General features: G+C 32.8%; 3 protein-coding genes and 3 long non-coding RNA genes across 10 annotated transcripts; 5 read left to right on the top strand and 1 right to left on the bottom strand.

The window, feature by feature from the left end:
- Nucleotides 1–2,003: 2,003 nt before the first annotated feature.
- On the bottom strand, nucleotides 2,004–12,472 carry LOC108483207 (probable leucine-rich repeat receptor-like serine/threonine-protein kinase At3g14840). 2 transcript variants are annotated; one of them, XM_053031071.1, is made up of 24 exons: nucleotides 12,114–12,472; nucleotides 11,845–12,019; nucleotides 7,758–7,829; nucleotides 7,592–7,660; nucleotides 7,380–7,451; nucleotides 7,212–7,283; nucleotides 7,020–7,091; nucleotides 6,860–6,931; nucleotides 6,701–6,772; nucleotides 6,530–6,601; nucleotides 6,373–6,444; nucleotides 6,198–6,269; nucleotides 5,938–6,003; nucleotides 5,742–5,807; nucleotides 5,586–5,621; nucleotides 5,451–5,491; nucleotides 4,801–5,180; nucleotides 4,479–4,674; nucleotides 4,002–4,157; nucleotides 3,715–3,833; nucleotides 3,510–3,597; nucleotides 3,026–3,263; nucleotides 2,794–2,944; nucleotides 2,004–2,705 (listed from the first exon to the last, which is right to left on the bottom strand). In XM_053031071.1, exons 1-24 carry the CDS (start codon nucleotides 12,202–12,204, stop codon nucleotides 2,304–2,306), a joined length of 2,922 nt encoding a protein of 973 aa, XP_052887031.1. In that variant the 5' UTR covers nucleotides 12,205–12,472; the 3' UTR covers nucleotides 2,004–2,303. The 2 variants fall into 2 exon arrangements, with proteins under 2 accessions (XP_052887031.1, XP_017641966.1); XM_017786477.2 differs by having other exon boundaries at nucleotides 3,387–3,597; nucleotides 12,114–12,471.
- A 12,462-nt stretch (nucleotides 12,473–24,934) lies between these two features.
- On the top strand, nucleotides 24,935–33,281 carry LOC108483312 (probable LRR receptor-like serine/threonine-protein kinase At1g53430). Its single transcript, XM_017786637.2, has 24 exons — nucleotides 24,935–25,488; nucleotides 27,376–27,547; nucleotides 27,699–27,770; nucleotides 27,894–27,962; nucleotides 28,066–28,137; nucleotides 28,220–28,291; nucleotides 28,419–28,490; nucleotides 28,576–28,647; nucleotides 28,761–28,832; nucleotides 28,944–29,015; nucleotides 29,106–29,177; nucleotides 29,337–29,408; nucleotides 29,533–29,598; nucleotides 29,709–29,768; nucleotides 29,864–29,905; nucleotides 30,008–30,057; nucleotides 30,155–30,516; nucleotides 30,630–30,825; nucleotides 30,908–31,048; nucleotides 31,203–31,321; nucleotides 31,686–31,896; nucleotides 31,984–32,221; nucleotides 32,353–32,503; nucleotides 32,596–33,281. Exons 1-24 carry the CDS (start codon nucleotides 25,374–25,376, stop codon nucleotides 33,001–33,003), a joined length of 3,048 nt encoding a protein of 1,015 aa, XP_017642126.1. The 5' UTR covers nucleotides 24,935–25,373; the 3' UTR covers nucleotides 33,004–33,281.
- A 5,447-nt stretch (nucleotides 33,282–38,728) lies between these two features.
- Nucleotides 38,729–46,560, top strand: LOC108480907 (probable LRR receptor-like serine/threonine-protein kinase At3g47570). Of its 4 annotated transcripts, none has more exons than XM_053031063.1 (5): nucleotides 38,729–39,774; nucleotides 43,486–43,557; nucleotides 43,813–45,793; nucleotides 46,057–46,089; nucleotides 46,165–46,276. In XM_053031063.1, exons 1-4 carry the CDS (start codon nucleotides 38,865–38,867, stop codon nucleotides 46,067–46,069), a joined length of 2,976 nt encoding a protein of 991 aa, XP_052887023.1. In that variant the 5' UTR covers nucleotides 38,729–38,864; the 3' UTR covers nucleotides 46,070–46,089; nucleotides 46,165–46,276. The 4 variants fall into 4 exon arrangements, with proteins under 4 accessions (XP_052887023.1, XP_052887022.1, XP_017639529.1 ...); XM_053031061.1 differs by having other exon boundaries at nucleotides 38,748–39,774; nucleotides 43,813–45,807; nucleotides 46,165–46,560; XM_053031062.1 differs by having other exon boundaries at nucleotides 46,057–46,560.
- Nucleotides 46,561–48,262: 1,702 nt separating this feature from the next.
- On the top strand, nucleotides 48,263–49,258 carry LOC128295470 (uncharacterized). The gene is made up of 3 exons (XR_008285900.1): nucleotides 48,263–48,289; nucleotides 48,744–48,892; nucleotides 49,047–49,258. It is a non-coding gene; the product is annotated as an uncharacterized LOC128295470 (long non-coding RNA).
- A 9,915-nt stretch (nucleotides 49,259–59,173) lies between these two features.
- LOC128295471 (uncharacterized) lies at nucleotides 59,174–60,169 on the top strand. Its single transcript, XR_008285901.1, has 2 exons — nucleotides 59,174–59,389; nucleotides 59,463–60,169. It is a non-coding gene; the product is annotated as an uncharacterized LOC128295471 (long non-coding RNA).
- Nucleotides 60,170–92,642: 32,473 nt separating this feature from the next.
- Nucleotides 92,643–93,112, top strand: LOC128295474 (uncharacterized). The gene is made up of 2 exons (XR_008285906.1): nucleotides 92,643–92,739; nucleotides 92,860–93,112. It is a non-coding gene; the product is annotated as an uncharacterized LOC128295474 (long non-coding RNA).
- The last annotated feature ends 28,784 nt before the right edge of the window (nucleotides 93,113–121,896 follow it).

The raw sequence follows: 121,896 nt of genomic DNA, 5'->3' as shown, positions 1-121,896 counted from the left end.
AATAAAATAATAATATTTATAATAAAAGAAAATAAAAGAGTGTATTTAAAAGAATATATATAATATTATTTGAACTAATATTAAAAATTAAAGTAGCAAAGATAATATAAAATCAACTTAAATTAAAAAGAGACTAAATTCAATTAAAACGAAGTTTTGGGGCAAATTTAAAAATAAAAAAAGAAAAGGGCCTATTTAAATGTGCGTGAAACAACAGAGGGCCTAAAGTGCAATAACCCCCTTTATAAAATACACAGCATCAGCTAGGATTAAATTGAAAATTGCGACAAATTTTTGTGCCAAATTAAAAATAAAAAATAATTTAATTACAAAGTAATAAAAAGCGGAGGGGCTAAACGCGCAAATAGCCCCTCCAATGAAAACACGCGGATCCTGAAGTTGGAGCGGGTCGGGTCGCGGGTCGGCCATAGGTTAAGAGCCAAAACGACGTCGTTTTGGCATTAGTGGCTTAAACCCAAAACGACGTCGTTTTGATGGGGCTATATAAGTCAAAATTCCTAAAAAAAAACTCATTTTTCTCATTTCAAAAAAAAAAAAACTAACCCCTTTCTCTCAAACTCTCTTAAGGCCTTCCCCCTCCGACCAAACTTCGACTCCGATCGCCGCCATCCCGCCGGCAATTATTGTCGCCACCATCACAAGACGGTGGCGGAAATTTCAAAAGGGTTTTTTTTTTTATATTTCTTATATATATACCTTGATATATTTGAATACATGAATGAGAAGAGATGGATTCGAATAATAAAATAAAAAAGAAAAGAAAAAAAACCTTAAGCCGGTTTGCACTTTTTTTTTTTTTTGATGGCTTTGTTATTTTTTTTTTTGTATTGCTTGCTGTTTTTTTTTTTAAGAAAAATCTTCAGAGAGATTACACTTTTTTTTTCAATCTCCTTTTTTTATAAAAAACCCTTCCTTTTACAATATTCTTGTTTTGTACCCAAAAAATCCGGATTTCGTGCTTTGTAATAGAAATACCATGGATTTGCTACCTATTTCCTTGTTTTCGTGCTTCTTTTCTGCCCCTTTTTTTGTTTTTTTTCTTCTTTTGACTTTTGTAGGTGTAAGTGGAGCAAGTGGAGGTGGCTAGGTTTTTTTTTCTTTTTTTTTTTACTGAAAATTAGTTAAGGTTGTGGGCTAATTGGGCTTTTAGGGTTTTAATATTTGGGCTGTAATTGGATATTGTATTTATTTATTTAGTTTATTGGGCCCCGGGCAAAATTTGGGCCTTACATCTAACATGAGAGTTGCGCTCGTTGCGGGCCTTAACCCAACACCTTACAGCATGAGCTGACAACAGTCATGCATCACCTGTGTCCACGTTCCCAAAGGCAGCCCTCTATTTTAAGAGGACTCGCGACATATCAAGCCCAAGTAAGGTTCTTCACTTTACATCAAATTAAACCAAATGCTCTACCACTTATACGAGCCCCGTCAATTTTAGTTTGACAAGTTTGTCTATATATGGCAACCACAAATCAATAATGTGAGTTTAATGTATCTCATATAATATAGTAATTCAAAGGAAAAGGGACTTTTTGTCTATATAAAAATTTATATTTCAAGTCTTATTTGCACCAAATAAAATATTGAATTTTTTATTTGATTTATTTAAATTCTTTTTTCTTTTCTTTTTGGAGTGTTGAGAAGTGTAGTTAAATTTTAATTTTGCAGTGTCGTGATCATAGGTGTTCTACATAGTGAGGATCATAATGATATCGATTATATAGAATGGTACGTACCATTCCAGTCTTAAATTATGTATTGGCGTATCTGATTGGTATAATATTTTATCTTTTTAATTTAATTTTGAATTTTATCTCTTAACCATTTTTATTATAAATTTAATTTATTTATAATTTTAATTAAGTTAATATCTAATTAATTCCGCGACACCAATACAGTTTGGATAATTTATTTATAGTATAGGGTGTATATATTTCAGAAAAAAATTTCTACCAATGAAAGAGAAAAGAAAGAAACTGTTATTTCTAAAAAGCCACTGCAAACATGGAAAAGGGAATATTTATTCTTAGATTACAACTTTAATTTTTGAAAGCAAACCAAGATCCTCAATGTGAAAAATATACAACATTTTCTAGGTACAAAAATAAAACATACAATTGCATAAAACCAGTTGCTCTATCTAATCGTATATAATATATATATTTTGTCTTTGGGAAAAATGTCCTGAACTTTTTCTATTTTCCCAAAGTTTGCCAACTTACAGTAACAGAACCCAAAGCCTCGTTTCATTTGCATCAATAAGATTGAGACAAGGTTGGTTAATTTGCTGAGTCTCGATTCAGCAAATACTCTGAAGTTATAGTGATTGGATAAAGATCAGCTGCAGATGAAGAGGAAGTCCATGGTCCAACTGTTGACAAACTGTGTGTCTGGCTCTCAGGGGCACTGTTTTCTTCAAGATGCTGGTAAAGCTTCTTCATCATCGCCCTTGAGCTCGACCTGTCCCCGAAACGGCTTGAATCCGTTTCGAATTCCTGAACTGAGGCCTTGCCTTCAAGCATGCTAACCACGGAGGACATTGCAGGCCTAGTAGCTGCATTGACATCGGTGCATAAAAAAGCCACATTGATCATTGTCATTACTTCCTCTTTGTTGTAATTAGATCCCAATCTTGGATCAACTAAACCCAATAAATTCCCTTCCTCCTTCAAAACATGAACCTGTAAAAATGAGAGGAAAAATATTGAGTTGAAGCAAACAAATATCCGAAATTTAAGCTTAAAGTGACCTATAAAATCTTAACATTACCCAATCAAGAAGATAGAAACTTTCTTCCTTTGGACGACAATTCGTGTTGCTCCGCCCACTAACGATTTCAAGTATCACTATTCCGAAACTATAAACATCAGCTTTATCGGTTAAGTAACCACGCATTGCATATTCAGGAGCCATATAACCACTGCAATGTTAAAAGCATTACTTCAGTACATATAAGATCTAAAGGAACATGTTCATAAGCAATTATGACAGTGATGCTTACTAAGTTCCTGCGACTCGGGTGCTAATATGAGTGTTATCCTCTTCATCAAGCTTGGCTAATCCAAAATCTGATATTTTAGGATTTAAATGCTTGTCAAGCAACACATTTGTAGCCTTGATGTCTCTATGCACAATCTTCAACCTTGATTCTTCATGGAGATAGGCCAAACCTCTCGCTATTCCAATGCAGATTTTCCGTCTTGTTGGCCAGTCTAATTTCAATTGACAGTCTAGAGGACCTTTTAGTAACAAAATAAAGAATAATTCAGACTTTTTTTTGTTTATTTGTACATGGTCAAAGCATGAATAGATTCAAAATCAGACAATCAAGAAAATCATGTGACTAAAATGGTAAAACCTACCGAATAATGCACGAGCAAGGCTGTTGTTTTCCATGTACTCGTATATTAGCAACAGTTGGTTTCCTTCTATACAACAGCCAAATAGCTTTACCAAATGAGGGTGTTGTAGAGCAGAAATCATACCAATTTCATTCACAAACTCTCGATTTCCTTGCTTCGATTTAGCAGATAGCTGCTTAACCGCAATGACTGTGCCATCTGCCAGAGTGCCCTGCATATCAGAGATTTTAAAGGCATTAGCTTTACAATAGCGTCTCTGGAGGACGAGCTACAACACGAACGTTCTAAGTGGAAGTAATAAGAAGAAAGCATTTGTGGCAGATGATACCTTGTACACAGGACCAAAGCCTCCTTCTCCAATTTTATTAGCAACATCAAAGTTGTTTGTGGCAGCTTTGATTTGCCTCAAGCTGAAGGAACTAGTCTGCAAGTCTAGACCTTTTAATTCTGTGGAAGAAAGCAAAGCAAGATTAGGACCTTTCATACGAGTTGCAAGCTAAAATGAAGGAAAATGTGGGGGGTAACATCCTAATAACATTTGCACTATGATATTCATTTCATCATGTTCAAGAAAAGTTGATGGTTTAAGGAAAAAAAAAATTTCACTGCAAATACCTCTTTCCAATTGGCTTTTTTGTCTTAGACAGCCTTTCCACCAGAGTAATAATACAATCAGGAAGATGGCAAACACTGATCCAGCTACAATTCCAATCACTGCACCCATAGATATACCACTGCTACTACCCCCGTCTTCTGCTGGAGGTATAAAATCTGCTTGAACAAAATTATACAAGAGTTACACAGATGGGATGAAGAAAAAAAGAACTTTTAATCATCAAACTCAAAACAAAAGGAGAAAAATAAAAGGAGTGAAATAATTTTGAAAATGTTCATCTTTTGTAGAAAAAAAATGGTTAAAATCGGGTTGATAAAGAGAAAAGAAATTGAAGTTTCAACATTCTGACCCCTAGAATCTTGAGGAAACAAGAGTATTCATAATTTGAACAAGACTTCCTAGAAGTGGTGTGACAATTGAACATCTGTAGACAAAAATGTTAGTTGAGAAGAATGTTAAAACAGTTTACAACTTACTAGGATTCACGGATATGGCTGATATAAGAGGACCATAAACTCCTCTAACAGGAATACCAGTAGTCCCTTTTCCAGCCCAATGAAGGCGGATCTCCAAGGTACTATTAGTCACCGTCACGGGGAACTTTTTTATGACTGCCTTGCCAACTCCACCTGCTTCGTCCTCGATGTTAAAATCCTTCTGCACCAGCTTGCCCTGCAAATGGCTAAGTCCAGTTAACTTGAAATTTTTCACATTAAGGCCAAAGCTCTTAATATTGTTTTAAGTTTGTCTAAGTCTAAAAAAAGAACTTTGTAAGTAAGAGCAATACAAAATCACTACCTGAAGATAAATGTCAAATATGCGTCTTCCCAAGCTGTTATATGTATTATCATTAGAGAACATAATCTCTGCAAAATGGAGGTTCACCGTGTAGTTCCCAGAGATCATACAGAATCCATAGTAAGTCAAAGAAATGGGAGAAAGGCGTGCGTTCATGTAAAGTCTGGAATCATTCATAGAGAGTTTCGATGAATTTGTCCAAATATAAGAGTCCGTTGGACGGTCGTCATCCAAGAAGTGACCGGTGGTGCTAACTGCCCAATTAGTTCTGCTTTGGTAAAATCTTGAAGCCCCAGCTCCATCTGTATCATCTTCATATGTGGCATTTCCAGCAACATCTACTTCTCTTCCCCCACAGTTTATATGGAGAGAGTACCAGGCTGAAACATAAGAAACAACAGATGAAAATCTACTGAAAAATTTGTAGTAAGTTTAAGGGTATGATATAGCAACGTCAAGGACGAAGCATATTTAGTCATGGGTATAGGGGTACAATCCTATAAGTATATGAAAAAACTTGAGTAGAACATATGCCCATATCTGGACTCGTCCAGGTAAGATAGGCTAAGACAATTATCAATGAAAACATATTCATAAACATATCTGAAAACAACTTAACATCGTTGAGATCTATATAAATATCTACTTACATTTTTGGCAAACAAAGCTTCTCAAACAAGAAACAGTTCCCCTGTTTAGGCAATAGAAAGTCCAGAAATATATCAGCATCTTGACAGCAAAATAGAATTTGTCTGAGAAAAAACAAAACTTTTTAGTATACTTACGAGGTATTGCTACTTGAACTGCTTGCAAACAAATTCCTGCAGGAAAAAAAGATTACAGATATAAAGTCATGGCTAGTAAATGAATGAAACATCCACAAACTCTCACATCCAACCAAATAAAAAAATAAAATAAAACTTTGAAGATGAGATTCTTACACACTCCGCTGTTGACAAGTAGTTGTCCCTTGGCTTCCAGCTTTGAAATTGTTATATGAAAGATCACTGCACCAATATTAGGCTTTTGCATGTTATCAGTTCATAAATCAATCTAATAAACTTATTCACAAGGAGATTCTGAAGATGAATTTCAATTATAAATTCCATGAACCAATATTTTGGAAGAGGATCTTACACATTTTCTCCTTTTTCCAGTATCCAACTAGGGATTAAACCAGTAAGCAAGTTTCTTGTCAAGTACCTGATGAAGATTATAAGTTAATGAAATCAGATATTCTGCATTAAATATCAATATTGAATGATGTTTATGTTAGCTATTTATAGCTAATTAAGTAATTATTTTTATTAGATCGGCAGGAACAGCTTGATATCTGAGGAAAAGGCTGCTTGCACTTTCTGCCAGAAAATTATACAGTCAAAAGATCAATTACTTACAAGTAATCCACATCTCTAATGTTAGAAAAACTTTCTGGGATTTCTCCACTGAGTTTGTTAAAGCTGAGATCTCTGCAAAAGGAAAACAAAAATGTTACAAAATTAAAGATATTTTAACCAAATTTTGTTCCAGTAGCTCTGAGATAATCAATGTGAAATCAGGTTTATGACTCACAAAGTCTTCAACTTTGTCAAATTCCCAAGATATTCAGGTAGCTTTCCAATGAGATTGCAACTCCTCAATATTCTGTAATTCAACCAAAAGTATCTGTTATATGAGTTATTGATATGCTTATTTAAGGGAATCTTCTTCATTGAAGGATTTTACTCACAGTATCTTCAATTTTTTCATGCTACTAAGTGGTGGAAAAGTTGCATCAGTTCCATTCAAGTCACTGATTCTCCTGTATATAAACTTTTTTCATTAATAATATACATCATAACCCAACTTCAATGACCCAATTTGTAGGTTTGAAAAATATTAAAATTGATATCCAACTTACAGGTCAGTTAATTTTTCCAGATCACCAATGCCTAATGGGATTGGCCCCATCAGACCACTTGCCTGCATTGCTCTGTCATTACCAACATTCCATTTAGGTAATTAATTGATAAAGAAAATTCCCAATGAATAAACTACTGTTCTGAAGGGCTCAGCTTACAATTTTTCAAGGTTTGTCCAATTCTGGATGAAGCTAGGAATCTTTCCAGTGAACTGGTTATCGCTAATCCGACTGTCAAGAAACTTCGAAATGATTAAAACTCGAATTCCAAAATAGAATTATATGTAGAGCCTGATAAATCAGAAGAATAAAATCTTACAAGTCTTTCAATGTGGTCAGCTTAGCAAATGTCTCAGGTATTTCCCCGGTAAAATTGTTAGAGCTAATAAGCCTAAACACCAACAATCAAATATGAAACAAGACCAGAAAGATGGTTTAGACATTAAATCAAACATAATGAAACCATTAATAAATCAAATTCTTATGAACGTTTAAAGAATAAGAGTCATACATTCTTTCAATGGCGGGTAGATTCCCTAGTTGTGGAGGTAAAGCTCCTGAAAGCTGATTGAACTCAACTGATCTGCATGGTTTTTCATAATTGAAATTGAGTCAGCTGTTATTGGTTTTTGCCATATTCAAAGCAAGAAATACAAGGAACTGGATATCAACAACTCACATGCTGGTAAGAGTACTTATATTTCCTAGCTCTTTGGGGATTGGACCTGTTAAGCGATTTCCTAAAACAGAACTGCAATAAACTTCATATTAATTTCACCATAGGAAAACAACAACAAAAACAACCATGAATTTCACATACATTTGGTGTATCATCATGCAAAATCATTTAGCAACAAGCCTAACTATAAATCAACCATGAATTTCACGTACATGTTGACAAGTGGCATGGAACCCCACTCAGGGGGTATTGTGCCATTGAGGAAGTTGCGGGTGAGGTCACTGCAACAACATTGACAGGTAAGTTATTTATGTTTTGTAAGAAGGAATTTGACTGAAGGAGTGTCATGGAAAAGAATGTGGAAAGAGTTTAACTTACATTTCTTGGAGGAAAGGGAACTTTACCAAATCCTTTGGGAGACTGCCTTGGAGATTCTGTGCCTTAAGCACTCTGTTCCAACACAAAATTGCCATTTACATATCCATATAATTTTTCAAACAATACAAATGATAATGACAAATCTCTCTACTTCTCAATCCGAAAAATTTAAGAGTAAAATGCGCCAAATATTCAATCGTTAAAAAAAAAGCAATTTATCACTACAATCATCACTCATTGTTAAAATCATAGTGGAAAATACTATGTCAACTGAATATTTGCATTACATAAATTTGAACTTTAAAATGAAGGAAAGAATCAAATTTTTTTCGTTGAAGTGACAAATTTTCTCTATGCTTGTAAAATTTATGAATCTAAAATTCGTGAGATTTTAGATTTGAGTCTCGTTTTATATATATGTATAAGTTCTCCACCTTATTTATTTTAATTAGCTAGTTATTGTTAATTACTTAGATTGATTCTAATTAGAACTAAGTTAGTTGTTAAATTTATTATGATTGATTTTATTGCAATTGTTCCAATTTTTTTAAAAAAAAATCATACATAATTATGAAACCTTTACTAAAATTAAGTTCATTAATAAAATAAAAATTTTAATTAAATAAACTAAAATTGTATATTTATAATCAATTACTATTAATTTTTTCTATAATTTTTATATCAAAATCTACATTAAAACCTAATTAAATTTAAAATCGAGTGAAGTTGAATCTCTCTAAATAAATTTTCTTAAAACTCAATATATTATTAAATAAAAATAAACTATAAAATAGTCATTTATGTTTGAAATGTTACGATTTAGTCACTTACATTATCGTTTTGTTACAAAGCGATCACTCTACCTTTAAACTCCATTAACTCCCTAACAACAGTCCTACGTGGCAATCTAAATGATTCTTAAATGCCAACTTGGATGTCTAATTGCTAGGATGAAAATAGGTTTTAAAATAAATAAATTTAATTTGGACTACCATGGAAGACGTCTAAATTGGCAGTTAAAATCCATTTGAACTGCCACATAAGACTGTTGTTAAGGAGGTAACGAACTTAACGATAAAGTGACTACTTTGTGATAAAATGGTAACGTAAGTGACTAGAACATAACATTTCAAACATAAGTGACTAAAATGTAATCTGATATGAACAAAAATGATTATTTTTTTAGTTTACGCTTAAATAAATATAGAATTTCTTACAGCTATATATTAAACTAGGTTTGGACTAGACCAGATCATGTACTGATTCGGCTGCCAGACCCGAAGACCCACATGAAAGGTGAAAAAATTTGGACAAAAAATAAGACCCGTTTTTATAAATGGGTCGAGCTTTGAGTAAGAATTTTTTTGTCCAAACCCGCTTCAATCTAGCCCGAATTTGCCTAAAACTTTTTTACTATTATTTTGCTATTATTTTGTTGTTTTGATTTCATTTTATTATTATATTACTACTATTTTGTTATTATTATTTGGGTATTGTATAATTTTTATTTTATTATTAATATCGTTACCATTTTGTTGTTATTATTTAGATATAGTATAACTCTTGTTATATTATTAAATTTACTACTATTTTATAAGCATTTACTTGCTAAGTTACAATTATGTTGGTGTTATTTAAGTATAAAAATTTTAAAACGTATTTTCAATTTGTTGAGAAATATTTATTTTAATATTAATAATATATTTGATGTATTATATCTTTTAAATTTTTTATAAAAATTCAATACAATATGATTAGGTTCGGGTTTAGTATTTTTATTTAGGTTAAACTAAAGTAAAATTTTAAGGTCATTTTTAAACTAAATTTAAACTTAAAAATGAGTAAAATTTTATATTAACTCGACTCAAATCTAACCCGATTAATGAGAATTAACTTAAACCAGAGGCGAATAAAATAAAATTACAATTCCGTGTACAATAGCTGTCATTGGTTTGACCATAGGTGAAAATCAAAGCCAAAATAAATTCGATCTTATCCAATGACAACTGAGAAAGAGAGGCCACCCCGTGACTCCATTTTCTTTTTTATTTTAAAATACCCCTTAGGCCCACATGCTCAAGTGAATTCAATGGCTTTTGTGTAGACTTCATCACGTTGAAACCATGATTAAAATAAATACTAAAATTTTTGGTCTGAAATTCAATATATTACCAAAAGGAATTTGCATACACAATCATTTAATTTTTTATCCATCAATAAAATTAATTAAAGATGTAAGATGAAACCATAATTCAGATTAACTTATGACTTTTTGATTCCATCTCTTTTGTCTCTTTTATTTTTCACATTAAAGGCCAAAATCAATCACTCATGTACTCTAATTCGTCTAATTTTGCTCATTTTATATATTTATTTAATGATTTAATGATTTTTTATTTTTATAATTTATTATTTAAAAGCATAATTATTTGAATTAAATTAAACTGATCAATTAGACTAATTAATTAAAAATTGATTGATGTATCAATCTCGACAAAAATTGAATTAATTTTTGAATAAATCTCTTCAAATTAAAATTAAAATCTATTAAACTTAATTTTATACAATTTTTCAACATCTTTTTATTTTTATGGAATCAAATCAGTTCAACTAAAATTAATGTACATGTTTGTGGGAAACAATGTAAAAGAATCTTTAATGTAAATATGGTTATATTTGACAAGGACTAATGAGTTAAAAGAGGTTCAAGTTTAAGGTGGAGGGTGTGGGGATGTGGGGTACAAGTCAAAGTCAACACTAGTGGGCTTACTTACTGTTTCTCATTTTGTCATTTAAAGAAGGTAGGCACAACTTGTCCTGCTTTTTAACGTGTTCTTTTTAATTAGCAATGCATGAACCAAACTCTTGTAATTTTTTCAAAATATCTTCTTCTTTTTTAAATATTAAAATTAATATTTTTTACTCCATAACAATATTCAATAATTATTATTTTTAAAATTTAAATTTTTAATGGTACACTTGATGTCATAATTTAGATAATTTCTCAATGATAATCATATAGGTAAGCTATATTAATTACGCTTAGTTTATAAAAATAAAATTTAGATGTAGGGTAATCAATTATTGTATAGTTAAATAATAGCTTTTTCTTCCAAACCAATAACTCCCACGTTTCATTTCCAAAATTGAAATTAAAATATCTAACAAGTATTAAATTATGCTAATAATTGAGTTGTTTCGACCAAAGCCAAATTTAGGCAAAGCTTGCCTTTTATGATATCTTCTATTAATATTCATAAAATTAAATTAGCTCCCCTTTCTTGACATATTATAATTGCATTAATTTTGCATTTTTCATGAAATACAACAACTTTATTGTTGGAAACCTTCAATTATTTTGCCATTATGCTATCCTAAGCTACTTTAGAGACAATATCATGAAATATACTAAGTCTAAGTAAATATATATAATAATAGGTTCTAATCATATCTGTTTTTTTGATATAGTTTTTAAAACTATCAATAATCCCTCCCCAACCTATAAATAGGAAGATAATACGTTTCAACGTGCTCGAACCCACTTCCTCTTGCATTGACACTAATGCTCATACAAATCAAGTTAAGACTTAATCGGCAATTGTAGATTTATAATTGTGTATGTGTATTTCAATTTTTTTTTAAATATCAAATTATTGTTTTGGTCTTTTTATTATACATAAATTAAGAACTTAATTTATTTAATTTAATTTGACATAATTTATTTTTTTATTTTTGTAATGTCACTAATCCTAACTAATATAGTTAGCTATTTGTGTTAAATAATTGATATGATTTTTTTTTAAAATACCACTTTTATCTCACCATGTTAACATTGATTTTTTTTATTTTGAAATGAGTATTTTTTAAGAAAAAAATCACGTTTAAATCTCAAATTTGAGTGTGACAGAAGGAGAAGGAGCAAAACCATTATTTGACCAAAACGAGTAGTAATCATTTTGACCTTAAGCCCTTCCATGTAAAAATGTGGAGATATCTAAAAGAAGAGGTGGAGAAATGAGAGAAAAAAGTAGGTTCGAATCTTCAAGTATTGTCAAAGTTGGAGAGTGAAAGAAAGAAAGTAGCATACATGCTGACGACATGGCAGACTGTGTCATTGGAGACGGTGCAATTACAGGTGACAGCATTTTCGGATCCCTTCGCCGCGTTGGGCGTAGCCCACCCTTCTTCTCCACTGCATGGATCTACGTTGAAGTTCCAGTCTTTCTTCCCCAGTGTCTTCGCTATATCTTTCAAATATTGCACTGAACACCCCCCCCCCCAAAAAAAAAAAACTCATTAAATAGCACCAAACACTATTGGAAACTAAAGGAAACTAAAAACCCAACAAAACATTACCTTCATCGTCTTGAAGTGTTGTTGCAAATTCATAACATGGAAAACAAGAAGCAAGAAGGATTAAAGCTAGAAGAAGACGAAAAGCTAACATTTTTCTTTTCCTTTTTTTGGTTGTTCTAGAGAAAATGAATGAAGACCCTTCAATATAATTCACATTTGAATGCCAAAGGACGTAGTTAAATTGTATGAAAAGGGAGCAAGGATGTGAAGACTTTTCGGGGGATTTATTTTATATTTGAAGACAAACTAGGAAGAGGAGACCTTGAACAGAACTCATAAATTAAGATCTATGAAGTCAATCATCATTGTAAATATTGTAGGGTACTACAAAGTAGTCCCATCTATAATATACAAAAACCAAGTTGCCTAAAAAGAAAGTAAAATATTTGTACGATTTGAGTGAAATTATCAATCCTGCCCCCCTCCCAATTGATAAGGATGGCCACTGAAAACCCATGTGTTTGCATGCCTTCGGTGTATGTGTATAGTTTTTTGGCATGTCTTGTTGTCTTATGAATTCTTTTTGTGTAGAGGGCCCTATGAGGTGATCAAAGAGACAAAAGATGCGTGAGAAAATATCTCGGTAAAGAATAGTGTCTTTTACTTTTTTGAAAATAAAAAATAATGATGTTCAATGGTTTTAATCTCATAATTCTAATGACAAATTTTACTATTCGTCTTAATATTTTAATTTAGACACATTTTTAAATTTCAAAATCTCAATCCTAATAACAGTTAGATTTATTAATTAAGTATTAAATTATGCTATTTCTAATATCGATACGATACATATTATCATATATGCATTTTCATATTGTTTTGTCATTTGCACCTATTACTTACTAAAAGTTTTAGTTAATGAATTCGAAAAGCATTAAGACTTATAATGACTCAATTGGAGAATACGGTCCAAATCTACGACTATGTGCATAGTATATGACATGTAATTGAGTTTAACCAAATGGATTATTTAACTTTTATTGTCTGGGTGAAGACTAAAATTTTAAAATTCGAAAAGAATAGGGACTAAAATTGACCGATTCGAAAAGTACATGGATAAAATTGATCAAATAAAAGTACATGGACTAAATTTATAACTTTTATAAAATACAGGGACTAATAGCAAATTTAACCTAATTCTAAAATAAAGATTTTGGGGTTGACTAAAGTAACCATCATGTATTATATATTGAGTTCCATGACTTCAAAAATAAGACATATTGCATTAAATTTTAGGAGAATAATAGATAGTTTGCAAATTGGAACATGGAATTCTCGCTTTCTCAAGGGAACATTAATTAATGATTGCAATTCAACTTACAATCCTTCGAAAAAATCAAAAACCAAAACCACTTAATTTCGGTCTTTCTTTAATGTAAAACCACTTTACTTAGATACACAGATTGGTTGATATATATCAAACTTTCCCTTCCTTTGGTCTGAGATTTGAAAATTTTGTCAATGCTATACAAATATTATTCAATTTCTTTTTAATTTACAAAAAAAAAAAAATCGGAATTAGTTTGTGTTAAATTAACGTCAATAGAAGAATAATAAAGCAATAAAAAAACACACAGATTTTATGTAAAAAACTCTTTTAAAAAATTCTATACGGACTCAACTTGTGCGGTATGGTCCGTACCGGCAACCCCAGTCCAATTTTATACTTAATGGGAATTTATGGCAGGCTATAGCCCTCGGTCTTTTACCCCAGCAGTTTGTAAATCAAACTTTAAAAGTAGACTGATTTAGCAATTTTTTTAACATTAATATTATTATAGTTTTTTCTTTTTTACCATATTTGCTCTTTTTAATACGATGTTTAGAACTATCTATAGTCCCTCCTCCTAACCCTTAAATATAGTATAATACGCTCCAACGCATTTGAACCCATATCCTCCTACACTGGCAACAATGTCGATGTCAATCGAACTAATACAACCAGTAAATTAATTTAACATTTATTATCGTTTTACACTTAAAATATTTTTTTATAAATTAAATTTAAATAAAAATTATTATTAAATAATAATTCAAAAGAGATTAATTTGTTTACGAGGCCGTACCTACATAAGCAAGTGAGAGTAGGTTGAGCAAAGTGTAGTTGACAACTTAGCAATTGCTTATAAAACAAAGAAAATAAACGTCTAAAGAATCAATGCAAAGCAATTGATTCTGCCCATTGAAACATGTCAGTGAGGAGTTTATAAATAAATAAAGAAGAAACAAAATTTGGTGCCATGTAGTATTCCGGGAATTTCGGTAAATATAGAGAAATTAAATTATAATTAACATTATTAGATTTCATTTAATATTAATTATTTTAAAAAATAAAAGTAGATGATTATATTAAAACACAAAACGAAAGCAAACAAATGTGGGTTGGCTTTTCCCGATGATAAGGCTGGTGACAGCTCTTCTTTTGACTTATTTTTCACCTTCAATTTAATTTCTATAGAACTTGCTAGGTAGTTGCGGTAATATGTTTATTCAATGTTATTAAATGTGTATCTTTTAGGAATTTATAGGATGGAATAGTCAACAAAACTCAATTTAATTTGAAAAAATTAAAAATATTTAAATTATTCTGATTTTTTAGTTAACTTATAATTTAAATCGAGTTTAATTTTATAATTTGAATAATTTAAATAATTTAAATAACAAATATAAATATTCTTTTGGTCCTTATCAATTTTAAAATAAATAAATTTATTTTTCTCTCAAAAATTTAAAATAATTAAAATAATTTTAAAATATTTATAAAATTCTAAATTTTATATTTTCAAAATATATATATATAATTTTTAAAAGAATATAGAGAATATATAAAGATAATTACAAAATTTAAAATCTTCTAAAATAAAAACGTTGTGACCTAAATAAGTTAATTAATAATTCAAGTTTATCTTACTAAAGTATTTTTTTTCTTATTTTGCTTTGAAAAAGTTTCCAAATATATATGGTTTTAAATTTATGTGTTCTAACATAAAATTAGTTATACTATAATAATATTTTAATTTGACATGTTTAATTTTTTAATTTAACTCGAACAATTTTACTTGATTCGATTCGGCTTAAATTTTATTTTGCTCGACTCGATTCGAAAAAAAAATTTAAATCGAGTTAAGATGATAAAATAGGACTTGCCAACTCGATTAACTCAAAATTTTCACTCGATTCAATTGAACACTTCCCCTTTTTAGTGGTTTCATTATTCAAAATTTATTATTTTTAAAATTTTGGTAAAAAAAATACTTCTATTCCCTCTCAATTTCAAAATTGAGCAAATTGATCCTTCTGAAAAAATTTAAAGCAATTTAATCTCGGTCAATTTTAAAAGTGAGTAACTAAGAACAATTAATCACAATGTTAATGTGTTCCGTCAATTGTACACGGTTTTTATTATTATAATAAAAAAATTTAGCCTTCAAAATTTACACATTTTGTCAATTTGGTCCTAATTTAACAAATTTATCCTACAACATTTGTGTAAATGTTGAGGCTGAATTTGTTGAACTTTTTAGAATTAAGGCCAAAATGACAAAATATGTAGACATTAAAGGTTAAATTTGTTATTAAACCAATCAAAATTATGCACAGTTGATAAAAAAAACATTAACGTCGTGATTAATTGTTCTTAGTTGCTCACTTTCAAAATCGATTCAAAATCGATAAAGATTATATTGCTTTTGAAAGTGACCAATTTGCTCAATTTCGAAATTGAGAAAGACTAGATAGGTCTTTTTTATTAAAATTTTGTAATTCACATCTAATAGAGTTTGAATGTGAGACCGTTGTCTTTTAGAAGAATGCCACTGATGATAATTGTTTTATGATTCAATTAGTCAAAATTTATAATTGGGTAATTTTTTTAGAAGATAAATTGGATTTTTTCAAAATATTTAAATAAAAATTTTATTTCAATTGAATAATTTTTAATTATTTCAAATATTTTTTTACCATCTTAAGATAAATTATTTGTTTCTAGATGAATATCTTAATTCACAAATAAAAAAAATTAAAAATAAAGTAAATATCTAAATACTAATATGTGCATCTATTCCTTAAAATATTTGAATCCTTAATATTTATGATCATATTTACAAATCAAATGCCCACTAATGTTCAAATATGTCATCTTTCTCCTTAAGTTCACCACTATTATCGAGTGCTTGACTATTCTAAATAACCATGCTACAATTTTTATAACAATTGGTTGTATTTTTAATTATATACAATTTTTATATTACATTTTAATATTTTAAATGTGATTAATGAAAGTGCATTTTATTCTAAGATACAATAATTTTATTGTTTTCTTTTAATTTTAATATTTTTTTACAATGTTTTATAATTTCAAAAATTTAATAACTTTTAAAATATTTTATAGTTTCTAATCATTTTATATTTTTGATATTTTTATTATAATTTTTAAAATTCTAAAAAATTAATTTTTTAAAAATTATATATTATCATAAATTTATTCATATTTTTGTATTCTTTATTTTTTTAAAAATATTTTAAAATACTTTTCAAGGACAATGTTATTGTGACATCAACGCATGACACATGATAATTTATAATAAGTTAAAAATCTCATGTATTTTTAAAATGTCAAGGACTAAATCAAAACGCCTTATAATATTTAATATTAGAGACTGAACTATGAATGTATGATAATGTTAAAAATTAAAAGTAGCTCAAAAACTTTAAAATAAAAAAATATATATATATTTTAGGGATTAAAGTATGCATTAAGCCTTGTTTTTATTTTATACCGAGTGTAATAGCTAATAACTTATGTTAAAAGTAAAGTTCTGGCTTACATAAGATGCTTCGAGCTTTGGATACTTTTTACCCTCTCTTTTTATAAAAATTATTTTTTTTATTTTTTTTAATTTTAAACCAATTGAGTGCTAACTTTGCTGTATCTGAGGACAAGAGTATAATTTTCAAGAATGTTTTGTTTATTTCGATGCGGGTGATCACGTGATTGGCTTAGGTAACTCAGATATTTATAATTTTCTTCACTTTGTCTGCCTATGAAACCAGAAGAAAAATCAATATCAAACTAAAACCACATGATTTTGATTTTCTTTTCTTCTTTTTATTAATTTTACATGTTAAATTAAATAAAATTGATTATTTTATTAAAAATTATTTATTTGTATTGTTAAAATTAGTGTACCTAATAAGATAATTAGACAATAACACGAGGCATGTCATGTATACTTTATGCTAAAGTATATGAATTCGCTTTTAACAATAGAAAATGATAAAATTTTAACTGAACGATTTTGTTTGTTTTTAATGTAATGTAAAAAATTTAAATAGAAATTTTGATTAATTTAATAACTTGAGTGTAGTTTGCCCTTTATAATATCCTTACAAGTTATAGGTCTATTGGCATCTTGTAATATTTAATTCTTTTAAAAAAGTTTCATTGAATTTAATAAAATGTAAGAACAAAAATTGACAAATTAACGTGTAATATTTACACGTTGTGTAATTAGTCTTATTTCCAAATTTTACTTTTCTTTGTAATTCTTTTACTTAAAAAGCTTAAGAAACATATTTATCAGTTAAATTTGATTGAAAATATACAAAATAAAAATAAAAATATCCTAAAATCCAAAATAATAATTTTATATTTTTCATTCTTTGAAATTAACCCTAAATTTCACAAAGAAAAATAAAATTGAAAAAAAAGCCCTCAATGTGCAAATATTGATGATTAATTTTTTAGAATTAAGACTAAATTGATATAATTTATAAACAATGACAGTTAAAATTGTTATTATGCCAATTTTAAAACTATCACCATTAGCCAACTAGTGACTAAAAAGATAAAATTAAATAACTAGATAATTATTTTATAATTTTTCATAATTGAGTGACAAAAATTACTAATAATTAGATGATTATTAATGTAATTTAACATGTTTCCGTATCTTAATAATCTACAAACGTTTTAAACTAAAATCATTTAAAGATGGAGACATAATCAGTCTAGATATAATGTTCTTCAACTTAAATTATTATAATATGCTGGAATTAAGAATGAAAATTTAAGACAAACTCTCTCGCTACAAGAAAATATAAGTTCATAGGGGAGCCTACCTATGTTGACAAAAACAGGACAACATATGACTACCTAACATGTTTTAGAAAGTATCTGATTGGTTTAGTTAACATAATGAATTTTGTACCTTAACCCCTAAGAAACCTATCATGAAATTTCTTTGTGACTTTAGAGGGGAATATTTGGTCTCACTCATATAACAATTGCTTGATTTTTTGTGTTGTGTGATCATGACTTACTTTTGTTAAGGATGTGTGAATTTATTTAAAAATTTTGATATTTTATAATTTTTTTCAATTTAATCTTAAGAATTTATTTGAACATCATTGAAATTTAAAGGGTTGAGGAGAACGTGAGTTGTGCTGAAATACATTATCCTTCTATTCATAGGTTGAGGAGGAGATATAGATAGTTTCAAACATTATTGTATAGGTTCTAATCATATATGCTCTCTTTTTTTACAATAATACTTAAAACTACCCATAGCCCCTCCCCAACTAATTAATAGGAGGATAATGCGTTTCAGCGCATTTAAACATATGTTCTTCTACATTGACACCAATACTCATGTTAATCGAGTTAAGACTCAATCAACAAATTTAACGGATTATATATATATATATTAGCGTTAATGCAACTATTGTTTTTTTTTAAGTTATATATATATAATTGTGAAGAAAGTGAATATCCAATCAATAGTTCACAATTTAATTAACATCATTCATAAAAATTAATCCATGAACAAGAGATTGTGACTCAAATTAAAATTAAAAATAAAATATTTTTATTTAGATTTAATTATAAGCTTGCACATGGTAATATTTTGTTATTATTTTTCTTATCAAAGAATATTTTTCTTATTAGTTAAACAGTAAAATAAGTAAACGGAGAAGCCTTGATTCAAAGCTGAACATGAATTATTGAAACCAAGTCGTTGCTTGGCCAGATTCAAACAAATCTAGGAACTTTATTACTACTTAAATGAAACATGACAATGTCAGACATTCATAAATAAAAATTACTACCACTTCAATAAAATTTAACCTATACGACTCTGTCTGAAGGCCCCAAGACCTTCATGTGTTGAATATCTCTTTTGTTTATTTAGATTTTACTTATTATATAAACGCTTAGTGTTATATATTTATAATAACATGTTGTTATAAAAAGATAATCGTTGTAAGCTTACCATAAAATTTATATCGTGAATTTCTATCAAATAAATAAAGTGTGAACTAAATCACCAAAATTAAAATATGTATAATAGGTGATATATTATTGTTTTTATGCATATTTTATTTTGTATTCTTTCACATGATTAATTATAAAGTTCATAAATCTAATAAATTCAATTAATCAATGAGTTATCAAATTAAATTAATTAATTTATCATGAGTTACTAAATTCAAGTAATTAATTAATATGTTTATGATGTTCCTAATTCATAGTACAATATTTAATTAGGGAATTTAATAGTTTATTGAATTGATATCTTTAATTTCACGCATTGAATATATTTTCATTTAATAAAATATGATTAGTAGATTGCTCCACATGAAATTTAATCATTTTATTGAAATAATATTTTAATAAAGATCATTTTCATTTAATAAATGATAACTAATAAGCTTGCTTATATGAAATAGCTATACCTTTATTTAAAAATTTAGACCATATGCTATCATGAAGAACTAATTTAATAAAAAAATATACTTCATAACTATGGATATTGTTATAAGTAAAAATTTGTTATAGATGGTTAAAATAAAATATTAAAAAGTGATTCTTCTAACAACTTGATTATTACATTGAAATATTGTTATAGCATATGGTTGTTATAAAGAGGTTGACTATAGTTAAATTTCAGTTTTGATCTCTCTATTATGATTAGATTTGAGTTTTAATCTTTATATTTTAATTTGATATAATTGATAGAAGTGTCACAAAACTGCATGTACTATACTCTAGAGTGCATTTTAGCCTCCCTACAGAAAAAATGGGCAAATTAGCCCCTATATGTTAGATGAGTGCACAAAACAACCCTTTTGTTAAAATTACACGGTTAAATGCTTATTTTGGTGTTTATATATAAAGTATTATAACAAAGTTAGCTCTCAACATTTACATATCTGTTCAATTTGACTCTTATTTTATTGGAAATAAATTAAAATTTGTTAAACTAACCCTTTTAAATTTTAAAATTATTTAAAATTATAAAATTATAAACAAGATTTATTTAAAAATTATTAAAAATAAAAATACCAACCTAATATGATTTTTAAAATCATAAAAATCTACCTTAACAATTTAAGTGAAATAATTAAAGGTTAAAATATATCAAAAAGTGTAGATATTAATTAATGATAACATTAAATTTTTATCAAATTCTATATGACTTATTTAATCTAATTCATTTCGGTGATACTTTGTGGTACGGTCCATACTCGGATTAGCCACGTAAATTTATGCTTTAAACTTTCCAAATATAGACTAGAAACCTACCTAATAAATAAATTAAATTATTAAATTGAATAGTACCTTTAAAAGCTGCTTTAACGTTATTAATTAAAATTAATACTTTATAAGATCAATTTCCTAAAGAAAAGGTTATAGCAAAGTTTTTCTACCGCCTCCTATTTAATTGTACCCATCATATATTCTTCTAGTTGTTTCCTTTTATTAAAAATAAAAGTCAAAGGTTTATGGTCTTAAAAAATTGTTTTATTATTCTTTTAAATATTAATTATATATAAAAAATCCAATAATGCATGTGCTTGATTTGGTTTACTTTGGGTTCAAACTAGAGGCATTTATAGATGTTGGGTCAAATCAAAATTTAGGTTCTTTTTAAGTTTGACCCAGATAAAACGTTTAAATTTGAGTCTAATTTGACCTATTTGTATTAATATTTTTATATAATTTTTAAAATTATAATATGTAAAAAATATTAAAAATATTGAAATAAATGTTCCTAAAAATTAAAAATAAATTAAAAAATAATATGTATACTTAAATAACACTAAAATAGATAGGTACAACTTAACAAGCAAATAGTTCTAAAATAGTAACAAAATTAACAAGAAAATAAGCATTATACAATATTCTAACAATAAAAACAAAATAGTAACAACATAATAGTAAAATGGTAATAAAATTGTGAAAAATAACAACAAAAAATAATAACAAAACAATAAATAAAATAAGAAAATAACAATATCCAACCATTCCAAATGAATTCAATCAACATTACATATAATTAGAATATTAAAATTCAAACTTTCTCAATTCAATCAACTTCTTTTATAGAAAAAATAATTATTTTTTCATATATTATTTTATGACTTCTTTAATCTAATTAATTTTGGAAGACTTTGTGGCACAGTCCATACTCGGATTAGCCACGTAAATTTATGCTTTGAAGTCTAAATATAGACAAGATTAGGTAGATAGGAAATTGAATTCAAAGCTATGCCTAAAAAGTTAAAAAGAGTATTTTTAAATTAAAATTGAGATGATAAAGAAGATAAATCATTTAAAATTTAATTTTTATACATTATTGATATAATGTATCTTTTATGATTTTTAATAGTGATTTTTCAGTTTATCAGTGTTCATCAATAGAATGATATAATGATAATGGGTTAGGATGTAATTTTAGTGATTTAATGAAAATGATGCATTTTTAATTTATTTCTGTATTTTTAATATTACGGTTACTTTTAATTTGTTATTTCTTTTTTTCAAAATTATTCTATAAACATAACATTTGTAAATTCATTTGTAATATCTTATTTAGTTTTTGTACTATAAGTGATATCTTTATATTCTATTACTTTCTAAAAGACTTTTTATTTTTAAATATTTAAAATAGAGAATTCATTAATACATTTGCTTGATTTGATTTACGATGGGCTCAAATCTAAGTCTTCATTAAAGTCTAAAAAATTATTACACAAATGTATTACCCTTTAAATCTTATAACTAAATTCTAAAATTTTACAGAAAAAAATTTACGTAACAAATAATCTTCCCAAAATTAATCGTGGCATTTGATAAATTTTTTTTGAAAATGTTACAAGTATATATTTAAAGAATCATAAGTATCAAATTAGTAGTTCAAACGTTCAAACTCACAATTGGAATCTAAATATGGACATATTATATTATAGGTCCCATTCTCCTTCCCAATTATAAAAAAAAAGTTAAACAAATTATTTTAGCTACTTGAATACTTTTTTTGGCTTAAAATATTTCATTTTCTCTATGCTTTCAATGGGTTTATTTTTACTATTTAAACTTGCCGGATCAAAAATTCAAAAAAAAAGAATAAATTGATTGCTTTTTCATATTTGCCAACTTTTAAAAAACAAAAAAATAAAAAATAAAATAAAAAAAGGTTCATGCAAATTTCCAAAAGCGCTCACAACCTAATCTTGTTGACCATGCATGCCATCAAACAGTTTGGAGAAAAGATATTGGAAATCTAGGCTTTTAATATTAATTTTAATAAATTAAAAGACAACACTTTACTTGTGTGAATGAATACCTCTCCATTTTGGCTTCAATTTATTATTTCAATTAGTTCTAAACCCTTGTGATTACAAATCTATGTTGACTTATTCACTTCAACTCAAAAATTCATTCGAAAAGTAAAAGAGTTTAAAAAATTATAGGATTAAAAAATAAGTTTATGCAAAAAAAAAGATTCGTTTAAAAAATGAGTCGAGCCTCGAGTAATGCATTTTAACTTGGGCCCACCTGAATTAGCACAAAGGTAAAAAAAAAATTTGCTATTTTTTTTATTGTTTTCTCACTGTTTTGCTATACTTTCATTATTATCAGAGGCGAAGGCAGGGGGTTGACATGGCCCCTGAACCCCCTAAAATATAAAATTATTTTTTAAGCCCTTAAATTTTTTAAAAATTTTAAATTAATAAAGATAAAATTACACTTTGGCCCCTAAAATTATAAAAATTCAATTTAATCTTTACAAATTATAAAGATATAAACTATAAAAATTAAAATTTCATCCAAATTTCAAAAATTTTCTAGCTTCATACGATTATTATGTTATTACTATTTTATTATTATTATTTGGATATTGTATAACTCTTATTTTATTATTAATTTTGTTACTATTTTAGAGGAATTTACTTGTTAAGTACACCTATCTTAGTGTTATTTAAGTATAAATATTTTTTAAAAATTTATTTTCGATTTGCTAGAAACATTTATTTTAATGTTTTTAATATTTTGTGTATTATATTTTAAAATTTTTATATAAAAATTTATTCAAGCGTGCTAGACTCAAATCTTAGCATTTTTTTTCGGGTCAAGCTTAGGTAAAAATTTAAGCCAATTTTTGGGCTGACCTAAGCTCGAGCTTAGCAAATGAGCCTAAAATTTCGACAAAACCTGATTCAGCCCATGAACATATCTAATTGTAATAGATGGACACACAACTATAAATATAAAGTATGCAAAATATAGTTAATAAATTTTATATATACATATAAATTGATTTATTTATTATACAATGGCATAATGGTCCTTAATGCTTATATATATATATATATATTGTGAATTTAACTATTTTTTAGTTAAATTAAAACATTAACATTTTAATCACAATAATTGAAAATTTCCCACAGTCTTTAATCCTTATGAATAAAGTTTGAAGAAAATTTTATGTTTTTTTCCTCATTTTGATGAATAGAAGATGGTTTTTCTAAGTAATTGCATGCCCTTTACGATAGTAAAAAAAAAAGAGCAAACAGAAAGAAAGAAAGAAAAGGTTTAAAGGGGCTGATTCAATGAACTTAGCATTTATTGAAAATGGAGTTTGGCAAATAATTAAATAAATTTAATTTGTTACCCTAAATATTAAAAAAGTCAAATATGGAGCTACCACTTTGTTTCATATAATGTAAGCATTACACACCTAAATACCTAATGTGTGTCTATAACCCTATATTGTCTGTTGTAAATGTTTGTATTATCAGTATGTATATGTAGTATCATTATTATAAAAATCCAAAATTTTGTAACAGAAAATGTAATGATTTTTTTTATCATAATTTGATCTTTCTATGTTTTTAAATTAAAAAAATTTAGTCAATTTATTTAATATTATTAAATTTAATCATTAAATTATTTACTTTAACACTAATGATTTATTAAATTGATATCTAAAGGGTTAACATATAGAAAATACAACAACAACAAAAAAAAAATATAGGCATGTGATTCGGGTTGGGCCAAGCCGAAAAACTTCTACCCGAGGTCTGATCGTTTAAAAATTGGGTCTTATTTTTGTCCAAATTTATTTTTTAAGCTTATATTTTTACTTAAGCCCTATCACTTTTCCGGTGAACTTTCGAGCTTAGGCGATTGGCTCGACCCATGATTACATGCAATTATATAATATATAGCCCATAAAGCCTTGACTCTGTTAGTAAAAGTAAAGATCTTAGGTCTTGAATATTTAAATTTGAGATTTATCATGTACAATTATATATATTAGTCTCTAAATTTTACTATGTGCAGTCATTGTATATTAGTTTTAATCTATTCTAATATGGATTATACTAATTTTAATCCATTTATACTGTAATTATTTAATTTTACTTTGTAATTATTTGAAAAAATTACTGTGTGATGAGCAAACATATATTATACTTCTAACATTAAAAAATATATATATATATAGATTTTTATCTACTCTATAAAGTGTAATCTATAAAAAATTGGGGGCGGGCACCATAAAAGCAAAGCGTGTGACAGCGCCCGTTGATATAGAAGGCCCTATCTGGCGGCTTCTATTCTAACACCCCCCCTCCCCTTCTATTATTATTTCTTGGTCATACTATTCTTTTACAATCAACTTTGTAATTTTCCTTTTTATCTTTTGCATTAAAACAACGAAAAATTCCGACATAAACAACTCATGCTCCTTTTTCCCACGTTTGCTTTTCTTTCAATAAAATTAATAACGTCCTCCATATTATCACCATAACCATTTTTACTCCCTTGTTTCTCAAGGGAAATTAGCATAGTTCAACGAAGAGCATAGAAACATTGAGTTTTGCTTTGCTGTTTTAAAGGGTTTGTTGTATATCTTTTGGTTTTAAAGTTAAGTGAAAGAAGAGAAAATTTTGGGGGGTTGAAGAAGAGGGGAAATGGGGTTTGTTTTTTCTGTAGTGAAGGTGGTTTCTGTTCTTTTTCTGGGGTTTTTGGCTTTGAATTGCTTCACTGAGTTTGGATCAAATGCTCAACTGTTGCCTGAATCTGAAGGTATGCAAATAACCCACCCACTTCTTTTAAAACTCCCTATAAGTTTTTTCTTTTGGTGTTTCTCCTTTTTGTTGTAACTGTCAAAGTTACTGTTACTCTGTTTGGTTCCTGAGAATTCGAGGGGAAAGGACATGAAAAGAAAATTTAAGGATTTGGATATTGTTCCTTTTTGAATGATCTTGCTCTATTTGGTCACGGAGGATTTTGAGAGAAAAAGAAATCTTTAGTTTCTCATCATGTTTCTAGTTTCTGGGGTACCACCTTTCGTATTATGTTAGAGGCCATGCTTTGTATAATGCTTGTTTAGTTTCATGCTTCTGGTTTCTGGGAATTTCAGCCAAAGAAAACAAGTGGGATTAAACTTTTGGGACTTAATATTTTATTCTCTTCCTCTATATAATTTAGTTTGAAGTTTTGGTTGGTTGATGGGTAAACAGGGATAACATAAAGAAGAAGAAACTCTTGGAAGAGTTAGAAAGAGTTCATCAAAGTTGGGGACTTTGTTTTTAATTTCTTTTGCTACTATGTTCTTTCCACCTAAAATCCCAACTTTTTTTTTTTAGAAAAAACAGTATTTCAAATTAATTTCACTCTTTTTTACTTTTCTCATATTGATGCATTTTCTGCTTTAAGGTATTGCCTCTGTTCTGTTTGGTTACTGGAAACTAGAAGAATGTCAAAACACAATGCTTTATCCTTATCCACATTTTTTATGTTATTGTTTCTAGTTGAAGCAAAATTCTAAAGATTTATTTAAACCATAACATTTTCTCAACAATCAAACAAATAATTATCATAATTATTGATATTGTTTATTAGTAGAATTGCTTATTTTCTTGGACTATCAGTTCAACTGGCTCTCTCCATGTTTTTTTCTTTTTTGTTATATATATGATTCCAAATATGTTGCTTTCATTGCATCGAGGATTACATAATTGTCAATTAAAAAAAAGGGAAGTTCACTTTCAAAGAGGTTGTTAATACTTGAAAAAAGATTGTGATTCAAAGTTCTAACTCAACTTTGATCTATAAGCCAACTTCATGCATTTATTTGGCATGGTAGATGACCCCACTCTTAAGGCCTAGATTTGGAACTTTTCCCTATGGCTTGCATTATTGTCTATGTTGATTTGGTCAACATATTTGAGATATTTAAAAAAAAAAACTTTCAGATTTTCTTGAAATGCATATCTTCAACCAATCACTTAGTCAACGTTATCTCAGCAATTAGTACAATAGTATTATATGAATTTTGAATACTTAGAATGTTATCAGATGGATATGTTTACGATAGGTATTTGATTTTGCAGTGTTTGTCATATAGCTATTATTGCTTGAATTTGGCTAACCACTCTGTCCCATGCTAAGTTCTTAATACAGTCATAAATAGCTGGCAGCAGGTTGGCCATGTTTTTGTTGCATATGAAGCATAGGTTAAAAATTGCGTGCTTTTGGATTTAGATGGGAATTATAAATTTTATATTTGTTTTGTGAGTTGTTTTTTTTGGGGTTAAAAGGTTGGGCTGGACTCATCTTTTGATAATACATTTAATTATTGAAACCTGAACATGTTTGACAATTACAAGGTGAAAAAGCAGCACCCTGAGTTTGACCATGGCCACTATTACTGCAATGGTCAAATCTGAATATTTTAAATTTTGGGTCAAACCTGTTATGGCTTCAACCTTTTTATCATTCAAATATATGAAAAGTTAGAAAAAAAAATGATCGTGTATATGTGCATTAAATACCACATTAATGAAACTTTGAATTCAATATTATTTACCTTCCTGTTTATATTTATCATTATTACTTATATTAAATGAACTTGATCCTATTATTCTATTTGTGTATTTACTGATTAATTTTCTGCTTTGTCCACAACAGTGCAAACTCTTCAAACGGTATTTTCAAAGATGCAGCATCTGAATGCTAGTACCATTGATCGAACCCTTTGCACTGATAGTTCATGGAATTATACCACTACCGATCTTGTTGAAAGCCATATTGTATGTAATTGTTCAGATGGAAACAACACCATATGCCATGTCACTCAAATGTACGATCTCTTTTTTTCTTTTCTTAACCATTAATTTACTTACACATTTACAATAAATTTACTTAATTTGATACTAGTTAACTCTTAGTAAGACTTCCAATGACTGTAATTAAATATTTCCTTTTCAATATTTATTCATTTTGTGTAACAGATTGATAAAGGGTCACAATTTGACTGGAATTCTACCACCTGAGCTTGGAAATCTTACTCGTCTGGAAGTAATGTAAGTCCAGTTGACATAAATATTATAGGTTCATTAATTCAATTCTCTGTTCGATCCTTCATTAGACTTTAGTTCATTGTATGTGATTAGAAAGTACTTAGCTGAGTTTCCTTTGTTGAACAGTGATCTTACTCGCAACTATCTTAACGGATCACTTCCGTCGAGTTTGTCTCAGCTTCCTCTCACCAGTTTGTAAGTCCTTTTTTTTATGAGTTGGGTGCTTTGCTAGTGCCATTTGATCATTTAGCCATCGATGAAGTTGTATAACTGTTTGATCATTTGTAACTTTTTTCAGGTCACTTTTGGGGAACCGTATTAGCGGTCCAATTCCTAGGGAAATTGGTGATATTCCTACACTTGAAGGACTGTAAGTCATGATTTATAAATCTGTCTGTTTGAATAAAGAATTTTGTTGTAGCATATTGATCATAATTGAATTGCATTTTCAGGGTTTTGGAAGATAATCTGTTTAGTGGATCTCTACCGTCTAACCTAGGAAATTTGGACCGCTTGAGTAGACTGTAAGTTATTTTCTAGCCTCAAAACTTATAGCTTAAGGTGTCTGAATTGATGCTTAAATGGCCACTTTTCCATGATATGTGTTCTTGTTTATTTGAATTGTAACTGACTACTTTTCTGCGCCTGCAGTCTTCTCTCTTCAAACAATTTCACAGGAACAATACCTGAATCATTCGGCAATTTGAAGAACTTAACTGATTTGTAAGTGTTAATATGTAATGTGGATATATGAAAATTCATCAAAATTTTAGGCTAACTCCTGACCTTTCTGAAATGTGTTTTGCAGCCGAATAGATGGAAGTAGTCTGTCTGGGAAGATACCTGATTTCATAGGGAATTGGACTAAACTTACAAGATTGTGAGTACCAATCATTTAATTTGAGAATCTCATTTAAAATTGTTCCCTATTTTTATTTTTCTCTTCTTTTAATCATTTTGTAGTTATTTAACAAGTTTCAAATCTTATTGCAGGGACATGCAAGGCACATCAATGGAAGGACCAATTCCTTCAACCATTTCCGAGTTAAAAAACTTAACTGATTTGTGAGTCTTTTGTCCTTAATCAGTTAATCCTTATATGCTTAGTTCTCTTCCTGTCTGGCAACAACATCCATGACAACAGGCGATTAATTTTCTTATATCTCATCATTTCAGGAGGATAACTGATTTGAGTGGGAGGAGTTCGGCTGTTCCAAATTTGGAGGGAATGAAAGATATGGAAGAATTGTGAGTTTAGTGTAAGGAATACTTTCCATCTGATTCATTTTTTCTGTTCTTTTAGCTCATCAGAGGATTTGTTTTAACTTTGTGACTCAGGGTACTTCGGAATTGCTTGCTTACTGGTTCAATCCCTACCTATATAGGGGAAATGAAATCATTAAAAACGCTGTAAGTTTCATACTCGAGGGAGTTCTTTTGAAGATGCTTGAGAAGATTATATTGAAAACCAAATTGATTACAACGTCACAATTATTTCACGCTCTTATTCTCAATTCTTCACCGTTAATTTTCTTTTTCTGATGTATGTTGACATGACTTGGATCATAGGGACCTAAGCTTCAACCGCTTAACTGGACAGATTCCTCAGGAACTTCGCAGTTTGACAAAGTTGGATTACTTGTAAGTCAATAAACAAAAATTGTTAACATTAGAATATTGAAAAGCTGATTTTCAGTAGGCCATGTTGGTTACGGTTTTGCTTCATGTAGGACTGAAAGTGAGTTGTTGATTTTTCATGATTTAGGTTTCTGACTAACAACTCATTGACTGGACCCGTGCCTGATTGGATATTAGAAAGCGATGAGAACATGTCAGTCCATTTCCCAGCTACAACTTTTTCTTTCTTATGTTGAGAATGTTGATTGTCTGTATTGACTGTTTTGGAATATACGGTTTCTTTGAAAAAAAAAATCATTGCAGAGATTTGTCTTACAACAATTTTACTTCTTCATCTCAAACAAGTTGCCAACAAGCAAAAGTGTACGTCTCTTGATATTTTTCTTACAGTTTCAAGTTCATTTAAGTTTAATATATACATCTATATTCTCTATAATTATTCCGCTATTACTTAACAGGAACTTAGTATCCAGTTCGTCGTCCTCAGCTGATAGCAACTCGTAAGTTTTATTGCTTTCTATTACTTTTTTCTTTTTTCCTTTCAATTGTTCTAGTTGAACCAAGAAAAATAACTGGTGCTGACAAAAAATTATAATTTGTAGAGTTCCATGGTGCTTAAGGAAGGACCTTCCATGTCCAAGAAAACCGAACCGTAAGTATAATTACTTCTTTCTTATACTTAAATTCAATATTCTTGTTTTTTCATCAGAAAGTTATCCGATATAACCTTGTTTCTTTTTCGGTTGCAGATCATTCCTTATTTATTAATTGCGGAGGAGAGCATATAAACGTTGATGGAAATGACTATGAAGAGGACTTAAGCACCATTGGTCCATCAAACTTTTTTAATTCAGCAAATAAATGGGCTTATAGTAGTACAGGGGTTTATTTGGGTAAAGCTTCTGCTCATTACACTGCAAAAGCTTCATCCGCTCTGACTGGTTCAGCCTTCTACAATTCTGCACGCCTTGCACCTCAATCACTTAAGTACTATGGCCTATGTTTGCTACGAGGCAATTATCACGTGAAGCTTCACTTTGCTGAAATTATGTATTCTGATAATAAGACATTTGAGAGTCACGGAAGGCGTTTATTTGACGTATCAATTCAAGTAAGTATACATTAGCTATGTTCATGGACCATTTTTCCAAGTCTTTCGTTTCTTTTCAAGATATGTGAACATATGATTATAGTCTCTGAAAGTCAACTTGATTATTCATAAAGGGTCGAATAGTTTTGGAGGATTTCAACATCATGGAGGAAGCTGGTGGTGTTGGTAGGGGCATTGTCAGGGAATTTGATGTTGATGTAAATGGAAGTACGTTGGAGATTCACTTATTCTGGAGAGGGAAAGGAACTACTGCCATTCCTGACAGAGGGGTTTATGGGCCACTAATATCTGCGATTACAATAACTCCTAGTAAGTACATAACATCTCAAAAACCAGTTTATTGCTAGTCTTTTGACCTCCCATTTTATTGACTCCCGTCTTGTTCTTTTAGACTTCCCGGTTGACACTGGGAATGAGTTATCCGCTGGAGCTATTGCTGGTATTGTGATCGGTTCATGTGTGATTCTCATCTTGCTCTTGATCATCCTCCGACTGATGGGTTACTTGGGGGGCAAACACGATGAAAACAGTGGTAATACTATATAATTACTAGAAATATTTGCATAATAATTACTTTCAGATTTTTTTATATTGTTACTTTCTTAGGACCATAAAAGAAGAGTGGAATCTGTTATTGTTTCTGTTTCTCTATGATGGCTAAATCTTTTGATCTGTTCATATTGCAGAACTTCATGGTCTAGAACTTCAGACTGGCTATTTCAGTTTAAGACAAATACAGGCTGCAACAAATAATTTTGATTCTGCAAATAAGATCGGCGAAGGAGGATTTGGACCAGTTTACAAGGTAATGATTGTTATCATTTTAGTCTAAGATTGGAAGCCTAATGATTATAATATTCCATATACAGATGAAATGTCTAAATTATGATACATCGTTACGAATTATTGTGATTAATAGTTCAGCTCATCAATGGGAGACTTAAATCTTACGACTAGTCGTATTACATAAATAGAAAACCTATTCTAGGAAAGAAATAAATCAACTGAAATAAAATCACACCCTGAGCCTTAATTAGATAATCAAAATTAATGGACTTCCCTAATATATATTCGGCTTGTAACATACATCCAATCCTAGTGATAAAATGGGATAACCGAGAAGGATTAATGTTTGAACTTTTTTCTGAAAATTCACTGTTTGATTGTAGGGTATACTGCCAGATGGTAGAGTAGTTGCAGTCAAGCAACTATCTTCTAAGTCAAAGCAGGGAAATCGTGAATTTGTGACTGAGATAGGGATGATTTCTGGATTGCAACACCCTAATCTTGTGAAGCTTTATGGCTGTTGTATTGAAGGAAATCAGTTGTTGCTAATTTATGAGTACTTGGAAAACAACAGTCTTGCCCGTGCCCTTTTTGGTAATGTCTTCACTAACATCTCAGATAACAGCTATCACTCTTTCTAGTTTGATAATTTTGACTAACAATCTCTCCATTTTGTTTTAGGTCGTGATGAACAACGTCTTAACTTGGATTGGTCTACGAGAAAGAAAATATGCTTGGGAATAGCAAGAGGCCTAGCTTATCTTCACGAGGAGTCAAGACTCAAAATTGTTCACAGAGATATAAAGGCGACAAATGTGCTGCTCGATAAGGATCTAAATGCTAAGATTTCTGACTTCGGATTAGCCAAGCTTGATGAAGAAGAGAACACTCATATCAGCACAAGAATAGCTGGAACAATGTAAGTCTTGTTTCTCTCTGCCTTCCTACATTAAGGAATTCACCAATGGCTAAGCAATATCATAGTATTAGCATGATGTAATTTACACATAGTACATCAAATTTCATGTATTTTCTATGTCTTTTTGTCAGAGGTTACATGGCACCTGAATATGCAATGAGGGGTTACTTGACCGATAAAGCCGATGTTTATAGCTTTGGTGTTGTTCTTTTGGAGATTGTGAGTGGGAAGAGCAACACAAATTACAAGCCAAAGGAGGAGTTTGTTTTTCTCCTTGATTGGGTAATTAAAGCTTTATTTTTCAACTTTTTCTTTCCTCAATCATACTGCATATCATTGAGCTAACTTCAATCCAAACCAATATGATTTTTTAGGCCTATGTGCAGCAAGAACAAGGGAACCTTTTAGAGCTTGTTGATCCTTGTCTCTGTTCTAAGTACTCGAAAGAAGAGGCACTAAGGATGCTAAACCTGGCTCTTTTATGCACCAATCCATCACCAACTCTAAGGCCATTAATGTCTTCTGTAGTCAGTATGATAGAAGGCAAGGCTCCCATCCAAGCTCCATTAATCAAACGAAAGGATGCGGATCAAGATGCCAGGTTTAAAGCCTTCGAGAAGCTATCACATGACAGCCAAACGAATGTCTCGACGTTTTCACATGACAGCCAGGCTCCAAGAAGCACAGTGATGGATGGACCTTGGACTGATTCTTCAATGTCTATACCGGATGAGACTCGAGATCATTCTTCATCAAGTATGCTCCTCAATAACAATCCTTGAGAGCACATTTGAATGATGCCATGCTTTCATATTCTTTCTGACTTAAGATTCTTTGTAATGGAAAATATATGAAAATGTTATTAGAATCAGAAAAATGTTTTGATATAATGTAGTGGACTGTTCAATTTTACGAAGAGTTTCTTTTATGAACTAATATGTTTGATTAACGGCTTGTCCTGTTGTAGTTGACAAGTATTTGTGAAAAGTGTTGTAAAAGGTATAGTTTATTAATTTTATGTATTTGATATTACAATAAAAATTACTGTTGAAGGTTAAAATGTTCTTTCTAAATATGATAGTGGAAAGTAATATTTAAATAATTTAATATATGAAACATGAAATATAAATTTTAAATACATTTTAAGTAACTAATATAAGATTATTTGTAAAACTTAATGATATATAAAATATTTTAAAATTTTAAATATAATAATAAATTATATTTTAATATGATAAAATATAAATTTTGAGCAATTGTACCAACTTCTGTTTGAAGTTTTGAGCAATACAAACTTACAAAGACCTTGACACTTCGGTAAAATCATGCCTTCCAAGCTGCATTAACCGAGGATTGTAGCAGATCATGCAAAAGCCTATACAAAGAACAATGGGTTAGTCTAGGTTCAGAATTGGGCTTGGTTTGAGTTTTATTTTTTAATGATGGATTTGGACTTTGGAATAAATAATATTTAGATTTGGATTGGGGTTAATTTATATATTAAAATTTCATAACTATAAATATATAAAGGTATTCGGTCAGGCCGGGCTGAGCTTTACAAATTTTGTCCAAGTTTGGCCTGAATAATATTCGAGCCTATTTTCCAACCTTTTTTTACTCGGTCAAACTCTCTCATATTTTAAGTAGGTCTTTGGACTTGTGTGGATAACCCGATACTTGGATAATTGTAGACTTAAATTAGATTATTTTGTAATATAAACTAGATTTCTTTTGAGTAAATTGCAAAAAAAAAAAAAAAAGAAGAAGAAGAAAGAAAAGTTAAATTTAATCATTGAGTTAATCGATGTGTCGAACCAATCTATAGATTTTAGTTATGGCGGTGCAATTGTGACAACACGCGTACAAAGGCTCGTGATTAAGGCACGCATTAATAACCTAAGTTGTTTTTATGAGCAATTTAGGCTTATTGTGATCCATCAAGAGTGATCGATATTTGAAATTTTCTACAGTGCTAATCTACTTAAAGTCTCATGATTTAGTAAAAACTTCAATAACTTATATTTTAATAGGGTAATTTTATATAGTTTTGAATGTGAGTGTCGTTGATGTACTTTAATTTGTGCCATTGATATAAGAGTTCAATTATAAATAGAGGTTTTCTACATTTTCATTGGTATTGTTCAGCATTGACTAATCAACATATTGAGAGCATTAAATCAAAAACTTTTTTTTTGAGTTTTCTTGCTTTTTACTTGTTTCGTTTAGTTGCTTTCTAGTTTCAATGTCTTAAAGAATTCAAACTTTGAGGGCTTAAGTTGACTAAAACAATTTGAAGCAAATTCTTCATCTAAAGTCACAAGGTTTACTTGGTTAAAATTTAAGTCTGTAACGCAATGATGAATTAAGCTCAAGCTCATGAAACTTGGAAAGTTGTGACTTAAACTCTTCACTGCTTAAATTTATTTATTTTTTAATTTCTTAATTAAAAATTAATAAATTGACCATAATAGCTTCCATATATAATATATTACATTCGATTATATTTTATAAAATGTAAAATATGAAGTATTATATATAAATAAATATTTGTTTTTTGACATTTTTTATTAATGAAAACTTAATGATTTAAATATAAAGTAGTTGAATATAAAATTCAATAATTTATTTATTATATAAATTCATTTAATAAAAGTGTTTTAATAAAATCATAATTTTTATTTATAAGTATGATAAAGCTTCTTATCATGTAAATTTATTTAACCAAATAGAATAGTAAATATGATAAATCAAGATACTTATAGTTCCAAATTCAATAATATAATAAATAAAAAATTATATTAATTAGTTCAAAAAGATGATAGAAAATCAACCTTTAACATACATATTAGTCTTCTTTCATAATTGTTGATATGTATGTTCAGAGGACCACAGCTGAAAGACTAAGATTGCACAATAAAGTCTAGTCGCCTGGCCTGCACCCAAACAAGGGGTAAGAAGAAGGCAAGCAAGACATGTTGAATCACTATATTAAAGATATGTTTTCAACAAGACCCGCATCTTAAGGAAAAGTGATAGCTACTGGTTTTAGTGCCATGTGAGAATATATATATTATATTTTTAATCAATTTTATTTAGAAAGTATGATTTAACATGATCAGATTAATTCATGAAACATTAAGTCATTGAGTCACCTTATAAATTTTACACATAATTATATGTAACAATTTATTCAATAATTATACAGTTTTGAATGGTGAAAATGGGAGAAAAATATTCACATAAAAAAGAAAAGAAATAAGTTTATATGAAAGCAAAAAAAAAATTAAAAACAAAAAATAAAAGATAGAAAATAATTGAAAGTTAAATGAAGAAACTAATAAAAACATTGATTTAGACAAAATGTTTAAATTAAGACAAAATATTTGGTACTTAGTAGAATTTTTAAATTTCACAAATAAGATTAAGAGTTGACAAGTGTCCTATACACGAATATAGTAAAATATTAAAAATAAATATTTAAAAATGAGATACATGTCAGTTCTTTAAGAAAACTTAAGAAATAAAAAGTATACTATTAATGTAGAATATACTCACTCATTAATCAACAATTTAATATGTTTTATGCAATTAAAAGTTCAACTTTTACCCTATGCGAAATAAGTAATATTATTGATATAATTTCAATATTTTAGGATTAAAAGTTGTAATTTTTATCCAATTCAAAAAGATGAGATAAAAATAACAATGATGAATAAAATTTGTTGCTATCTACAATTGAAGTTTGTTTAATATGAAAATTGTTAATGAAAGTTCTTGATTGTTGTGGTCTCTACGGCTTTGTACTGTGAAAATTGTGAAAACAAAAACACAAAGAATACTAAGATTTATTTATGTAGTTCGATTTCCTTACGTCTACGAAGCCTAACTTAGTGGGTAATTCTATACTCTTTAAACCACAATACAACAAGTGATTCACACTCTACCACTCCCTAAGTATAGTGATCTCACCTTTGTATCTAAGGACTGAAACATTCACTTCGAATCCTCCCCCTGAGAACTTAGACAGTAAACACTCAATGATATTTACAATTCAGTTTGTACTCTCTACCAAAAACAAATTTTCATTGAACAAATCAAAGTGCTCTAAACAAACATTTATACAAAACCTAGATAAGCCTCAAATCATATATTAATTTTTGGCTTGTTAACATAGAATCTAAGTGAATACAAAGTAATTCCTTCAAATAGTTATTACAGTATAAGTATTCAAAGCAAAATCAATCAAAGATATGCACTCCAAAATCAACAATACAATTTCGATCGAATCTTCACATTCTAAAGGTTGAATTGATCTACTTTCAAAAGCCAAAGATTGATTTCTATAGATGAACCATAGTATCTTCAATATAATAACACATTAATAGGTCTAAAGATTTTTTTTACTAAATTATCAATTCAAATAAAATAAGTAATTAAGCTGTATTAGTGACAACCTGCAATAGGCACTGCCGAGTGTCACTCAACTTCATTCTTCACATTTTACCTCAGTAAAATTTGTTACAAATTTTTTCTTAAGGAGTTGTAAGAATTATTCTAACCTTAATTGGGATAAAGCTTGTATGGAAGGCTAAATGCTTAAATAAAAACTTAATTTTTAGGGGTTGTTAACATAAAGATTTGAAAACTTTAACATCATGTTTAGTTTAGTGGAATGGAATAGGACTTTAATAGAATAGGATTGTAATGCAATAGGGTTGTAATGAAATAGAGTTGTAATTAGTAATTCAATTGTTTGATTGAGTGGAAATGAATAGAACTGTAATAGTATTATTCTGTTCGGCTGAATGGAGTAGAGGTTGTAATAGTATATCAAAAAAGCTAAAATGACCAAAATACTTTTAACAAATTTTATTAAATAAGTTATTATTGTTATTAAATTTTAATAGGATTATTATTAAATATGATTTAATAAAAATAAGAATAATATATAATTTAATAACATTTTTAATATAATTATATTTTTATTTTTATAAAAATATTATCTATACTAATTTACTTTTGAGTACTAAAACATTTCTTTTCATTGTCTAATTCATAATAATTTCTCTTCTCTTACTCCATTCATTCTTCTTCAATCTTACCCATGTGCAAAAACCTAGAAAATAAAAAACCCAAAATCAACCTTCATCCGTAGACTTGCGTTCATCTTTGTCCATTGCTGGTCATGAATTGATAATGATTCTTCACTCCTCTTGCTTAGTCTCACCCATGTGCAAAAGCCCAGAAAATAAAAAAAAAATCTAAAGCCACGCTTCATCTGTTGCCTTCATCATTATCTATTGATGGCCATGAATACCGAACACCAACATTCATCCTCTCCCAGTCTCCCTCTTCTCTTCATTTGGAATATGAAATCTCACCTAAGACCTAAGGAGATAGAGAATCCTTCATTTTTCTATATTTTTATGTGTTTTTAAGTTGGCTCATCAGTTGGGGAGTTTTGATTGAGTTTTTTTTCTTTAAATTGTGGGTTTTAGATGATTTATTTTTTCATGGGTAATATGGTAAAAAAAAGTTTTTCCTCATTCCGAGCATTTGCAGAATAGCGATTCAGACATAAGTGTACTGAATAGCTATTACAGGACTTTGTTGTTTAGTTCATGTTAGACAATTCTGCAGAATCACTTTCAATGAACCAAACATTTGAGATACTATTGAAAATTGAATATGCCTAGAATAGTTTAGCTATGCAGGCGAACCAAACATAACGTAAGTATTTATTTCACCATTTTAAATAATGGGTCATTTGAGAAATCCCTATAAGAGTTTTACTTTTATTTAAGCATTTAGCATCTGCATAATATCACAAACATAGATTAACATATAAAAATAAATAAAAAATCATTATTATCTTTATAATTTTTAAGAAAAATAAATCAAATCAAATAAATATTTTAAACTAAAGAAATATAATAGATTGTAGGACAAATATCAATAAATGGGTAAGACAAGAATATTAATGGAGAGTTGAGCAGCCATTTTTGAATTAAGAAATGTGCAAAAAGTCATGAAAGTTAATGAAGGGATACGTTTCCAAACAGGACCCATCTCATTTATTCTTGGGAAGGAAATGTGATAGCTATGTTTGTTGGACTATTGCTTATAAATTTAAATTTTAGTCTAATAATTAAGTTTCTCTCAAGTTAATTAGACTGTTGCATTTAAGTGCCAGAATAGAATATGTAATTCTTATACTTATTGAATTAATTACAACTTTGATCCTTGTTACGATAAGTTTTCAAGTGCCCAAACTCAGAAAAGCGTAAGAAAATATGTAGTCATTGAAAATTGGGCAGCCATTATTGAAAAATGAAAGTAGCTTTTGTTGTAAAATTGCTTAAAATATTATTCCGGTGATGAAGTTTCTCATGTTAGAAATATATTAGGTGTGTTATACCTTTTGATACATTAATAATATTTTTTAATCCACAAGTAATTTTAAAGATATATATATTTTAAATATTTTATAGAATAATTTTTGACTTGTGGAATCTCAATAATTTATACCTAAATCATGTTGTAGTCTATATAAAGAGTGAATTATCTATCTTGTTATCTCAGTTGTGCTTTCGTTGCTAGCTTTGAAAAACTCCATTTCCAGTGACTCAATACCCATAATCAAATGGGTAACACTTTCCTCAACTTAGCCCTTCTCATCATCTTCCAATTTTCTATTAGGCCTACTTTCTCCATGAAATTAACCACCATACTTACAGACCAATCTGCGCTTCTTGCACTGAAAAACCATGTTTACGATCCTGAAAATGTCTTGGAAACCAATTGGTCATCTTCTACCCATGTTTGTAATTGGTTTCGTGTTAGTTGCGGATCCAGGCATCATAGAGTCACAGCTCTGAACCTTTCTGGGTTGGGACTCGTAGGCACCCTTCCTCCCTCTTTAGGAAATTTATCATTCCTTTCTCTTCTTTCCATCACAAATAATAGTTTCCATGGTAGATTACCTGTCCAATTATCCAATCTGCGACGGTTGAAACATCTAAGCTTTGGTAACAACAGCTTCAGTGGAGAAATCCCATCATGGTTGGGATCATTAACTGAACTTCGAAGCTTATTTCTAAACCATAACAACTTAAACGGTGTTATTCCATTCTCTTTAAGCAATTTGTCAAAGTTAGAGATCTTGACTTTGTCTAGAAATCAGCTTTTCGATTCAATACCCTCCTCCATCTTCAATATATCTTCCTTACAAAAGATGGATCTAAGCAATAATATGCTCTCTGGTTCCATACCTCCTGTTTCACGCGATTTGCTTTCAATAGAACTCATCAATTTCAACATCAATAATCTCACTGGCCATCTTTCAAAGGATATGTTTGATCATTTTCCGAATTTGAAAGAACTTCACTTGAGTGCTAACATGCTTTCTGGTAGAATTCCAATGAGTTTATTCAAATGCAAAAAGTTACAAATGTTTTCCTTATCATATAACCAATTGGAGGGGAGTCTACCGGTAGAAATTGGGAATTTGAGTATGCTTCAGAGAGTTTATATTGCTCGGAACCACTTTGAAGGTAATCATACTAACTATTAACTGCTTTTTAAAGGGTTTATATTTAATATATAATAGTCAACTGCACCTTATCTCCTTGTTAAAACACCTTAAGAATAAATTCAAATAGTTACTTAAGCTTGCTGCATCACATCATTCACTATGAATTTATACGCTAACAGTACATAAGCTTTTTCTTTTTCAATCTACTTTGAGATCCTAAGATGAAGGATTAGTTAATGAAAATAATAGTTGAGACAAGTTCGAAGAATTGTAAAATTAAATTAGTTGAGTTTGAAAAAAATACCCTTATTAATAAAAACACGAGTTTAGAATATTTTTTGAATTGGGGAGAATAGTTTTTTTTTCCATTATATTACTAAATTGATATTTAAAAATAATTATAATATTTAATTTAGAATCATTAGATAAAACGCTAAATTAGCCTTATATGTTGTTTTTTTAATTGGCCAAATAACCCCTTTTTTATTTTTAAATTTAGAGAAATAGCTCGATTTTGGAGAGATTGTGTGAAAGCGCGTCTAATTGGGAGCTCTTTCTGTACAGGTTAAGTCACATTTTTTTACTTTTTTAATATAATTAGTTTCTTTGATCATATGATTAAATGTTTATGGTTTTGTCATTGAGTCCGAGTTTGATTCATCTCTCACTTACATTTGCATTTTTATTTTATATTGTTTTAAGTTTTTATTATTTTTAATTAATATTTTAATATATTAGCTCTTTTGGCTAAATGGTTAAATAATAATAAATTTATCCTTGAGTCCTAGGTTCAATTCCTTCTCTTCTAAACATATTTGCAATTTTTATTTCATGTTGTTTGAAGCTTTTAATTTTTAATTAATAAATATATTATTTTCAATTTTTCATTTTTAATTAATATCTCTTTTATTTATAAAATTAAATAATAAATATATATTTTACATATATCATTATGTTAAAAATATTTGAAATTAATAATTCCTTTATATAATATATAAACATCAACTAAATCTTTTTGATATATTTTTCTTTATAATATTTATAAGTCAAATATTTATTTTCTCTACGATATTGTAGGTGTGGTGATTTCTAATATTATAAAATAAAATAATTACTTCAAATATAATGATTAGTTTTGTATGTAAAATATTTCAAGTATTATTGTTTTTCATCTATATTGTGGGTATGATATTTCAAATATTTTTACATGTGAAATATTTTAATTATTTATTTCAAATATCACTATTTTTATATGTGAAATATTTTAAATGCATATACAAAAATATATAATACTAAAATTTACTACACTCATGATATGAATTGAAAAATAAATTTACACATATAAAAATTATATTTACTAAAAATAATGATATTTGTAATAATTATTTGATTTTATAAATAAAAGATATGTTAATTAAAAATATGAATTAAAAATAAAAAATCAAAAATAATATTTTTATTAATTAAAAATAAAAAGTTTGAAAAAAATTACAAATGTGTTTAGAAGAGAAGGAATTGAACTTGGGACATAAGGATAAAATCATTATTTTTAACCATTTAACCAAATGAACTAATATATTAAAAACATTAATTAAAAATAATAAAAAGTTTAAAACAACATAAAATAAAATAAAACTACAAATGTGAGTGGGAGAGGAATTGAACCGAGGACTCAAGGATAAAATCACTAGCATTTCACTACCTGACCAAAGAAACTAATTATATTAAAAAAGTCAAAATAGTGTGGGTGTGCTTTCTTGCCACCTGTGCAAAAAGCGCGTCCACTATCTCTTTCCAAAATCGACTTATTTCCTTAAATTTTGATTAAAATTTGAAAACAAATAGCCTATTTAGTCAATTAAAAAAAACCCAGCATATAAGGCTAATTTAGCCTAGTTAAAAAGTTGAGGTAAAATAGAAGTTTTGATAATTATACAATTATAAATAATTATAATTTAATAAAAATGTGATAACTACACATTTAAAATTAAATTAAATTTACAATTATTAGTTAGAAAAAGTTTGATGTAATTTTTTAATTTTAAAATAAAATTATTATTTGAATATAATTCTAAGCATAACATACTAGAATAAATTTTGATAATTAGAATTATACTTTAATTATAATTTTAGTTAAAATTCTAATTTAATTTTGATATTATTATAAAAAATGATTATTTTTATTTTTATTTTAAATTTTTCTAATTTTACTTATGTAAATAGAGTTATTAATTGAATAGAACTCTAAGCATCTTAATTATCACTTAATTACTATTAGATTTATATATTAATTAAAATTTAACTTTAGTCTTATAAATAACATTCAATAGTTAGGTATATTCAACCAAGTAGCTCACAAAAATTACTGGTAAAAAATAACATTCAATAGTTAGGTATATTCAATCAAGTTAGAATTATATATATAAAAAAGAATAGAGTATTAAAGTAATGGTTCATCGGATAAACAATATTGAATCATATTCAAATAACAATGACACTAAAGAGAGATAAAATATTATTTTAATTGATAATAAATTAATATAATATTATGATATTATTTTAAAATTGTTTTTGTAAGTGTTTATACTGTATGAAGCAAACAATCTTAAATCCGTTCTTTTTATTTATCATTATTTTTTGGTGCAATGAAAAACATTTAGTGAATTTGTTTTGAAAAAAAGTCAAATTTCAACAAATAATTTTTAACCGTCACCATTAAATTTAATCATTAATTTAGTGTAAGTATCTTTTATATTTACTTTCTTATATAGTTCCAAATTTGTATATTATTTTAATATTTTTATGTATTAATTTATTTTCATTATTTTAAAGTTATTCTATCCTCTCAATTATTTTTAAAAATAATTGACCTTTAGAATAAATTAAATTAATCCTAATTTTTTAAACTGAAGAAAATACTCTTCATTGTTAATTATATTACTAAATTAACATTAGAATAATAATTTATTACTATTATTACATGATAATAATAAAAGAACGTTAATTAAATATTAATTAAAATGATAGTATATTAATGTGAAATTAATAAATTTAGTAATATCTTTTAAAAGCTCTACTTAAAAATAGAATAATATATTATTAAGTAATAAATTTATAAAAACTGAATATAATTACATAATTTAAAATAATAAAATTTCTTCACCAATTTTTTAATTTTTAATTAAATAATTATAATTATATATATGATTTTATATAAGTACGATAATAATTAATAATTTTAAAATAAATTTACATGACATTAACATTATATATATAAAGATAATATCATTATATTCGTAATCTAATTTATAATAAATAAATTTATTTATTTATTGTTAATTTATATGTTAAAACTCAAAAGAAATTAAATATACTTTATAATAAAATTGAATATTTATTTTTTATAAATATTAGTTGTATTTAATCAGTTCAGTTTCATTTAATATAAATTTTTACTTAATAAACAGTATGAATCATATCTATTTTAAAATATTTAATACCTAAAATTACATGCAATGCAGTGGAAAGAAGAAAAAATTACTGTAAATATTAAAGAAAAACTATAAGAGGAAGATATTTTTCTCGAAATTCAAATCCTAAATGGACCTTTATTCCATTAGTATTGAAGTCTGCAATATGATGTGATCTCCTTGCTAATGATGCTTTATTTAATCTATTGCAATATTGTGGAAGAATTCTAAATTTGATGTGCAATTTTATTTTCTTGTAGGTGAAATTCCAAGACAAATTGTGAATCTTACTCTTCTTAGTGTGCTCGATTTTCCCGATAATAACTTTACAGGTAAATGGATAGAAGAGAAGTAATTTTTTATATTAAAGTTATTTCATCAGTATCTTTATATTTTAAATTTCTTTCAACTTTCAATCTAAAATTCCAATTTAAAGTTACTGAAGATATTTTAATATTTGTAATACGTTTATAAAAATATTTTAAATTTGTATTTTATACTAATAATGTATAGAAAATACACACCACCAGTGTTTAAAATACAAACTCTTCTATTTTTCGATATTTGTTTGATAAAAATTATGACAGGCACAATACCTCATCAAATTGGCAACCTACAGAATCTAGAGTACTTGCATTTGGGAGCCAACAATATCGTTGGTTCTATTCCTCCCGCAATATTTAATATTTCAACCTTGTCGATCATTTACTTGGAATTAAATCAGCTCTCTGGCCATCTTCCACCTAACGTGGGCCTTTGGCTTCCGAACCTGGAACAGTTACATCTTGATATAAATCAACTTGTCGGCTCATTCCCAATGTCTATTTCCAATGCCTCTCAGCTTACTAGTCTTGATATATCAAGTAATTACTTTTCAGGGACCATTCCTGACACTCTTGGCAATCTAAGAAATTTAAAGAGACTCAACTTGGAGACTACTAATTTAAGTTCCTCAGGAATGAGCTTTCTCTCTTCATTGACAAACTGTCGAGGCTTGGAAGTCTTGTATTTTGGCGACAACCCACTAATCAGCGGTAAACTTCCAGGTTCCATAGGGAATCTCTCAAGTTCTCTCCAAAAGTTCTATGGTCCTGCATGCAACATTAGGGGTAGCATCCCAAGTGGATTTGGAAACTTAAGTCGCTTGATAAGTATCTATCTGTCCCATAATAAACTGACAGGAATGATTCCTACTACAATTGGAGGATTAAAAGAGCTTCAAAAGATTTCTCTTCATCACAATAAGTTGGACGGACCTATTCCATCTGATTTATGTCATCTAAAGAAGCTGGCTTTTTTGTTCTTATCAAGTAACAAACTGTCAGGACCAATACCTGCATGCTTGGGTGGTCTCATTTCTTTAAGGAGTCTATATCTCGACTCCAATATGTTTTCTTCGACAATACCTTCAACCTTGACAAGGATTAGTGATCTTCTCATCCTGAACTTGTCCTCAAATTCTCTAAGTGGTCCACTGCCAATTGACATTGGTAAGTGGAAGGTTTTGACTAGTATGGATTTGTCGAATAATCAGTTATCGAGTGATATCCCAATTGGGGTTGCAGATCTCCAAGACGTGACTTATTTCTCTTTATCCAACAATAGAATCAGAGGTTCTATTCCTGAGTCATTTGGTAACTTGTTGAGTTTGGAGTTCTTGGACTTGTCAAGAAATAATCTTTCCGGTCAGATTCCCAAGTCTTTAGAGAAGCTTCCTTATCTCAAATATTTCAATGTCTCTTTCAATAGACTTCAAGGAGAAATTCCTAAAGGAAGATCATTTGGAAACTACTCATTCGAGTCGTTTAAAGGGAATGAAGCATTGTGTGGTCCAGCTCAGCTTCATGTTCCAAGTTGCAAAACTAGACCTCTTAGAAATTCCAAGGTGAGAACAAAGCTTATAATATTTGTAGCACTACCAATTGCCTCTGCAGTATTAGTGGTTTCTTTAATTATCATTATCTTGCGAAGAAGGAAGAGAAAAGACAGATCGACAGCTCAAGAAGACTTGACACCTTTAGGAACGTGGAGACGAATTTCATACCACGAGCTTCATCAAGCTACAAATGGATTCAGTGATAGGAGATTTCTTGGTAATGGGAGCTATGGTTCTGTATATCAAGGGACTCTCTTAGATGGGATGGAAGTTGCAGTAAAGGTATTCAAGTTAGAGTTAGAAGGAGCTTTTAAGAGTTTTGATGTTGAATGTGAAGTTCTTCGCAACATTCGTCATCGAAACTTAATCAAAATCATTAGTAGTTGCTCTAATGATCTTGATTTCAAAGCTTTAGTTCTTGAGTTCATGCCTAATGGGAGTCTTGATAAATGGTTGTATTTCAACAATCATTTTTTAGATATCTTACAAAGGTTAAACATAATGATAGATGTTGCATCTGCGCTAGAATATCTCCATCATGGTAATGCAACGCCTGTAGTTCACTGTGATTTAAAACCTAGCAATGTTTTGTTAGATGAAGATATGGTTGCACATTTGGGTGATTTCGGGATTGCAAAACTCTTATGTAAAGAGGATTCAATGATACATACCATGACAATGGCGACTATTGGGTATGTAGCACCAGGTGATACTTCTAATTCTACTCCAAAATTTTTCTCTTTACAATGCAAGTATAGGATGTGGATAACAGAAGGGATCATGTGTTAGAAGTTTGAATTTTAGACGTATTGAATGTCTCTTTTTAAGGAAGCAATTAGATTAAACCCAAGATTAAATATAGCATGGAAACATATAATGATTAGATATTTTATAACATTTTTTATTATCAAGATATCATTGGATATTAATGATGTTCTTTTAAATTCATATACAGAGTATGGAATTGAAGGAATTGTTTCAACAAAAGGTGATGTCTATAGTTTTGGTATTCTTATGATAGAAACCATCACGAGAAAAAAGCCCACAGATAAAATGTTTGCAGGGGAACAGAGTTTGAAAATTTGGGTGAAAGAGTCAATATCATCTCCACTAAATCAAGTTGTAGACACCAATTTGTTGTGCACTATTGGGAGCGAACGTTCAGCAGCCAACAATTGTGTCTTATCCATTTTGCATGTTGGCTTAGAATGTTCATTAGAGTTACCAAATGAGAGGCCTAACATGAAAGAGATTGTTACGAAGCTAAACAAAATCAAAGTGAGGTTTTTAGAGGATATTGAAGGGGGGAATAAAGAGTGCATTTGTTAATTTGACTAAAATAGATATATGCTTTATTTTTATTCAATGTCTTTAATTAGTATTTATTAAGATTCTTGGAAATCTTACTCATTTGGAAGTAATGTTAGTTGAGTTGATATAAATATTATAAGTTCATTAATTCGATTCTCTATCCAATCCTTCGTTGGACTTTTATATATTGATTAGAAGTTATCTAGCAAAGATTCCATTGATGAGCAATGATATTACTAGCAATGGAGTTTGTCACAGCTCCTCGTCCCAAGTTTTTAAGTACATTTTTTCCCTTTTCTTTTCAATTAGGTGTTTTACTGGTGCTATTTGATCATTTAGCCATTGATGAAATTGTTTTTCTATGTGGTATTCTATAACTACTTCAAATCATTTTTGGGGAACCATCTTAGTATTCAAATTCTTGGGCAAATCGGTGATATTACTATACTTGAATGTTTGTAAATTATGGAGAAAAAAAAAACTCTATCCAACTAAATAAATTTGCCAATGATCCTTACTCTTTTGATTGGAGCAAGACAAAACAAATGTTGAATAATATGAATATTAAAACAATCCATCGAACGAAGAGTAAGTCAGTCCATCAAATCAAGATTACTAGATTGAGTGAATAGTTTGTTAGAGAATGCCCAACCAATAATGAGATGATTGTAATAACATACTCAATTTACCTTGTTATTAATATAAGACATTGTCATTGTTATTTCGGTTTCTTTTTCTGTGTATATAAATAAATTGATCAATAATAAAGTCCGTAGAATAATATGATTATTCTTAAAAGGTCGTTAGTCAAGTATTATTGTAGGCTCAAACAATGATAATGCATTGAGATTAATGTGTAGTTGATTGGAAATGTATGTTTTTATGTTACGCTTTTACGGTAATGCTCTATAACAATATTTCGGCGATGAATGCAAGTTAGGGTGTTTTACAAGTCTACTCAGAATATCAAGAAATATGAGATTGGACTATGCAACTGTGACTATTCCATAACTTGTGTCCAATCTAGATATTAAGGATAAAATGATATAATATATGAAAAAATTGTCACAAAAAGGTTATCTCGAATCACGACTTCTTGTAACTTGGGTAGCAATAATGCATTGCTAGATACCACTCATTGCTTGTAATATTAGAAACGTTCTAGTATTACTACTAATGTTACAAGAGCCTATAGGGTCACACCCTATAGTTGAAGTGAACAAAATCCAAATGCAGAGGCAAGGGCATGTGTCCAGACCGTGTGACTCACTGTTTATGATTTAGGACCACTTAGACCAGAGACACGGGCGCGTGTCCAGGCCATGTGACTCACTGTTTACAAATTAAGACCACACGGGCAGACGGCACGAGTGTGTATGACACACGGGTGTGTGTCGGCCGTGTGGCATGTAGATAAATCTAGAACTTGTCTTTGAGGTCGTAAGTGTTGTTTAAACAAACATTGGTCTCCATAATGTATTTATGATCAGAATTAGATTGTATGAGTACTATCTGATACTTTAAGACTGAGATATGAATTATATAAATGTATACGTACTGTGATGATTGTTAATGATATTGCTCTGTATTACCTACCTATTAATTGAATCAGAATAACTGTACATATGTTGTCGACATCTATAATCTGCATTTGCATTGGTTGGGAATTATATGAATGAGGAAGTAAATTGTTTTGATTCAGTGGCTCAGCTACAATTTATATGTAAACCTGACGTTTTGTCGCTATTTGATTTGGCAACTAGTTTGGGTCTTAGTGAACTTGTCGTACTGACACTATATGGTGTGTAGGGTTGGATGGGTGTTAAATGCCCTTAATGGTATGCTGGGATAGTCAGAGATAGTGTGTAGCAGATGAGGTAGGAATAACTGTATGTGTTTCTAATTTGTTTTGTATCTAAACTGGAATTGTTTTTGTCATATAACAGATATGTTAAATCTGTATTAAATGTTTTTCTGATTCCGACAAAAACTTGGACTTCGAGGACTATTTTTATAATCATGCTTAGTTAAATTTATTTCTATCATGCACTGGGTTCCCAACTCATTTTGTTGTTGACTGAATTTTAGATGGTTCACAGACTTGAACGGGTCAGTGTTGTGGGAGCTCGGTGAATCTGCTTTATCTTTCTTTTTGGTTATATTATTAGTAATTTCAGTTTTCTCTAGTAATATGATGTTTTAAGAGGATTGAATGGTTGGTTGATTGCTATGATTGTTATAATATGTTAAATGTTTTTAAATATTTGCATTTATAAATGTGGGTTTCTAGTATCGACAATGTAACTCTTTGGACTTGGTTTAAATGTCCAGGCTGGGTTTAGGGTGTTACAAAAAACAACAACGACACAAGGAGCTTATCCTGTTGAAGCAACAACGAGGCTTCAAGATTCAACACCAGTTTGCGTTCTTGATTCGACACAAAATGAGGTAGAGGCTGAAGAGATCTATCGACAAATTCAGTGAGTTCATATCCTTCTATTATGAGCTTGATGCGTTGCTGCCACTGGATGAAATTGCTTTCATTGAGCTTAATTATATCATGTTTAGGAAAACATTGCACTAAGTGAGTTTTACCAGATTCAGAGTAAACCAAAGGTGCTGGATCACATGCAGGTGGAGAATTGGCATAATTGGCAGAGACAGAATCAATGGAATAAGTCATGAGATCGGAGCAAGAACATAGTTCCAGGATCTAGGCGAATGATACCATGAAAGTGTATAAGATAATATGGAGAACTATGACTGGTAAATGAATATTTTTACATTTGAACTATAGTGTATATTTCATACTCTTGATTATTGTTAATACACGTATTTATACTAAACTATAGAGACTCAACTACTACTAACTAAATGTTAACAACCTACTAACAATCTGAACTACCTAATTAATTTACAACTTCTTGATATACTCTAACAGGTGGAAGAATCAATATCACCTTCGCTAAATCAAGTTTTAGATACCAACTTACATAATAGTATTGGGAGGAAACATTTAGCAGTTGACAATTGTAACGCCCCAAAATTCTTATTTTTGTTTCTTAAAATGTGACACAAATGTGTATTTGTTTCAGTGGTTATGTGTTCTCTATGTGTGTGAGAGGTTCTAAGTTTAAGCTCTGTCTTTGGCAAATTTTGTTATTTTTGGAATCAAACCCTATCTTTCTTCAGTGGGCTTATATTAAATTATTTATAAAATTATAGTAGAATAAGCCTGTTGGTCTGGTGGTTAAGTTGAGTGTTAGTTGGTTGGAGATCTTGTGTTCGAATCCCTGCATGAGCGTGGGTATTATTTTTGCTCGGTTATCAGACAAAATTTTGGTTGAATTAAAAGCCTGAGAAGTGGATTAGTGGGAGGAAAATAAGGGATTTGGGGGTTATCAGAATTGTCATTTTTTTCTTTTTGCAAAACTTTCTCCCTCCTCCTAAGGGAAAAAACTGACGTTAATCTTCTGTTCTATGCCGTTCCTTTGTTTTATTTTTTCTTTATTCTTCGTTTCTTTTTGTTTTGTCAACCGTCGCACTTTGGTTCTTGTTATTCTCGTTTTGTTGCACGACTCTGGTATGTAACACCCCTAATCCGTATCTGCTGCCAAAACAGGGTTTCAGAGAATTACTACCATTTACAGATCACTAAAAAAAATTTAAATACTTACCGATTCAATGCATCATATAAATAAATATATTACCATTCAATCAACAGTTTGACACATGTATAAGCATCAAACAACAACATTGTTAGTATACTTGCACATATCTCATATAAATTCAACATTGATATATCTATTTTCTCGACATATCGCACTTGAGTTTAATAATAGTCTCAACTTACATAATTTCCTTGTATCAACATATCAAAGATAATCATATATGTACATGTCATGAAACATTTCATGCTCTTAACGTTTCTTCATAAGCATATATCATTCATTTCATTATATCAATATTTCATGTTCCATCATTTCCATATATTTTATGTATATTTATTAGGTAATAGCTTATATCAAACTTAACATAAATTATATTTCATGTACTTATACTTATTTCGTTTATCTATCTTCATAATTATTTCATATAACTATTCGTCATCTGATACATATTACCTGAATATCAATTGTTCAACAGATGTCATAGCGTCTCCCATCCACGGTCTTATTTATTTTTGACATGATGCCATAGTGTCTTTCAACTATGGTCTTACTCATTTTCTGTCATGTTGCCATGGTATCTTTCAACCATGGTCTTGTTCATTTCATATCACGTTGCCACGGTATTTTTCAACCATAGTCTTATACATTTTATATCAGGTTGCCATGGTATCTTTCAACCATGGTCTTACACATTTCATATCAGAGAGCACGCTCCCGCGAACCTTATCCTTACGGTGGGATTACCGGTCAGGCTAAATCACTGTAATATAAACTCATAGAGTATTGTCGGGATTACCGTTCAAAGCTAAATCCTACAACGACAATTACTCTAATGAGCTTGGATCTGAATTACCAGTCTAGGCTAAATTCAGACCCTAATTCGGATTACCCGTCCTGGCTAAATCCATTTTACACGTATTCTTCGGGAGGGCTATATCAGAATAGGATCACCCGTCCAGGCTAGATCCTTTTTACCGTCAATTCATTTTCAGATATCTATCGAATTTTCCTTTCATTCAACCGGGATTTATTTTCAATTTATATCGAGTATTATCAATATTTCATCAAATATCATGAATTGAACATTCAAATAATATTTTCATCACATAACCACATATTTCAAGTATTTAAAATACAATTCAAGTTACACAAACTTAACTTATTGCTTGTTTGTGTTTATAATTTCATTAATCCGATATCTTTTCTTTTCCACGATCAAGTCTCATATTTGAGTCGTCCGGATCTTTATAAATAAATTTGATCATCATTTTCATTCATTTCGTATTCTAATGCATTTAATTAATGCTCTAGGCAAAATTACCATTTTGCCCCTAAACTTTTAATTAATGACGATTTCATCCTTGGGGTCAAGAAAATAAAATTCTTGCAATTTAATCCTTATTTCCAGTTATTATTCTCATATATATTGATAACAGTCCATGAATTCTATAAAACATCAGAATTTTCCATAATTTCAACACTTTTCAATTTAATCCCTAAAACATGTTTTCCCCCGATCATGAACTAAATTAATAATTTCATTCAATTTTGTAATTTAAATAATAAAATAATCCATTTCATGCAATTTGGTCATTTCTGACATTTTTACAAAATTGCCCATAAAATTTTACTTTTATTCAATTTAGTCCCTGAGTCTAAAATATGCAAATTAGCCATGCTAGATTAATATTCATACATATTTTTCCTCCTCCTCCTCTCCATTCCACATCCTTAATGTAGATAACATACTTGTAAGTAACATTATCCATAATTTTTATTATTTACTTTTATGAATATTCAAGCTGTCCATTTGTATCATAATCACTAAATTATTTATATTTGGAGCTATAGAACTCCAAATTAAGATCCGATAATTTTACCTGAAACTAGACTCATATATATTCTTACAATAAAATTTTCAGAATTTTTGGTTTAGCCAATAAGTACAGTTTATTCTTTAAAATTACCCCTGTTCTGCTGTCTGACAGTTCTGACCCTTCTTTACTAAAAATTAATTATCTCCTCGTACAAAATTCGAATGATGTTGTCGTTTGTTTATATTGAAAATAGAATCATTCAGGATTCTAAACATTTAAATTTAAGTGCCTAATTATTTTTATACAATTTTTTTATGATTTTACAAATTCAGAACAGGGGAACCCGAAATCATTCTGACCTTGTCTCACAAAATTCATCATATCTCATGATTTACAATTCCATTGCTTACATCATTTATTCTATAAGAAACTATACTTAATAAGATTTAATTTCATATTTTACTCATCCTATAATTAGATTTCTACAATTTTTGATGATTTTTCAAGGTTAGACTACCGCTACTGTCCAAAACTGTTTTAGTACAAGATATTAATTACCATGTTATAACACCCTTATTTTCTTTTTCTACACCATTTCTCATCACTTTCTCTTATTTTCTCTTCACTAACATATCAAGAACATAGGACCTTATGTAAGAAAACTCTACTATAACATTATTTCCATGCTTTGTCAATAATAACAAACTTAAAATCATATTGAAATCTTGATATACTTACCTTGTTCTATTGATACTAATCTTTAACTTGATTTTCTCTCTCCTCCAGCTTCTATTTCTTGAACCCAACTTGATATTCTAACTCCCCATGGTCTCCTTAACATTTCTCTCTCTTAGTAGCTATGGAAATTCTTTTGATTTCTAGGTAAAAATGGTGAATTTTTGGTGGAAGGACCAAATTGTAAAGAAAAGAAAATTTCTTTCTTTTCCTTCTCTTCTAACGTTGGTTGCATGCATGGAAAGATGATGAAAATTCTTCATCTTTCCTTCCTTTTATGATAAAATAATAAAATATCTCATTAAAATAATATATATCTAATTAAATAATCATAAAATATCATCAACATCATCATTTCTTTCTAGATTTCTCTCTCTTCCAATTGACCATTTTGCCCTTTATTATCTTTTAAAATTTCATCCTTGAGTCATCATTTAATTTGGTAAAATTGCAATTTAGTCCCTCATAGTTCTTCACCTATTCAATTTGGTCCTAATTTATCCATTTTCCTTAGTTTCTAGATCATTCCACTCTTAAAATATTTACACTATTGGTCCTTCAACTTTTCATATTTACACTTTAACCCCTTAAATTTTGAGTATTTACTCTTGTGCAACAAAACTTTTCTCACTTTTACAATTTAGTCCTTTCTTGAATTAATATATCATAATATACTTCTCAATATTGACATAACTCAAAATTTCCCTTTTTGTCACTTTATTTCCTTATTTTACTATATCAAGGATAATATCTTACTGTAAAAATTTTCAAGGTATTACATGATAAGTGAAGTCTTGTCATTTAGTAACTTGTGTTTTTGTTTTTCAAACGTTGAATGGGTCTTATGGTTGTTTTGACAATAGCGAATTGAGGAGACCAAGATTTTACTCTTGCAGAATTGTAGTCAATTGCTCGAAGTGTTGGGGTAAGGGACGAATGGTTTAATTGAACTGTTGTCAATGTTGTGGTTTCAGGTGAATCATGAATTAGGACTGATTGTGGAGTTTAGGTTGTCGATTTCAGGTGCTGGTCTATTATGGAGTGCTTTTGCATAGAAAACGTACTAGGTGTGTACCCAAAATGCAAGAAAACGGGTTTTCGGCAAAAGCTAAAAACCTTACTGTTGATGCTACACGGCCGTGTGGTAGGCTGTGTGCGACGAAATAGGCGTGTGATCGATGAAGGCCAAGCCGTGCGCTAGACACGACCGTGTGATAGCCAAGTAGGCTGTGTGCGACACACGGGCTCGACCGAATTGGGCCGTGTAGGCCACACGGGCGTGTGAGCCACACGAGTAGTCCACATGGGCGTGTGGAAATTTGGGCCAGGGCATGTGATCCACACGGGCCAAGGCAAATTTGGGTGTGTGGGCCTACATGGGCAAACCACGTGGGCGTGTGGGCCCATTTAGCTAAAATGTTTCCTAGGTTGCACGGGTCGCCCAAGTCGACTGTGAAGCTACTGTAGGGTTGGTAAGCGCTTCTTAGACCCTAAATCGTGTGATCTGAATATACAATGTATGTATTGAGCATGTTAGATTTATGCATGTTTACTAATCTGTATGTATGACTGATAACTGGATGTTAGCATGTATTCTGTATATCTGCATTGAGCATGTTGAGTTGCATCTGTATTGGGGTGGGATGATTGATTATACTGAAAGGCTTTCATTCTTATTATCTGGCAGCTCAGTTGCAATATTACTGATAAGTGCTGCATTCGGTACGACTTGGTGTGTAAGGTTGGGTGAGTGTTTTGAACCCCACATGGTGTGTAGGGATGGTCGGAGATGGTGTGTAGAGGCTGGTGGGTAGGATACTGATTTCTGTTACTGTAATGCATACTGATGGGCTAAGGCCCTAATTCATATCTGGAACTGTATCTGAATGGGCTAAGGCCTAAACTGAATTTGAATTTGTAATGGGCCAAGGCCCAGACCGCCATTGACTGATAACTGTTGTTTGACTGTATGCATGTCTTCTGTGGGGATTGCACACTGAGTTTACGTAAACTCACCCTTTTCTGTTTTATCTGTACAAGTAATCCACAAACTTAGATGGATCGGTGCGGCGGAGGACTGACGGTGACCACATGATTATTGAACTACTTTAATTTTAGTTATGGTATTTATTTCCTATTTATTTTCTGGGGTACTTTTGATGTAATTGGGACTTTTAGACTCTTTGCTTTTGATTTGGATTTTAACTGTTTTCATGAACTTTTGAACTGCAACGAAAACTCGATTTTATTAAACACAACGTTTTCCTAAAACGCGAATGATTTTCTTTAAATATCACAGTTTTAAAAAGCTTCCGCTACAGAATATGTTTTTTTAAACGAATCAAATTAATGAGAAAACGATTTTGAATTTATAGAAGATAATAAACGGAAATGGTTTTGACTTGATAAATTCGATTTTAAATCCTTTTCTATGTGACATCGCCAGATTTGGCTATAACGTCTACGCCGGGTTTGGGGTGTTACAACAATTGTGCCTTAGCCATTTTGCAAGTTGGCCTAGAATGTTCAGTAAAGGCTCCAGATGGGAGGCTTGATATGAAAGAGGCAATTACAAAGTTAAAAAAGATTAAAGTGAAGTTATGTTCGATGAAGAAGCAGTTATTAAAAATAAACTTGTGTTTTGTTTGTGATTTATGTGGTTTTTATCTTTTGTTGTTTCCATGACGACACATATGCAAGTCTTCTAATTCATGTATGTCTTTTGCCTTTTGTTAATGTGTTTTGTTCTTTGATTGAGACCTACAACTTTGTAGTATTGTTCTCTCTATTATTAATAAATCCTCTTCGATTTAGCAAAAAAATAAATAATAAGTAAATATGGGTTATTGGCTGATGGTTAGGGCGCTCTCCCTAGGTGTGGTCTGAGTTCAAGTTATACTAGTTGTGTTATTGTTAGGGATTTATTCTCCTTTTGTAATTCATTAAAAAATAAAATAAAATATAAACACGGATATGATTTTGTTGGCTTGGTATATGCTTTTCATTTAGTTTTCTTTTAATAAAGTATGTAGATCATGCAAGTCTAAAGGTGTAATTTACTTAGTCGATATGAGAAATTATTTTATGGACTTTTTCCACCAAATCATCTATGGTCTGTCCAATTAAAAGAAAATAAATCATCTTTTTTTTCATATCATATGTACATTTGGACTAAATTTCTAAATAAAAAATTATGTGTCTTCTTTTAATTGGACTAGACCATTAATAATATGGTAGAAAGGATTCATAAATTAATTTTTCAATCGACACAAATAAGAAAAGATTATAACTTAGTCCTTACATAGGTTTGATCATAATCCATAAAATTAATATTAAGCTACCTATTATTATTTATTAAAAATGTTATCATAATCCATAATTATATGATTACAAGACATGAAAAATTATTTTAAAAATTAAAATGAAACACTAATACAATATGAATACCCAAACATATGAAAAGTTATATTAATAAAAATATTAGTATTTGATACACTTTTTATTCCACAAAATAATTTAAAAAGTTGTCATGCATTTTTTCTTCTAAATATTTATTTTATAATATTTTACTACACTCATATAAAACACTTATCAACCCTCCAATTCTGCTTGTAGAGTCTAAAAGCTCCACTGTAAATTTATCAAATATTTTCCCTTAATAAAAATATTAACTTCCAAAAGTTTATATAATACATCACAAATACATTAAAGGACATATGTTAATTAAAGGAGCTCATGAGTCGGGTCGGGTCTAAGTTAGGCCCGACCCAAAATCTGGGCTTAAAATTTTGCCCAAACTTATTCATATTTGCAAAAGATTAACCCAAACTCATTTTAAGTCTGCCCATATTATTTTTAAATTAAAAATATATATTTATATTATATTATATTATAAAATTTTATTTATTGAATCTTTTATATAGTCATCTTAACATTATTTTAATATTTATATTAGAGTAGTATTATATATTTAATATATGTTTATTTTTTTAATGTATTCTAAATTATATAATATATATAAAAATAACATAACATGAAATAATATAAACTTAAAATGGGTGGGGTTGGTCCGGGCTCGAGCCTTGAAAGTTCAAGTTTGAGTTCGAACCATATTTTAAACTGGCCTAAAATTTTTTTCAAACTCTATTTTCGAACATAATATTTTTTTTCGAACCTTCCTAAATTTAAGATAAATAGCCTAGCTCATGAACTGATCTAACATTAATACATATCCACAAGTTTTTGTGATTTTTCATCCTCTGCCCTAATAATTAAGGCCTTTAATAAAAATGTCCATCTTGTTAACACTTGGGCCCTTTTCGGGCCACATTTTACAAGAAGGAATGATTAAGGCCTTCAAGTTATAGGGTAAAATATAACTTCTGAATTATCAAATTTTAGTTAGAACGAGGCTTTAAGTGCTTTAGGATTAGCATTTGAGTTAGTGTATAAAAGGAGTTTTTTGCATGTTGTACAAAAGTTAAACATAATGGTAGATGTCAGATCAACATTGTAATATATATCCACTGCGATTTAAGTGAAGATATGGACGCAATTTTACGTCTTTTTGGCATCTCAAAACTCCTAATTCAATGGGTTTGTAAATTCTAGTTAAAGTTGATCAAAGTCGATAATTTTTAAATTTTATATATTTTATTTTTCTAAGTTTGAATAAATTTTTACTTTATTTTTTATTTTCAAACATTTTAGCTATTTTTTTAATTTCTGAATCATATATTTTTAATTTCTAATTTTATAAAATTTCAAATAGGTTTTCAAAATTTTAAATAATCTTTTTATTTTTATAAAATTGAAATTTTTATAAATCTTGATTTTTATATATTTTTCAAATTTTAATGTGTTTACTAATATAGTAGGTATATTCAACTATGACATGACATGTGTGAGATGTGTAAAAACCGATCGATCCACATCATATCATTTCAATAATGTTGTAAAATGGATTTGAATGTACAAAACTTAAACTTCAGTTACCAAGTTGAAAAACAAAATAGTATGTACCAATTTAAATATTAAAATTAAATTCATTTATTAAAAAGCTATATTTACGTTATTTCTACAATTTCATAGTAGGGTGAGTAAAATCTGATTCGATTAGAAAAATTCGATAAAAATTTTAAATTTTGAATTAAATAGTTCGAGTTATTCAGATAAACTTGATAAAAATCAAAATTTTTGGTTCAACTCGAATATAAATTACACAATTTGAGTTATCTGAAAATCCGAATAAAAAAGGCAAAACTCAATCATCTTGATAAATGTTTATCTTTTATAAAATTAAAAATCAAAACTATTAATTTAAAATGTAAAACAATTATATTGTTTATGTAATTAAATAATCTTATACTTCGTCTATTAATTAAATAATTAGTCCATGTAAATACAACATTGAGTTTAAATAATAGTAGGCTTTATTAATTCGACTCGACTCGATTTGACTTGAACTTTTTTTACTTTATTCGATTCGAAAAAATTTTAAATTAAGTTCGATTGCTAACATAGAATTTGTTAACTTAACTAACTAAAATTTTTTTGACTCAATTCGACTTGACGCGATCTAATGCTCACCCCTATTTCACATTATAGAAGTTTTAGGTAATAAAAAAAATAGTGATTTATTTGATCCTCTAATTTTACAAAAAAAAAAGTCACTTCCCTTAAACTTGCGTTACTTGTCAAATCATCCTAAGACGGATGGAAAAATTAAGAGACCTGTTAAGTTTGCTAACCTGGCATACATATAGATTACCACGTGATGCAACATAAGCAATTAATTAATTTTTTAATATAAAAAATATTTTAAAATTTTAAAATTTAATTAATTACTAACATGACATCTCATGTGTATACCACGACAGTAAAGTTAATAGAAGTTAACTTTTCTATTCATTTTTTAGTGATTTGACAAACATATAAGTTTAAGGGTTAAAAGAAACAAAAAAGTTAAATAAATAATCAAAATAATTATTTTTAAGTTTTGAAGGTGAAATAAATTATAGAAATTTTAGTGAAGAAGGGCATTGAATCATGAGCTTGTATATAAGGATACGCATCGCCATGTAATTGATTCTTCGTGTATATATATATATATTGATTGTTTGGAAGGAAGGAAGGACTGAATTAATTGCACAAATTAGCTAATAGAAAAATGTTAGATCTTTGGGTTTTAACTCAATGATTGGTGCACAATTTTCGACTCTTTTTGAGCAAGAACCCGAACTTCCCCCTTTCACCTAAATTACCAAAACAAGAAAAAGTTAGGCCTTTCATCTTAAATCATATATGAAATGCAAATATGACAGCCAAAAACTTGGCTTGTACTTACTTTATTTGATCATTGAATTATATGAAGAAACAGAATTTTTTTAACGTTTTCTCCAGCTAAAGGAAAAAAAAAACAAAAATGATCTTTGACCTTCATGCACAACTTGAACCTGAAACATCTACCAAAAGAAGTAAACAAAATACTTGGCATTACAAAGGAATTATAAAACAAAATTCCGGTCGAAATGTTGCAGTTGAGTTGTATCAACCCCAAGTTCCATGGTAGCTCAACAAAAATCTTTTAAAACCAGCCTAAATTTTAAGTACTTATTTGTTCTAAGTATGACATGACTTAGCCAACATGACGTGAAGCAATCTATCACTGAATTCATCTATATATATATATATGTACCTCGAAATCTAACTGATACAACACACTATCTAAAGCCTTCAAAACCAAGAGATAGAGGTTACTTGGGATCCCAATAATGGCTTGCTTAAACCTTGCTTTGCTTGTAATTGTCTTTGTTTTGATCTATCAGGTACCATCGATGCAATCTAGGAAGCTTTTCAATGGTGAGATGAAAGCAGCAGTCATTTCCCCCAAGGATAATTTGGTTCCAAGTGATGTTCCCAAGAAGCCTACAACTGACATAATGGCTGATAACGAAAGGCTTTTTTCTGTTCATCTTGGTAAAATTGATCGATTGTTGCAATCAGCAGTACCAAGTCCTGGAGCTGGCCACTAGCTAGCTAGACTCAGTTGTCTCCCAACTGTGGTTGCCCTTCAATACACAGTATAATATATACGAATTGGCTGCCAAAAACATATATAACTAGTGTACATGCAAGGTTTGTCTTACTCTTATGTTGTTACCTGCAATAATCCAAAATATCTGCAATTTTAATTGAAAAGAATGCTTAAAAATGCTAATTTGCAATGATAAAGTTAATCAATTTGTTCATGAGAAGTATGTTTGTCATTAAAATACGATAAATTATCTTTGATGGAAGATAGTTTCCACAACACCAAGTTCCGAAGAAACTGTTGAAGTCAAACCGACTTTAAGTCGGTAAAGCATGGCGGCAAAGGGAGCATCTAAGTCCGTTAATTTAGGCTATAAATGTAGTGCATGTACGGTGAGAAATAGAAGTGTGTAATGGAGAAAAAGAAAGTGTTTATATATTTATGTTGTTTTCTAGTAAGTTACTTCCTTGAGTAATAAACTTATTTTGGTTTCAGTGTTCACTATGCATCCAATAAATGGTATAGAAGTTTAGTTTGAGGCCATGTTATGATGACGCAAGTAATTCAACTGCACATTTTGAAATTAATGAAGATAAGTTATGATAACTGGAGCCTCCAAATCAAAGATATATTTGGCTCTCACTCAAGATTGCTGGAATATTATAAAAAAGAATATGTTGAGCCTGAAAATGCAGCTGTTGAAGCGGTTTGAGAAGTGAAGAGAAATGGGTACTAAAGGAAGCTCGCAAAAAAGATAACAAGGTTTTAAGGAGTTGACGACTTAACTTTTGAAAAAAAATTTGGATGCGAAAACATCACTGGACAAATGGGGTATGTTATGGGAATTTAAGAAACGGTTTTGTAGTTAAAGTCTGTTAAAAGTAGTTAGGATTATCTGTTAGTGTTAAAGGTGGTTAAGGGACTGCATGTATTAAATATGTGGGTATTCCTATCTCTTAAGCAAGAAAGAATGAAAGAAGTTGTTTTGATTCAGTTTGTTCTATACTTCAACATGGTATCAAGAGCCAAGAAATTTCTGGTGTAGTTTTTTTTTTCTTTCTTTTCTTCTCTGCTTTCTTTGGTGTTTTTCATGGCTACTGATTCTGTGCCTTGGGTTGATACGTCCTGTCCGTCTGCTGATTCTCGGAATACTGCTCCTTCACCTGGTTCTGGCACTGTTGTGTCACCCATGATTCACTCCTTCTCCAAGTATGACACCATCAAACTTACTGAGGCTAATTTTCTTCTATGGAAACATCAACTTTTGTTCATTCTTGAAGGTTATGATCTTGAAGGATTTGTCCAAGGTACTCTTCCAATTCCCTCTCCTCTTGTTGCTAGAGTCGATGGTCAGTTAATTGATAACCCATTGTTTCTTGCTCATAAGAAACAAGACAAATTTCTTGCTTCCTAGCTACTGTCCACAGTTTCGGATGAGGTTCTCGTTCATCTTACAACAGCTAAAACTAGTTTTGATATTTGGTCTACTATTGAGAAACGGTTTGGAGCTAAATCCAATCTAAAGGTTTCAAGAATGCGTCATGATTTGTATTCTCTCAAGAAGGCGAATCTCACAATTAAGGAATATTTGGCAAAGGTAAAACGGTTGAGTGACAGTCTTGCTGCTGCTGGAAGTGTCGTTACTGAGCAGGAGCAAGTTAGCATTATATTGGCTGGACTCTCGCTAGAGTTTGAGTCTATTCGCGTGATTGCTTCAGCTAGTCCTATGTATCTCGATCTTCTAACTGAAATGCTTCTTGATTGTGAGGCACGACAGCTAGAATTGTTAGCAGACGTACCTATGCAGGCTAATGTGTCTTCCTATTCCAAGAATCCTCATCACTCGAAAAATAATGGTGATTTCAATGGTTATACTCAAGATTTTAGACAGGGCAGTAGAGGACATGATAGGAGTTGGTCTCGTGGTAGGTATCGTGGCAATGGTAGGGGGTGGTCGCGTTCCAAACCCTAGTGTCAACTATGTGGTAAAGTTGGACATGTGGTTCAGTCATGCTATCATCGATTTGATGAGAATTTTTCTGGAGTGGAGTCTAACGACTCAAAAACTGTCAATTACCATCGTTATGAGCAGCAGTCTTCTTCTTCTTGTTGCAGCTCCCATACACAACCGTCTCATTCCTCAGTTCCACAGCCTTCCCGATCTTCTTCAAATTCTTCAACTCAAGCTTGGTATCCTGATTCTGGAGCCACAAATCACATCACTCCTGATGTAACCAATCTCTCGACTGTCTCTCCTTACACAGGTACAGATCGGGTCTCTATGGGCAATGGTGAGCATGTTTCTATAGCGCATGTAGGCTTTTCTTCTATGTTGGCTAGTTCAAGGGTTCTACATCTTAAAAATGTGCTTCATGTGCCTACTGTTTGCAAGAACCTATTGTCTGTTGGACAGTTTGCTAGGGACAATTCAGTTTATTTTGAATTTCACCCCTATATGTGTTTTGTGAAGGATATTCAGACAGGGATGATTCTTCTCGTGGGCCACATGCATAAAGGCCTCTACCGGTTTGATGCCTCCCAGGATGGTTCTTCCAAGATGGTGCTACCTAACTCTATGTCTGTGTATCAGGCTCAGCTCTCTTCCACACCTCTGTTGTGGCATAATCGGCTCGGTCATCCGTGCAATAACACCCTTGTTCGAGTATTAAAGAATTGTAATGTTTCTTTTCAGCATAATGGTTTGCCAAGTGTGTGTGCAGCTTGTCAACTCGGCAAATCTCATAAACTTCCATTTAGTGTGTCAAAAATAGTCTATTCTGTTCCATTTGAGCTTGTTGTGTCTGATGTTTGGGGACCCGCTCATGTCAAGTCAAATGGTTTCTGCTACTATGTGTCTTTTGTTGATATGCATAGTAGATATACATGGTTGTATTTCATAAAGGTTAAGTCTGAAGTGTTGAACTGTTTTCTTCATTTTCAACAAATGATTCAAACACAGTTTGGTTACTCTATAAAAATGCTTCAGACCGATTGGGGGGGTGAATATCGCTCTCTGTCCACTGAATTGTTCAAACATGGTATCCAACATAGAATTACATGTCCCCACACCTCGGAACAAAATGGTGTGGCTGAACGGAGACACCGACAAGTTGTTGACATGGGCTTAACTCTTCTAGCTCAAGCATCAATGCCTCTAGAATTCTGGTCTTCTTCATTTTCTCATGCAGTCCATGTAATCAATAGGCTACCTACACGTATTCTCCAAGGCATTAGTCTCTATGAAAAACTGTATAAAGAGCTGCCTGACTACTCTCGTTTGTGAGTTTTTGGTTGTGCCTGTTTTCCTTACTTGCGGTCATATAATCAACACAAACTTCAGTTTAGGTCCAAGTGTTGTACGTTTCTTGGTTTTGGACCGAATCACAAAGGCTATAAGTGCCTCGATGACACTGGTCGTGTGTTTGTGTCTAGCCATGTTGTCTTCGATGAGACTCAGTTCCTGTTTCAGCAAGGGTATTCTTCTCGAACTCTAGTTTGTCCCAAGGAGCAACCTCGTCAGCAGTCTCATATTCCTGTTGTTATAGCACCAGCTTTTAACTCTCATTTTGGTTCTGAAGCTGGCCCACTCACCTCATCTTGAGTCGCACCTCCTACATCAGTTCCTTCTAACCATGATTCTCATGTTGATCGTGTGCCTTCCTCTCCTCCAGCTTCTGAATCCTCACATTCTTCTTCTCCCATCAGGCCAGCTGTGAATAATCATTCAATGTAGACTCGGTCTAAATGTGGCATTTATAAATCAAAAGTGTTCTCATTAGCGGTGGCTATGAAGGAACCAGCTTCCATACATGAAGCTTTTTAGAGTCCTGAGTGGTCAGCTGCTACCCAAGCTGAATATTAAGCCTTGCTTGCGAATCGTACATGGGACCTTATGCCCTTACCTGCAGGCAAAAGAGCAGTAGAGTATAAGTGGATATTCAAAGTGAAGAAGAATGCTGATGGTTCTATAGCACGATACAAGGGTCGGTTAGTGGTTAAAGGCTATCTCCAAGAAGCCGGTATTGATTTTCATGAGACTTTTAGTCCGGTGGTGAAGCCTACAACAATTCGGGTGGTTCTGTCAATAGCATTATCCATGAGATGGTCTCTAAGGCAAGTAGATGTCAATAACGCCTTAATGGTGATTTAAATGAGGACATATACATGGTGCAACCACCAGGTTTTGAACAAGTAGGGGTTAATGGCCAGCAGCTGGTATGCAAGTTAAAGAAAGCGTTGTATGGACTTAAGCAAGCTCCTCGAGCTTGGTTTCACAAGCTGAGGGAATTTCTCTTAATTAGTCAGTTTGACATATCGAAGTCTGATAATTCTCTTTTTATCAGAAAGTCTGGGGATCAGCTGTTGTATGTACTGGTGTATGTAGACAACATCATAGTCACAGGGTCTGATTCAGGTGCTATAAACCAGCTTGTCAAGGATCTTGATCGACAGTTTTCTTTAAAGGATCTAGGGAAGTTGAGTTATTTTTTAGGCATTGAGGTTCATTATACCTCAGATGGGCTGGTTCTCAATCAGAAGCAATATATTCAAGATCTTCTTAAGAAGGCTTCTATGGAAAGTCTAATAGCTCTCCTACACCAATGGTGTCTACTTGTCGACTGTCAGCTCATGAAGGAAGGTCGGTAAATGATGAGACCCTTTTTCGAAGTTTAGTGGAGGCCCTCCAGTATGTGGTAATCACTCGACCGGATATTGATTTTTTAGTAAACAAAGTCTGCCAGTATATGCACTGACCCTTAGATACACATTTTAAAGCAGTGAAGAGAATTTTGAGGTATTTGCAAGGCACATTAGACTATGGTCTGCATTTTCATCGACCATCTAAGTTTGTTCTTGAAGGCTACTTGGATTCAAGCTGGGGGTCTGATGTTGATGAACGACGATCCACCTCGGGTTATTGTATTTTTCTTAGAGGGAATCCAATCTCCTGGAGCTCTCGCAAACAGTAAGTTGTGTCCCTTTCGACCGCCGAAGCAGAATACAGGAGTTTGGCGAATGTCACAGCCGAATTGGTCTGGCTTCAATCGTTGTTGGCTGAATTAAGTGTCTCGGTTCAGAAGAAGTCATTGGTTTGGTGTGATAGCTCCGCTGCAGTTGCTGTAGCAGGTAATCCAGTCCTGCATTCAAAATTTAAGCATGTAGAGCTGGATGTGTTCTTTGTAAGGGAGAAGGTAGCGTCGGGTGTGCTTCAAGTTGGTCACGTGCCCAGTGAGGTTCAAGTTGCTGATGTTTTAACAAAACCATTGTCTGCATTACTGTTCACCAAGTTCAGGAGACAGCTTCAAGTTGCTTCATATGAAAGTTAGAAGTGCATGGGGAATGTTATAGGAATTTAAGAAACAGTTTTGTAGTTAAAGTCTGTTAAAAGTAGTTAGGATTATCTGCTAGCTGTTAAAGGTGGTTAAGGGACTGCATGTAATAAATATGTGGGTATTCCTATCTCTTAAGCAAGAAAGAATGAAAGAAGTTTTTTTGATTCAGTTTGTTCTATACTTCAACAGGGTATGTCTGCAATCATTAAGAGCTGAATTTGAGAGGTTGAAAATGAAAAGTTCAAAAAATATTGATGACTATGTTAGCCGATAGATGGGGTATTGAAAAAATTCTAATAAAAGTCCCATTTTTTTACAAAGTTTACAAACAGATATCTAATATGTTTCTAACAGCTTGGGACAGATGGCAGACTGTCGATGGCAACCCACTTACACAAGCAGATATATTAATTAAAATTATGCCAACTATATTTGATTTTGTAGGTTCAAAGAATGAAGAATAGGTAACAATATGTTGGAAATATGAGGCTTCCAACAAAATGCGATTCTTGGAAAATGTCATATTAATATAAAACCCCGAATCACCCTGTTTAACACAGACAAATAGATGTGATAATCCATGCCCAATGTGCTGGTTCTTATAAAGCATAGAAATGGTCTTTCACCTTCATAGACAGCTTGGAGTTGCAAATTGAAAGCTAGATGCCAGAAAAGTTAAATGAAAGCTTAATTTGTTAGTTGTTTTAAGAGTAAAAATATCATGAAGGTCTCTGTTTTGTCCCTTCTATTTAAAAAATAGATAAATTGATCCTTAAACATTAGATCAAATAGTAAATTAGAGATTTTTGTTAAAAATTTCATCTATTTATATTGTTAAAAACTAGTGTAACTAATGGAATTACTAACCAATGACATATGGCGTGCTACGCGTACCTCATGTTAAAATGCATGAATCATTTTTTAACAGTAGAAATAGATAAAATTTTCAAATGGATGATCAATTTACTTTTTAATTTAACATATTTAGATTAATTTACTAATTGTTTGAGTAGAATGAGCAAAATACAATCTACCCCTAATTCAAGAGCATATATAATACTATTATTTTTAGTCACAGATATCCGTAGACATTGCATGAATACTATTGGATCAAGCCGGCTAAGTAATCAATAAATGCCCACCAGTATAAATTCCATGAATCTCTTATTCCATTCCAAACATATAATACTTGACTTAGCCAACACGTTTCCATCTGAATCCTTTGCATATATATATATATATATATATATATATATATATATATAAACCTTAATTCCAATTACCTTAAGCAAGGCCTCATTATACACTGCATCAAAGGGTCACTCACTACTGAAATAAGACATTCCCTTCTCCTTCCAACTCTAAGATGGCTCGTTTAAGCATAGTTTTGATTATCTTTCTTCTCTCTTTTATCATCCAAGCACCATCATCAGCTGAAGCTAGAAAGCTAATGATGAACTTGCAGGAAACAGCTGAAGCACTTCCATTGAACAAAAATGTTGTCGTAAGTGTTAAGCAAAGAGAACCGACACTAGCAGTTTCTTTTAGAAACAAAGACCACGAAATGGTTGATGAGTGTTGTAGGCCAATTTTGGCCCCTTTATATTAAACTCCAAAACCCTTCATATTAAACCCCAAAACCCAACACATTAAACTAAAACCCAACAAATTAAACCCAAAAATACCCATTACACAAAATTTTTTTGAAACCCTAATCTACCCTAGCTGCCTCTGCCTTTTGACCAACTCTCTGACTCCTCTGTCACCATTTGTAGCACCCCAAACCCGACCCAGACGTTAAGGCCGAATCCGACGTACCACTTTGAAGTCAAAAACCCGTGTTCCCTTTTTAGTGTTTTAAAAAGCTGACTTTTGTCAAACTAACCAAGTGAATGGAAGCTGGGCACCAGGTAGGTATCCATAACAGAGGAGGTGAGCCATGAAGGCTGCTTAAGTACCAAGCTCTCCGATTGAATCCAATCCTAGACATGTCCACATCCATTGCCACACTTGGTTATAGCAAGTTGAAATTTCTTTGAGTGGTTATCTTTGGTAAATTGAATATTCGTGACATCGTGTTATTTAAAAAAAAAACAAGTATCGTTTTGAAATCGTGCCCTAAGTCTAGCCCATTTGAATTATTATCCATCAATTTAAAGTTGTTTAAAATAATATAATCCCAAAAAATCAAAGAAGAAAATAAAGTTAAAATGGCCTTATTACAACCCAAAAAATAAATAGTAATTAAAAATAACTTAAGAAAGCCAGTCTCTTTTTTCAAACCCAAAAGTGTTCACCATGGCCACTCTGAATCCCCTTCGGCTCCAAGTCACCCACATCAAGGGTCACCTGCAAGGTTAAAGAAGGGTGAGTTTGGGAAACTCAGTGTGTAAGGAAAACCCATTCAAAGCCCAAGTCACTCAAGCCCATTGGGCCTAAGCCCATTCAGTGCAGTGGTCTTGGGCGAGCCCTTTCAGATTATTATAAACTGGGCCTTAGCCCCTTATTCAGATAACAGTATGGCCCATAGGCCCATTTCAAAATACATGCAACATCAGTAAACATATGCAAGCCCATTTGGAGAGACTACTCAACCCACCAACCACTACACTCCATGTGGGGAATAGCTCAACCCACCCAGCCCAACACTCCATAGTTCCAGCCTTGCTGCTCAGTTAACAGTAAATTGAGGCAAAGCCTCTAGTACGTAGACAAGCCACTTTCAGTACTTCCTCCTTCAATATCCCAGTCCCATGCATCAGATAATAACAACATGGCATGCAGTAAATAACAACAGTCAAACATGCATTTAGGTCAATTTAACCCTAGGGGTATTTCGGTAATTTATCTCTTAGGGGGTAAACTGTAAATTTTCCACTTTTAAAGGTATTTCAGCAATTTATCTATTTCAGGGTTTTTCATGCATATTCCTACCTTTCACGTACTAATAGAATCACTACCGAGGGTTCTTACTGAATTGGGCCCGTTGGCCCATCATTCCAATTTTGGCCCATTAAGCACAAAAATATCAAGGGCACAGAAATCATGCACTTTGCAGTCCAAACATTGCAGCTTACCAAAAACATTAATCGATTTACCTCACGAGCATTCGTACACTCACAAATTTACAAAATACTGGTTTTCGGCATTTCGGCTTTTCGGCTTTTGCCGATCTAGACTAAGAAAGAGGGTGTTAGTTACACACCTGTTTGCGATGATATGCTGACGAGATCCACACACGAACTGCCTACAATTGGATTACTACTACGTTAATCTAACTATTCAAATACAAACTACAAATTTACCCCTTACAATATTCGGCCAACCACACCTACAGGTCATAGTAAGCTTATAAGAAATCAATAAGCAACTCATTAACAATTTTTTGTCAATGTTTACCACATAATCATAATTTCATTGCAAGCTGTCTTCCTAAGCAACAGTCACTAAATCATTTATAACTGGAGCTACGAAACTCCAAATCAAGTGTCGTTAATTTTCCCTGAAAATAGACTCATATATCTTTTATCCATAAAATTTTTAGAATTTTTGGTTAGATTTTTCTCAAAGTTTCCAATTTTTCACTGTTTGACTAATCTGACCACTCTTCATTACAAATCAAATTTCTCATTGTACAGAATTCAAAATATTTTCTCATTTATTTCATTTGAAACTAAACTCATTAAGCTTTAATTACATAATTTATTCAGCTCCTAATTCATCTCCCATAATTTATGGTGATTTTCCAAAGTCATGTTACTGCTGCTGTTCCAAGCAGATTTATTACCAAATCACTCTTTCACACACCTATCTTGCATGCTTGTTATTTAAACGTGTATATCACCAAGAAATCATCACATATCTATGATTTTACTTAAGTATAATCTCCATTTCATCATTTTAAAGCACAACATGTTAGCCGATTTTTCCCCTTAGCATCTAAGGCACATGCATGCTCATTTGTTTGGCTCAACTTCACTTATCTTCCATTTTTCATCAAAAGAACATGAAACAACAACCATTTCCTTCATTTTAATTCATGACTAAATGCTCACAACATAACTAAAAACCAAAATATGCTTCAAGAGTTAAGGTAGAATCAAGAAGAACTCATGAACATCAAGATAGAAGCAAACTACCATGAACTTACCTTCAATTTTCTTCCCCAAGTGACCGAACATTCAAGAGCTTTCTCCTCTCCTTTCTCTTCTCTAACTTTCGGCTATGATAAACAAAGATGGACAAAACTTTGTTCTTTTCACCCCTTTTTCTTTTAATAAAATTTCATATTTCATCCATTTAATTCTTTAATACAAAAGACATGAAATGGCCATCATGGAACATTTACCTAAACCATTATCATGGAACATTTACCTAACCTATTATCATGGAATATTTACCTAATCCATTATCATAGAACATTTACCTAACCCATTATCAATTTGTACCATGAATTATGGATATCAAGTGCTCATATTGTCTACAACAACATGATGACTGGCCACTTCATGTAAAATGGGAGGTTTGTCATGCAAATCCTCCTATTTTGCATTCCTATTTATTTGGCCACTTCAATTAGCCTATAGCATTTTCAAACATTTTCACATAGGTCCTATTTCATAATTTCACCCCCTTTTTCTTATGGAACAAAAATTAACTAAAATTGTCGGGTTCTATCTTAAGCTTGGGCCTTCTAGAGGCCCACTAACATAATTAAACCTATGCCAACATTCACAGAATTCCTGAAAATTGGGGCATTACACCATCCACTCCTCCACCGGCCACCTGCTCTGCTGCTTCCAACCACTGCCTATGCCTATCCCTGCAAGCAATAAAGAAGACAAGACAGATATAATGGAAAATAGGTGTAAAAGGGTTATAAAAACCCGAATCAAAAACTGTAAAGAGGTTGGATTTTCGGGATCAATACAAAGAATATTTCAATATACTTAAGAAGATTCAAAAAATATAAAGACAATGCAAGAGTAACATCCAAGCAACTGAATACCAAAGAGTGAAGAATCAAAAGTGGAAAAGCCTAAGGTGATTCTATTTTCTTGTTTTAAATACTATTTTAGGTTCATTTTACATACACATCTAGTAAAACTACACCAAATATACAAAAATATAAAAGATAAAATACTAAAAAAAATAGAAGTTTTTACCTTTTCCGGCCACCGTGCACGGTGGTTTGCTGGCGGCGACGGTCCCGTGATCGGACGATGATCGCCCACCGCTGTAAATCCCTTCCTCCTCCCTTCTCTCTTCTTTTTCTCTTTCTCTCTCACCAAAAGATTTTTTTTGTTAATTTTAGGCCTTATATAGCCTTCCAAAACGATGTCGTTTTGGGGGCTGCTATTTAGCCCCAAAACGGCGTCGTTTTGGCCTAACCCGTTTGTTGACCCGACCCGCTCCAAGGATCCGCATGTTTTTGCGGAAAGGTCTAATTGCACGAATGACCCTTCCGCTTTTTAAGCGTTCTGCAATTTAGTTTATATGTATTTATAAATTGGCCCTAAAGTTTGAACGTTTCGCAATTTAACCCCGTTCAATGCTGTGTGTTTTAAATGCCTGGGGAATTTGCTCTTTCACCTCCTGATACTTTCAGCGCATATGCAAATGGGCCCTTCTTCCTTTATTTTCTTTTAAATTTGCCCCAAAACTTTGTTAGCATTCCAATTTTAGTCCTTTCTTATTCATTTTTGTTTCTTTATTAAATATTGTTATTATTATTCTAATATTATTAATATTATCAATATATTTATTATTTTTAGTGTATGTTTGCATTATACATGCATACGTATATATATATGGTATTATATTTAGTTACTTTAATTTCATATTGTCATTATTAGTATTATAATATTATATTCATTATTAATACTAGTGTATATTTTATTATGTATGTATATATATTCTTTTTATATAGTATTATCGTTTCTATTATTATATCTATATTTATGTTTATTATTTTCACTATTATTTTTTTATTATATGTATATGCATATAGATGTTTTTAGTACTTATTATAAGTAGATTAATTTCTTACTATATTATTATATTTTTTTACTCATCTCTTCATTATTTTTATTTATTATTTTAAATACTCTTATATTATGTATATTATTCTTTTAAATATTATATTTTCTATATATTATGTATACATTTTTATATATTACGTATATATCTTTTAATATTGTACTTTTATACATATCATGTATATATTTTGAATACTATATTATTTTTCTATTATCTCATGTATATTATATTATGCTTTTTAATACTATATTTTTTAATACCATATATATTGTGTTTATTCTTAATACTATATGTTGTATGTATTTTTATATATATAACTATATTATACGTATATATATGTATATTATGAATGTATTTTAATAATATTATGTTTTATATATATATATATGTGTGTATACTTATGTAATGTTATTAATAGTTGTTTTTTAATATTATTATTATTTTAATATGTATAAGCTATGTAAATATATTAATACCTTATTATGTATACATTTTTATTTATATATACATATCATTTTAATATTATATCTTTATATATGTCATGTATATATTTCTAATACTATATTATGTTTTCATATATATTATGTATATACATTTTTCAATATTATATATGTATATATTTTTCATATATATGCGTATATATTTATGTAGTATTATTAATAGTCTTTTTATTTCTAGTATGTATACATTATGTAAATATTATATTATGTATGTATATATATATACACATTTATATATATTATGTACATTTTTTTAAAAATATTATATTGTTTATATATTATTATGTATATATTTTGATATCATTAGTTTTATATTTCTTTATACTATCTTATGTACATATTCCTAACACATTGTTATTTTTATATATATACGTACTTATGTAGCATGTGTATAGTTTTTATTTATATACTATTATCATTCTAATATAGGTATATATTGTATATATTTTATATATATTATGTACTTATTTTTAATGTTTTAATGTATATATTTCTTAAACTATTCCATCTACGTATTTTTGATCATCTTGTGTATATACATTTTCATATTATGTTATATATCTATCCTTTAAACACCATTATGTATATAGTTTTTATTTGTTACTATTAAGTATACGTATGTGTAGCATCATTAATATTTTTAATATCATGTTTTCATAACTATATTAACCATTATTATATGCGTATATATATACATACATTGTTTCCATTTCATATTTAATTCTCATATTATGTTTAATACCGCATACATCTTTATCGTTTTTGATATTGTTGTCATATTTATTATTTGCTTCAATATGTTTCTAGTTCTTTTATTTATTTTTATTTCATGTCAATTTGCTCTGCATTACTTCGAAAATCTTATTCTCATTTTCTAATTAATTTCAATACATGAGGCGACGTATCGGTTTAACACTAAGTTGTTGATTTCATCGCTATGGTGGGTGAATCATATCGGCTCGTGTTGAAAATGGAACGCCCTTTTAACCAATCAAAATTTAAAAAATTCTCGTCTTTTCAACCGGATCACGATTAAATCTTACATTGAACTCATATTTTTGAGAATTAAGACAACGCGTGTTTTACAAGATACCAATTTTAGGCGTCGCGAGGGTGCTAATACCTTCCTCGCGCGTAACCGACTCCCGAACCCTAATTTTTCTCTGGCTTTTGACATAGACCTAAACTCGGCCTTCTTTTTGTTATAAAAAAAAGAAATCTAATAGGTGTCCGATCACACCTAAGAAAAAGGATCGGTGGCGACTCCCACTTTATTTTAAAATCAAACTTCGGTTTTCAAGTTTTCACTAAATCACCACAATTAGCGACCAAGCTTAAAATTTTTACGTCGCTACAGCTGGCGACTCCACTGGGGACCCATTTTTAAGAGTCAAGTCGAATTAAACGCGTGTTGTCAAAATTTTCAAAATTCCTTGTTCAAATTAATATTTAGTCGTGATCCTAAAATTGTGTTTTTGAAAAATCATGCGTTTCCATCGTGTTGTATATATTCTTGTAACTTGTTTTATCTGGTTGTTTTTCAGCTTTAAATTTTTATGGTTTTAGTTTTGGTTTAGTTTTTAAATAAAACGTAAAGGTTTGTGAGTTTCTCCCCACAGACCGTGCACTTGCATTTTGCATAACATGAGCTCTCTACCCGAGCTCTGTCTGTTTAAGTGAAAGTAAACGTTATGCCTTCGTGAGTTAACTCGTCCCTCCGCACAGGCTAGTGAATACTTTCGAATTACATATGACTTATGCTCTCGTGAGTTAACTTGTCCCTCCGCATAGGCATAAATAAATGTAATCCCTCGAATTGAACTCGTGAGCTTGTGATGGGCTACGACCGAGGCTTCGAACTAATCTTAGTAGATGACAGTACGGACAATTCGAGTACCTGTATAGAACCGAAACCGCATATAGTGAACTGTACGAGCCACCTAATTAGAGCCATGCCGAACCTCCGTCCGTTAATAGTCACCAAAATAAGTACATGGGAGAAACGCCTCTTACCTTTTATTTCTTTGACATTTACACTTTTTATTTGGATTTTCCGTAATTTATATTTGTTGTGATTACTAACCAAGGTTGTTTGTCTTTATTTTTATTTTTCATTATGCATTACAGGCATCATATTAGGAAGGTGTTGACTAGAGATCGGTTGCCAAAAAACGGGTTTCTAATTGAAGAGTCAATTATACAAACAACCGAGAAGAATGATGTGGGTCAGGACTGGTCTCTAAAAACTCAGAAAGAAAAATGGGATAGTCTAGTAGAGGGATGTATTACCAATCTGCCCGAGCACGTAACTGTGAATGTTCGCCAGAATAACCTTGAAGATTTGGTTCGGGTTTGGAATCAGTGGGACTCAGACACTAGGGGTATCTTCACTGAAAGATATGGGGACATAGCCAACTTAATTGCTGTCAACGTAGACGAACGATTGATCCAAGCCATGGTCAGATTTTGGGATCTAGCTTACCAATGTTTTACCTTTAATCGAGAGGATATGACTCCGACTATAAAGGAGTACGTTGCTTTGCTTCGTGTTGAAAACGCACAATTCTATAAAGTATATGTGAAGGAGCCTAAGCCGATGACCTTCAAGAAAAAGTTAGTGAGATTGATAGACATGACTGACGCATGGGCTGAAAGCCAGATAAAGAAGAAGAATGAAACCATTTACATCCCATGGTCTTCCCTATGAGATTTGGTTCTGAACCATCCCGACATGTTGAAAAGGGTAAATCTATTTGCTTTGGCCATTAAGTCCTTGGACACATAGAAGTTGCGGTGGTGGATTTCTTCGAAAGACTAAAGCAAGGAATCAACCCTGTCCCAACTATCTTAGCTGAGACCTTCAGATCTTTAAACAATTGTAGGAAAGTGGAGAAGGGACGATTTATTGGATATGCACAGTTACTCAATGTTTAGATCTTGAGTCATTTCTGGAAAGTAGAGCGCACACCGTTCCATATGTTTTCAAAAACATTTGCCCCGTTGAAAGCTTATCTCGAGAGAGAATGGCCAAATGATGTCACCGAAGAGCATTGGGTTTCAGTTTTTCAGAACCTTCGAGCTGAAGATGTAACCTGGAGAGCACTGTGGATCCGCCCTTCGGTTCTGTTATACAGGTTAGAAATCAAGATTGGGTACCACTACTCGGGCTATGGGGAGGAATTGGATACGTTCCGTTAATGGTCCAGAGGCAATTTTCTTCACGACAATTCATACCCACCACTGGAAGATTAGCGCAGTCCAAGTTTGCTTTTGCAGGTGAAGGCTATATGAAGAGGGTCGAGGCGCTGCAAAATCTTAGAAAGAAGTTCATCTGATAGAGTTGGCCCTGTACGCTGATACTCTTACTCAAGATTACGACGTATGGAGAATACAACGGGTGAATAGCCAGCGAGTTTCGTCAATGAGTTACGCCTTTCAGAATCCCTTTTTGAAGGAAATGCCGTCCGAGTTAGAAGTGGCAAGATAAGAATTTGAACGAGAAAAGGCCAAGATGTCTCGGGACCTCAGTGCTCTTCAAGAAGAAAATTACCAGTTTAAGATCGACGTTCAGATTGAAAGGTCCAAAATCGAGAAAGTGCAAAAAGAAGTTGAAGTCGTAAGAAATGAATTAAGGGACCTCCATCTGGAAAATAAAAAGTTAAGAGGCACAATAAAAAATAGTGGGTTGGGCAAATCGTCAGCAGAATGGAAGGAGGAAATTAGCAACATCAAAGGAGGGATAGAATTCTGGAAAGGGAAAGCGAAGAAAGAAGAAGAAAAGGCTACGCGGCCTATAATGGAGCTAAGAAAGAAGAATGCCGAATATGAAGCTGTGTCTGCCGAGGTAACGACTAGTCGATCTAAACGACAAGAACTAAAAGAGAGGATACGAGAATTAGAAGATATGCTGCAAGATCATCAACAACAGTTAGATACTCTCTTGGAGGCTTTGGAAGAAAAGAATAGTCAATATGATAGAGACATTCGTGCTTACGAAGAGGGCCTCCAAGAAAAAGAAATGCAACTTAGCTATTTGATCAATGAAATTCGTGGGGTAGCCATGCACGTGGTACAACTATCGGAAGAAGCTGAAATTCTCATTTGCCAATTCCCTCTAAGTCGAAGATCGAACATATCAGAATTCATAGCATGAGTAAAGAAATATGGCGATATAGCTAGGAAGTTTGTGTAATGGCTGAATCGAAAATAGAAAAATGTTTTGTAATGAACTCTTTTGGTGAATGAAATGCCTAAATAGGGGCAATCTTGAAATCAATACCCATTTCTTGCATTTCTTTCATGATTGACATTCATTTATGCATTCATTCATTCATTGCATGTACCTATCCCATAATCACTCGCTAAGGTTAGAATCGTATAATTCGCAGTCGCAACACTTCAAATCTGGAATCACGCCATTCGTATAGAATGGGTCGACAAGCTAGAACAATAGAGGCAGAGTTCAATGAAAGAATCAAAAGGATGGAAAGAGTCCAAAGGGAATTGCAAGAACAACTAGCTAAGTCACAGCAATAAATGAGGGATCTGATGGTGAGATCTCGAGAGGAATCACTTGAACAAAGGGACTAAATGGCCAAGATGATGAAAATGATGTCAGCTCTAGTAAAAGGAAAGGGATCTATGAACCCTGACGTTGTGGAACCACAGTTAAGGGCTAATCACGATCAGAATCTGCCCCATCTGCCAGGATTTACTCCACCGTATGCCCACGCAACACAAAGAGGGTACGCTCAATGGGAACCTACAGGCCTGGAGCAACGACCTGCATCACCTGCTAATCTGGGGCAAGGAATGTTCGTATCAAACCCGGGGGCTAGTCCTGCTGATCCACTCGTTCTAGATTTGGACGATCCAGCAGAAATAGCTAAGTTGAAAACCGGTGATCACGAAGCTGAAGAGAAGTATAGGAGCTTAGAGGAAAGACTCAAAGCAATAGAGGGTACTGAAGCCTTCTCTGCATTGAGTGCCAAAGAGCTCAGTTTGGTACCCGATCTGGTTCTGCCTCCAAAATTTAAAGTACTAGATTTTAAAAAATACGATGGCACGAGATGTCCAAAGGTGCATCTTGTCATGTTTTTCCGGAAGATGATCGGTTACGTGAATGAAGATAAGCTACTCATACATTGTTTTCAGGATAGTCTAGTAGGATCGGCTCTTCGGTGGTACAACCAGCTTAGTAGGGAAAAGATTCGATCTTGGAAGGACTTGGCGTCAGCATTCTGTGAGCAGTACAAGCATGTATCAGATATGGTGCCTGATCGAATGACCCTACAAATGATGGAAAAGAAACCAACAAAAACCTTTAGGCAATATGCTCAAAGGTAGAGAGATATCTCGGCTCAAGTGGAACCACCATTGACTAAGACTGAGATAACAGTCCTTTTCTCAACACTCTGAGAGCACCATTCTATGACAAGCTGGTGGGAAGTGCTACGAAGGATTTTTTGGACATCGTAATATCCGGAGAACTTATTGAGAATACCATCAAAAGTGGGAGGATGGAAAGTTCAGAAAGTTCAAAAAGGGGAGTACCCATGAGGAAGAAAGAGCCAGAAGCCCACATGGTGAGAACAGGAAGCTGTTATATGCCCAATTCATACCCAAATCAACTTCGACCTCGAAATTATCCACCTCCGAATTTCTATTATCCCCCTCAAAACCCTTACTATCAAACACCACCTCCTTACCCATCCTACCCCGTATATGCCACGAACAACCAAAGACCAGTCACTGCATTCCCACAAAATACTATACCCTCCCAAGGCCAGTCTAAAAACGAACAAAGGCCAGCAAGACCTAACCCTGAGAAACCACAGTCTACTCCTATTCCTGTGTCGTATGGGAACTGTACCCAAAACTCTTAGAGAAGCAATTAATATCTCCCCATTACATGGCACCCCTTAAGCCTCCATACCCGAAATGGTACGACCCAAATGCTAGTTGTGCATACCATGCCGGGAACCAGGGGCACTTTACGGAAAATTGCCTTGCCTTCAAAAGGAGAGTTCAAGGACTGATCGATGCGGGCATTCTGCGATTTGATGGTACTGGCGGTACGGCCGGGAACCCATTCCCAAACCACGTCGAAGGGAATGTGAGCGCAGTGGGAGAGGAGGACAAACGGCAAAGTAGAAGATGGGTTTCTGAAATAAGAATACCTCTACAGAAAATATGGGAGGTACTAGTTGAAAAGGGGTTGCTCTGTCATCTTAACAGAGTATTCGAAGGAAGAAATGCAAAAGGTCAAAATTTTTGCGAATTCCATGGAATTGAGGGGCACGACATTCAATCTTGTGAGGAGTTTAGGAGATTATTGCAAAATATGATGGATAATAAGGAGATTGGGATTTTTTATAAAGGTAAAGAGGCCAGTAGAGGAGAAATATGCGTCTCTGACAATCAATCGTTAGGTTTCTCGTATAGCTCCGACCGGCCATTAATAATTTATTATGATGTGAAGAAGGAGCCGGTGAAACCAAAAATGATAATCGAAGTACCATCTTCTTTCCCCTACAAGGACAATAAATCAATACCATGGAAATACGAAGTCAATATTGTCACACCTGAAGATGAAAAACCCAAAGCCATAACTAGAAGTGTTGGGGAAGTAGGTCATTTCACTCGTAGTGGGAGATGTTATTCGAAAGAGGTCGAACCAGTGAAGAAAAATAGTAACTTGAAATAGAAAGGAAAAGCACCGATGCACGTGACCGAAGATGAGCATGAAACTGTGCCTAAACAAGAAGCTAAAAAGCCTGTAGACGAGGAGGAAGCACAGGAGTTCTTAAAATTTATCAAGCATAGTGAGTATAATGTGGTGGAACAATTGAGTAAGCAGCCAACACGAATCTCGGTATTATCTCTACTGTTGAATACAGAACCACACTGGAACGCTCTGCTGAAAGTGTTAAATCAAGCTTATATGGCAAACAATATATCTGTTGAAAAGCTGGATAGGTGGGTGAATAATTTGAATGCGGATAATTTCATTTCTTTTAGTGATGATGAAATACCACCCAATGGTAGAGGCTCCGTGAAAGCATTGCATATCACAACCCGCTGCAAGGGTTACATAATACTGAACGTGCTCATCAACAATGGATCAGCACTCAACGTCATGCCTTTGGCCACACTTTCTAGGATTTCGATGAATTTATCCTATCTAAGGCCTTGCCATTCCACAGTAAGGGTATTCAATGGAACAAGACGAGAAGTCATAGGAAAAATTGAGATCCCTCTAGAAGTGGGTCCCTACATATATGATGTCGCGTTCCAAGTCATGTACATTACACCCTCATATAACTGCCTTTTGGGAAGACCCTAGATTTATTCCGCTGGAGCAGTCCCATCATCCCTCCATCAAAAGGTGAAGTTTATCATGGATGGCTGTTTGGTCACTGTTGAGGGAGAAGAAGATATTGTAGCATCTATTTCTACCGACGCACCATACATTAAAGTGAGTAAAGATGCTACAGAATGTTCCTTTCGATCCCTTGAATTTGTCAATGCCACATTCGTCGCTGAGGGAAACAGAATTCCCGCACCTAAACTGTCAAGAAATACCAGGATGGGTATGAAGATGGCTGTGGGAAGAGGAGCCCGAGCAAGGAAAGGTTTGGGAAGGTATCTGTAAGGAATAGTCAGGGCCTTAAAGCTGGTACATCACAAAGCTCGATACGGTTTAGGGTTCCAACCAGAAGTACGTCAAAGAAGAAAACAATGGAAGAAGGATCAGGAGAGAAGGATTGCGAGAACTTTGGGCCGAGAAATAGAATGGGAGCCCATAACGTACCCTCCTTTGTCAAAAACATTTACATCTGCAGGGATGATATACCCCGGACAGGATAATACACAAAGCACGCTGTTATTAATTGAAAGGGGTCTTCAGAATGTCAGTATAAATGTCATTGACAAATGAAGTGAGGCAATTAAAGATGTTTCAACGATACGCCCTTGTCCTCCTGGTTTCATGTTAAACAATTGGACTTCCGATGACCTTCTTGTAGTTTATAAGTCCTCAGAGTAATGCTCAAACATTAACCCTCTATTGTGTCCTTAGATATAATAGAATTCTTTTGTAAGAGCTTGCATTCGCTCTTTATCATTTAAATAAATATCAATGAAGATGCATTTTGTCATGATCTTTCGCATTATCACTAACTTCATAATCATCTTCTCATTTCATAGCCTATCTGTACATTTGCCTCATACCATGCCATAACATTTCGTTTGTTGGTTCCAATACTTGGATGCCCCTCTATAGTTTCCTTTTCCATTCAACTTTTAGGTGCTCAGATATCAACAACATGAACAAACCCGTTACGAGTCTTGAAATCGATTTTGAGAAGGCTGTTTGTTTAGGAGAATTTGAAGTCGAAGAAAATGCTGAAGATATGTCTCGTCTCCTGACTTGCTAAGAATGGTGGAACAAGAGGATAAACAGATTTTGCCTCATCAAGAATCTGTTGAAACAATAAATTTGGGAACTGAAGAAAAGAAGCAAGAAGTGAAGATTAGGACCTCTATTTCAGAGGACACCAGGCATAATTTAATTGCTTTGCTCCACGAGTACAAAGATGTATTCGCATGGTCATATCAGGACATGCCAGGATTGGATGAAGATGTAGTGGTCCATAAGCCCCCATTAAAGCCAGAATGCAAACCCATTCAACAAAAGTTAAGACGGATGAGACTTGAGATGTTGTTGAAAATAAAAGAGAAAGTCAAGAAGCAATTTGATGCTGGCTTCCTACAAGCCTCCAAATATCCAGAATGGGTGGCTAACATAGCCCCTATACCAAAGAAAGACGGCAAAGTACGAATGTCGTGGATTATCGTGACCTGAACCGAGCAAGTCCTAAAGATAATTTTCCCTTACCACACATTGACACGTTGGTGGATAACACTGCAAAACATTCGTTGTTTTCCTTCATGGATGGATTCTCAGGGTATAATCAGATCAAGATGGCCCCTGAGGATATGGAGAAAACTACCTTCGTAACAATGTGGGGAACATTCTGCTACAAGGTAATGCCATTTGGGTTAAAAAATGATGGGGCAACATATCAGAGGGCTATGGTAACGTTATTCCATGACATGATGCATAAAGAAATAGAGGTCTACGTCGATGATATGATTGCTAAATCCCGAGGGAAAGAAGAGCATGTAGTGAACCTAAAGAAGTTGTTTGATAGATTGAGAAAGTTTCAGCTAAAGCTCAATCCAGCCAAATGTACGTTTGGGGTTACCTCGGGAAAGTTTCTAGGCTTCACTGTCAGTGAAAGAGGTATCGAGGTTGATCCAGATAAAATAAAAGCCATTCAAGAGTTACCATATCCGCGCACGCAAAAGGAAGTCAGAGGATTTTTAGGGAGATTAAACTACATTGCCCGATTCATCGCTCAACTTACCAACCAATGCGACCCAATCTTTCGACTTCTTCGAAAACATAACCCGAGAGAATGGAATGAGGAATGCCAGATAGCCTTTGATAAGATAAAACAATATTTGTCTAGTCCTCCAGTGCTAGTACCGCCAATTTTGGGAAGACCATTGATATTGTATTTGACTGTGTTCGAAAATTTGATGGGTTGCGTACTGGGGCAACATGACGAATCAGGAAAGAAAGAAAAGACGATCTACTACCTTAGCAAAAAGTTCACTGAATATGAGGCAAGGTATTCGTCCATTAAAAAATACTGTTGTGCTCTGGTTTGGGTAGTTCGGAGGCTCAGGCAATATATGTTGTATCATATGACATGGTTAATTTCAAAGCTGGACCCATTAAAGTACATGATGGAATCACCTGCACTCTCAGGAAGAATGGCACGATGGCAAATCCTACTGTCAGAGTACGACATCATCTATGTGAGCCAAAAGTCGATAAAAGGGAGTGCAATAGCTGACTTCTTAGCAACTCGAACAATAGAGGAATATGAGCCATTGAGATTTGATTTCCCAGATGAAGACTTGATGTGTAGTACAGAAAAAGAATGCGAGTCATCAAAAGAGAAGTCATTGAAGATGAGCTTTGATGGTGCATCGAACGCATTGGGGCATGGGATTGGAGCAGTCTTAGTATCGCCAGAAGGGAATCATTATCCATTCACTACCAGATTAAACTTCTTCTGTACCAATAACATAGCGGAATATGATGCTTGCATCATGGGACTTCGTGCGGCAATTGAACGAAACATCAAAATTTTAGAGGTATACGAAGACTCGGCATTGGTGATCTAGTGGCAGAACTGATTAAAGAATTTAAAGAAATAACTTTTAATTACTTCCCGCGAGAAGAAAACCAATTGGTTGATGCTTTGGCCACTTTGGCTTCAATGTTCAAAGCAAACAGAGAAATAGAAATAATGCCTCTTCAAATGAGCATATATGAAGTCCCTGCACATTGGTTCAGCATTGAAAAAGAGCCAGATGGACGGCCATGTTTCCATGATGTCTTAGAATATATCAGGAACCAAAGGTATCCCGAACAAGCAAATGAGAACGAAAAAAGAACCATCAGAAGAATGGCAGCGGGATTTGTTCTTGATGGGGACATCCTGTACAAAAGAGGAAAAGATCAAGTACTTTTGAGATGCATGGATGATGTTGAAGCTAGAAAAATACTTGAAGATGTCCATGAAGGAATCTGTGGGACACATGCCAATGGTTTCACTATGGCCAGGAAGATTATGAGACTCGGTTACTACTGGTTGACGATGGAAAGCGACTGCATTAGTTTTGCAAGAAAATGCTATAAATGTCAAATTTATGGCGATAAGATTCATATAGCCCCTTCGCCCCTTCATGTCATGACTTCTCCGTAGCCCTTTTCTATGTGGAGCATGGATGTTATAGGGCCAATTTCCCCAAAAGCTTCTAATGGACACCGATTCATTTTTGAGGTCATTGATTAATTCACAAAATGAATAAAAGCCGCTTCGTTTGCCAATGTGACGAAGAATGTAGTTTGTAGGTTTTTGAAAAAGGAAATCATTTGTCGATATGGTTTGCCTAAAAGAATCATTTCAGATAACGCCATGAACCTGAACAACAAGATGATGAAAGAAGTGTGTGAACAATTTCAAATAAAGTATCATAACTCATCACCCTATCGCCCGAAAATGAATGGAGCTGTTGAAGCAGCCAATAAGAATATTAAGAAGATTATTGGGAAAATGACCGAGACATATAAAGACTGGCATGAGAAGCTACTATTTACTTTGTATGCATATTGCACATGTGTACAGACATCTACGGGGGCAACTCATATCTCTCTGGTCTATGGAATGGAAGCTGTGCTACCTATCGAAGTTGAGATCCCTTCCCTACGAGTCTTAATAGAGTCGAAACTAGAGGAAGCAGAATGGGTTCGAGCTCGATATGACCAGTTAAACCTCATCGAGGAAAAACGTCTAAAGGTAATTTGTCATGGGCAGATGTACCAGAAGAGAATGATCGTGACCCATGACAAGAAAGTACGACCAAGAGAATTCCACGAAGGAGAACTCGTGCTAAGAAAGATTCTCCCAATATAAAAAGATCTGCGAGGAAAATGGGCACCAAATTGGGAAGGTCCAAACGTCGTAAAGAAGGCATTCTCGGGTGGAGCTTTGATTCTCACTGAGATGGATGGGAAGGAGTTACCGAATCCAGTGAACTCAGATGCTGTGAAGAAATATTATGCTTGAAGAAAAAGAAAATCAAGATGAAAACCCGAAAAGGGCATCCTAAAAAAAAAGAGATCAAGGTGAGAACCCAAAAAGGGCGTCTTGATTAACACAAAAGATTAGGATAAAAACCCGAAAGGGCATTCTAATGAAGTAAACCTGGGCTTAAAGAGCAAGGCGACTTGAACGGTGGGTCAGATGGCAAGGCTATAATTATTGAAGCATTTCTGAAAGCTCGAAATCTTCTACACAAGAAGCCATGCTCGAAGAGATTCTTGATTAAGAAACGTGGAAGAGTTCATGTGTTGAATATCTAGAGCATTTGTATTTGTTGAATGCGATCCCTTTTCTCTTTATGACACTTTTTTACTGTCATTGATTAACTTTCTTCGTTTGCTACATTTGAAATAAATAAATGCGAGGTATCCTTTTATCCCTACCTGACCGTTCTCATGCATCTCATTACGTGGTTTATTTAAATGATAAATAGTGGAATAATATACTCTGAACAAAAGAAACGTTGAGTATTATCCGGATGAGAATTTGATAAGTACAAGAGCCTCAAAACAAGGACAAAGTTAAACTAGGGGCAAAAGAGTGATATCTGAGAAACGGAGATTACTCGTGAAGCTTGAGGATGGGTACAGGGCCTAAAGACAAAGTCAAGAGCCGAAGTAATGAATACAGATCATCACAAAAAAATCGTGACGGAAAAAGACATACGACAAACATGCCTGAGGCGCATAGCAAAATCATGTAGGCATAAAGGCATTTAAGACAAACATGTGCATATCATGATAACATCATGCATGACATATACAGGTACTTCAATAGAGCAAGAGGATGTGATGATAACTGTACTGAATCAAAAGAAAAGACACCTAAGTTCCACCAGATGACATCTTTTGGTATTTTAATTTTTGGTTTCAAAAAAATCAACTCACATTGCGAGAGGTGAGTTGAGCCTCAAGACACGCTGAGGTAATTTCAATTTCTGCTTGCCAAAAATCAACTCATATTGCGAGAGGTGAGTTGAACCTCAGGACACGCTGAGGTATTTCTAATTTTCGTTTTTCAATTTATGCTTTTCAAAAATCAACTCATATTGCGAGAGGTGAGTTGAGCCTCAGGACACGCTGAGGTATTTTCAATTTCTGTTTTTCAAAAATCAACTCATATTGCGAAAGGTGAGTTGAGCCTTTTAATTTCTATTTTTCAAAAATCAACTCATATTGCGAGAAATGAGTTGAGCTCAGGATCACATGCTGAGTGAAGAATAAAAATTGAAGCTGATTGAAGACGTCAGATTCTGTCTCCTTAAAGTTGCAGCGGAGTTGATCAAGGATATCAGATCTTGCCTTTCTGAAGTTGCAGAAGAGAAGACAAAAACCTTATCTCACTGAAGCGATAGAAGAGCAGATTGAAGCTGTAGATTTTATCTTTCTGAAATTACAGTGAAGAGGATTGAATCTACAAGGCGTATATAAGAAGATGCAGTGGATTGAACCAAAGATGCGGTGGATTGAAAGGAGACTACCTGAACAAGAGGAGCACTAAACGAGGTCAATACTTGGCAAGACCGGGCAAAATTGGTCTTTCTTTGTGTCTTTGCTCTATTCTCGTGACACGAAAATGAGCAAAGAGGGGCAGCTATTGTAGGCCAATTTTGGCCCCTTTATATTAAACTCCAAAACCCTTCATACTAAACCCCAAAACCCAACACATTAAACTAAAACCCAACAAATAGATTATTTTCACTATTTTTTTTTATTATATGTATATGCATATAGATGTTTTTTAGTACTTATTATAAGTAGATTAATTTCTTACTATATTATTATATATATATATTTTTACTCATCTCTTCATTATTTTTTATTTATTATTTTAAATACTCTTATATTATGTATATTATTCTTTTTAAATATTATATTTCTATATATTATGTATACATTTTTATATATTACGTATATATCTTTTAATATTGTACTTTTATACATATCATGTATATATTTTGAATACTATATTATTTTTCTATTATCTCATGTATATTATATTTTGCTTTTAATACTATATTTTTTAATACCATATATATTGTGTTTATTCTTAATACTATATGTTGTATGTATTTTTATATATATAACTATATTATACGTATATATATGTATATTATGAATGTATTTTTAATAATATTATGTTTTATATATATATATATGTGTGTGTATACTTATGTAATGTTATTAATAGTTGTTTTTTAATATTATTATTATTTTTAATATGTATAAACTATGTAAATATATTAATACGTTATTATGTATACATTTTTATTTATATATACATATCTTTTAATAATATATCTTTATATATGTCATGTATATATTTCTAATACTATATTATGTTTTCATATATATTATGCATATACATTTTCAATATTATATATGTATATATTTATGTAGTATTATTAATAGTCTTTTTATTTCTAGTATGTATACATTATGTAAATATTATATTATGTATGTATATATATATACATTTATATATATTATGTACATTTTAAAAAAAATATTATATTGTTTATATGTTATTATGTATATATTTTGATATCATTAGTTATATATTTCTTTATACTATCTTATGTACATATTCCTAACACATTGTTATTTTTATATATATACGCATTTATGTAGCATGTGTATAGTTTTTATATATATACTATTATCATTCTAATATAGGTATATATTGTATATATTTTATATATATATTATGTATTTATTTTAAATGTTTTCATGTATATATTTCTTAAACTATTCCATCTACGTATTTTTGATCATCTTGTGTATATATATTTTTCAAATTATGTTATATATCTATCCTTTAAATACCATTATGTATATAGTTTTTATTTGTTACTATTAAGTATACGTATGTGTAGCATCATTAATATTTTAAATATCATGTTTTCATAACTATATTAACCATTATTATATGCGTATATATATACATACATTGTTTCCATTTCATATTTAATTCTCATATTACGTTTAATACCGCATACATATTTATCGCTTTTGATATTATTGTCATATTTATTATTTGCTTCAATATTTTTCTAGTTCTTTTATTTATTTTTATTTCATGTCAATTTGCTCTGCATTACTTCGAAAATCTTATTCTCATTTTCTAATTAATTTCAATACATGAGGCGACGTATCGGTTTAACACTAAGTCGTTGATTTCATCGCTATGTTGGGTGAATCATATCGGCTCGTGTTGAAAACGGAACGCCCTTTTAACCAATCAAAATTTAAAAAATTCTCGTCTTTTCAACCGGATCACGATTAAATCTTACATTGAACTCGTATTTTTGAGAATTAAGACAACGCGTGTTTTACAAGATACCAATTTTGGGCGTCGCGAGGGTGCTAATACCTTCCTCGCGCGTAACCGACTCCCAAACCCTAATTTTTCTCTGGCTTTTGACATAGACCTAAACTCGGCCTTCTTTTTGTTTTAAAAAAAAAAGAAATCTAATAGGTGTCTGATCACACCTAGGAAAAAGGATCGGTGGCGACTCCCACTTTATTTTAAAATCAAACTTCGGTTTTCAAGTTTTCACTAAATTGGCACAATTAGCGACCAAGCTAAAAATTTTTACGTCGCTACAATGAGGAAAGGCTTTTTGCTCTTCATCTTGCCAAAATTGATTGAATTTTACAGTCAGTCCTAAGTCCTGGAGCAAGCCTCTAGAAACATTTTTCTTCTGTTTGTCCCCAACTAATAGCTTTAGGATATATACAGTTAATGTCATAATTAAGTTCTATCTGTTTCTATATATATTATTGAAAGAGTATTGTTTCACCATTAGGAAGCTTTTATTTTATTTTCAATCTTGTTCCTTCAAAGGGGGCACAAGAGTGTCCTTGATATGTACTAATTTGTAATTAGAAAGGAATAGTGATTTCAATAAATGTTTCTAGTAACTTGCTATTATGGCTTGAAACTCTCTGCATGTATAGACCACTGTTAGATAAGGCACTAATTCACTGATTCATAGAACAAACTGAGGTAGAACAAATTTAGAGAGATCAATTTACTGAGAATATATCACTTAGTATTTCTATCTGCTGAATTAATACATTGATGATGTTTATATACTTGTATATTAGTAACTGCTCCTTAACCAACTTCATACCAGACTAATTAACTGAATGATAACAGACTAACAAACTCAATCTTAATATTCTATCATTCACCTAGCTTCTCAATAGGTAAGACCCGAAGTAAATTTCAAAATAGAGAAAAAGTAGAGACAGAGAATGGTTTAGTGAGAATATTTGCAACCTGGTCACAGGTTGGTACTTCACCAACAACATGTGAGCCACTAGCCACCTTCTCATGAACAAAAAGTAAGTCAAGTTCGACATGTTTGAATTTGGAGTGTAAGATAGGATTAGCTGCAATAGCAACGGCGCTGGAATTGTCATACCAAACAGTAGGAGGATTAGCAGAACTAATATGTAATTTTGTGAGCAGAGAACTTAACCAAGCAATATCACTGGTAGCTGCAGCTAAGCTCCGATATTTAGCCTCAGTCGTGGATCGAGAAACAACTTGTTGTTTCTTGGAGCACTATGAGACAGGGGTATGACCAAAGTAGACGCAATGCCATGTCGTAGAACAACAATCATCAAAATCGAGACCCCAGTTGGCATCAGTATAACCAACTAAAGATAGTCTGTCGGATCGATGAAAGACCAACTTATGAGTAATAGTGCCATGTAAATACCTCAAGATACGTTTTAATACTACCAGATGAACTGTAATAGGAGAATGCATGAATTGACAAACACGATTCACCGCATATGCAATATTTGGCCGAGTTAAGACCACATATTGAAGAGCACCAACAAGGCTTCACTATTCAGTAAGATCAATAAGCAGATCACCCTCATCTTTAGACAAAGTAGATGAGTTAACCATCAGCTTATGAACACTCTTTGCGTTCGCCAGAGAACACCTGTCAAGTAGATCCCGAATGTACTTGCGTTGACATAAGTCGAGACTTCCCGTAGATGACCGACTAACTTCAATACCCAAAAAATAATAGAGGTTGCCCATATCCTTTAGAGAAAATTCGTTATGGAGCTACTGAACAAAACAATTTATTTCATCAGTCGAACTTCCAGTAATAATAATATCATCCATATAGACCAAAACATAAATGATGGATTTGGTGGTAATTTTAACAAACAAGGAAGCATCAGATTTTGATAAGACAAAACCAGTAGAAACAAGGAATTGTTTTAATTTGTCAAACTAGACATGAGGAGCTTGCCGTAATCCATACAATGCCTTTGTTAGACGACATACCAAAGGCTCACCATTTTGTTCATATTGAACATAACCTGGAGGTTGTTGCATAAACACTTCATCAATGAGATCTTCATTTAAAAAGACATTGTTGACATCAACTTGACGGAGTTGCCACCCATTTGAAACAGCAACAGATAATATGGTCCGGATAGCAGTAGGTTTGACCACCGGGCTAAAGATTTCCTTGAAGTTACATTTAGGTACCTGTGAACAGCCTATTACTATCAATTGTGCCTTTCGTCGATCAACTAACCCATCAGGATTCTTCTTGGTTTTGAAAAGCCATTTACACCCAATTGTTTTCCAACCAGGAGGTAGAGCAACAAGTTCCCAGGTAGAGTTGGCCAGTAAAACATCAAATTTAACTTGAACTGCCAATTTCCACTTTTTATGAGCAAGAGCTTCCCCAACAGATCGTGGTTCAAAATCTACAGCTTCCACTGACAAAGTCTTGGGTTTAAAAATTCCTACCTTAGACCTAGTAACCATAGCATGAATATTTCTCAGAGGAAAAGAAGTAATATTTGGAGACACACTAGTTTGATCGATTAGACTAGCTTCTACAGACGGTATTAGAAGACAAGGTTCTCATGGTCAATACCTACTTCAACTGACGATCCAACCGAAATAGGCTGTCTTGAACTGCATGTATCTAGTGACCCGACCAATACAGACTACACGAGATTACTGCTTGGAGTAGGAGGCAGAGATACAACAGGGGATGAAATAGTGGTACTACTGGGTTCTGCGGTGGATCGGACAATGGAGGGCCGAGCAAAAGGAACATATGTGGGATACTGGAAGACGACTGAACAGTGGCTAGAGCAGGTGAAGAAAACAAGAATCGTCATTCATTAAACACAACATGGTGACAAACAATAACTTTACCATCTGGTGTGAAATAATGATATCCCTTATGTTGAGAGCTATACCCTAAAAACGTACACGGTTGTAAATGAAAATCCAACTTATGTTGCATAAAAGGACACAAGTACAAAAAGCAACAACAACCAAACACCCTTAAGTGACTTTTCAAGACAAGAGTGGGCAGATTATTGATAAGGTAAACAACATTGCAGAATGCATATCCCTAGTAATCCATAGATAAATTGGCCTGAGCCAAAAGTGTAAGACCAGTTTCCACAATGTGCCTGTGTTTACGCTTAGCAATCACATTCTATTCTAAAGTATGAGAGCATGAAAGACGATGAAGAATTCCATAACTGGTCAGAACCGATGTAAAACTCGAAACTCACCGCCCCAATCACTGTGAAAATTTTTAATATTTTTCCCAAACTGAGTGATGACAATCTTCTAAAAATGAAGAAAACATTCAACTACTTGAGATTTTCGTTTAATCAGATAAACCCAAGTAAACTGACTATACATGTCTACAAACGAAACATAATACAAATTACCCCTACAGCCAACAAGAGCTGGTCCCCACAAATTAGAAACAACCAATTCAAATAATTCCATATATTCAGTGGTAGAATGTGAAAAGGGCAATTTATGTGATTTTCCTTTATGACAGGCAATACAAACGTTATCAAGACATTTTTTATTGGAAACAATTCAACACTTATCAAGAACAAGTTTAACAACTGCAATAAAAGGGTGACCAAGTCTCTTATACCACAACGTAAAAACATCATCAGCAGAAGAGCAATCTTGAATCCTGATGTTGTGAATAGAAAGAACTGTATCAGATGGAATGGACAAACCGACCGAGAATTGATAGAGACCATTACGAACTTGACCATCAGGAAAATTTCCTGTGTCTGGATGTCCTTAATAACACAATAAGATGGATGAAATTCAAAAAATACATTATTTTCATTAGCAAACTGAGAGAAAGACATAAAATTTTTTTGAATGCTTGGCACGCACAAAACATTAGAGAGATTTGATAACTTCTTCTTTGTAGGAAAAATATCATTTCCAATAGACGAAATTTTAGTGGAGGCCCATTCCCCATTAAAAGAGAAGAAGTACCTGAATATGGAGTGGACTTATTTAAACCAGAAGCATCCTGACAGTCATGATGAGTAGCTCCGGAATTTGGATACCATGACGAAGTCCCTACCGACACAGGAATATATAAATCAGTATTATCAAAGTTGTAATCATATTGAGTGGCCGGAGAAAAATCAGAGGCTAGAAAATTAGGGATTCGGGGCAGTCCAACACATTGGAAAGAGTCAAAGCAAATCGTACTCGTGGTTTAGTCTGCCACCGAACTTCCGGACCATTATTTTGCACAGAGCCTTCAAGGTTATCATAATTATCATTAGGCCCAAGGGAACTTAGTAATTTTTTGCTAGCATTGGCCTGCCCACTATTCTGTCCACTAGGACCATTCGGCCCAAGACACTGGCCACTATTCGGCCCAGGGCACTGGCCTGCATCACTTGGCCTGTGTATCACAACAGATGGTCAATCATGGTGTTGGCCCAAATCGTGCCCGAAATCACACCCCAAGGCACACTACATGTCATGCCCTATGTGCGGTCTAGCATATGGACCATAGGCATCAGGTGGGCTACCAGCAGACCCAAACCAAGCATCATGTGGTCCACTAGCAAGCCCAGCTCCGTGACCCACTTCATTAGGGTAAGGATAGGAAAAATGATTAACCTTAGCTTGTGGCAGATAAAAGCCATTCTTTCGGTAGTATGGCCATGCTCCCCACGAATTACCAGCAAACCCAGAACCACCAAAAAGACCAGATCGGCCAGAAAAATCACCACCATGCAGCCCTTGACCATCATGCGCAGAGAACAACCACGTCGTGGTTGAAGCATTTGGGCCATTGTAGTTACAGTTGAAACGATAGAAACAACACTGCGCCAAATGACCGAATTGGCTATAGATCTGACACTATGTCCAAGGACGAAAACCACGCCTACGCGAACCAATCGTGGAACGCCCACCACGCACGTCACACAGATCAGATTCGGCCACCGCTGGAATCGGAGGAGCTTCAACCATGTGGGCATGCATCGGGACATCACCGCGCACCGCTCGCATCTGTCGACTTTCAAATTCCATTAGAACGTCGACAAGCTTTTGGAAAGGAAGGGTCTCCGAGGAGAACGAAGCTAATGTCAACACTGCATCAAAATCCAACGAAAGACCGGTGAGGATAACCTCCAACTTTTTGGCTTCCGAAACAGCTAATCTAGAGGCTGCATATATTCTTGATAAAGTGCAGATCATGTTTTATTCGAGATATCTTAGCACCAGTGAAAGCAGCGAAAAGCCGATTCGCTGTGCTCTAGATTTCTCATGCAGATTTAGCAGTTGTAAAACATGATAATAAAGAAGTGCTAATTGTGGAAAGGAGCGAAGAGGCCAGTAACTTATCTTGTTGGGTGAACACGGATGCATCTGGATTCAGAGTAAGAGCACCATCCGGAGATGCCACAAATCTAGGCAGAGCAAGTAATGTGCCCTCCAAAAAGCCTTGCAATTCATATCCTTCCGTTATTAAACGAATATGTTGTTACCATTGGACAAAATTGCTTTCATCTATTTTTACTATGACATGCCGAGGAAACGACTGTATCAAGCGAGAGCTGGAAAAAGAGAGATTAATATGATTAGTCGAAGAAGAATATGTGGAATTTGCCATGAATCGTTAGCGAAAGCAGGTACCAAGAACTAGGTGGCTGATACCATGTTAGATAGGGCACTAATTCACTGATTCATAGAACAAACTGAGGTAGAACAAATTGAGAGAGATCAATTTGCTGAGAATATATTGCTTAGTATTTCTATCTGCTGAATTAATACATTGATGATGTTTATATACTTGTATATTAGTAACTGCTCCTTAACCAACTTCATACCAGACTAATTAACTGAACGATAACAGACTCAATCTTAATACTCTATCAACCCCCAACATGTTACTCCATAAATTGTTATTTTCTTGCGTACAACCATCTGCAACTTGCTTAATTAAGCACATATTGTTCAATGAATGTATCAAAGATTAAAGACTAAAGAGTAGTATGCAATATGAAATCGACATATAAATGAGCAGTAAACAGCTTAGAAAATGGCTAGTGGATTGAATCAGCTGACTGGATCTTTTAGAGCAGACCTGTTGAGAGTGATGATCAGCAGCATGAGAGGTAGCTTCTTTTAAGTTTACTTTCTATATTTTGCGATAATCAACAGCATGACTAAATCATAATTTTTAAATACGAGAAATGGTTGATTAATGATCTATTTATTAAAAATTATTATTGCAGGCTGTTGCAGTACTCTTACTCTAAAGATTCAAACCACTAATATGAGCAATCAATTTTCATTCATCACCCCATGTTTTGTGCAAGGCCTATATTATGCAACTTGGATACTTGATGTATGTGTTGGATATAAATATATTTAATATGGGTATACTTAATTATTTCGGATCATGTTTTCAGTGATATCCGAATATACATTTTACACAAATATTTAAAGGAAATGAAAAATTGTATGGTTGAGAATTATCCAACTAAACTCTTAATGAAGCTTCCCTGCATTATATACACTTCTCATCAAATAACTTTTCAGGGTTTTCAATTATATATGGCATATCATCTCAGCTAGTTAAAAGGTGGCCCTCGCGTTTGTCTTTCGTGCAATGTGCTATAAATAATTGAGCTTGTTAGCCGATCAAATTCCACACCAATAGTTCATGCATGTAACCCTACTTCTGCAACCTCAGCAATAATACGATTCCTAAATATAAAGAGAAAAATTATTTCTTGTAATGGAATGAAATTTAGACGGAATTACGTTGAAAAGATAACGCACTAAGACAACTTTTTACTTAGATATGGTAATTTGTGTATTGTGTATTTTCTGTAATTATGTTTAAGTATTATATATTTATATAATTCAAAGATTAATAATTTATTTTATATAAATTTTGACATATTCATATTATTTTTTCATGTTATATTTTAGATGTATTTTTTATTTTAAGTGTGTAGATAATGATTTATGAAATTGGATCAAATTGTTCCATAAATCAATTTGATAGGTGTTAAATGTTATTAATTGGTGACAATTGATTTTGGGACCATGAATAAGGAATTGAGTCGATTGGTAAAAAATTGATTGATTCGGTATTTTTATTTTATACTAAATTTTTTGACCTAAAATAAAAAAAAATCTCAAAATCCAAATTTTTTCTTTTCTTTCTACCAATGCATATATTTTTTTTTAAACTAAACCCATGCTATGGTGATGCCTCAGCCCCCCCCCAAAAAAAAGACAAATGAATTAAAATAATTATAAAAAAAACACCACATTACTCTATTTTTTAAACCTAAATTTCTAAATTTTTAATGTTGTAATGACAAATCAATTGAACCAAAGATTAATGATCTGTTCGGGTGAGTGCTTTAGTAACAGGGGGAAGCTGTGATGTTCAGTTTTTATGTTCTGCTTTCAGCTGAGTTTTTGTCACAAGGTCTGGTAATAAAATCTCCTAAAGAATGAGCCAAAAAAGCAAATGTGTAGTTTTTGTTTAAGTGACCAAGGCAAGCAGCAACCAATAAATTATGAACAACACGGCAAGCAAACCATATACTTGATCATATCAAACCTTTTTAATATGAGAAGAAAATTAATGGAATTAGTGTTAACTGATGTCTCAAATTATATTCCTAGAAGTCAACTTATGTAATGATCCATCTCTTTGTGGCAAAGAAAACTGCTCTGAAGTCATCAGCACAGCCCACTTTAGGAACAATTACACTGATGTTTGTCAACTTCATGAACATATAGCATAAAAAAATTGTCACTTTCTCAAGGCTTAGCAACTAAATAAAAGCTCCATTTTCCACGTATCTTACCTTATTCGGAATCTAGAAGTTTAGGGTTGTATAGAGAAAGAAATAGCAATTCCTGATTATGAAATTCATGAAGGTTCACTACTTTCCAGCTAGTGGTGCAATAACAGCCCTCATTTTGCCCTGATAAAAGAGTGATTTAAAATATTTACACTGATTCACAAGGACTTAGCTAGCATATATCCATTGGCTAAAACAATGTAATCCATTGGCTAAAACAATGTATTTCTACACTGAATAACACATTTACTCCTAGGCCTATATCCCATTGACAAACTTTGTTTTCAGATCTCCTGTAGTCCTCTAGATCCTTGATCTATGAAAGTAAAAGCATTGTTCTAGTAAGTAAAGTGGGGAGAATAACAAACTTTAACTATTAACACCATACACACACACACACACAAAAAAAAAAAAAAGAGTAGAAGGAAATGGTGTTTGACCCTTGCAAGGTATTGGTGATCAGAGGGGAAGAATCCAGTTAGTCCCCCAAGTATTGGTGGACATTATTGCATGAAGTTACTTATAACACATGCAAGCTGGTATACAGGCAGGGTAGTTAATATTTACCTAACCCAATTTCCATGAATCTCTGATATGATCTCATGCACAAAATTACCCATATACATCCTTTTCATTCATTGCAAACATGCTGAGTTAGCCAACAGGGGTCCCTCCATTCTTATATATATGCCTTACAATGCAACTAATTTGTCATACAAGGCTCACTTCTCCAACAACAGGCAGAGAGAATATATTCTAAAATGGCTCGTTTAACCCTTGTTTTGTTTATCCTTATTGTCACTTTGATCTTCCATCCAACATGTTTTGAAGCTAGAAAGCTTTTGACTAACATTGAGAAGAAACAAGTTCCTTCATTTCAGGGTAATTTTGCTGGAACCACGCTAGCCAAGGAGACTACAAAAATGTTTCCCGCTAGTGATGATGATAAAGGGCATGCAATGGCCAATAGTGAAAGGCTGTTCGCCATTCATCTAGGCAAAATTGATAGAATATTACAGTCCTCTCACCCAAGTCCTGGAGCCGGTCACCACTAAAATGGAATTATTCTCCCATTGTCCCCCACATTATATGTAGCTTTATCAAACAGTCGTGGTTATAATTTCTATGCTTTGCCTCTTTACAGCACAGATTTTCTAGAGGTTTTATTTGTAACTTGGAGTTGAGGCCTTAATTTTATTAATATATGTATACAATGAAGATTACTATGAATGAGAAATAAAATTCATGATCATACATGTTTCACATTGTTCATCTCCATTTAATGCTTTCACTTTCTTCATACTCTCTTTATGAACCAAAAATATTAAGCTTTCTCATGAGTAACAAGATACCTGTTTCAGATCAAACAGTAAAGGCCACTTGAACAGGTTTCAAACTTGCAAATATTACAAATCTATGGAACAATATGAAAACAGAAGCAGAAGCAGAAAAGGACTTACTGAGTGTTAGAAAAATGTAAAGTAATAAAAATAAACTCTGAGGGCCTGAGACTCTTTTTAAGTCTTTATCATGACATCAGGGTAGTATAAAAGTTTAAAATGTCCAAAGTAGAATAGTGAAAATTTATCACATTTTTTTTTATAAATAGAAAATGGAAATCTATTACTTTTCATTACTTGTTATGTTGTTGCTCCAAAAATATATTCCGAGCAATAATAATTACATTTTGCTTTTTTGAGAAAGAGAATTTAAATTTAAATCTTAGAAACGACATTATATAGAGTAGTCATGAATCTCAAAAGGATCAATTTAATAACCTATAAAATGAACATAAATGATACATTGCTCAGTATGAGAAAACATATATTTCAAAACATATATATTGTATTAAAATATTAATGAAAATAAAATATTTGCTTTAGAATCCTTAAGCCCAAGATACTTAAGTGCCCATCTTTTGACGAGTTAAATTACTATTTAGGTTTTAAACTTGGAAATTATTCTCATATTGAGACTTGAACATTTTTTTTGTCCAAGTTAGATCTTGAATATGGTAATTATTTCCAAACTGAGGCCTAAATTGGGCAACTATTCCTACATTGGTGCTTAAACTCTTTTTTTGTGTTCAAGTTAACTCTTGTATTTGGCAATTTTTCTCATATTGGGGTTTAAACCTGGCAATTATTCTCACATTGAGGCCTGAACTTTATAGTTTTCAAGGAAATATCAGGGACTAACTTGGGAAAAAAAGTTCAAGCCCCAACGAGGGAACAATTTCCAAGTTTAGGACTTAACTTGGATAAAAAAAAGTTCATGCCCCATTATGAGAACAATTTTCAAGTTCAACGCCTAACTTGGAACAAAAAAAGTTTAAACCCTAATGTGGTAATAATTGATAGGTTTAGATCTCAAAAAGTAATTTAACCTTCTTTTTACATACAAAACTCAAAAGCCCATGAGATTAGACATGTTCAAGGTCGAGTTACCTGTTCAAGCCCAAAGGCCTGCTTGAATTTTAGGAGGGTTTGAGTAAAAAGATTAGGCCCATTTAAAATATGGGTTGGGCTCAAACTTGAACATTCAAGGCCAGATATTGGCCCGACCCATTTTTAAGTTTATAATACTTTATATTATGTTATATTTATATATTATGTAATTTATAACATATTAAAAAAAATAAACCTATACTATGTCTATTTAAAAATTAGATATAATAGTCTGTCTATTGACACGAGGATTTGTCTGTCTATTGACACGAGGTTCCTATTTTATTCTTATTCTAGTCTAGTTTCTTGCTTTTTGATCTTGTCGAAAACTAGGATTTTAGTTATCGAGTGATGGAAGAGGGCTTGGCAAATTTGAACTTGCTCGACGAGGAAGAGAAGGCATTTCATGAAGAGAAATCAGCGGTGGATCAGAGTTATCAGTTTTGCTTGGTTGGGCGATGTTTGACAGATAGTGTCGTTCATTTTCCGTCTTTGTGCAATACTATGGCAGATCTCTGGCACCCCATTGGTGGTATATGTATATCGGATTTGGGGGATAAAGGGATACTTTTTCAATTTTTTCATACAATGGATGTGCAACGGGTACTTGCTGGTACTTCATTGTTCTTTAACAATCATCTGATTATTCTACATAAAATAAAACAAGGGGAAGATCTGTTAGTTGTCCCGCTTTCTTCATTTGAGTTCTGGGTTTAAGTCTATGATTTGCCGCTAGGATTGTTGACGGAAATAATAGAAACAGTTCGGGAATTTTCTAGGACAGTTTCTTGAGTATGATACAACCATACCGCCTATGGGGATTATTAAGTTCATGCGTATTCGTGTTCGACTGGACGTGTCCCTTCCATTAAAAAGGAGGAAGAAGATCCAAATCTGTAAAGAAAGAATCATTTATGCTCGATTTCATATGAGAAATCGAGCTTATTCTATTTTATATGTGGTAAATTGGGTCATGGGGAGAGCTTCTGTCCATTTCGCATGCGCATTGATCCGTAAAAAATAATCTTTGGTTGGGATATTTCATTAAGGGCTACGGGAAGATGTCGGAATGCTACGACGAGTAGATGGCTCCGGGATCCAGATGGCTCAAAGTGCAATAAGGTAATTATGGAAAGAAATTTCATGAGCCAAAAATCAGGAAGAAAACACGATTTAAGGAGAAATTCTAGGGGGGAGATGGAGAAGTTACCATGTAACTCCATTCAGGCTGATTTGGAATCTGGTCAAAAGTTTTCAATTAAGGGAGATTGCCATTGGCATAATTTGGGCAGCAATGATATTAATGAGACTGAATATACTGGTGGGCTCATGGATTTGGTGTTAATTGAGGAGAATGATCCGCTAGTTTCCCTGGAAGGAAAGAAAAGACAACGATTAGTGGGGGCTTCAATTAATAATTCGGGGAATAATCAGGTAAGAGATTCACTCATTTTGTCAGCTAGCTCTGCTGGGCAGAGCAGTCGATTACAATAAAAATGCTTAGTTAGAACGTTCATGGGTTGGGGAAACCACGGACGGTTAGTAGGTTCAGGAATAAATTGCGAGCCATTAATCCCAGAATTTTGTTTCTTATGGAGACAAAATTAAGTTCTAAAAAGATGGAGATGGTACGGTTAAAGTGTGGTTTTGAGAATGGTATTGATATTGGTGCTGTTGGTTCTAAAGGCGGTTTGTCCCTTGGTTGGAAAGGGAATTCTTTGATTAAACTCAAGAACTTTTCTTCTCAGCACATTGATGTTGAGGTTTATGATAATGACTGTGGAGTTGTTTGGCGTCTTACGGGATTCTATGGAAGTCCGGATGAAAGGAAAAGATATGAATATTGAGAGTTATTGCGACAACTTAGTTATGACCAAACAATCCTTTGGTTAGTGATCGTTGATTTTAATGAGATTATGAACTCGTTTGAGAAGATAAGTGGGCGTCTTAGGTCAGAGCATCAAATTTTTGATTTTCATGATGTGTTGGATGTTTGTGGGCTAAATGATTTAGGATTTTTTTGTAGGTGGTTCACGTGGGAGCGTGGTCATTTTTTGTCAACTAATATTTGGGAACGACTTGATAGGGGGGTCGTGTTTTCGAAATGGATATCCCTTTTTCCATATTATAAGGTGGAGCATCTTAGCCACTCTTTTTCAGACCATTGTTCGCTTCTTTTGGATACACGCGGTCAAAATTCAGTTGTTCAATTCCCTAGAGCTTCGGGTTTCCATTTTGAAGCTCAATGGTGTTTAGAGAAAGATTTTGAGGATAGGGTGAAATCAAGTTGGGAGGAGATTTCTAAAACTGTTCCATTCAAACTTATAGAATTAGGACAGTGCATTCAATATTGGAGCCGTAGGAAAAAAAGATAGCACAATTTAAACCGTAGGGATCTTGAAAAGCGACTTCAAGCTCTATATGGTAGGGATCCTTCTGATGACGTCTTAGCTGAAATTACAGAGGTTCAAGTTGGTTTGAATTTGGAAATTGATAAGGAGGAATTATTCTGGGAACAACGTGCTCGGGCAAATTGGTTACAAAATGAGGATCGAAACACTAGCTTTTCCTATAAAGTTGCGGTTCAGCAATTCCATCGCAACAAGATAATGGGATTGGAAGGAGAAGATGGAGGTTGGGTTTCAACAAATAAGGAAATGCTTCAACTTGCTTTAACTTATTTTGAGAGGTTATTCTCGGCTATTGATACGAGTGATGATGATCGTTACTGAAATTAGTGGAGAAGCGAGTTACCAACAATATGAATGATCATTTCTTACACCGTTTACAGAGGAGGATATCACTTGTGTTGTCAAATCGATGTCTCCTTTAAAGGCACCAGGAGTGGATGGTTTTCCAGTAATTTTTTACCAAAAATATTGGCACATAGTGGGCCCTGACTTCTCTAGTTATTGTTTATCAATTTTGAGAGGTGAAATCGAAGTTGAGGAAATCAATAAAACTCATATTGTTTTGCTCCCTAAAGTGGATAAGCCAAAGAACCTCACCCAATTCAGACCTATAAGCCTATGTAATGTAATTTACAAAATCATAGCGAAAGTATTGGTGGATCGTATGAGTGACTTTTTAGGGGTGTGCATTAATGAATCTCAAGGGGCTTTTATTCCGGGTAGACACATCTCGGATAATGTATTAATTGCTTATGAGGTTTTACATTCTCTGAAAATGAAAAAGAGAGGTCAAAAAGGGAATTTTGCGCTTAAACTCAATATGAGTAAAGCGTATGATCGGGTCGAATGGGATTTTTTGGTTGGAATGATGAGTCGTTTGGGTTTTTATACCGATTGGATTGTTCTCGTTATGAGGTGTGTGTGTGTGTGTTATGTTTCGTACACGGTGGGCCTTAATGAGGAATTGAGTGAATGGTTTTCACCATCGAAAGGCTTACAGCAAGGGGATCCACTTAGCCCTTATCTCTTTTTGATTTATGCTGAAGGTTTTTCAACGCTGCTTCATGATGTTAAACAAAAAGACCTTATGCGGGGTGCGCCTATTTGTAGAGGAAAGTTCTCGATTAATCATTTATTCTTTGCAGACGACTGCATTCTTTTTGGGGATGCGTCGGAAGTAGGTGCTGATACGGTGAGAAATATTATCTCGGAGTACGAGTAAGTTTTGGGACAAAAGGTGAACTTTGATAAATCACTTATTTACTTTGGTGCTAATGTGAAACCTAATTTAAGGAATTGGTGATGGGCAGATTAGGTGTTCGAGTAGCCTCAAACCCAGAAAAATACTTGGGCTTGCCTATGATGGTAGGAAGGAAGAAAATATGGGCTTTTGCTGATTTTGTGGATCGATTTAGAAAAAAAGGATGGATTGTTGGGGTTTGAGATATCTTTCGATGGGAGGCAAGGAGGTTTTTATCAAATCTGTTCTTCAAGCAATTCTAGTTTATGTCATGCAATGTTTTGCTTTCCCTAAGACGCTATGCTGCAAATTGGAGGGCCTTTTAAACAAGTTTTGATGGTCTAACAACAAAACGGCGAAAGGGGCTCATTGGAGTAATTGGAGTGCATTGTGCAAACCAAAGTGTACTGGTGGCATGGGTTTTCATGATTTGTTTTTGTTTAATCGGGCATTATTAGCAAAAAAAATTTGGCATATTTTTACTCAACCAAATTGCCTTTTAACGAAGGTATTAAAAGCACGTTATTTTCCTTTATCGGATATATTCTTTGCTAAGGTCAGATCTTACCCTTTGTTTACCTGGAAAAGTCTATGCAGCGCAAGGGAGCTGATTGTGAATAGGCTGGTTTGGCGTGTTGGCACTAAGGAGGGCACCGGAATAATCGGTTAGCAGTCCAAAGCATCAACACCTCTTGGATCACTGTTAATCAATTAATTGATCCTGAGACACATACCTGGAAAAAAGAGGGTTTGTGTAAACTGTTTGATGATCACCAAGTGTCTCGCATTCTTTCTATTCCGTTGGCGTGTCACAGTATGTATGATACATTGGTCTGGAAGCATGAGGCTACTGGGGAATATTTCGTGAAGAGTGGATATAGAGTTTTGATTATAGAACAGTTACAGATTAATGATCCCAGCTCTATCACTACTACTAAATACAAAGATTTTTATCAAATGCTTTGGGATTTACAAATACCAGCTAAAATCAAAATTCACTTATGGTGACTGTTTAATAACTATGTACCCCATTTCACCAATATTGCTCAATGACGGTTACTTGTTCCGGTTGTTTGCCCTCTCTGTAATGAAGCTCCGAAGGACTCTGATCACTTCATGTGGAAATGTGGCGTTCTTCAGCAGCTTTGGGTCTTTCTTAACATCAGGATCACTACGAATGAGAATACCTCAAGTTTCAAAGATAGATTGGTAAGCACCTTTATTGCAGCAGACATCATTACTAGACAGGTTCTAGTTATATCTATTTGGGCGTTATGGCATAGAAGAAATCAGCTAGTTCATAAAGGGATAAAATTTCATATTTAGGACCTAATTGGTTTTATTCGAGGATATTGTCAGGAGATTTCATTATGTCAAATGAAATTGAAAGGTTTCCCTACTTCTACAATACATCATTTATGGCGGCCTCCTGATGCTAGTATGATTAAATTAAATGTCGATGGTTCGTTTCAAAAAGAATTTAAAACTTCTTATGTTGCCGTCTTAGTAAGAAATAGTGAAGGTCATTGTATGGGGGTGTGTACTTACCCTTTGGATGATGTAGTGGATGCTTTTGTTGTGGAAGCTCGGGCATATGAAAGGGCAATATTTTTTGCGGCTGAAATGGGCTTCAAGAAGATCCTGTTGGAAGGCGATTCTCTGACCACAGTTAAAAAGCTGTATTCAGACGGAGAAGATAAATCGGTGACGAGGCCGCTTATTAACAGCATTCATGTTCTTGAGAAACAGTTTGAGTATGTGGCTTACCTTTTTGTACCGAGGGCTATCAATAGAGCGGCTCATGCTCTGGTTTTAGAAGTTCGGAGTCATATAATTCCCGGTTTTTGGGTTCAAGAACAGCCAAGATTAGTAAAGTTAGTGCTAATTGCGGATTGGAATGATTGGACCCTGAGAAGATAACTGATTCTTGTAAACTTTGAAGTTGGAGAAGGTTCTGTTGAATCTCCATGAAAGGATTTCAAAGTTTTTTTTTTCCTTGCTATCTCATTGTGTGATTCAGTTTTGGGGAGAACGTTCTAGATGATTTTCTTTTCGAGGGCTCCTAGTTTGGGTAAAGGGTGGTTTATCGCAGAGGTGGCTTTTAACTTTCTATGTGCTTATCTGTTTTTGGGTTGTTTGTTTTCTTAATTTGTCTTTTCATCTGCTGTTTGTTTTGCTTTTTTTTTTTGTCTTTTCACACTCTGTTGATTTATTGTTCTGCCACCTCGAGCTTTGGCCTTATTAATGAATATCAATTATTTTGTTGCAAAAAAAAAAATAAACCTTGTTACAAGCCCAATTTGCCCGGCCCAAAACCCAACTACCCCAAAAAACTAATCAGCCCAATTACAAACCCTAACCCACTATCCTAAACTTTTCCAAGAAACCCTAGCCCCTATGTGCACCCTCTGACAGCCACCTGCACCACTTGCTCCACCGCTCAACCACTTGCAAAACACAAAGAACACGCAATAGCAATGCAAAAATAGGAAATAGACAGTGTATGAACAATAACAAACAGTGTAACAAAATCGGCTATAAAAGCTAACATTTTAAATAAAAAAAGGGATTGGAAATAAAAGGTAGAAGAATCGAAAACAAAAGGGAAAAGAAATCGAATCAGAGAAGGTGGTTTTAAGTTTTAATTCTTTTTTTATTTTTTTTCGAATCTATTGTTCCTCTCTATATAGATATACGTAATAAAAAACAAAAGAAGAGACTCGCCTATTTTTGATCGTCCGAAAGAGAAGATTTTTGGCCCTCCGGCCACCGCGTACGGTGGTCAACGACGGCGGAGCTATGGCGGCCTGTGACCGGACCTTGACCGGATGTTTGGAGGTGAGAGAGAAGAGGGGAGAGCAAAATTTCCTTTTTTTTTTTTTTGAAGAGGGTTAAAATGAAAGTTTTAAAAATTTTGGGCCTTATATAGCATGTGTGAAACGGCGTCGTTTCACCTAGGCCATTTAAGGGCCAAAACGGCGTCATTTTACTAATGCCCGTTCGACCCGACCCATACCCGCTTAGGATCCTCGTGTTTTTGACTGAGGATCTATTTGCGCCCTCAGTCCTTCCGCTTTTGAGGCACATAATAGCCTTTTCTATTTTTTCAAATTTGACCCTGAAATTTCTTTATTATTTTATTTTGGTCCCTAATTAGACTGCACGTTTTGGGGAGATGGGTTAATTTCCCCTCTGGTCCTCTCATATTATTCGCACTTTCATTTAAGTCCTAATTCGAGTTTTATTGAATTTTATTTTTTAAAATTATACCCCAAATTATTCGGATTTCAATTCAATCCTAGTTTTTTTAACCTTTTAGGCGAATAGTTCTTTTGTTATTTTGTTACTTCGTTATTCATTTATTTAGCTATTTGTCTTGTTTACTTAATTTTTTTATTATTTCGTTTTCTTTATTATAATTGTTTTTTGTATATATTTTCTTTTATTTTATCGTTGTACATATTTATTTTAATTGTTTTTATATTATTATTAGTTGTAGCAGTATTTCATTTATTTTGTTTTGCTTTCATTTTTTTAACTAAACATTTTTTGCTTTATTTGTTTCTCTACTTTTTATATTTAAAATTTATATTATCATTTTAATTATCATTCTTATTATTATTGACACTATATTTATTATTATTATTATTATTATTATTATTATTATTATACTATTAAACTGGTTTAGTTAATATTTAATATTTATTTGATTGTTCATTTATTTATTACTATTATTTTTATAGATTGATTTTATTCTGACCCTTATTATTTTCATTATATTTCTTTTATAATTGTTCACTTTAAAATTTCAACGTACATTTACTTGGTCGTACCATATATTTTATATATATTCTTTTACAATATATCATTTTAAAACTTTAGCCTTTTATTTATTTCACTATTATATTACTATTATTAATATCATTGTCATTATGATTAGTATTATTATTGTTCATATCGCTTCACACCATGTTTATTCATTCATGTAATATTAGGTCTTTGACTTGATATTTTTTATTTATTATTTTATTTGTGGTTTGTTTATTTTGTTCTTGTCCTTCCTATTGTCATTCATACCGATGCATGTATTATTTTTTTACGCATATTAACGTGATTTATTTTGTAACGCCTCAATTTTCAGGAATCTTGTGAATGTTGGCATAGGTTTAATTATGTTAGTGGGCCTCTAGAAGGCCCAAGCTTAAGATAGAACCTGGTAATTTTAGTTAATTTTTGTTCCATAAGAAAAAGGGAGTGAAATTATGAAATAGAACCTATGTGAAAATGTTTGAAAATGCTATAGGCTAAATTGAAGTGGCCAAATAAATAGGAGTGCAAAATAGGAGGATTTGCATGACAAACCTCCCATTTTACATGAAGTGGCCAGCCATCATGTTGTTGTAGACAAAATGTACACTTGATATCCATAATTTATGGTACAAATTGATACAAATTGATAATAGGTTAGGTAAATGTTCAATGATAATAGGTTAGGTAAATGTTCCATGATAATGGGTTAGGTAAATGTTTCATGATAATGGGTTAGGTAAATGTTTCATGATAAGAATTTCATGTCTTTTGTATTAAAGAATTAAATGGATGAAATATGAAGTTTTATTAAAAGAAAAAGGGGTGAAAAGAACAAAGTTTTGTCCATCTTTGTTCATCATAGCTGAAAGTTAGAGAAGAGAAATAAGAGGAGAAAGCTCTTGAGTATTCGGTCATTAGGAGGAGGAAAATTGAAGGTAAGTTCTTGGTACCTTGCTTCTATTTTGAGGTTCATGAGTTCTTCTTGATTCTACCTTAACTCTTGAAGTATATTTTGATTTTTAGTTGTGTTGTGAGCATTTAGTCATGAATTAAAATGAAGGAAATGGTTGTTGTTTCATGTTCTTTTGATGAAAAAATGGAAGATAGGTGAAGTTGAGCCAAACAAATGAGCATGCATATGCCTTAGATGTTAAAGGAAAAAATCAGCTAACATGTTGTGCTTTAAAATGATGAAATGGAGATTATACTTAAGTAAAATCATAGATATGTGATGATTGATTGGTGATATACATGTTTAAATAACAAGCATGCAAGTTAGGTGTGAAAGAGTGATTTGGTAATAAATCTGCTTGAGACAGCAGCAGTAATGTGACTTTGGAAAATCACCATAAATTGTGGGAGATGAGTTAGAAGCTGCATAAATTATGTAATTAAAGCTTAATGAGTCTAGTTTCAAATGGAATAAACTAGAACATATTTTGAATTCTGTAGAATGAGAAATTTGATTCGTAATGAAGAGTGGTCAGATTAGTCAAACAGTGAAACATGGGAAACTTTGAGAAAAATCTGGTATTGATTGGCTAAACTAAAAATTCTGAAAATTTTATGGATAGAAGATATATGAGTCTATTTTCAAGGAAAATTAACGACACTTGATTTGGAGTTTCGTAGCTCCAGTTATAAATGATTTAGTGACTGTTGCTCAGGAAGACAGCTTGCAGTGAAATTGTGATTATGTGGTAAACATTGAAAAAAAATGTTAATGAGTTGCTTATTGATTTCTTATAAGCTTACTATGATCTGTAGGTGTGGTTGGCCGAATATTGTAAGGGGTTAATACGTAGTTTGTATTTGAATAGTTAGATTAACGTGTTAGTAATCCAATTGTAGGCGGTTCGTGTGTGGATCTCGTCGAATATCGCCGCAAATGTGTGTAATCGACACCTCTCAGTAGACTAGATTGGCAAAAGCGAAAAGCCAAAATGCCGAAAAGTCGGTATTTTGGGAATTTATGATGTGCGAATGCTCGTAAAATAGTTGGGTTTGTATATTTGGTAATCTAAAGTAATAAACCTGCAGATGCGCGATTTTGTACATTTTGATAATTTGGGCTTAATGGGCCAAAGATCGGGTTCATGGGCCAACAGCCCAATTGTAAGTATCTTGCGGTAAGTGTTCGATAGTACGTAAATAGTTAGGATATGCGTGAAAACCCTAAAAGTAGCTAAATTACTATAATACCCCTATGTATGGAAAATTATGTTATACCCCTAGGTGTAAAATTACCGTTATACCCCTAGGTTAATTTTGACCGAAAAGCATGACGATCTGATTCTGTATGATGTATGCCATGATTATATATCTGTTGCATGGGGACATGGGTTATATTATGGAGGAAGCGTTCTGGTGGCTATGCCACAAATATCTGATCTGGTGGCTCTGCCACATATATCTGTTCCGGTGGCTCTGCCACGATTATCTCAGATCCGTGACTCTATCACATTATCATGCTCGCGCCATGCTGCAAATTCTGTGGTGTGTAGCGGTTGGGTGGGTCAAGTTGTCTCCCCACACGGTGTAAGGTTGGTACGGGGGTGTATACGGTTGGATATGGTTGGGTTTCTGCATAAACATGTAATATCTGTTCTATTCTATCATGGGCCTATGGGCTTTATTCGAATTACATTGCAGGCTAAGGCCAACTTATTCATTTCGTGGGTTGAGCTGATTTAGACTATGGTTGGGTTATTTTACACACTGAGTTTCCCCAAACTCATCCCTTTTATTTTCATCCATGCAGGTAATCCCCAACCATAGTGGGCTTCGAGCTGTGAGGGAATTCGGAGTGGCCACCCGCTCGAAAGTTTGATTTTCTTTCGTGAACTGGACATCCTTTTAATTACGTTTGAGGTTTTGGGCTTTTAAATGTAATAAGGCCGCTTATTTATTTTTGATGGTTTTTTATATGTATTACTAAGATAGGTAATACTTATTTTAACTGTTGAAATTGGATAGCTTTAGGGCGCGTTTTCAAAAACAACAGTTGATTTCAAAATAACACGACAACAAGCAAAGCTTCCATAATGAAAGTATTTTCCAAAATTAATCACTTTTCCTAAAAATGACTTAATCAAATCGGTTTCCTAGAAATATCCATGACGTTAAAGTGTGGCAATAGCGGTATGCATGTCTAGGATTGGATTCGAAGGGAGCTTGGTACTTAAGTAGTCCGATGGACTCACCACCTCTTTTCCGGTTTCCTACCTGGTGCACAGCTTCCATTCACTTTAACCTTTAATGAATTAATCTTTTGAACATCAAGTACGGTTTTCTGGACTTAGAATTGAATTTTTTTTTTTTACGTTTTTGATGTGGCATGCCGGATCCGGCCATAACTTCTGGGCCGGGTTTGGGGTGCTACATATTTTTACATTTTACTATAAGTTCATGTCGCATTAATTGTTATCCGAATTTGTTAAAAACGAAAGTTTTGCAAAATAAGGTAATATATTGTACTTTTGAAATTCGAGAAAATCGTGCCCTAACTTACTGGGTTTCGATTTTTCTCATTTAACCTAAATAGCGGAATATTCTTTTAAAATCGCAATACGAGTTTTGAATAAAATACTTATTCTCGGAGATACGAGGTATTGTGTCCTAACTTACTGGATATGACATCTTGTTACCTCGAGATGAAATTTTTGCAAGCAAAGGCAATATTTGGTATTTGGAAGTTCGAGATATCGTGCCCTAACTTACTGGGTTTCGATTTTTCTCGTTTACTCTAAATAATCGAATACCCTTTCAAAAAGTTAAAATAAACGAATTTTAAGTAAAAGGCAAGCTCATTCTCAAAAGTTCGAGATGTCGTGTCTTAACTTACTAGATGTGACATTTTATCACTTTGAGACGAGAAGGTCTTTAACATTTGAGTGTTTTTTTATGAAAGAGGAATTGTATTTCAAAGTCTTTCAAGTTTTCAATTTTCGACACTAAGACACTAATTAATCAACTAGGTATCAATTTTTGGGTGTATCGAGGGTGCTAATCCTTCCTCGTGCATAACCGACTCCCGAACTCATTTTCTAATTTTCGTGGACCAAAAATTATCGTTTTAGTAAATCTTAACTTTTATTAAAATGATTAATTTGAGGTGACCCGATCACACCTCATCAAAAAAGATTTGTGGCGACTCCCATTTTTCGTTTTCATTTCCAAAACTAAGTCGATTCTCGTTTTTCAAAAAAATGGTTTCGAAAAACCTATACTAAATATATAATACTAATCCAACGCAAATATTAAAATAATGATGACTATATAAAATATTCGATAAATAAAATTAAAAATTAAATTAAATTAATATAAATATTTTTTTAAAAATTAAAATAATATGGGTGGATTTAGGCAAAATTTTAGGCCTATATTACGGGCTAGGTCGAGCTTAGACAAATATAAAGTATATTATTATGATTCTTAGGCTCAGCCTGAACTTGACCCAACCTGATCCATTAGCACCTCTAAATGAGATTAATTGAATAAGCATATCACTTATCTTATTTATTTAGGGCTAATGTACTATTTGCCCCCAAAACTTGCATCCAATTATCACTTTGGTACTTAAAGAATTTTTGTATCAGTTTGATATTTGAAGTTTCCATTTTATTTTTTTTCTTCAACACGCACAAATGACTAATTTTTCAAAAAAAATTAACTTTTATAGGGGTCCGGAACGGCGTCATTTTAGGCCCTGCACTTGAGCACTGAAACGACGTCGTTTCACTTGGCCCGACCCGATTCGACCCGAACCCGCTTCAGAATCTGCGTGTTTTTAACTCAGGGGGCTATTTGCGCAATCGATCCTTCCACATTTTTGGTATTTTAAATCAAGGTTATATGTATTTATAAATTGGCCCTAAAATTTAATCTGGTTTGTAAATTAATCCCTCCTACTGCGCAGTGTTTTGAAAAATTCGTAATATTGCATTTTTGATCCTCCTTGGTGTTGCCCGTGTTCAAATAGGCCCTTTCTCATTATTTTCTTTTTAAATCTGCCCCACAACTTTATTTTTAATTTAATTTTAGTCCTTTTTTCGTTTATTTTCATTTCTTCGTTAAATATTCTTGTTTTTTTATATACTATTATTATTATTATTATTATTATTATTATTATTATTATTATTATTATTATGTTATGTTAGTGTATACTCTTATTATATGCGTATATATACATGTATTTGTATTTAGTATTTTTTATCCACTTTATTGTAATATTTTATTAATGCTTTTATATTTCAATATTATTATTATTATCATTATTATTATCAATATTTATATATGGTTTTAGTATATAGGTATATATATATATATTTTTACGTATAGGTTAATTTTATTATTTTATTTCAATATTTTTTTGTATTTGTTGTCGTATTTCAATAGTACCCTTATTATTATATAATAATAATGTGTATTTTTGTTTATGTATATAGATTTATATATGTATTATTCTTACTATATTGTATTGTCCTTTTTTGTATTTTAATACTATTACTATTATAATTATTATTGTTAATATAGTGAATGTTTTTGTCATATGTGTATATATTTTTATGTCATCCTTATTATTATCATTAACCTTAGTATATGTCTTATTATATATCTTTAATATATATATAAGTACATATTCATGCAATATTGTAATAGTTTTCTTCAACATCATTATTTCCAATATATATATATGTTATGTAAATATTTTAGTATCGTATTATATATGTATTTTTTATGTATTGCATGTGCGTACTTTTAATATTGTATTTCTACATTTCATACGAATACTATATTACATTTTACATATTATATCATGTATATATATTTTTCATATATATTATGTACATACGTTTTCAATATTCATTTTATACATATATATGTATATATTATGTATATACTTTAACATTACTAGTTACTTATATATGTTTTATCACTTCATGTATATTTCAAATAGTATATATATAGTATATTTCTAACATTATTACTAATTATATTTATATATGTATAAGTATATATTATGTACATACTCTTAATGTCATTTTACATATGAATATTCATCATGTTCTCGTATTTGATATTATAATTATGTTTAATCTTGCATGCATTGTTAGAGTTTTTAATATTATTGTCTTATTTGTTATTTGCTCCAATATATTTCTAGTTCTTCCATTTATTTTTTTTTCATCTCAATTTTGCTTTGCATTACTTCGAAGATCATATTCTTGTTTCCTAATTAATAATCAAGGTAACGAACCGATTTAACACAAAGTCACTGATTTCATCGCTATGTTGGGTGAACATCAATCGATTCGTGTTAGAATGGTACGTCCTTCTCAAAAAAAAAATCAAAAAGATTGAAAATTCTTGTCTTTTCAAACGGATCACGATTAAATCTTATATTGAACTCGTATTTTTGAAAATCAAGACAACACGTGTTTACAAGATACCAATTTTGGGTGTCGCGAGGGTGCTAATACCTTCCTCGCGCGTAACTGACTCCCGAACCCTAATTTTTCTCTGGATTTTAAGGTAGACCTAAACTCAGCCTTTGATTTGTTTTGATAAGAGATCTAATAGGTGTCCGATCACACCTAGGAAAAAGGATCGGTGGCGACTCCCTGTTTATTTCAAAAAATCAAACGTCAAATTTCAAATTTTTAATAAATCGCCACAATTAGCGACCAAACTAAGCCAAAATTTTTACGTCGCTACAGCTGGCGACTCCATTAGGGACCCACATTTTTGAGAGTCGGGTCGAATTAAACGCGTGTTGTCAAAATTTTCAAAATTCCTTGTTCAAATTAATATTTAGTCATGATCCTAAAATTGTGTTTTTGAAAATCATGCATTTGCATCGTGTTGTATATATTCTTCTAACTTGTTTTGTCCGGTTGTTTTAAAGCTTTAAATTCTTATGGTTTTAGTTTTGGTTTAGTTTTTAAATAAAACGTAAAGGTTTGTAAGTTTCTCCCCACACACCGTGCACGTACATTCTTGCATAACATGAGCTCTATACCCGGGCTACGTCCGTTTAAGTGAAAGTAAACGCTATGCCTTCGTGAGTTAACTCGTCCCTCCGCACATGTAACGCCCCAATTTTCGGGAATCCTGTGAATGTTGGCATAGGTTTAATTATGTTAGTGGGCCTCTAGATGGCCCAAGCTTAAGATAGAACCCGGTAATTTTAGTTAATTTTTGTTCCATAAGAAAAAGGGAGTGAAATTATGAAATAGGACCTATGTGAAAATGTTTGAAAATGCTATAGGCTAAATTGAAGTGGCCAAATAAATAGGAGTGCAAAATAGGAGGATTTGCATGACAAACCTCCCATTTTACATGAAGTGGCCAACCATCATGTTGTTGTAGACAAATTGATACAAATTGATAATAGGTTAGGTAAATGTTCCATGATAATAGGTTAGGTAAATGTTCCATGATAATGGGTTAGGTAAATGTTTCATGATAATGGGTTAGGTAAATGTTTCATGATAAGAATTTCATGTCTTTTGTATTAAAGAATTAAATGGATGAAATATGAAGTTTTATTAAAAGAAAAGGGTGAAAAGAACAAAGTTTTGTCCATCTTTGTTCATCATAGCTGAAAGTTAGAGAGAGAAAGGAGAGGAGAAAGCTCTTGAGTATTCGGTCATTAGGAGGAGGAAAATTGAAGGTAAGTTCTTGGTACCTTACTTCTATTTTGAGGTTCATGAGTTCTTCTTGATTCTACCTTAACTCTTGAAGTATATTTTGATTTTTAGTTGTGTTGTGAGCATTTAGTCATGAATTAAAATGAAGGAAATGGTTGTTGTTTCATGTTCTTTTGATGAAAAATGGAAGATAGGTGAAGTTGAGCCAAACAAATGAGCATGCATGTGCCTTAGATGTTAAAGGAAAAATCAGCTAACATGTTGTGCTTTAAAATGATGAAATGGAGATTATACTTAAGTAAAATCATAGATATGTGATGATTGATGGGTGATATACATGTTTAAATAACATGCATGCAAGTTATGTGTGAAAGAGTGATTTGGTAATAAATCTGCTTGGGACAGCAGCAGTAATGTGACTTTGGAAAATCACCATAAATTTTGGGAGATGAGTTAGAAGGTGAATAAATTATGTAATTAAAGCTTGTTGAGTATAGTTTCAAACGAAATAAACGAGAACATATTTTGAATTCTGTACAATGAGAAATTTGATTCGTAATGAAGAGTGGTCAGATTAGTCAAATAGTGAAACATGGGGAACTTTAAGAAATATCTGGTATTGATTGGCCAAACCAAAAATTCTGAAAATTTTATGGATAGAAGATATATGAGTCTATTTTCAGGGAAAATTAACGGTACTTGATTTGGAGTTTCGTAGCTCCAGTTATAAATGATTTAGTGACTGTTGCTCAAAAAGACAGCTTGTAGTGAAATTATGATTATGTGGTAAACATTGACAAAAATTTGTTAATGAGTTGCTTATTGATTTCTTATAAGCTTACTATGATCTATAGGTGTGGTTGACCGAATATTGTAAGGGGTTAATATGTAGTTTGTATTTGAATAGTTAGATTAACGTGTTAGTAATCCAATTGTAGGCAGTTCGTGTGTGGATCTCGTCAAGATATCGTCATGCAAAAGCAGTGTGTAATCGACACCTCTCATAGACTAGATTGGCAAAAGCCGAAAAGCCGAAATGCCGAAAAGTCGGTATTTTGGGCATTTGTGAGTGTGCGAATGCTCGTAAGATAGTTGGGTTTGTATATTTGGTAATCTAAAGTAATAAACTGCAGTACGCGCGATTTCATACATTTTGATAATTTGGGCTTAATGGGCCAAAGATCGGGTTCATGGGCCAATGGGCCTAATTCGGTAAGTATGCGCGATAAGTGTTCTGATAGTACGTAAATAGTTAGGATATGCATGAAAACGCTAAAAGTAGCTAAATTACTATAATAACCCTATGTATGAAAAATTATTGTTATACCCTAGGTGTAAAATTACCGTTATACCCCTAGGGTTAATTTTTGGTGAAAAGCATGACGATCGATTACGTATGATGTATGCCATGATTATATATCTCATTGCATGGGGACATGGGTTATATTATGGAGGAAGCGTTCGGTGGCTATGCCACAAATATCGATCTGGTGGCTCGCCACAAATATCCGATCTGGTAGCTCGCCACATATATCATTACGGTGGCTCGCCACGATTATTCATATCTGGTGACTCTGTCACATTATTCGCTCGCAGCCATGCTGCAAATTACGTGGTGTGTAGCGGTTGGGTGGGTCAAGTTGTCTCCCACACGGTGTAAAGTTGGTACGGGTGTATACGGTTAGATATGGTTGGGTTTCGCATAAACATGTAATATCATTACGTTACATTATGGGCCTATGGGATTTATTCAATTACATTGCAGGCTAAGGCCAACTTATTACATTTACGTGGGTTGAGCTGATTTAGACTTTGGTTGGGTTATTTTATACATGAGTTTCCCAAACTCATCCCTTTTATTTTCATCCACGCAGGTAATCCCCAACCATAGTGGGCTTCGAGCTGTGAGGGAATTCGAAGTGGCCACCCGTTCTGAAAGTTTGATTTTCTTCTGGTGAACTGGACATCCTTTTAATTACGTTTGAGGTTTTGGGCTTCTAAATGTAATAAGGCCGCTTATTTATTTTTGATGGTTTTAATATGTATTACTAAGATAGGTAATACTTATTTTAACTGTTGAAATTGGATAGCTTTAGGCGCGTTTTCAAAAACAACGATTGATTTCAAAATAACACGACAACAAGCAAAGCTTCATAATGAAAGTATTTTCCAAAATTAATCACTTTTCCTAAAATGACTTAATCAAATCGGTTTCTAGAAATATCCATGACGTTAAGGTGTGGCAATGGCGATATGCATGTCTAGGATTGGATCCGAAGGAGCTTGGTATAGCGATCCGATGGACTCACCACCTCTTTTCGGTTTCCTACCGGTGCATGACTTCCATTCACTTTAACCTATAATAAAATTAATCTTTTGAACATCAAGTACGATTTTCGGACTTAGAATGGAAATTTTTTTTATGTTTTGATGTGGCATGCGGATCCGCCATAACTTCGAAATTTGGGTTTGGGGTGCTACAAAGACAAAGCTAGTGAATACTTTCGGGTTACATATGACTTATGCTTTCGTGAGTTAACTTGTCCCTCCGTATAGGCATAAGTAAATGTAATCCCTCGAATTGAACTCGTGAGCCTATGATGGGCTACGACCGAGGCTTCATACTAATCTTAGTAGATGACAGTACGGACAATTCAAGTACCTATCTAGAACCGAAACCGCATATAGTGAACCGTACGAGCCACCTAGTTAGAGCCATGCCGAACCTCCGTCCGTTAATAGTCATCGAAATAAGTACATGGGAGAAACGCCTCTTCCCTTTTATTTCTTTGACACTTACACTTTCTATTTTGATTTTCCGTAATTCATGTTTATTATACTAATCAAGATATTTGTCTATGTTCTTATTTTTCATCATGCATTATAGGCATCATATTAGGAAGGTGTTGACTAGAGATTGGTTGCCAAAAAATGGGTTTCTAATGGAAAAGTCAATTATACAAAGAACCGAGAAGAATACCGTGGTTCGGGATTGGTCTCTAAAAAATCAGAAAGAAAAAGGGGATAGTCTAGTGGAGGGATGTATTGCCAATCTGCCCGAGCACGTAATCGTGAATGTTCACCAGAATAACCTTGAAGATTTGGTTCGGGTTTGGAATCAGTGGGATTCGGACACTAGGGGTATCTTCACCGAAAGATATGGAGACATAGCCAATTTGATTGCCGTCAACATAGATGAACGATTGATCCAAGCCATGGTCAGATTTTGGGATCCGACTTATCAATGTTTTATCTTCAATCAAGAAGATATGACTCTGACTATAGAGGAGTACGTTGCTTTGCTTCGTGTTGAAAATGCGCAATTCTATAAAGTATATGTGAAGGAGCCTAAGCCGATAACCTTTAAGAAGAAGTTAGTAAGATTGAAAGACATGACTGAAGCATGGGCCAAAAAACAGATAAAGAAGAAGAATGAAACCATTTGCATTCCATGGTCTTCCCTACGAGAATTGGTTCTGAACCATCCTGACATGTTGAAAACGGTAAATCTGTTCGCTTTGGCCATTTACGGTTTGATCATCTTCCCGAAAGTCCTTGGACACATAGAAGTTGCGGTAGTGGATTTTTTCAAAAAATTAAATCAAGGAATCAACCCTGTCCCGACTATCCTAGTCGAGACCTTCAGATCCTTAAACAGTTGTAGGAAAATGGGGAAATGACGCTTTATCGGATGCGCGCAGTTACTAAATGTCTGGATTTTGAGTCACTTCTGGAAAGTAGAGCGCACACCGTTCCATATGTTTTCAAAAACATTTGCCCCGTTGGAAGCTTATCTCAAGAAAGAATGGCCAAAGAAAGTCACTGAACAGCATTGGGTCTTAATTTTTCAGAACCTTCGCGCCAAGGATATAACGTGGAGAGCACTGTGGATCCGCCCTTCGGTTCTATTATACAAGGTTGGAAATCAAGATTGGGTACCAATACTCGGGTTATGGAGAGGAGTTGGATATGCCCTACTATTAGTCCAAAGATAATTTTCTTCGCGACAATTCATACCCGCCACTGGAGGATTAGCACAGTCCGAGTTCGCTTTTGCGAGAGAAGGGTATATGAAGAGGGTCTGAGACACTGCAAAGTCTTGGAAGAAAATTCATCTGATGGAATTGGCTCTATATGCTGATACCCTCACTCAAGATTACGACATCTGGAGGAAGCAACGGGTAAATAGTCAGCAAATCTCATCAACGAACTACACCGTCCAGAATCCTTTCTCGGAGGAAATGCCGTCTGAGCTAGAAATGGCAAGACAAGAATTTGAACAAGAAAAGGCCAAGATGTCTCGGGACCTTAGTGCTCTTCAAGAGGAAAACTACCAATTGAAGATCGACGTTCAGATTAAAAGATCTAGAACCGAGAAAGTGCAAAAAGAGGCTGAAGTCGTAAGAAATGACTTAAGAGATCTTCATCTGGAAAATAAGAAGTTAAGAAGAACAATAAAGAATAGTGGGCTGGGCAAGTCGTCGGCAGAATGGAAGGAAGAAATAAGCAACATTAAAGGCGGGATGGAATTTTGGAAAGGAAAAGCGAAGAAAGAGGAGGAAAAGGCTGTGCGAGCTATGATGGAGCTAAGGAAGAAGAACACCGAATATGAAGCTATGTCTGTCGAGGTAATGACTAGTTGATCTAAACGTCAAGAACTAAAAGAAAGGATACGAGAGTTAGAAGATATACTGCAAGATCGTCAACAACAGCTAGATACTCTCTTGAAGGCTTTGGAAGAAAAAGATAGTCAGTATGATAGAGACATTCGTGCTTATGAAGAGGGCCTCCAAGAAAAAGAAATGCAACTTAGCTTTTTGATAAATGAAATTCGTGGGGTAGCCATGCACGTGGTACAACTATCGAAGAAGCTGAAATTCTCATTTGCCAACTCCCTCCAAGTCAAAGATCAAATATATCAGAGTTCTTAGTACGAGTAAAGAAATACGGTGATATAGCTAGGAAGTTTGTGTAATGGTTGAATCGAAAATGGAAAAATGTTTTGTAATGAACTCTTTTGATGAATGAAATGCCTAAATAGGGGCTATCTTGAAATCAACACCCATTTCTTGCATATCTTTCATGATTGGCATTCATTTATGCATTCATTCATTCATTGCATATATCTATCCCATAATCATTCGCTAAGGTTAGAATCATATAATTCGCAGTCACAACACTTCAAATCTGGAATCATGCCATTCGTATAGAACGTGTTGACAAGCTAGGGCAATGGAGGCTGAATTCAATGAAAGAATTGAAAGGATGGAAAGAGTTCAAAGGGAATTACAAGAGCAGTTGGCCAAGTCACAGCAAGAGACAAGAGACTTAATGGTGGGGTCTCGAGAAGAATCGCTTGAACAAAGAGACCAAATGGCCAAGATAATGGAAATGATGTCAGCTTTAGTTAAAGAAAAGGGACCCATACAGAGCCCTGACGTCGAGGAACCTCGGTCAAGAGTTAATCACAGTCGAGATCTGCTCTATCCCCCAGGATTTACTCCGCCACATGCCCACGCAACACAAAGAGGATACACCTAAGGGGAACCCACAGACCTGGAGCAACGGGCGGTGCCACCTGCTCACACAGGGCAAGGAGTATTTGTATCAAACCCAGGAGCTAGTCCTGCTGATCTACTCGTTCCAGATTTGGACGATCTAGCAGAAATAGCCAAGTTGAAAATCGGTGATCACGAGGTTCAAGAGAAGTATAGGAGCTTAGAAGAAAGACTTAAAACAATAGAGGGTACTGAAGCCTTCTCTGCACTGAGTGCCAAGGAGCTCAGTTTGGTGCTCGATCTGGTTCTGCCTTCGAAATTTAAAGTACCAGATTTCGAAAAATATGATGGCACGAGATGTCCAAAGGCGCATCTTGTCATGTTTTGCCGAAAAATAACTGGTTACGTGAATGAAGACAAGCTACTCATACATTGCTTTCAAGATAGTCTAGTAGGATCGGCTCTTCGGTGGTATAACCAGCTTAGTAGGGAAAAAATCCGATCCTGGAAGGACTTGGCATCAGCATTCTGTGAGCAGTACAAGCATGTATCGGATATGGTGCCTGATCGAAGGACCTTACAAATGATGGAAAAGAAACCAGCAGAAACCTTTAGACAGTATGCGCAAAGATGGAGGGACGTCTCGGCCCAAGTGGAACCCCCACTAACAAAAACGGAGATAACCGTTCTCTTTATCAACACTTTGAAAGCACCATTCTATGACAAGCTGGTGGGAAGTGCCACGAAGGACTTTGCGGATATTGTAATATCCGGTGAGCTTATAGAGAATGCCGTCAAGAGCGATAGAATGGAAGGTCAAGAAAGTTCAAGAAGGGTAGCGTTAATGAAGAAGAAAGAACCAGAAGCCCATATGGTGGGAATAGAAAGCCGTTATACCCCTAATCCATATCCAAACCATCCCCGACCTCGAAATTATCCTCCTCCAAATCAGACCCCTTACTACCAAGCACCACCTCCTTCCTACCCCGTATACGCCATGAACAACCAAAGGCCCGTCACCATATTCCCACAAAACACTCTACCCGCTTAAAGCCAACCCAGAAATGAACCAAGACCAACAAGGCCCAATCCCGGGAGACCGCAATTTGCCCCTATTCCTGTGTCATATGGGGAACTGTACCCAAAACTCCTAGAAAAGCAATTAATATCTCCCCATTACATGGTACCCCTAAAACCTCCATACCCGAAATGGTACGATCCAAATGCTAGTTATGCATACCATGCTAGGAACCAGGGGCACTCTACGAAAAACTGTCTGGCCTTCAAAAAGAGAGTTCAAGGACTCATCGATGCAGGTATTCTGCGATTTGATGGCACTGGCAGTACATCTGGGAACCCGTTCCCAAATCACGCTGAAGGGAATGTGAGCACAGTGGGAGAGGAGGATAAACAACAAAGTAGAAGATGAGTTTCTGAAATAAGAACACTTCTGCAGAAAATCTGGGAGGTGCTAGTTGAAAAAGGGTTACTCTGTCATCTTAACAGAGTATTCGAGGGAAGGAATACAAAAGATCAAAGTTTTTGCGAATTCCATGGTATTGAGGGGCACGACATTCAAACTTGCTAAGAGTTCAGGAGATTACTACAAAATATGATGGACAATAAGGAGATTGGGATTTTTTATAAAGGCGAAGAGGCCAATAGAGGAGAAATATACGCCTCTGAACATCAACCGTCAGGTTTCCCGTATAACGCCGACCGACCGTTAAATAATTTATTATAACGCGAAGAAGGAGCCGGTGAAACCAAAAGTGATAATTGAGGTACCATCTCCTTTCCCCTATAAGGACGATAAAGCAGTACCATGGAAATATGACGTCAATATCATCACACCTGAAGATGAAAAAACCAAAGCCATGACTGGAAGCGTTGGGGAAGTAGGTCATTTAAGTACCAAAATGATAATTGGGTGCAATTTTGGAAGTAAATAATATATTAATCCATTTAGTTATTCATAGAAAACATATTATTTTATATTGAATTTTTCTAAATAATTACATAATAAACTATTAATACCTCTGCTTAGTGTGAACCGTTATTAGTTCCACCAAGCTAAGGTATTGTCAGCCAAAATAAAGGACAATGGGCTCTACGGTCTAATATAATGCCCTCGAACCGCCATTGATATGTAGGTGTTACCTACAGAGCCTAGTGCTACCCTCTATCAAGCTTAAGCTACCAAGGCTTCCAATAATACCTATGCTTTAGCGCCTAATGTTTAATAGTAGTATCTTGACTATTGCTCGGAGGCTCAATTTTAATGGCAGATTCTCTTTGGTCAGCAACACTAGACCTTTTAAGTTAATATCATCTAATATCTAACAACCATTCCCCACAATTCTTCATGTTTATCCTCATAAAAAACTTGGGTGGTCTTCAGTAAGATGTAAAACAATGAGTAATCTTTAAGTTTTTTGAGTTTTCTTGCTTTTTACTTGTTTCGTTTAGTTGCAGTTTCAATGCCTTGAAGAATTCAAACTTTGAGGGTTTAAGTTGACTTAGGCCCCGTTCTTCTCCCCGTTTGTAATGAGCTTTTGCTCAAAAAAGTACTTTTTGCCTAAAAGCATTGCAGAACAAGCATCAGTGAAAAAAAAATTTTAACTTTAAAAAAGTGCTTTTGCACAGATGGAGAAGCAGAAAAATTTGGCTTTTCTCAGCCAAAAGTGCTTCTTTGGCTTGTATTTCCTATTTTAACCTGCTTCTTTGCCTTTACTCTTTCTTCTCTGTAAGTTTACTCTTTCTTCTCTGCTTTGTTCCTATTCTCCACCGGTGGTGAGTTTTATTTTTTGCATCTCTTATTCTCTTTCATTTTTGAAATAATTATGAAATGATGTTCACATTTTTTCACTTTTTTTTTCAGCTGGGCATCCTGTTTTTCTTCATGTTCGAGCTTCTCAACATCTCTGCAACTGCTATTTTGCTTCATATTCAAGGTTTTATCCTTTTCATCTTTGGTACTTTGGCAAGAATTATGCTTAAAAGAGAAACATTGTAACCTGCTGCTGTGTTTTTACTGCTCATAAAATAATCTGCGATGGTCTAATACTGGCTTGCATTTGTGTGGTAGATAACTATGTGATACTACAACAATGAATTCACTTTAATGAAAATTTTTAAAAGCTTATGTTCAGTAGCCAAAAACCAGATGGTGTTTGCTTTGTAGATGCCGCAGCTAAGAAACTATCTTTCTTTTAACATAGCCAGTTGGGTTTTCAAATGTCTTACAATATATCTGTTCCGCCTGATACATTCAATGAGCACTTCCACTTTGATCTTCCTTTGGTTCCTCTCTACGATTCCTCATCCGATAACAATCTTCAATCTTTGATGACCCAACAAAACCCAATTGACGAATCCTTACAGTTCCTTTGTATTAAGTTAAATAATAAAGTATACAAATTGAGTTTTCTGTCAAAAAAATGATCTAAACAAGAAATCAATTTTTGTGCTGATAGTATGTCATAAATGTGCAAGCAATCAATCACTGGATTTTGTAAGCATATGTGTAAAACTTCTTGTTTGGATTTTAACTCGATTACAAACCATTTCAAATAAAATATTTGATAAGTACCCACCTCACTTTTTGATGCATGTCGCTGGAGGTATCAAAACTTTGGTTTCTTTCTATCGTTTATTTTACCTGATGTATTAGTATATTTCTTTGTCAAAGGAGTACTCATTGTGCCTCCATCAATCATGCCTGCAGGGTGCATTATTTGTTTCTGCATTTGTCAATCTTTTCCTCTCAATTAAAAAATATAACCGATCCTTAGAATCTTTAGATGTAACGCCCCTTACCCGAGACCGTTGCCAGAGTCGAGCACAAGACACTACTAAATTTATTTGAGCACTTAACCAAATTCAGATAATTTATATCATACTTTTCAGACAAGCTATCCAACTGCGTCATAGTTGCTAAATAATTCATATATCGAGTTATAAAACTCGAAATCAAAATCCGTAAATTTTCCCCGAATTTATACTCATATATCTACTTACCAATTTTTTTATATAATTTTTGGTTGGTCCAATTAGTACAGTTTATTAGTTAAATTCTCCCCTGTTTCAGGGTTTGGCTACTTTGACCCCTGTGCACTACGAACCAAATTTATCTCTGTACAAAATTCAAATAACCATGATGTTTGTTTCTCTTAAAAATAGACCCAATGAGGAATCCATACATATATAGTATGACTCATAACTATTTTTTTGCAATTTTTAATGATTTTTAAAAATTAGAACAAGGGAACTCAAAGTCATTTAGACTCTGTCTCACAACAATTTAAATATCTCATAACATAAAATCCAATTGCATGCACCGTTTCCTCTATATGAAACTAGACTCATTAGGATTTAATCTCATTT

The sequence above is a fragment of the Gossypium arboreum genome, chromosome 1, assembly GCF_025698485.1.
Source record: "Gossypium arboreum isolate Shixiya-1 chromosome 1, ASM2569848v2, whole genome shotgun sequence".
NCBI classification, from domain to species: Eukaryota; Viridiplantae; Streptophyta; class Magnoliopsida; order Malvales; family Malvaceae; genus Gossypium; species Gossypium arboreum.
This window is presented reverse-complemented; position numbering and strand designations above follow the sequence as displayed.

Coding starts and splice junctions, on each gene's coding strand:
- LOC108483207 (XM_017786477.2), bottom strand. CDS start 12,204: ATGTTAGCTTTTCGTCTTCTTCTAGCTTTAATCCTTCTTGCTTCTTGT. Junction 6,932..7,019: donor CTGACCACATTGAAAGACTT/GTAAGATTTTAT, acceptor GTTTCTTGACAG/TCGGATTAGCGATAACCAGT. Junction 6,445..6,529: donor ATGAAAAAATTGAAGATACT/GTGAGTAAAATC, acceptor GTTGAATTACAG/AATATTGAGGAGTTGCAATC.
- LOC108483312 (XM_017786637.2), top strand. CDS start 25,374: ATGGGGTTTGTTTTTTCTGTAGTGAAGGTGGTTTCTGTTCTTTTTCTG. Junction 29,178..29,336: donor ATGAAATCATTAAAAACGCT/GTAAGTTTCATA, acceptor CTTGGATCATAG/GGACCTAAGCTTCAACCGCT. Junction 29,409..29,532: donor TTGACAAAGTTGGATTACTT/GTAAGTCAATAA, acceptor TTCATGATTTAG/GTTTCTGACTAACAACTCAT.
- LOC108480907 (XM_017784040.2), top strand. CDS start 38,865: ATGGGTAACACTTTCCTCAACTTAGCCCTTCTCATCATCTTCCAATTT. Junction 39,775..43,485: donor TGCTCGGAACCACTTTGAAG/GTAATCATACTA, acceptor ATTTTCTTGTAG/GTGAAATTCCAAGACAAATT. Junction 45,808..46,056: donor TATTGGGTATGTAGCACCAG/GTGATACTTCTA, acceptor ATTCATATACAG/AGTATGGAATTGAAGGAATT.